Source organism: Tauraco erythrolophus, chromosome 3, assembly GCF_009769465.1.
Source record: "Tauraco erythrolophus isolate bTauEry1 chromosome 3, bTauEry1.pri, whole genome shotgun sequence".
In the NCBI taxonomy this organism is placed as follows: domain Eukaryota; kingdom Metazoa; phylum Chordata; class Aves; order Musophagiformes; family Musophagidae; genus Tauraco; species Tauraco erythrolophus.
In genome coordinates, this window is record NC_141467.1 from 35,945,829 (window position 1) to 36,056,187 (window position 110,359).

At 40.8% G+C, this 110,359-nt stretch overlaps 3 protein-coding genes across 6 annotated transcripts; 1 reads left to right on the top strand and 2 right to left on the bottom strand.

Annotated features, from left to right (window-relative positions):
* The first annotated feature begins 930 nt into the window (after positions 1 to 930).
* Positions 931 to 62,067, top strand: CTNNAL1 (catenin alpha like 1). The gene is made up of 19 exons (XM_086609149.1): positions 931 to 1,056; positions 21,098 to 21,287; positions 27,459 to 27,646; positions 32,181 to 32,300; positions 34,324 to 34,413; positions 34,718 to 34,888; positions 35,921 to 36,121; positions 38,974 to 39,060; positions 44,102 to 44,260; positions 45,884 to 45,976; positions 46,287 to 46,437; positions 52,530 to 52,567; positions 55,730 to 55,780; positions 55,882 to 56,036; positions 56,773 to 56,821; positions 58,280 to 58,336; positions 58,476 to 58,595; positions 61,701 to 61,784; positions 61,906 to 62,067. The coding sequence occupies exons 1-19, from the start codon at positions 931 to 933 to the stop codon at positions 62,065 to 62,067; spliced, it is 2,292 nt and encodes a 763-aa protein (XP_086465275.1).
* A 1,100-nt stretch (positions 62,068 to 63,167) lies between these two features.
* ABITRAM (actin binding transcription modulator) lies at positions 63,168 to 67,824 on the bottom strand. The gene is made up of 6 exons (XM_086609150.1): positions 67,770 to 67,824; positions 67,642 to 67,693; positions 64,467 to 64,596; positions 63,647 to 63,723; positions 63,505 to 63,574; positions 63,168 to 63,435 (listed from the first exon to the last, which is right to left on the bottom strand). Exons 1-6 carry the CDS (start codon positions 67,822 to 67,824, stop codon positions 63,307 to 63,309), a joined length of 513 nt encoding a protein of 170 aa, XP_086465276.1. The 3' UTR covers positions 63,168 to 63,306.
* Positions 67,825 to 71,199: 3,375 nt separating this feature from the next.
* On the bottom strand, positions 71,200 to 90,233 carry SLC39A6 (solute carrier family 39 member 6). Of its 4 annotated transcripts, XM_009980063.2 has the most exons (10): positions 89,931 to 90,233; positions 89,016 to 89,763; positions 87,560 to 87,740; positions 87,130 to 87,299; positions 85,629 to 85,841; positions 83,941 to 84,010; positions 82,262 to 82,639; positions 74,702 to 74,782; positions 72,538 to 72,728; positions 71,200 to 71,744 (listed from the first exon to the last, which is right to left on the bottom strand). In XM_009980063.2, exons 2-10 carry the CDS (start codon positions 89,733 to 89,735, stop codon positions 71,592 to 71,594), a joined length of 2,157 nt encoding a protein of 718 aa, XP_009978365.2. In that variant the 5' UTR covers positions 89,736 to 89,763; positions 89,931 to 90,233; the 3' UTR covers positions 71,200 to 71,591. The 4 variants fall into 4 exon arrangements, with proteins under 4 accessions (XP_009978365.2, XP_086464634.1, XP_086464632.1 ...); XM_086608508.1 differs by lacking the exons at positions 71,200 to 71,744; positions 72,538 to 72,728 and adding an exon at positions 75,475 to 75,545 and having other exon boundaries at positions 74,745 to 74,782; XM_086608506.1 differs by lacking the exons at positions 71,200 to 71,744; positions 72,538 to 72,728 and adding an exon at positions 77,600 to 77,762 and having other exon boundaries at positions 74,751 to 74,782.
* Between the last annotated feature and the right edge of the window lie 20,126 nt (positions 90,234 to 110,359).

Below are 110,359 nucleotides of genomic sequence, written 5' to 3' on the forward strand. Positions count from 1 at the left end.
TTTTGAAATTACTTCTGCCGTCTTCTTGCTAGATCAATCACAGATAGTCGGTCTGCTTTAGGACCAAGGCTGGGCAAAACCAGATACACAGGGTAGCTGTTCTCTGGAAGCAGCCAGCGTGGCAGGTATCGAATACAAATCATTGAAAGGCAGGAGGAGCCTTTTTTTTTTTTTTTTTTCCCCCTTCATTGGCAGGTTGCTAAGAGAAAAGCTGATGGGAGTTTAGTTTAAGACAGCTCATCATTCCTCCCAGATGCTATAAAGTACGGAAATCACGATTTCAACACTTTTCGGGGAGACGGCGGCTCCCTGCCTGACTCTCCCTTGCCCCCGCACAGGCGTCCCCGACCGGGACCACCCTTTCCCAGGCTGGCGCTGCCCGGTGCCGCTGAAGCCCAAGGCCGGTTACCGGCCCGGACCCCTGTTTCCTTGAGGGCCACCCGATCCCCTCAGCCACCGCTCAGTCTGGCTTCCCCGCCCAGGCAGGGACCCTCCGGCCGCCCCCGCCTGCCTCGGGTGAGAGCGACGGAGAAACTCTCGCCGGGAGCGGTGGCGGCGGAGACCGGTCCCTGTTTTCCACACCCGCCGGTGCCGGGCTCGAGGATGAGGGGAAGCTGCGCGCGCCCGCGAGGAGCCGGGAAAGGAGTGGGGGGGTGTGGGGGGGGGGAGCAGAAGGGGAGGGGGCGGAGAGCGGGGAAACGGGCGCTGTCGCTTTAAATCCCGTCCCAAGGGGCGGGGAAGGGGCCGCGAGGGGGGCTGAGCGCGCGCGCGCGCGGCATCGCCTGGCGCCCCGGCGCGGCAGCGGTGCCCCGGCGGGCGGGGAGGGGGCGGTGCGCAGCGAAACGGAGCGGAGCGGACGGAGGTCGGCGGGAGCGGAGTTGGCCGGGAGGGAGCACGGGTGGCGGCGAGGGTCCCGGTCGGCTCCTCGCTATGGCCACGTCTCCGTGTAGCAGCAGCGGCGTCTCCTCGTCGTCCTCGTCGGGGCTGGGCGCGGACGCGGGGCTGGAGATCCGCACGCGCTCGGTGGAGCAGACGCTGGTGCCGCTGGTGTCGCAGGTAAAAAACACTGCCGCGGGAGCCCGGCCACCCCCCCCCCCCCCCCCCCCCCCCCCCCCCCCCCCCCCCCCCCGGGGGCCGGGGGTAGGGCGGCAGCGGCTGGGACCCGCCAGCGGGACCCGCCTCCCTCTGCCCGCCCGGGACGGAGCTCGGCCGCCGGCGCCGAAGTTTGCGCGCTCAGGTCGCGGCGCTTCGTAGCCCCCGTCTCTCCGGCCGCTCGGGCGGGGGCGGCTGCTCTCAGCCGCGCTCCCTCCCTCCCTCCCTTGCGTCCCGGGCCCGGGGTCCCGCCAGCCAGCGCGGGGCGGTGGCGGTATCCCGCTACGGGAGCGGGAGTGTGTGTGGGATGCTCCTCGTACGTCCCTTCCCCGAGAAAGACTCCGAAGTTCCCCGCAAGGTCGCGGTGCCGTTGCGTAACGCCCGTGGCACGAAGGCGCTGCGGTGCCGCCGTTGGTCTGGGATGGGATGGGTCCGGGATGCCGCGGTCGGGGGCGGCGGAGCGAGGTGGGCGCTGGGCGGTGGGAGCCATTCACGCCGCCCGCCCGAGTTACCCCGGCTTCCCGAGTCTCTCGCCGGATGGTTTTCCGCTTGGGAGCGTTCTCCTTTTCTCCCCGCTTGGCGCTGGTCAGAGCGGTCGACTCCCGGGGGGTTTGGCGAAGCTTTGTGTTTTCGCGGTCTGGCCTGAGCGTTGCAGTGATTGGAGCTCTTACCGCGCCCCAGGATAGTACCCGAATTTTAACAAGTTGAATAATACGCAAACTGTGTCTTGGTGACCTCTTAACGTGTCCCGCACTGTGCTAAATGAGCTTCAAAAAAAAAAAAAAAAGTCAGACTTTCAAGTGATCTGCTAAGTAACACACTTCGATGTTGGTGGGTATTTATTTTTTTTTTATATCTTTAGTTACAAAGTTGGAGTTTGATATACCCAATAAAATTTTTCTTTATTGAATTATAACATATGAAAACAGCACAGTGTTTACTGTATAGCATTTTTATACTTTGAGTACTGATTATTAAAGTTAGCAAGTCAAAACCTATCTGTACAAAGTCTTTAAACAATGTGGAACAACTATACAAAAATAACTAGTCCTGGTGCAGTCGAGTTCCATATGTATCATCATAGCCCATCTGGAAACAAACTATTACAAACCTTGTTTTGCGTTTGTACAGCTGGGCTGCAGGAAAGGTTTGTGTTGGGTAATTGTGGTTCTGTACTTAACATGGTAATTTGTCTTTCTCTATTTGAGGAAATCCTGGTCAATTTCAAGCAGCCCATCGTAGGGATTCAACCACTTGTTCCAAGGCAAAGTAGAATTAAAGAAAGCTGAATGGATTTTCTACTCCTGAAACAATTGAGAGGCAAAATATGGAGACCGCTTTTAGGAAGCTTAAGAGCAACCAGAAACCCCTCTAATTGCAAAGGCTGAATTTAATGGCATATGTTAAGTTCTTTCTTTTAACAGATTTCTGTGAAGATGTGCACGTTCTTACTCCTCCAGAATACTCTTGAAGAACAGTGGTCTCATTTCTCTGTGGATTTGTTGCATATGTAATACGTCATGTATGATTTTTCATTGACCACAAAACCTATAGCGGCATCTTCCAGAAGTGCTAAGCATCTTTCACTTCCCCTGTATACAGTGTAAGGTGTCTGAGCGTTTGTCAACACTCAGAGCGTGCTGCTTTCCTGGTAAAGTGCTCCAGACAAGCTTGTTCCCTTGAAGCGTGAGCACTGAGCTCCGTTCGGATTCAGGCTGAAGTTGCTGATGATATCAGCAGTAGCTCTCTACACTTGCCTGATAAACCAGTACAGTAAGTGGGGCATTGTATCAGTTCCGTCTGTACTGTTTCATCTAGATTGTTCAGCAGAGGTCTCGCTGGCTGGCTTTGTTTGGGTATTTATGTAGAAGGGGTGTTTATATAGTACTTAATCGCAGAATTTGTTTTTATATTCTGCTTAAGCTATGATCAGCAGTAATGCTTAGGACTTTGTTTTTCTGCTTGTGTCAAATACACTTGCAAAGGGATTTGTTCTTGCTAACTTCAAGGTAACTTCACAGTTTGCCCTTTTGTTAAAAGCTGAGAAGTGCTATGTGATACTTGTATGCTACTGGAAAATCACCCAGAATGTTTCTGCTGCTTTTCACTACTTATTTTAAGCAAAGAGGAAACAAAAGGTGCCCTGTCTGACAAACTTACTTTCAATCTGTCTTGTGGAGCTAAATCTGTTTTATTTAAACAAAAAACCCAAAAAGGCTGCATTGATTCTTATTTAAATTTGTGAACTGTGTAGTACATCATCCTAATCGATGTCTAGTACTGTAAATGTGTGTTTGACCCCTTGCTCATACTCTGCAAACGTGAGGGTTATTTTTGTTTGTTTGTTTTTTTAATTGCACTTTGCAGCTTGACTTTTCTTATAGACTATGTAGTATCAGAGTGTATTTGCTGCCAGCAGTGGTATAAGGTGCCAATTTTCCTGGCAGGAGAAATTACCCTTAGAGTCATTACTGGATATGTTTATTAAAAAATTTCTTCTTAAAACTTACTATTTACTAGGTCTTCATTTTATCTAGATCTGTTCAGACCCTGATGTGGCCCTTTTCTAGTTGTGCCATAAATGACAAAAGAAGATGGCAGGTTTAAACTGCAGTATAAAGCATATATATATGCTGTATACGTCTTTTTCACTATCTGCATATTTGTACTGTGAAGAGAACCATTCTGCACTATTGTGCAAAGCATGTGACGTGCAGTTCAGAAAATATGGCTTTTTGGGTCAAACTCCACAATTTTCCTTAGAACAAATAGAATTCCCTTCTTCTGGATAGGTGTCTTTAGTTCAGTGTTCGCATGGAAATAGTACAGCATTCTTTAAAATCTAGACATCTCCTTCACTGCTGCTGCCCATTTCCAGTCTAATTATGTTGGATTTTATTTTTTATGGAAAGTTTTTGGCAACACAAGTCAGGAAGGGTGTTTAAAGTGGTCAGTGCTGACTCATTTAATAACAAGTCATTTAAACAGTTGAGGAAAGGCAAAGGCAGGGAAAAAGCACTTTCCAGGATGTGGCTCCACCAGTGACTTCCTCAGTTGCCATTATGTACCTGTTTGCTATTCTAGCAGCAGTTGGGTGTCTTCACAGCTGTAGGAGTCTGTCTGTCTGGATTTGTTCTAAGGAAGAGCTCTGAGAAACCACAGAATAGAATTTTGTCAAGCTTCACTATCAGCTACTTGGGAAAAGTTCACCAAGAGGGGACTTTGAGCTCTGTCTACATATGTTCTTGAAAGAACAAGGTCAGTTTTCATAGTTGAAGGTGGTCGATCCTCCAGCATCCTGAGTGCAGACCTGTGTGAGTACAGCTAGGTGCTCAACCTTCAGAAAGCCCATTTTGTTGGAGGCGCTTTGGAGAACGATTGTGGGCCCACATGTTACAGAACATGTTTTTTTCCAACTTGCTTGTTACAGGAGATCCTGTGAAAGGTTTTGGAATTGGCTTGACTTATATAGTCAAAATAAAAGTTCAAATAGCTACAAAAAGCCAATGATACCAAGGTTTCTGAATTTTGTTATTGTTGGTTTTAGATTCTGAATAAGTTAACAGTGGTACATGCCTTGAGGTAGACAAAACAAACCTATACTTTACTATGGCATTGTTTCCTTGCTTTCTCTGAAGCTAGCTGTAGTAATTCCCATTTCAGTAAACATTATATAGTTATATAACATTACATAATGTTCTACCAGTATTCTGTTTTTTCAGAAGTTTCTGGAGTTACGTATTAGAGCCCAACGAAGAACCAATAGCTGATGTTTTCCCATTTGGCTGGGATAGTTCTTCATAGTAGCTAATACAGGGCTGTGTTTTGGATTTGTGCTGGGAACAGACCTGTTATGTCCATGATAACACAGGGACGTTTTCATTATTGCTGAGCAGTGCTTACACAGAGTCAAGGACTTTTGTGCCTCTCACCCCACCCCACCAGCGAGTAGACTGGAGGTACACAAGAAATTGTGAGGGGACACAGCCAGGACAGCTGACCTCAACTGACCAAAGAGATATTCCATACCATATGACGTCATGCTCGGCATACAAAGCTGGGGGAAGAAGAAAAGGTAGGATGTTTGGAGTGATGGTGTTTGTCTTCCCAAGTCACTGTTAGGCATGATGGAGCCATCCTGGAGATGGCTGAACACCTGCCTGCCCATGGGAAGTGGTGCGTGGATTCCTTGTTTTGCTTTGCTTACGTATGTGGCTTTTGCTTTCTCTGTTAAACTGTCTTTATCTCAACTCGCGAGTTTTCTCACTTTTACTCTTCTGATTCCCTCTCCCATCCCACCAGGGGGGAGTGCGTGAGCGGCTGGGTTGGGCTTAGTTGCTGAATGGGATTAAACCATGACAAATAGCAATACTGGATCAAGCTAAAGGTCTGTATATAATCAGTGACCCTTTCTCTATTTTTTTTTTTTGTCAATTGCTGGTGGTGTCCCTCAGGGACTGACACAGCAGCCAATATCGTTTAACATCTTTATTAGTGATCTGATTGTTGAGATGATAGACCATCATGTTCAACAGGCATGCGAACTCCCCTACAGTGAGCTGGGGAGTGTCTGACACATCGGAGGACAAGGCTGCTAGACAGAGGGACAGGCTGGAAAGATGATCTGACAGGATGGTTGTGAAGTCCAACAAAGCCGATAATACCAAGTCCTGCATCTGAGCCAGGATAACACCACACAACAGCACAGGTGGAGATCAGCTCTCTACAGAGAACTCTTGCAAGGAAAGACATGAGGGTCCTGGTGGACTAAGAATCAAACAGGAGTCAGCAATGATGGCCAACTGCACACTGGGTTTTAGCTGGCAGGCTGCAGAAATGACTGTTCTCTTCTGGTTGGCACTTGTGAGACAGCATCTGGAGTACCATGTCCAGTTCTGGGCTCCCCATGTTTTCCAGGGGAAACATTGACTCAGTGGAGCACGTGACATAAGAGGAGAGGTTGAATGAAATGGGTTTATTCCACCTCAAGAAGAGAGGCATAATGATCATCTAAGACCTAGCTTTCATACAGGAAGGTAGGATGGTACTTTCCCATCTGTATCACTTGAGCCTGCAGTGATTTTTCGTCTGGCCAATGGCAGAGTTTACTGTGATCTGCAACTGCCCACCTAATGCGCAGGTATAGAGAAGACAGAGACAGACTGCTCCCAGACAGGTATGGTGATAAGACAAGAATCAATGAACAGAAGTTGGAACATGGAAAAGTCTGATGAGACACAAGAAGAGTCTATTTCCAATGTAAGGGTGATCAGACACTGGATAAATGTGCAGAACACCTACAGAGTCTGCAATTTTGGAGATGTTCAGAGCTAACTGGATGAGGCCCTGAGCAACATGCTGTAACTGGACCTAGTTTGAGCAGGGAGCTGGAGTAGATGACCTTTCTACTGGATGAAGTCCCTTTCATCATAAACAAGTCTGATGATTTTTTTTTTTTTTCATGGAGGTATGTATTTTAATGAAAAGATCTTGCTGCTGAGGAGTAATGGTCAGCTAGGACCTAGCTTTCATATAGGAAGCTAGGATGGTACTTTGCCATCTATATCACTTCAGTCTGCAGTGATTTTTTTTTTTTTTGTCGGACATTTTGTTCCCTGGTCAGTGTTGCAAGGTGTTTCTGCAATTCTGTAGTCAGAGCTTATCTTTACTGTCCTGAATAACTTAGGATCACCAGCAAATTTTAATCATTTTATTACCAGCTTATCGCTTCTCTGTTGTTATGATGTGTAGAATAATCCATGTCCCAGCACAGGTTTCTGTGAAATTCCATTGGTCATGTCCCTCTATTAAAGTAAGCAATCATTTATTTCCTGCCTTTCTTCATCTTCCTTCTCATCGTTCTGTCTCTTAATGAGTTAAATAGTCATACAAAGGGCCCTCCTTCATTTTTTTCAGAGACCTGCTTGGTGTCCTTTGAAACCTTTGGTTTGGACTTTGCTTTATAGTTTTCTTTCAGCAGAGTGCCTCCTTATCCGTGTAATTGGTGATCTCTACAGAGACATCTCGTTGTTTTGTGAAGCAGGAATTCCTTTAACAAACACCATGTTGAGTCTTTGCTAGTACATCATGTTTATTTGCATGTCCACTACTTCTGTTCTTCCTAATTTTTTGTATTGATTTGCAGTGTACAAGTTTCAGGCAGCCTCCATACCTTAACTGTCGATCTAGTTTTAAGCAGGAGATTGCCTGAGAAAGTTGGTATAATCTGTTGCATCTTTGAGTCCCTTGAAATCTTAGTGCATAACATGTAATCTTGGCAAGTTGTTCTGGTTCGTTTTGTCTAGTATTTTCATAGCCTCTTCTGCAGTCACTTTGATTCCACACATGTTCTCCAAGTACATCACACAGGTACAATTTGGAGTAGGGATCATTTCGGTTTCTTTTGTTGTTAAGCACAAATATGAATAGCTGCTCTGCTTTGTTCTTATTTTCTGTCAAAGGGGTGGTGCAGAGCTGTGTTAAGGAAGTAACTGAGTGTATCGGGTTTGTAACTCCTGAAGAACTGGACTGTAATAGCTGGTAAGTTACTGTATGTTTAGTGGAACTGATGTTGTTCTCTGTGGAATTGAACAAGCATGTTCTGTCAAAGAGAGGTTTAAGAGAAGTGTAAAACTGTAGCCGTGAAGTTCAATATGCTGCTGTTCCATGACACTGGTCTTTGAATTTTGTCAGTAGGCTAGCAGTGTCTTTGGGGAAGCTGTGTTTTGGTCACGTTGGCTTGGAAGTCTTCAGGTGGCTGGAAACTTCTAGGTTGCTCATATTGTACCCAGTAGCAGCAAAATTCCAAACAGCAACTTGCATTCAGTTCTTCAGCATACTTGTAGACATGGACCTTAGTATGTCTCCTTACTGAAGGATATTTCCTCTGAATGTGGCAAAGGAGCTTCATAAAGCTTATTTTTTGAGGACCGTATGCATGTGTGGTGCCAATGCTGGCCAAAACCTCTGTAAGAGGTTTATATGTGACACAGGACACCACACACGACACCTGTAATACCTTTCAATGAGCGTTCATTTCTTCTAAACTTAATAGCTGCTAAACTGGTGATCTTGGGAATTATTCAGTCATGGATTTGTCTTCACGTTTCTTTTGCTATCAGCTTTAAAGCAGAGTCCTATATTAAGAGCACTGTTGGACTTCTAAATTGATATCACTAGCTCTTTATTCTTGGAAGTCTACAAAAGCTGTGGGGTAAAAAACCCACCACATTTGCCGTATTTGTTTTTTCTCCACATCATGCATCAATCTTGTATATAAACCAATATTTGAATGTCTGTAGTTATATTGTATTGCAGTACAGGCTCATTACATTCCTACTTTTGAAGTTGTCGTGAATCAAATGTGTTCTCTCTTTCTCCTTTAGAGTCTAAATAGAAGGATCTCATATACTTTTCTGGACAACAATCATGGAATTAAGGAATGCATGTAGTCTCATTCTCTTCCTAAACTTCAGCGTTCAGTCCAAGCTCTCATCCATTTCAACTTGTTTGCATTTCCTGTGCAGCAGATGCACTGAGAGATTTGTTCCAGCAAGTCCCTTGGCTGCCTTGTTTAACTAGGCATTTTTTGGTACCTCTGGGTCTTTCCCTTTCCCACCTCTAAGGTGCTAAAGGGTTCTTATGTTGTTGGCTGTTCTTGCTCCAGTATGGTGCCAGGGTTTGTGCTTTGCCCCTTATGGCTCTTTTTGGAAGATAGGAAAATTCATTTTTGGAAAAAGTAGGGTAATCCATATTTATCTTAAACTCATTGCCTTCTCAGTGCCTCTGGGGAGGGGAGCAAGGGGGAAAATCTGAGTGCACTCCTTTTTAAAATGCTTCTTGGATACTAATCCTTATCCTTCAATACTTTAAAAATTCTGGTAACTTGCAAACTTTGAGAAGCTATTTCTCTCCTTTTCCAGGATTTTCTTCTTTGCGAGTTAATTCGGTACTCACTCACCCACAAACTTGAGAATTGGCACTACTGTTGAGTAATAAAATTATGAATTATGGCATAGAGATTGCGTTGTAACTTGTACTGAGTGAAGCAGATCTCCTGCTAAACTGTTCTTAGTACCGCAGAGAAGCTGTGCTATGGATGCAGAGTCATACGTCTTACATGCTGGTGAGTCTGGAAGCATATGGTGTGCTGCCTGTGTACGGAGTTGTACCTCATTAGTTTCATTTAGTCACTGACTCTTCTGTTCCCTTTGGTTCCATAGGTATTGTGGCTTAAGTTGTGAGCTTGCGGTTTGCATTACGAATCTTCCACTCGATACAAGTTCTTTTTCTGGAGAATGAAGCTTGCAGCAGCTCAACTGTTACTCAGCCTACACTTGGCACTCTGTGCCCCTAAAGGAGCCTGTTTCTTTCTCTTTGATTTATGCGGAAAACTTAATCTTATGAGTTTGTCATCTGGCTGTAGATAATGTGATTACTTCAGTCACAGTATCAGTTGTTATTTCTGGGCTGATGTGGTTGCAGGTTTCTCTTTACTGAGGCTAGTTTTTAATTGGCAGCTATTTAGTCCTTGAAGCTAGGTTATTATGAAACAGTGAAAGGGAAATAGATAATAATTTGCAGTTGTGGTTTTTAAGATACACTGGGGAGCACAGGAGTACCTTAGAATATCCTAAATAGGTAAATGAAATTATTTTGTTACATTAATTATTAATGGTGTTAATATCCCTAATGATATTCTTCTTTACAATAGAAATTACACTTGAACACTTTGTCACATGAACAACAGCATGACCATGAAACAGCTGTGGTTTCAGGTTTTTTTTGTGAACCTTTGGATGGTGAAATTGGTTTTGAGTTAAGCTTGGCTACTGCTTTGTAATGTTCGGTGCCTTAGTCTTTGATGTGATAAATGAGTCAGATTAACATTTCAAGTAGCTGAAGTAAGATGCTTCTTACTGACATGGCTGAAAATCAATTGCTCTTTTTCAGTTGAATCTAATCTTTCAAATTTATGAATCTGATTAATGACTTTTCTATAGATTAAACAAATTTTTGTAGTTCTCCAGCAGAATGAGTATTAAATCAAAACTGCCTCACAGTGATTCTGCACAAAGAGAATTAGAGCAGCTTTCTTGCTCCTCAGCATTGTTAACAGACGGTTTTAGGCAGATTAGGTAGGGAAATCCCCAAAGGATGAATTATGAATTAGTGATTGCAAACAACTCTGATTATAGTTTGGTGAAACTGTTCTATGGTACTATGAGCCTATGGCTTTTTGCATGGATTTATTTTATGTTTATTAGTTCATTGACAAAACATAACTCTTGCTAGACAGAGCCTTAAACGATAATTTTTACTCATTGAGTTGTGCTGCATTCCATCACTAGCCTTGTTTAAAGCTAATGGGGTAAATGAGTAGTTATATTAGACTCTAGTGCCAACTTGTAACTGTTAATCTATTCTAGATACTGAATGGGATGATTTCTTGGTTTTATATATAAAATGAATATTCAAATGGTGAGACAACTCCTAAATACAAGTTACAAAAATTATGTATGAGCAAATCCTAAGATTCTTTCAGAAGTATATGAAAAAATAAAAAATTATGCAGTTGCTTTTGTCTTAGAGAAACATTTTTGTATTGACTTTTTACATTAAGCAGAATGAATATAATCACTGATAACTACACAAATCATGTATTTTCAAATAACAAAGTAAAATTGTGCTGAAGTAGCATAGTGTTGTAAACGAGGGTTTGGGGTGGTGTTTCTTGTGTGGGTTCTTTTCTTCACAGGTGTCAGAATTACTTTGAAGGGTAATACTGTCCAAAGTTGCAAGTGCTTAACATGTAGGAGTTACACCAATGTATGGAATGTTCCTTTTTAATTATCAAAGATTCTGTAGCTCAATGTTACGTTTACATATTCTTAAATTTTCCATCTGAATGAGTTTTTGTTGCCCTTGAGCTCTTCAAGGAAGCAATCAAAAGAATATAAAGGCTCTTTAACGTAAGTAAGAAAGATAATGGTTCCTGGATTGTATGAGGCTTTTGTTTTGTTTTACACTCCTGTAGGTGGATAGTAGTTGGATTTGCATAGCCTTTCCCAGAGCACACTGTTAATCCCGAGGGCAAGTATGTGCTCTTCAAGATGAAATGCCAGGTGTTGCTCTGAATTGAAGTGGTATGTCAAAATGCTGCTAAGGAAGCCTTCCCTAAAAAAGGCTGGAGGAACCCTCCTGTCTGCAGCATGCAGTGCCAAATGGTTTGAGCGGCTGGTATTTGTGCCAGTGCAGTTGCCTGTGCCGGGGGCTAACAAGCAACTTCTTCCTGCATCTTCAGGAGCCAATCCTGGTTTGAACAGAAAGAATTCTCAACTGCAAGTGGTATCATTGTGTTGTCCCTGTCACATCCTTTATTACAATGTCTGAAAAAATTTCCAATTCCACAACAGTGACTTTTTTTTTTGAATAAGCAGCTCAGAGCTGGCTTGGACATTGTTTGCAGAAACCATAGAAGGTTAGGTGCATTAAAAAAGGCAAGTTAGGGAGGACAGCCACAATAATCATTTGCCATTCAGTCACTGGTTTTGAGGTTACCTGGTCAAGTTAGTAAATGGAGTTATTTCTAAGACTTGCATCTCTCTGGTGCTGAAAACATGTCTGCATCTGTTTTGACCGCGTCTGAAAGCACATTTTAAACAATGAACTTCCCTCTGAGTTGGTTTTGTTTACTTAGGCTTGCTCAAGACCAGGATTTCTAAGTGCAGAATGAAAAAGGGTAATATCTTTGTTTATGAAATCTACCAATTTGAGTAAGAAGATACTGAACTGGAAGGCAACAAGAGGGGAGGAAAGTATACTGGCTGTACACCCCTAAAACCAGTTATTGGGTCTGTTTAGCTCATGTTCACTTTTTCTAGTAAGGTAGTTGTGTGTTTCAGCAAACTTCAAGACAGCAGTTGAGTTAGAAAGCTAATTCACAATGAAAAATGATGCGTTAATTTTTTTTGATGCATTTTATGATAGATAAACACAATATTTTCAGATGTTCAGTCTACTTGTTGATGTGTGTATCATATAATCAGAAGAGGTTAAACTGGACTTTCAGTTTGAAAAACTGTTTTTGCCAACTCGTGGCAAGTTGCTCAAAGGTGCAAATCTCAGTCTGTAAACTTCCAGACCTCTTTTCAAAAACAGAAGGAAGCTCAAATTTGAGTAGTCTGAAAGTGAAGATCCTTATCACTGTCACTCATTTTTATAGAAATTTTGAAGACATCCTTTTTGGGGGGGAAGATAGGGCAGTCTTCTGACTTGTAAGGCATATGACAGAGTAAAGGAGCTAGCTTTGGTCAGTGGTTAAGCCTCACTGAGCATTCTCCAGTGATCCTTCCCTTCTTCTGTATGTGGAAAAAGAAGGGAGGATGGCAGGAGTGCAGTTTAGTTTGTGTGCTTTTCTGCTTCGTATCTGCAGATTGCTGGGGATCTCTGATTTTAAGGAGTCTGTGAAAAGTAAACATTAAAAAGTGAGGGTATTTCTCCTCTAGAATAATGATACTAAAGTGTAACTAAAGTATTTTAGTAATTATAGCTAATAGTAGCGCTATTAAAGTAATTGAAACCTCCACACAATATCAAAGAATCTACCAGTTATGAGAACTAGCTAGTTGTGTTCATTCTTTTGTTTGTTTGTTTCTTTGGAGTTTTTTCACAACAACTTGCAAAAAATGTGGGGTATAATTTAGTCTCACTGAAAAAAAAATCTGAAGTTTCCAGAGTTTTCATTACTTTGAAAAATCCCACAAATCCCCAAACTCAAAATAACCCAAAGTAGAGGAAATAAATTGGTTTTGTCAGAGTCCTACATCTCAATTGATCAAGTTCATCTGTATCACATTTTGGATAATAATTTTCTGGATAGTGTTTGGTTTGGATCTTGAAATTTAAAGAGCCCTTGGTTTTCTAGGAATGCGTTCAGCACAAGGAAAGGGTATTCACTACTCTAGTACAGTCTTGCTGTGAGTTGAATCCTTTCTTTTGATCTCTTAACAATTCCAAGAATGTGTAACAAGCACATAGCAATGGTACTAATAATCTGAGGTGTGTATTCAAATTTCAAGTTGTGTATTCTTGTCTTTCTTGGCAAACTTTACAAAGAGTAGGTTTTGAAGCCTCGATCTGAAGGAGGTGAAGAGGACTGTTCTCACCCCATCCAAATAATATTTTCTACCTGTTGAAGCTATTGTGCTTGTGAGAAGTTAACAATTAAATGTTGGAGTGTTTTAAAATGACATGTACGATTTTCAGTTGACTGAAAATCTGGTACCAGCCGTGGTATAGCTAGTGTCTTATTAGCTTGTTTTATTCCCATGCTCTTTTCTAGGCACCCACATTTGGGTACTATAGGAGGTAAGATACTGGGTTGGTTTATCAGTGGTCTGATTTGGTAGGGGTGTTCTTATGTTGCTTGTCAGCTTCTACTTGTCACTGCAGGTCCTGGATTGTTCCTTCTTCCTTTTCAGAGGTGGCTTATCAGCTTGTTAGACACTACCTGTGGAAGATTGCCTGAGGCTTCTCTAAGCATGTTTGCATTTGCCCGCAGACAAGTGAACCGGCTTACAGGTTGTTAAAGTAGTTTATTTCATTTGCTTCCCTGAAGGCTTTTATGAAAGGTGTGTACAAAAGCAATGAGAAGATGCTTGTAAAAAGCCTTCAGGTAAAGATACAACTACAACAGTCTCAATACCGCAAGTGTAACAGAACTCAGCAGTCCTGGACACGCAGTGTATTTGTACTGCCCTTCTTGACACCAGTGCATAAGCAGGATGAGGAAAATACGTAAACAGGGGGTAGCAGGATCATACCACTTCTTCTTGGAAGCTGTCCTTTTACAGAAGTAGTCACTGAGGATCCTGAATGATGCGTTCAGGTCTGCGCAACTTCCGCAAGAAGGGATTGGTTGCCCCTTTTGAATACTGACATGTAGAAGAAACTGTTCTGGTTCAAGTGTCCATAAAGCAGAGGCTTTTCTCAAATAATGTTTTCAGGATAAATAGAACATGGGTTCTCACCATTAACTAGCACATTAGTAGTTAATGCAGTTGCATTTTGTTTTGGTTAATCTTTTCCAGCCTTTGAAAACTTTCAAAGTTGAGTTTCTACAAAGTTTATTTGTGGGATTTTTCTGCAAAATGAAATCTGAGTAGGCAGATAAGGCTTTCCAAGTCTAAAAATCTGCACGTTAGCCAGACTTCTGAAAAACACTTTAGTGCTTGAAATTGTAGAAAATACTTAGTAATAATGCCTGGGCAGGCATTTAATCTTAAGAGATTTTTGATTTCTAGGACAGGTAAGCAAGTAGTCCTTGTTCACCTCTCAAGATCCCTGAGGTTCATCTTTTGTGACGAGAAGTCTACGTGACAGTTCTGCTTGTAGCCCTTATGGACTGGATGTCAAATGCCAGCTGCTGTTTCTGTGCTGTCTCACATGTGGTCGTATTCTGTAGCAGATGTGGGTGTTGGAACAACGTGTGCTGCTGTCTGGCTAAATGAGTCTGAAGACTTGTTTGTCCTTACACAAGATCTAATGAGAGACAGTACCTAAAACGTATGTTAAAAGTTCCCCCTCACCTCCAAACTCAAGATGTAATAAAAGTATGAGCAGTGGGAAAGATGTTTTTGACCAGGTTTTCTACATACCCAATCAAATGCAACTAAATTTACTTTACAGCACACTTCTATTGTAAAAGTTTGTAGCTTCTTCCCTAGTATGTGGTGCTATTGCATTTTCTTAGCAAAGGCTTTCCATTCTTGGTATTACTTTTTTTTTTTCAGAAAGGAATTTCCTACTGTTATGAAATCAATGGAAGATAGAAAGCAGAAAATACACAAAGTGGAAGAGGACCTGTTACTCTAAGGATGCTAATCCTTGTTGCATAGAGGAAACATCTTAAATGTTTTTTGTAGCAGGGAAAGTGATTAGTGTGAGGCAGTAACAAACACTGCTCTTGAGAGTCTAAATCATGCTATGTACAATGTGGGTGCTTATCCAGGAAGGAAGTCGGATAGGGTATCTTCCAACATGACTTCTCATTTAACTGTTGTATTTGTAGCAGTGGCTGTGAAATAGCTACATTTCCCTGATTTATTTATAGTTGTCTATAAATACTTTCTGAAACCTAGTCTCTGAAGTATCACTTAATTCTGTCATGCGAGACTTAATTACACTGATAATAAATAGACATTAGAATATTTTTAGCTAAGCATGCTGTCATGATGTTTCCTATGCATGAAGCATATAACAACTTAAATGCCAGTATCTGAAGGCCCTCAAAGAGCTCTGAAAACAGCTGCTCAAAAACTGCCAAGAATGAGCTTGTTTTCTTAAATATGAGGTACGTCTTGATATATTATGGCCATATATGTTAGTTCCAGTAAAATACTTGGGGAAAAAGCCATTTTTCTGGGGCTGCTCATAAAAAGCAACAAAAGATTGTAACCGACGTTTTCTTGAGACTGCACACTCCTTAAACTGATTGTCTCAAATCTCAGATAAGCATTCCATGGAAATAGTGTAAGAGCTTGCGTTAAACAGAGGATGAATACCATCAAAAGGACTATTTCCTTTCTAGGACCTGATCAGTAAATCCTTAAGTAAACAGCGTGTAACGTATTACTTTTGTTCAAAGAGACTTGCAGGTAATCTTTTCAGCTGTTAACTCCTGCCCAAACACCACAAATGTTAGTGACTGGGTGATACATGATCAGAATACAACAAATTAAATATTTAGGAGGTGTTAAACTTAAAGGAGATCTTAAATAATGTTCTTGGAGTCATAGGAGTTTCTTCCTTTTAAAAAAAAACCTGAAAGAAACATAACAGTAATAGTTCTGGTCTGATTGCCACTGAATGGGTTGCAGGGGAAAAGCAATTCTTTGTAATCTAAAGTATCCTTAAACACTGCAAGTTTTCACTAATTCAGTTTTATATAGGCTCTTAGGGTAGGTATCTTTGGAGGAAGGTGGTTGTTCGTTTTGAGAAAGTTCCTTGTTAGGCTTCTTGTGGATCTTTGCTTTTCTCTGTTTAACGTGTCAAATTTTATATCTTTGTTTTAAATGTTGTTTAAAAGTCAGGAGCAAAACATTGCTTATTCTTTATTTTAGAAGCTTATCTTATTGGCCTTTGAATGGTCATTGCTTTATTTGTATACTGAAGCAAATGGTATTGTATGCCTCTCCCCAACATTCCTCCAGTTGTACTGCTGTGGGATTTTGGTTGTGGGGTTTTTTTTTGCTATGGTCTGAACTGGTTAAATAATCTTTGTGCTGCTTAATAGCATCACAGTTTTCTTCGGTTTGTCACTTAAAATACTAGTGCAATTCCTCTCCTTGCTTAGTTAAGATCTGGTTTGTTAGTTTTTTAACCCTGATTGTTAATTATAAGTTTGATTAAGTCTTGAAAAGAATCTGAAACTGCAGTTGCTACTACCTCTGTTTTTTCATAACTTTATTTTAAATGGAGGATATACCTGAGTATATACCTGTCATTCTTAGCACTGCATGAAGGAAAGAGAAAGATATTTCTCAGAATTGTACATTTTCCTTGTTTGCATAGCAGTTTTTTCTGCAGGTGGCAGATTATGAGAAGCTCATCTGTTTCTGAAGAACTTTTTGTCATGCCTTTGACGTTAAGTGTTTTACATTTGGTGTATGTCTAACTCATGTTTCTAGAACCAAAGGTAGCCCTTTTTCCTTTAATTAATATATTTTGTATCTTCCTCTAGCTCTTTCTTTCATCATGACTTACCTACTTCAATTTCCAAGTTGTTTGTTACTTACTTTTTTATAATAAACATCTCATGTAAATTTAGTTGGTGGTTGTTTTTTTTAGCATATTGGTACAGGCTGCATTTGCTACATAATGTTGATCACACTTGAAATAGGTGTTATATGAAGCTGTTTGTCTTGATATGTTTCAAACTTCTTGACCAACTTCAGTTTTAATTCTTTCATGTTTGTTTTTAACTGGCATTCCATACAGTTTTGACTTCTCTGGAAAAGAAATGATGGAGCTCAACAAACTTCCCTCCATTCTAATATTGAGAGTTACTGTAGTGGCCCTAAGTTAGCCATTCTGAAAAGAAATTATATTACCTGACTAAGAGTTTGTTATTCCAGGAGGTATTTGCAAAGCCTCAGCTGCTGTGTGTAACCTTAGGGTTCCAAACTGGATTTAATCTGCATATACAAGCTACTCCAGTGGATGTCTAGAGTAGAACATAGAATCACAGAATGGTTTGGGTTGGTTGGAAGGGACCTTTAAAGACCATCTAGTACAGCTCCCCTGCTGTGAGCAGGAATACCTTCCACTACACCAGGTCGTTCAAAGCCTCATCCCACCTTACCTTGAACACTTGCAGGGATGGGACATCCACAGCTTCTCTGGACAACCTCCTTATGTCCAATCTAAATCTACCCTCTTTTAGTTTAAAACCATTGTCTCCTGTGCTGTCACTACAGTCCTTGGTAAAAAGTCTGTCTTTTTTATAATCCCCCTTTGAAAGGCTACAGTGAGGTTTCCCTGAAGCCTTCTCTTCTCCAGGCTGAACAGCCCCAACTCTCTCAGCTTTTCCTCATAGGAGAGGTGCACCAGCTCTCTTACCATTTTTGTGGCCCTCCTCTGGACCCACTTCAACAGGTCCGTGTCTTTCATAAGCTGAGGACTCCAGAGCTGGATGCAGTACTTCAGGTGGAGTCTCACAAGAGCAGAATAGAGGGGCAGAATCATCTCCCTTGATCTGCTGGCCACGTTTCTTTGGATGCAGCCCAGGATGTGGTTGGCTTTTGGGGCTACAAGCACATGTTGCTGGCTCATGTCCAATTTTTCATGCACCAGTACCCCTAAGTCCTCTGCAGGACTGTTCTCAATCCTTTCATCCCCTAGTCTGCATTGATGCTTGGGATTGTCCCAACCCAGGTGTAGGACCTTGCATTCGGCTGTGCTGAACTTCATGAAGTTAAGATGATGCTGGTGGTGGACCTGCCAAAACAGCTGCTGGTTCTTGCTTCACCTTATGTGGAGGGGTACAGGGGTGCCCTTTCCTGCAAAGCTGATGATCCCTTCTGAAGGGAGTGCTAAAGAAGTGATAGAATTGTAAACTCCACCTGTGTGTCCAATGAATGTTTCTGAAATTGTTAAGACTTTATTAAAGGAACTTAAACTGTGACATCTTCATGATTTTTATCATTTGCATAACTCTGCAGTAACATGCGGGGTTAAAATGCCCTTCATGATTTGTGAGAGAAAGTGGGATTCCTTTCACTCTGCAGTGTTGGTTGCATATTCATTTTTTTTCAGGGTCATGCAGAACATGTTTAAACTTCTGTTGGTATAAAACGCTGTGGGAGATAAACTGGCAGCCAGGACCTGTATCCAACTAGTATTCTATTTGTCTTAGGCCAGTGTTATTTTATATATACTTTTGAGAAGTCAGTAACTGTATGAATGTAATATTAGCCCTTTGTTTGCGTAGCGTTGGGTTGATAGTTGCTTAAAAATCAGTTGAGGAAACAAAGTTGTGACCATCTATCAAACTGATCTTCAGCATTTCAACTAATCCTCTCTGTCAGCTTGCTGCCCCTGACTAGTCAAGAATTTGCCAGCTGGGATTGTTAGATTCGCTGCTGTCAGGTATTTGATAGTTTGGTGTATGTGAAGCATATACAATGCAAGAAGTCAGGAGAGCTGCATAGTACAGCTGTTTTTAATATCCGTTTGACATTAATCTGAATTTCCACTGAAGTGATGGTAATTATGTGTTTTGGGGAATGTCATTCGTCATCTAGAATGAACCTGAAGATGTTCAGATGTTTGCCTAGTTCACTCTTTAATAAGACTGTTTTCATCGTGAAACGATGTTTTCACTGGATGGCATCAGGGCTTCATAGGCTTTGGGGATGAAGTTTGGTGAACCAGGGGACTCTTGTGGGGACAGATTTGTTGTATGAATTGTAGAAAATGTCCTTCCTTTAGAGCTTGTGGCTTAAGTACAAGTTGGACAAGTAGGGCATATATAAGAAGTCAGTGGGCAGATGATGCGTTTTTGTCGTAATGTTTTGTACCAGGACAAAATACTCTTCTGTTCCCATAGGAGTTCTTCGATCAGGCAGCACTATTTATTGGGATAGTTCTTAGCTTTTTCTGGCTTCTTTTTTGGTGGGAGGGGAGTGCGTAAAGTGCTTTATGAAGTATAGACATTTTCCGTTGCAAAGAGTTTAATACTGCAGACTTGACTAAATCAACTCCTGGCATTCAGAACCAGCTCCAGTCAGGTGTTAAAAAATATTGCTGTGTTTTTTTTTTTTTTCCCCCAGAAATACAACTTGGTGATATGTGAAGGGTAAGCCTTGGGCAGTGATCAAATTATGAAGTGGAACTGTTCCTACACTGCTGCTTGCTCTGTCCTTGAATCCAATGTGAGCATTACAGACACAGCTTCTATGCTTTTGTCCTGCGGTAGGCTTGACTGGTAGGAGAATGTATGAGTGAATGATGATTTTTGTTTTTTTGAGGAACGGGCGAAGACATCTGTAATTAAGCTGATACAGCTGAGGTCTTCGTATGCTTAAGTAATTCATATGATTCTGAGATTCTGTCAGCGTACATCTTTGAGCTCCTGGGAATGCAGCTCACAATGCAGTTCTGTGGGCATGTTAAACCCACACTGCTGCTGAAAGGAGCACTTCTGCCCATCTTTCTCTCTTCAGTCTGTGCCTTTTCCCACCAAAAGTATTTGTACAGCTATAGAGTGATCTGTACTGTGAACTGATTACAAGGAAGTCTAAAATAACAAACATCACCTTCTTCACAACCCAGGTTTAATCCACATCAGATAAATTCATTGCATAAATGAGAGAGGGACGCAAGGACAGGTAGGACTATCTTTGTTGGCAACAATAATGGCTTTTATGCTAGTTTAGGATACTTGAAGCTACAAAGTTCAGCTTCTGTCCTGTGGCTTATGAGAAAACGATTGCCATACCAAAAATGTAAAGCTCCTATACTGTTTGTGGTGCAGTTTGTAATTAGTTAACTTTGAGTGGCAGGATTGCAACACTGTTCTTGTGTTTAATGCCTTGGTCCAGAAGCTACTTCTGCAATCCTACCTTTCTCTTTGGGTGGGAGAGGGATCTCTTTGTTTATTTCCTCATGTTTGGTGTTTTAGGCAAATCCTCAGTCTCCTGCAGCCTGCATGCAGCCGATCTCTGGTCAGTGTGATCCAAGAAGGAATGTATAGTGTGATGTAGTACTGGGCAGAAGAGCCAATGCAAGACATAGAGTTTGGAATAAGAATGTCCTCACAAATTGTTTTACTGATAACTTGCATCTAAATGGCAACTTTTTTCTAAATTCTAGAAAACACACGTAATTGAGGGTGTTTATGAGTATAGTGGATATTTTAATGGGAGGAGGGCTTGAATGCTTCAGATCATTGCTAAAAGACAAATGATTCTTTCTGTGTAAAGGCTGTGCTACTGCTTATTCTTTCTTAAAGCCTGCCTTAATAAATTGGATAAAACATCATTTATAAAGGCTTATTTCAGTAAAAAGAGCCAAAGCTCCTGAATCCTAGTTGATGAGTGTGTTTATTTACCTGGCAGTGTAACCTGGCAGTTATTTACCTAAGATTTCTAGTGCTGGCAAACCCAAAATGATGATGATGTGTCTGCTATTGGACTTCTCAACTTTGTGTTTGTAGTGTGAATGCCTGTTGAGAGACCTAGGGCAGCTTGTTTTAATACTGCAAATGGGAGGGAAAAAAAAAATAATCCCTCAATTCATTTGAGATGTGAGATAAGCTGAGATCACAGCAGATGAGCAAACTTAATTATACTCCAAATTTTTTTTTTAATTCTCTGAGAAGTTAAATGATACCTCATGACTAAATTTTATTAGTGGTGTGATAAAAATGTATTACTGCCTTTAAAACTGAAGTTAAAATATCGTCTTGCATACAATTCTAATAATTAACTCTTCTTGTTCACAGATTACTACTCTTATTAATCATAAGGATAAACCAAAGCGTTCAGACAAGACTCTGCAAGCAATTCAGCGAGTGGGCCAAGCAGTTAACCTGGCAGTTGGAAGATTTGTTACCGTAGGTGAAGCTATAGCCAACGAAAATCATGAACTGAAAGAGGAAATGAGCGTTGCTTGCATCGAGGCAAGGAGAGCGGGTACGTAGGTACTCATGAAATTGTGCTTGTGCCGTTTTTGGCACACTATTTTTGGAGTCAGGAATAATGTAAGAACTTGATTATTAATTGCTTAACCCTCTTCTGCAGCTTCATTCAAGGCCTGATCTGTTACCTGATTTTGTCACTTAAATTGCTGTAATCTTATGAACAGGGAATGGAATTGTTGGCTTTTTTATAGGATCTTTTGCCAAAAGGAAGCACCTGACTGCTCTTTGGTTTATGATGTTACTACAGACAAAGAGCAGAGTGTTGAGAATACAACTTTAGAGTTTATTGCTCTCAAGCTAAAACAGTGGAGTATTTAAAGTAATTTGAGTGTTACGATGTTGAGGTCACTGCATTCTAAGTCTGAATATCTGAATGAAGGTCAGTGTCAACCCATATTTCATCAGGACTCGGTAAGATGACTCACATCAGTCATCTGATTACTCTGCTCAGTAGAATGAAAAACACACTGTGCTTGCCTTTTTGCTGGATCCAAGTTTTGTTGCAAACTTTCTGCGTGTGTATGGATTTAATGTGAAGTATGCCTAATTGATTAAATGCTGTCACCCTCCTCCCCTCAGAAGCCTCTTTCTAGGCGAACAGTGGGTTACATTCTCTGATACTGTAAGAGAATGTCAGTGTCATGCTAGAAACTACCTTCCTAGATATTAAGAATTATTCCTTGCATTATATGTCAGTGGCTCTTTGTAGATGCATATTCTTATATCTGCAGTGCAGCCTTCAAGGAAATGACATCTGATGGATGTTCCTTTTGTTGTTAGCGGTGCTGGGTTTTTGTTTTTTCCTTCAAATACCTTTGGATCGTGGGAAATTCTACTTGAAGCTTTTCCTGTTTAAGCAGGTGGAAGTACCTGTAGGTGTGACAGGCTTTCTGCTTACTGTGGCTTCAGGGAGACAATCTTGACCTTCCACATATGAAGGCAAATAAATGACTGTTCAATGCTAATGTCTTGATGACTGCAGAAAGGAGTAGTGCTCTACTCCAAGACATGGATTACTCTACTTAAAATTGATCTACTCAGTTAAACAGTGGACTCGTGGGTGTGTATTTGTTTTTTGTCTTTTATATAACCTCAGAAGCCTGAGAAACTTGCCTTTTGCTGTCCTAACTGGTATAGTTCTTGCTGGATCACTGTGCTGGCCTCAAACTTTAGGGTTGCATGTCATACTATTTTTTTTTTTTAATTAAAAAAAAAAAAGAAAAAGCTTAGAAATTGGACATGGTACTGTAAGAAAGAAATCCTCTGAGAATCCCTCAACAATGAGCTGCAATGTCTAGAAATATGCTAGTGATGAATGATTGTTTTTGTGATTTGAAGGACTGTTCTAGATAAACTTCAGACTGAAAATTCTTAGTCGCTCCAGTAAACTTGGCTGCAAATAGAAATGTCCTAATTTGAAAACATTCCATTTGTTTTGTGAAGCATGTGCTTTCTCTTCAGAGATCCAAGTAAAACGCTGACAAGCCAAAATTGCCAAAGTTCATGTCCATAATCTCAGCTGCTAGAAGAGCAGTGCAGTCTGGATCTTTGTCTTGCCTTGCCAGTTATGCTGTGGCCAAGTGCTTTTTCTCCCTATGAGCGTATCCAGGAGGAACTCAGAACCTAAAAATAGCCGGCAGTATTTTCTCTCACCGAATGGCTATACTTTTTTGCATTGTGAGTTTAATTTTCTGTTATGCAGTCATGTGCCTCAATCTAGAGGAGTGAAGATATAGACTGTTTACTTTCCTGTCAAGACTCACATTTAGCTTGGCATGGGTCAGTTATTTTCTCTGAGATATCCATTTGAGATCTAACGGAAGACTTACTTGGGAAATTCTGTATATCAAACATGTTTGCTGCTGTTCTTTGGTGGTTTTTTTTTGTGCCAGGATTATCTCTGTGGACTGTGCTGGACAACGTAAGACAGTCCTTTGTGCAGATAAATTCTTATGAATAACTGTCCTCTGAATTCAGTCTCTGAACACAGTTGCTCACATGCCATTTTTAACAACTTTGGTGTTCCCAAGCAAGCCAATAAAATCTCCTGGCCAATTATAGCCAAGAGTATATACTTGTATAAAAGAATCCCCTGTTCCAATGGCATGGGCAGCAGAAAGCCCTTGCTGTTCAGAATGGAGGATGTTGTAGATCTGTTCATACTTCTTCTTAGCTGATAAATTACATTGTGCCTCAGAAATTAAAGGGACGCTTTGTTAGGCATAGAAGATAGATTTAAACACTAAAGCATTTAGAACATTAAGCGTCTCAGTTGCTAGGAAAAGTAGGGAGTCTTTAAATCAATTGCATATCCTGCAGAGGCTTTGAAGGATGACAGATGTTGTATCTGTCTCTTGTGAAGGGTATAATCAGTGATCTGAAGTGTTTCAGACTTGTTATGAGTATTTCCTTGTAATAAAAGTTGTAATTTGATTGATTCAAAATATAATCATAAAACACTGCAGAGGGTCATGTAGCGGATTTTGCCTAACATTAGTCTTGCACTGTGTCACTGTTTACAGTGACAGTATAGTAGTGGAATGTATCTCAAAGAAGCACATTTTTAGATGCCCATCTGTGATTTTTTTTTTTTAATTTTTTTCCCTCCAAAACTAGGAAAGACTGGTTAGTTTGAAAGAGCAAACACATGTCAAGAATGAGTTAGCGTCATAACACTTTCAGTATTCTCTGCCAGTTGACTACATAGCTCTAAAGGAAGACATGGAGTAAAATGGAAGCAATGAATAGCTCTCTCCTATTTTTGCCTTGTCTTTTAGTACAGAGGACTAAATTAAGAAGGTTGAAAGCCAACAATTTAAAATAGATAAATAGAATGACAGAATAACTTAGGTTGGAGGGGACATTTAACTCCCAAGAATGGAGACCGTACAACTTCTTGTACACCTCTTAGAGTGTTTGACCACCCTTACAGTGGCAAAAGTATTTTCTTATATCTTGTCCATTGCTTTTTGTCCTATCACCATGCAACTCTGGGAGCAGTCTGTCTCTGTTTTCCCCGTACCTGCCCATTAGGTAGGTAGCTGTAGACTGCAGTTAACTGCCATTGGCCTTCTTGAGATGAAACAAATCCGCTTCTTTCAACCTCTCCTCTTATGTCACATGCTCCACTGTGTCAATATTTTCCCTGGTGCTGGGGAGCCCAGAACATGTTACTCCAGATGCTGCCTCACAAGTGCCAACCAGAAGAGAACAGTCATTTCTGCAGCCTGCCAGCTACCACCCAGCATGCAGCTGGCCATCATTGCTGACTCCTGTTCGATTCTTTGTCCACCAGGACCCTCATGTCTTTCCTTGCCAGAGTTCTCTGTAGAGAGCTGATCCCAGCCTGTGCTGTTGTGTGGTGTTATTCTGGCCCAGATACAGGACTTGGTATTACTGGCTTTGTTGGACTTCACAACCATCCTGTCAGATCATCTTTCTGGCCTGTCCCTCTGTCTAGCATCCCTCTCCTCTGGTGTGTCAGACGCTCTCCCAGTTTGATACTGTTCACATACTTGCTGAATGTGATGGCCCATCGTGCAGGGAACAGTTCTGATGCCTTTCCCTGAGGGACACCGCCGGAAAATAACTGCCCATTGGACTTTTTACCACATATCACCATACCCAAGCCCAACAGTCAGGTCCATTTTCTGCCCACCTTATTTTGACTTACCCAGTCCATATCTCAAGATTTAGTTATAAGGACGCTACTGGACATCATGTCAGAGGCCTTGCTAAAGTTGAGATACGCAGCATCCACTACTTCCTTTTCTAGAGATGGTATCATCTCATCATAGAAGTCATTCAGATTGATAAGGGACTATTCACCCTTGCAGGTCTGTGCTGGCTCTTCCCAGTTGCCTTTTTCTGCTTTGTGTGGTGATGGCATCCAAGATGGTTTTAATAATATTCCTGGAGACTGATGTGAGGCTGACTAGCCCGTAATTGCCTGAATTTTTCTTGTTACTGTTCTTAGATTGGTGTGACAATTACTTTTCTGTCATTGGAAATCTCTCCCAGTTGTCACAATCTTTCAGACATGATAGCAGAATTACAGTGACACTGAACTGCTCCTTTGATGTTCTCAGATATATTCCATGGACTTGTGTATGCCCAGCTGGCTTATAGTCCCTAGCTCAGTCTTTCTACCCTAACAGGTCTTGCTCCTCATGGCTTACTGCCAGGGCACTATTCTTGTTCCTGTAGCTGCAGATCTGCAGGCAGAGAAGGAAGCCTTTGTTCTGTTGTCAGAAGTCTCAAGTTTGTTTCTAGGGCTGTCTGCAGCTTTTGACAGGCAGATGCTGCAGCATCCATGGTCTCTGATTACTCGTTGTATGACTAGATGCTTCACCTATGACTTGGTAATTCATCTTCAAGAAGGTAAATCCTTCAGCATAAGAATTGAGATAAAGCTGTGCACCTTCCTTGGTTACCAAAAGCACTTTACGTCTATTTTAGTTGTTCTCTGTGTGTTTCTACAGCATTTTACGTTGTCACATATATTTTGAGGTCAAAGGAGGAGATTGGTGTTAATCTGCTGACAAAGTTGAACAGTTCCAACTAGAGATTGGCCTGAATTGAAATGAATTTGACTGTGAAGAAGACAATGGCCAATCTGTTTTGCTGTTAAATGATCTCCTCACCTGACTCGAAACTTACACTAACAGTGAAGCTGTAGGACATCTGCCCAATGTTTGGATAAAAGCCGTACTTTGATAATTCTCCTTGCTTCTGTTCGTTTTCAGGCCCTTCAGCTGTGGAACTCACCATCTCAGCGTGTACTCTCTTTATCGTATTTGCATACTTACACTAGAGAGACCCTCTGATTATTTGTAGCATGGCGTTTATGACTTGGCCTTGACCTCACAAAAATACTGGAAGCTCCTTGCTATAGAGCAATACCTATTCAGGCAACTTTGGAGCTTGAGGAATTTCAGTTGTCAGAGGAGAGAAATCTATACGTAAACACTATGAAGCATGGAGCTCTGTGGTTTGAAGGACTGTCAGACCTTCCTTGTTCCATAGCGCTTGCGTGGGGGATTTCTGGAGTAATAATTCACCCTCAGGTCCTTCATATGGGACTGAGGCTTTTGGAGTATCTTGTCTGCTTAGGTGAATTACCTTAGTTGAGGTTTTGAAGATGAGTCACGGGGAACTTGATCAAATGTCCTGGATTTTGTCCTCAAGGATGATCTGCAGGTTAATTGTGGGCTGATCATCTTGTCTTGCATGCTAACAAAAAGCATGTCTCAGAGCTTGCCTGAGTTAAGTCTCCCAGCAGTCCATCTGTGGTTGTGGAATAGGAAACTACTCCATGCCTTTCCCCTGTTGCATTATTATCTAGAGTACTCCAGAAGATTTAATTGGATAGGGAGCTGTGATTGTTCTCAGACAAGGAGATCCACTGGCTGCATTGGATTGTAGAATTTGTAACTATGTAAAAAATAAAAGTGGTCGAACAGTCCTATTTAACTATTATAATATTAAATGCTAGTTGAATGAAAAGATGCTTATGAACTGGAAATCAGTGCTTCTTTGCCTTTTTTCTCTCCTGTCTCTGACAACATACTGTTTGGTGGCCCTCCTTTGCATAAAGTGTAGTAGTCTTGCTACCATGCCTCAGTCCTATAAATTATAAAGTTACTGTTTGGAATCTTTTTATTCTTCATGCCTGAAGACTTCTGCACAAATAGGAAATCCATAAGTTATGGAAATACTAACTGAAATTTGGAAAGTGAGGAGGAATTTGTAGTTCTTCCTTCCTTCCTTGCTGCATCTCACTCCTTCAGTGAGTTGGTGCTGCGAGTGTCGATACTAATTTGACTTTTGCTATTAAAATTGGAAAAATATCTCCCATGATTTTTTTTCCTCCCTCCACACTTCCCAGCTCCACCCCCTCCACCTCAAATATCTCTAGACTACTGTAAGAAAATTAGTGTATGTTACAGATGGAAGAATGAGGCAGCTCTGAATGATAGTCCAAATTTAAATATGGAGAGGGTGCCACCAACAGTCAATAGAAGGAAGTGAAGTGAAATAGAACAGTTGTAGGTAGCTCTGAAATTATTGTTTTATCCCTTAAGGGTAAAAGTTAAGAATAGTTAATGGCCCGGTATCTTTTTTGTAAGTATGAAATGTTAATTTTATTTTTTTTACCCTCTAGGCGAAACAATCGCGAAGCTTACGGACGTGGCAAGTTTGGATCATCCAGAATCTGATAGCCACATAACAATCTTTACGGACAAAACGGGTGTGGTAAAAGCTGCAAGGCTGTTACTTTCTTCTGTCACAAAGGTGCTGGTGTTAGCAGACAGAATTGTTATTAAGCAAATTATAACTTCCAGAAACAAGGTATTTGTACTTTCTTTTTTGTTTTACTGAACTGATACCTGCAGTCAATGCAAAAGAGTGGTGCTAAATGAAGTGGTATTTTCATTGTATCTCTAGGAGAAGTGCAAAATAAAGAGGTAAAAATGAATGTCTTGCACCTGTTCACCTACCAGATATCCAAAAGGGAAGGACTGTAAGTCAGGATTGTAAAATAACAATTTCCAGTGACTTTCTACGTTTTATGTGACCTGTATTGCTCTGTTGACTTAGTATGCTGGATAAGATGCTGTGTTACTGCTTATTTAAGTTTGCTGTGAGGTGGAAAGTGTGTCTGTCAGTAAAATGGGCAATAAAAGCTTCTAATTGCTAAGGACAGAGTGTTTTTACTGTCAGGATAAAGACAAGGAGAGCACTATGAGTGTGTTCAAGGCAAAAAGCTGTGAGGAGTGCTGATAAAAGTCTGCGTTAGTGAAGTGAGGTTTACAGATGAAAAGTTTTTGTGCAGTTTCACTTATGTCTTGAGACTTGACTTGAAGCTACTTGGTTGATTTAAATAATGTATGAAGGCCTATTTAACCTCAAATGTAATCTATTTAGGTACGACACTGTCTTGCCTGTAGGATACTCTTCTTTTTTTTTTTTTTTTTTTTTTTTTCTCCCCTGATGTGCTAAAATAAGAATAGAAAAAACTCATGTTTGAAAAATGAGGCCTGATAGGGCCTGGGTTTTCCCGTTAATTTTCAACTTGTAATCCAGAGCAGAGCCCCTCTTTCCTCTTTTGAGTCGTCATGCTATATCTCTTCCTTTGTCCCAGTTTTCTTTCCAGACATGCTGGTCTCTATTTTGCAGCATCTAGATCCAAGACTCTTAATTGAGTCCAGGATTCAAAAACTGTGGTAATAACTGCTTCAGTCTGGCTTTAGACTCAGCAGCACTGATTTGTTGTCTTAGTGCTCTTTGCTTCTCCCAGTGGTTGGTGAAGGCAGCAGCAGTTTTATCGATATTAATTTGCTGAAGTTACTTGCAGCTTTGGTCTTTTCTTGCGCTGGAGACCAGAATGGTGCTGCATTCAATACCTTTTGCTGCCTTTTGTGAGCTTTTCTTCTGCCATTGTCTGCAGCCATGCAGGGATTTGAATTAATTTGCCTTTCTAAAAGTGGCTGGTCTTAACACAGATTTAGGCTACAGAGCAAATGTGCAAGTGCTTCTATCATGAAGGGATAAGGAGGGATATAGCCGTTCAGCAGCAAGGCATGGCTTATAGTAGTCTTAAATATATATGAAACTATTGTCCTATATACAGTGATATGAAAATAGTAAGCATAGGTGCAAGATTTAATTTTGAAGATATTTAAAATGAAGTCTCGTATACCAGAGTGCGTCTGACTCTGATTGCCGTAGTCACCCTAGTGTTTGTGGTCTTTTGGGTTTTACTGTGTTCTCCTTTCCACGCGTAGTCTACATGTGTTTGAGAATGTCTGCTTCTGTTTATGGTACCAGTAGAGCAATTCACATCTCCAGGATGAAATGAAACAAAGGATGGTGTCTTACACAGGCGTACCCTGATACTTATAAAGTACATTCCTGAAAAGTGTGTCGGACACTGGTATGATGGATAGCAAAGCAGTTCTTCCTGTAAGAAATACTGTGGTAGAGGGATGATGTGGGTAGAGACTTCAGAAGTGCACACAAATACTCAGAGACAGTGTAGCATAATGTGGCTTAGAGGAGGGAAAGGCAGGAAAAGGATCATCAGTACTGCCAGCTGGAGCAGATCATGGCTTCTTGGAGTGGGCTGCTGTTCCAGAAGATCTCAGCTGCATTTTCATCTTAGAGACTGCATGCTCAATGTTAAACTTCTAGTGTCAGGTTCTTGCTGCCTCATTCTGAATGCCTTCATCTTCATTGTCATCATCATCTTCCTCGTGTAAATCAAGAGTAGTTAAGTCAACCAAGGACAGAAAAACAGCTTAGTGGTTGGATGTCCAATCTCATAGACTGATGAAGTGATTGAGATCTTCTGGAATGATAATCTGCTCCAGAACTCAACGTCTAGTTGATGATCCCAATGATCCTGTTCCTTCTGCATCCTCTGCGCCACATGTACTGTCCCTGTGTTGTTAGATTGTGTGTGTTTCTGAAGTCCCTGTCCACATCTTTCCTACCTTACAAAATTTGTTTCCCTGTCCATCAGACTTAGTCACTGCATCAGTGAACTTAGCATCTTCCTCCGCTTACTCAGTCAGGTTAGGAGTGCCAGAACAATGAGCAGGGAAGTGACAGATAGTGGGAGTGTTGCTGCACTATGTGGATTGGATCAAAATATGGATGTGCCCTGAAGTGATGTCAGCCTACGACTGCCGTCTGAAAGGCGACATTCATAGTGCAGCAGGAGCTGTGTAGTACTAAATTCTAATTTAGATATTAATAGGAACTTAAAGCCTTTTTCAAAACATATTTTTAACCTTGTATTTAAAAATGTGCATTTTAATTACAATCTGTGTTTCATGTTGAAGAAAGTGTAAAATGAAAAATTATGAACACGTCACAGGTATTTTTCATTTTAACAGCTTCTTGAATAAGCTTTAGACAAATTTTAAGCTATCTGTACAGTTTCTCCCTGTATGTAGTTTCTTGAAATGTCTTCTCTGCCTGGAGTGTCTAGAATTGTTAGCTGTAATGGAAATGTGTGTGCTTTCACTGAAATTTTTATTTGACAAGAGATTTGTCATGACAGAAACACATGCTCTAGGGTAACTGTAACAGAGTTGCTTGCAACCAAGACCATACTCATGAAGTACTATACTTCCTTAAACCAAGAATGATTGAGCATAATTACTATTATTTTTTTAATCTATTCTTAGAAGAGAAAGTTGGACCTTAACTTGTATGTTTTCTCCTTTCTGTGCCTTCACTTTTCTACATCTTTACTTTCCTAGTCCTGTGGTTCTCTGCTTTTTCCACTCTTGTGCTTCTTTTTTCATGTCTTCATCTTTGTGTGGCTTCCTTCCAAGTCCTTTATACCCCAGCCTTGCTCAGGCATCAACACCTGAGTCCCGAAAGTTCCTGTTTCTGCAGCCTTCGTGGAGCTGGCTGCATAGTATAAGATACTCAGACAGGTACTGCAGTCTAATATTGCATGGTAAAGCACTTAGTTCCACAGTACTCAAAGGATTTAGTGGAACGTTTCCTTTACAAAGATTAAGAGATTGACCAGCTGCTCTCTTACAAAAGAAGGGATGCTTTAGGAGGGTTTGCCTGGGTTACAAGGAAGCGGTAGTTTGTCATGACATGTAGGACTGCTTTTTTTAGTTGAGGTGGAAGATGCCTTTGGCATAGGAAAGGAAAAATTGGTTGAAGTTTCTCCCTTCCAAGCACAGTTTGTTAAATTTTCATGTGATATCTTATCTCCAGTCTGAAACACAATAAAGAACTACTTTGCCTGTCTTCCCTCTGAAAACGTTTAGTGGATTTGAAAGATTACTTTGGGATTAGCAATTATACCTCTAACTTGAAGAATCCTATTGTTAATCTCTGTTGTAAACCATATTGTTGTGACTTCAGCAGGATAGCTTCTGTAATTTGTAAACCAAATTATAATTTCTGCTGAATGTTTTAAAAATTGCTGACTTTGCATACTTTTATGTATCTTGAGTAAGAGCTTGATACAACTTGGATTCATTTAGTTATTCGTTTTACATTGAGCTAATAAAAATCTTCAGAGTTAGAGTAAGTTGTTACGGAAAGTATAAAACTATATATTAACTCATTTCTAACTGTTTTGTTTTCTTTTGTGGAATGCTGTTGTGGTTTTTTTTTTAATGCACATAGCCATTAAAACACCTGTCTGACTGTGCAACTGTGATTTTTAGACTTTGAAAGTTATAGAATCATAGAATCATAGAATCGTTAGGGCTGGAAGGGACCTTCAAAGGTCATCTAGTCCAACCCCCCTGCAAGGAACAGGGATATCTCCAACTTATCATCTTCGTGGCCCTCCTCTGGACCCTCTCCAACTGGTCCATGTCCTTCTTATGTTGGGGACTCCAGAACTGGACGCAATACTCCCAAGTGAGGTCTCACGAGGGCAGAGTAGAGGGGGAGAATCACCTCCCTCGACCTGCTGGCCACGCTCCTCTTGATGCAGCCCAGGACGCGGTTGGCCTTCTGGGCCGCATGCATCTGAAATTGAGTGTTATGAAATAGGGATATAATCTTAATTTCAAGTACTTATGTTTTTAAATTCAGTATGACAGTAATGTTTTCCTAAGTCTGGAAACTGAATCCTATAATACTGCTATTCTTGGTACTGGGAAGAGTGAGGAAAATGTGGTTTTTTGAGAGTTGACAACAAACGAGTCATTTTGAATGAAGCATGATTATTAATTTAGACTTGAGTTCCAACTGTTGAGTTATTAATGCTTAAATAGTGACAAAATACACATTTTAAACAACACGATTTAGAAGTGTCTGCAAATAATAATATTTCTAGTTTAAAAATAATGTTTTCTGTTTAGCATCTTCATAACCTACAATATTTTTCCTTATCTTGCAGGTTCTTGCAACAATGGAACAACTGGAAAAAGTCAGTAGTTTCCAGGAGTTTGTACAAATATTCAGCCAGTTTGGAAATGAAATGGTAGAGTTTGCCCATTTAACTGGAGATCGGCAAAATGTAAGTATTAATAAAAAGCTGTCAGAGATGATGTAAGATATCATTTCCATCTGACTCACCGGGTTGTTCTGGGATAATTAACTATTACAAAACCAAACGATTACTGGTGTCCTGTCTCTGAAACGTAACTTCTTCTCCTTGCTCCACCCAAAGGACATCCTTTGATTTTAAAGCTTGACCTGAGAAATATCACTGCGTTGTTTGATCTGCACATCTTCCAGAAGTCTGGGTGCATGTTTTTTGAGATGTCCTTTGGCTTCAGCCACTGTCTTTTCACTCTAACTTTTCTGGCTTATTACTCTGGTAGAGAATTTGTCTGTTGTTATTTGACAGAAATATTTGATGTTTGCACATAGCGAAGGGATTTGAAAGCAGAGTGATTATTTTTAGAAAACTCCAAATACAAAATCTTTAGATCCTAATAAAGCTTTTTACTGCTACTTCCATGTAAATAGAACGTTTACTGAAGCTTAAGACTTCTGCTGTGAGCTCTAGTTGCTTCCTCTTGACAATCAAATCCTCCATTCAGAACTGAAGCAGAGTTCCTAATACACAGCAAAATTCAGAATTCAATTTGTATAAACAATTGGCCAACCTCATGCATCTCCTTTTACTGTTGATGTGTTCTGAGCCTGCTAAGTCATGCTCAGTATCAAGGAATCAGTTCTGGAAAAGCTACATGTAATTAAAGGAAATACCTGCTTGGAAATGAACTCTCTTTCTTTTTCCATGAAGTATTCGTAGCCGTTGTTCCTTGGAAAGAGAAAGGTGCATTACTATAAGTGACACACTTTTCAACTGGTTTTGGTTTTCAGTGTTAACTGGTCTTTGGCTCTCCCTTCCTTGCCTACTTGACTCTTTTGGAAAGAGTGTTTCATTACTACTTTTTAAATTGCTTCAGGACTTTCTTGATATGCACACTTTACAGTGTGTAGGCTGCTATGTGGCATTGTTAGTTTTATTGGGAGGAAACATCTCTCAAAGTATTTTTTCTTAGTGTTTATAATAAGTATACCAGAAACTCTTGAGTGTGGTCAGATTTATCAGAATGCAATGTCAGAATTTAAGAAATGTACTGTGTTGTTTTTTTTTTTTAATGTCATGAGTTTGATCTTAAAGATTTTCTGTAGTTGCTAAACAAGATTTTTATAAAAATGTCAAAGCAGACTGCTGCTGTGATTCATCTGGGGGTTTTGCTACCCTAGGGTATATTAAGATTAATTCCATCTTGTAAACTGTTCTGTTTTCAGCTAGTCCCATTCAGTTGCCTGTTCAGCATTCAAATAGCACTCTGCTGTCTTCAGGAGCATTGAGAAGAGATTAGTTGTAGTATGTATTTAAGTTCTTCCTCTTGTTAGACTCTCTTGCATGTTGAAGGATTCATGTTTTGTCCTCTTCCCTCCTTCCCACCCCCATTCCAATTTGGAGTCTAAATTTTTCCTTTTTGATGAACTTCTGGGAGTATAGTTCAGTTTTGGAGAGTTCTTGAAAGGTGTCTGTACTCAATGCCTTTCTACAGAGGAATTACTTTTTTTAGCCTGTTTATTACTGGTGTGTAGTAAATATAACACTCAAGTAAACAAAATACTTATTTTACATTACCTTCACTGCAGTACAATGAAGAGCTGGTATTCTCTGTGCTTTACCCTCCCCCCACTTCAGAAAATATTTTTTAGTCAGCTGTTCTTTTTCCCCTCATTTTCTTGTTTTACAAATAATGCTGTATGATAAAGATAGCAAAATTAGTGACAGTTTACATAACATGGTCTGTATCTCTGAGATCTTCCTTCTTTGAAATCTGCATTGAATAGAAATCTGCCAAGAATAAATGCATAAATTAAAAATCTGTCTGAAAAGCAAGTCCTAGATCATGAGTTAGGCTGAAAATAGCAGTTGTCAGACATGAAGAAACTTTCTTACAACCCATCCGTCTGCAAGAGAGCTTCCTTTTTCCAGTCGCACAGGCAATTAATGTTTTAGATACTGTGTAATATTCAGGTCATTTTTTTCTTCTGGTGTTTAGGATTTAAAGGATGAGAAGAAAAAGGCTAGAATGGCAGCATCTAGAGCTGTTCTTGAGAAGTGCACCATGATGCTCCTAACTGCTTCAAAGGTGAGTATGTGCACTCTTACACAACTTGGAAAAATGAGAGTATGGCATCTGGCAGGATGGCTGACTCTTTCTCAGCCCCACTTTAAACATCATGCTAAAGAAGGGTGTAAGAGTAAAGAATGAGTAGAGCAAAATCTTTGTATTCTGAGTAATGGTATGAGTTCTACTTAACACAATAGCAGTTTAACAGAAATAATTTGTCATATTCCAACATATTCTTTAGACTTGCCTTAGCAGGAAGCATTCATTTCGCTATACTGCGTGCGTACTCTTTCATAATATGTACTTTGCTTTCTTTGAAAAGACTTGTCTGAGGCATCCAGACTGTGAATCTGCTCGTATAAACAAAGATGGAGTTTTTCATCGGATGAGATTAGCGTTGGAACAGGTAGTAGAAATTGTAACTGACTCTAGACCAAACGGAGAAAATGAAATGGCCCCTATTAGCATATATTCAGGCATCAAAGAATTCAAGGTAAGAGTAGAAATAGTATTGTTTTCTACAGCCTATTAAATCACCTCAAAACTATAATTTGAAAAAAATACATGTTTTTTTAAATTCCAAATGGTGGAGCTGCATCTTTTCAGCAGTGTTAACTTAAATAACTATCCCAAAATGTTAAGAGAATCTGACAGGAGGTGATTATAATTTTATTGTCATTGCCAAAATACACCTTCTGATACTTGCCATCTCCTCCTGAATCAGAATGCATTCAGAACTCTGATACTTTGTTCAGGTGATGACTTGATGTTGAATAAACTTGAAGTTATTAGGGTACCAATCAGAAGTTCATTAAAATAGTTGTTGTTGAAGAATTCTTGCTTTGTATTTTTAATACTGCACACAAAAATATTCATCTAAATGTTTAAAAGAGCAAACTGTCATTCAAAGGAAATACTATGAACTGAAATTATATCTTGTAGCTCAGACGATTTTTCCTGATAAAGGCTTCCCTAAATTTCATACTCAGTTAAGAACAGTTAATGAACAACAATGTCTTATTTCTTTGGAGTCTGTCGCTTTGATTTTGTTATTATTTTTATTTATTTATTCCTGCCCTGTTTTAGAATTTGTTTGAAATTTTGGTAAGTGCCTCAAAGTATTCAATTTGCTACTTGTAAATTTTTAGAAAAATACTCAAAATAGATTGTATGAATGTGGAAAAATAACCCAAAATTTGAATACACAATTAATTTCTCAAACTTACCGCACTTAAAAGCTTTGTATTGACAGCAGTGGAACAGTAATGTATTTGCTGTTACTTCTGATAAGTGGCCAGTAATTTGCTAATATTATTATTACTTTTTTTTTTAAAAAAAAATCTTAATCCCTAAACTGAATGTCTGGATGCAAGCAAGTTGTTGGATAACTTTGAAAATAAGTGAATAATTATAAAATGCACTAAGGAGAAAAATAAGATTTAAAATGATGCATCTGCTTTCTACATTTCCGTCACAACTGTATAACCACATAAGTTCTAAAGGAACTGATATGCTTCTTTTTCAGAATAAGGTGGAGGGTCTTCGTGAGAATCTTTATTTTCTCTCAAAAGAGAACCTTTCAACAATGCTGGAAGTTATCCTGGAACATACGGAAGACTTCACAGACTCTGCCTATACCAGTCATGAGCACAGAGAACACATTTTGGAGCTGTCTAAACAGGCTAAAATGGAGCTAGAGCAGCTGGTTTCAGTGTGGATGCAAGCTGTAAGAGCTTTTTAGCAAAGTAAATCTTTTCACCTCTACTTTGGAAAGAAATTTTTAATGCAGTGTTTCTTCTGGTCTAGGAAGAGAGAACCATCTTTATTCCTCACAGTGTGAGCTGAATAAGGAAGCCAGAGCTTGTTCTGTGCTTCTGTGGCTTCAGTATGTTCTGGCCTCTGCCTGCCCCAGTGGTATTGCTTCCTTGATTCTTTAATAGCTAAGTTAGGCTACTAGTGGTGGTAGACTAATTTCAACGAAGCTGTAAGTGGAGAAAAGAAGGCGAATGGAAGTAGCATTGCACAGTCTTAAACAGTTAGGTCTTTTGGTTGAGTAGTTCAGAGACTTCGGTTGTCTTGATCCCATGGCAGTGACCACAGTATCTTTTCTCTTGTTTTTAACAGAATATCGAAAAGGGAAATCTAAACAATTGACTTTTTTTTTTTTTTAATCTTATGGAGAGAGGAGAGAGAGGAAAGAGACACTAAAATTTAACAGGCAATTTTTGTCTGTCCTTTTCACAAGATTTAAATGGTGGTAGTTTTCCTTTTAAGAGAAGAAGCATATTAAGCCTCCCTCTGCCATTTGTCTTACCTTGTTCCTTTAAGATGATAGAAGATACATGCAAAAGGAGGAGGAAGAACAGAGATGGAAAATATAGTTTCTGTTTCTGATGATGACTTGCTTTCAGTCTTGTTCCTGGGGAAACGTATAGCGCAAAATCTTACCAATGTTTTGAAATATGGCAGATGTGTAGTAGTAGAAGATACTTGCTTAATTGAGTGCATTACTTTCAAGAAAGCATTTTTGTTCGTTTTCTCCTCTTTGAATCAGACGCTGCAGTCAGGTGTTCTTAATGTAGTAGTGCAGTTTGAAGAGTATATAAATCTTACTGGTAATATAGACTGTTATTAGAAAGGAGATACATACAGAATATTAATTGCCTAGAATCTCATAGTTAAAGAAACTGAAACTGTTTTTAGCTTGGTGTTGATGGTTAGTCCTGGTAGGCAGCTGTGTAAGCACTGCTCAGCAGTCGCTAACACATCCCTGTGTTACCAACACTGTTTTTATTACACATTCAAAACAACACTGTACAGATACTATGAAGAAAATTAATACTGTCCCAGCCAAAATGAGTACACTTGGGTATTTTGAAGCTCTGTTACTGGTGAAGAATGATCACCTCTAAATTTCAAATGAATAGAGATGAGTGCCTAGTACAAGACTATGCATATATATGATCTGTGAAAATACTGGCACATGCACATGTGTGCTTATGCATTAAGTATTTTCATTAATAAATAACTCAGCCTAGCTGTGAATGAAGATGCAGAAAGCAGATAAAATAGCATTAGCTCACTGAGGTAGCGCTTGAGTTTCAGCTTAGCAGCTTTACCAGAGGGTGAATGTTCTCTGAGAGACTTAATGTAATTCAAGGGAGATTGTTGCTTTTTAAAAAAAAATTAAACATTATTGTGCCTTGGGGATACATGAACTGGGGGATATGTAGAGCTCTTAGAATGCTCGATTACTTCCCTTTCCACTCACCATACTACTTTTTAGCAAGCAGAGTAACTGAGTATTCAGTGAAGAGTGTATTTTAAAATGAAAGTGTCTTGTAACCTAGGTGAAGTCTGAATTAGACTGACATCACTGATGTGTTCCTTTTTCTATTGTATGTTCATGAAAACCAGCTGGACAAAAACAGATAATCTAATGGTGTTGATTACATTTTTAATGTTTCTGAAATCCTTCCTGTGCATGTTTGAGCTCATAAGATCACAAGCTACTGTCCTGTTTTTGGTTTTCCTGTAACCTTATTTTGCCTAGACAATTCCTATGCTTGTGTTTAAAAAGACAGTTGCACATAGAAGGAGCAAAAATGTCCATATTAAGTAAAAGAATTAAAAATCATGCTCTAGTAGAGTGTAAAGCATTATGCTCCAGGTGTTAAAAGTGATTTTGTGATGTTATGCTTTTACACAAATTACTTAAAGCATTAAATTTGAGGGACAGGTAGCTTTGAGACTTAGAACAGATAAGGATACCTGAGAAAATTATCGTATTGGCTTGGATGAGTTGTTTTTGCTTCAAATAAAATTGAGGGAGTGTGTGTCTATACCTACATATATTTTATGTGTGTATGTTTATGTTACTTTAGACTATGAGGGGCTCATTGTTTTGCAGCTATGGCCATGTTAATGGTCCCACCTCACATAATTATATCCAGTATATTTTGGAGGAAAATGCAAAATCACTGCTACTTAGCTCTTTTCCCGGTGTATGACTCTGACATTTGGGTTGTTCCATTGATAGGTGCTATCTGCAGAAGTGGAAGCTCTGTCTTGAGGCCACCTTGACAGAATGTTGTTAGCTGCTGTACTTGTTTAAATTAGACAATGATCTAAAGTCTTAAAAGGATGCTTTAAGTAACCTTTTTGTAATTCAATATAGAACATTTGGTATAACATTTTAGGTACAGCTTTATTTTAAAAGGATGTTTATATTGAAAAAAAAAGCCTACTTTAGGAAGTTTAGACAGATTTGTTGGAAGTTATGAAGCATAAGGAATCCCATTTCCTGAAAAACCTCAGTGAAGTTTAGAAAGAAATTCTTGTTGAACAGAAGCAGTCAATTAGTGCATCACTATTATTTTTAGATTTGATTTGGTGGTAAATGTTTCTATAAAAGAATTTTTCAAGTGGAATATACATAGGATGTGCAAATGAAAACGTTACATCTAGAAAGAAAAGGCTGTCTTCTAAAGCAACTCGAAGTAGTGACACATGATTTGAAGGTGGGATTTGCTGGATTTTTTGTGTAATGTTTTGTCGGTTGCTGTATTTGGCTTGTAGCAAAACCAGAAGACCAAGGATCTTATGGAAGACTTGGAAGTAGCCATTTTAAAAACATGCCAGTGCATGAATGAGCTTAAAAGGGAGGTAAGTCTAGTTTAAGCAAGCGTGAACTGAATAAAAGCTTGAATTTCTAACTTGTATATGAAGTTGTAAAACAGGATCCTGTACCCAAAAAGGCTAGTATCTATTTATAGACAAGAGTAGCTAAATCAGAATTACACCAGGGAGCTAGTATGCAGCCATCTTCTGTGTACTTAGCTAGAACTGATTAGAAATCTGCTGGATGTGTAGGCTCTTTGCTAATTCTGAACATAAAAAAAAAGAAGTGTTTGGAAATAAGTACTATGTATATAATCATTACTTTAAATGTAAAGGCTAAACTTTCCTTGGGGATGCACGCATCTCTGTTTTAAATTTTTTTTTTTTGTAGTGTGTGCTTAAATGAATAAATTACATATGCTGTTTGTTTGTACTTATCATAGAATGGTTTGGATTGGAAGGGACCTTAAAGATCATCTAGTTCCAACCTCCTTGCCATGGACAGGGACACCTTCCACTAGATCAGGTTGCTCAAAGCCTCATCCAGCCTGACCTCAAACACTTCCAGGGATGTTGGGCAGCCACAGCTTCTCTGGGCAAACTGTTTCAGGCTCACCACCTTCACCACTTCTAAAGTAATGAACTTCTTCCTTATATCTAATCTAAATCTAACCTCTTTCAGTTTAAAGCCATTGCCCTTGTCCTATCACTGCACGCCGTTGTAAAAAGTCCCTCTCCAGCTTTCCTGTAGGCCCCCTTTAGGTACTGGAAAGCCGCTATAAGATCACCCCGGAGCCTTCTCTTCTCCAGGCTGAACAACTCCAACTGTCAGCCTGTCTTCACAGGAAGGGTGCTCCAGTGCTCAGGTCATCTTCGTGGCTCTCCTCTGGACTCTCTCCAGCAGCTCCATGTCCTTCTTGTGTTGGGGACTCCAGAGCTGAACACAGTATTCCACGTGGGGTCTCATGAGAGCAGAGTAGAGGGGCAGACTCACCTCCCTCGACCTGCTGGCCACGCTTCTTTGGATGCAGCCCAGGATACGGTTGGCTTTCTGGGCTGCAAGCACACATTGCTGGCTCATGTTGAGCTTCTCATCCACCAGCACTCCCAAGTTCTTTTCCTCAGGGCTGCTCTCAATCCATTCTCTGCCCAGCCTGTACTTGTGCTTGGGATTGCCCTGACCCATGTGCAGGACCTTGCACTTGGCCTTGTTGAACTTCATGAGGTTCAACACATGGGCCCACCTCTTCAGCCTGTCAAGGCCTCTCTGCATGGCATCACTTCCCTCCAGTGTGTCCACAACACCACGCAGCTTGTTCTCATCTGCAAACTTGCTGAGGGTGCACTCAATCCCACTGTCCACGTCGCCAACAAAGGTGTTAAACAGCACGGCCCCAATACTGACCCCTCAGGAATATCACTCATCACTGGTCTCCACTTAGACATTGGGCTGTTGACTGCAACTCTTTGAGTGTGACCATCCAGCCAATTCCTTATCCACCGAGTGGGTCATCCATTGAATCTGTGTCTTTCCAATTTAGAGACAAGGATGTCATGGGGGACAGTGTCAAATGTGTTGCACAAGTCCAGGTAGATGATGTCAGTTGCCCTTCCCGTATCCACCAGTGCTGTAACCCCATCGTAGAAGGACACCAAACATGTCAGGCATGATTTGCCCTTAGTGAAGCCATGTTGGCTGTCACCAGTCACCTCCTTTTTTTTTTCCCATGTACCTTAGCATAGTTGCCAGGAGGATCTGCTCCATGATCTTGCTGCGCACAGGGATGAGACTGACTGGTCTGTAGTTGCCTGGGTCTTCTTTTTTTCTCCTTTTTAAAAATGGGGGCTATGTTTCCCCTTGTCCAGTTGGTGGGAACTTCGCTGGACTGCCATGACTTCTCAAATGTGATGGATAATGGTTTAGCAACTTCATCTGCCAGTTCCCTCAGGACCTGTGGATGCATCTCATCAGGTCCCATGGACTTGTGCACCTTCAGGTTCCTTAGATGGTCTCAGACTTGATCTCCTACAGTGGGCAGTTCTTTATTCTCTTGACTTATAATCACATATTTTTATAGACGGTTGGCAGCTATGTATGTGCCTGTTGTAAATCATTCTTTTTCTAAATGCAAGCGTCCTGGGTGTCAACCTACATAGTCATCCGAGATAGCTGCCTCCTTTGGTGCATGGGATGGACTGTACTTGCTGATCAGGGTCCTTCCCCCTGCTATTAACGGATAACATTGCTGCATCGTCTGTTCCATAAATTTGAGCCAAATGTAGAATTACTGATCTCTGGCAGCTTCCAAAATATTTGCAAAGCGTTTGGGTATCTTTTCAGTTGCTTCACATTATTGTTCCTTTAAACAGATGGAGAAGTGGAGACTGAGAACAGTGAAGTTTCAATACTAGGCTACAGAGCGGAGCAAAGATGTTAGAGAAGTATAGTGAACTTGAACTTGCTTAGACTGCGCTCACAGCTGCTGTAGCTGGGAAACCTTGACTGCTCAAAAAATCATGCCAATATTTTTTAATAGAAGCAAAATGAGAAGTTTCCTATTCCAGCGTATTATTCTGACAGCTGTCCTGAAAATTTGAACAGCACTTTGAGTCTATTTCAGTTGCAGTTAAGTGCTTTGTGCTTCTGCTGTCAGACAGTGTGTTGAGCTCCCAGAAAATGGAGGATGCATAATTTGTGCACTTTGATTAATAGTTTTTTTCTTTGGTCACTATTATGTAGGAAGTCAGTAGCAGAGCTTTTCCGGAGTGAGGTTCAGCCGCTTTAACTATAAGCTCACCCTTTTTTGAGTAACGTCACTTCTGTGTGCTGAATGGGCGGGAAGAGTTACCAGTCAAAATAGTACATGACCATGTAATTGTGTAGATCATTAAGCCAAGGTGGCTGGAATATTGCATGTGGAAGAAATTAAGTAACACTTACATATTATCCTACCCACAGGTTTCTATTTCTGAAAATGTCATGCAACAAAGACTACACATTTACCACACCTAAGTTAAAGAATTTTGTCAGGTGCCAATAATAGACAATTACCTTCTGTAAACCAGCTAACAGAGGTGGCATAAAATACAAAATATAGTGGGTTACCTGTGCCCTGTGATACAGCTCCATACTAAAAGCAATGCATGTGAAAACGTAGCGTGGTGGTTTAGCCACTGTAGAGCAAATTGTGTGGATTTCTGAACTAACAAATCCTAAGTTCTGTATGGCTGACTTTGGTGACCTGTAGAGTATGAAAGTGTGCTTAGTAAGAGCTTTTTGAAAATGCACAGCATTCATGCTGCTTGTGGAAGTAAATTTGAAGTATTATGTCATTTCCCTTGTGCTCTGTGTAGTGATTGGATTGATCCCAGAGTAGCCATACTTCTGTGCATGGCTGAGAGGGACTGTCCTGTCAGCCTGACTTCAGGTGCTGCAGTGTATCTATCAGTTGGCAACCAGGAGATCTATTGGTGAAATTTAAATATTGTGACTCTAATTAAAATGGTTTTGAGAGTCTGAGTGGCTGAGAACATGAGAGCCTTGTTCAAGTAGTTCTTTCCCATCTCTGTCACTTCATGGAAGAAAGAAAGGTATGTTTCTTCCTTGAGATTGTTTTCCTGCTAGTGATCAGAGACAACATTAAGTAGATTTCTTTTTTAGATCAGGATGAAAAGAATCTCTAATGAAAAGGTAATCTCTACGTAGCCTATATATAAATGAGAATTTGCAGTTCCTACTCTAACATTAGAAGCCTGGCAGATATCCTTTCTTCAGAGCTGACTTAATTTCCGAGATGAGTGGCTTGTGATAATTTTTAACGGCATGTGAGCAACACTATATAAATAGTTTGTAACAGGCTGTCATAGCTTTTTTTCCCTCTAAAAAACAATCGTAGCAGGTTTTGAGGCAACGAATCAGATTTCTTGCCTGAAATAAAAAAAAAAAAAAAAAAATCACAAAAAAACCTCTTAATTCTGGACTGCACAGGAAGTACTGCCAGGGAAAGGGGGAATTCCAGTGGAATGAAAAATGTAACATACTGTCCTAGCAAACATTCTCTTCTCTACAAAGTCAAGCCCTACCAGTGTCACAATTTCAAGTTCATTGCATTCATAAGAACTTGAAAAATAACTTTATTCTTGAATAGCCAAGTTTGTTGTATATTCAGTGCAGTCCAGCAAAGTCAATGTAGTATTATGAGACTTAGAGTAGTCTTATGAGCATATGAGTGCTCTGCTATTTCTAATGAGGTTGCTATTTTGTTTTTACCTATGTTTTTAAAATGGGGCTAATTACAGGGCCTAGGTAAACCTGCTATAACTAGTCACTAGAACTAGCAGCAGCTGTCACTGATAGCTATTATCAAGTAGAGTCCTTCACAGATGAATTTTAGCAGATCCACGGGTCTGAAAGTATGTCTGGATTTAGGGATGTGTTTCAAGGGGAAGCTTCTCCTTGCTTGTGAGTGCAGGGAGAGTGTTTGAGACTTCTCCAAGATCCATCTCTGGCTTCAGTCTTCTTGCAGAAAAGACGCTTCTTACTTTTCTAAGGCTATGTCACAAGATGATTATATTCAAACTTTTCTTTACATCACTGAGAATTCAGTTTATTAATAGGAACTTAATTTCTAGTATATTATAAACTCAAATGCTGTGTGGCTTCAGTCTGATTCACACAGTTTAATGTGTATTCTTCGTGAGAAGTGGAGTAGCTATTGTGCCATGCTTATGCTGAAATTGATGCCCCTCAAATTCATGCACCTGTTTTTTTCCCAGCTGTAATATTATCAGAAAGCAGCAGTGTGATAACTTCGTATCCTCATTTTACCCAGCTGCTCTTTTGTTTCTCTCCGTATTTGGTTGTGAGGGGTTTTTTTTTGAGTGCAGTGGGTTTTATCTTTGTACTTTGAATAGTACTTGAAGAATTAAAGCCCCAGATAGTATGCAGGCTGTATATGAGCTTCCATGGCAGTAAATTTTTTGTTTCTTGGAAAAATCAGTCTGTCTCTTAAGTTTATTTAACTTGGTACTGGATGAATTTTTTTCCTTCCAAGTTTTATCTCTCCTTCTTTTTATGCTTCTCAAGGTCCACAGTGCAGCAACATCTTTGGCAGCAGATCTGCTAAAATACCATATGGATCATATGGTTCTCAAAGCATTAAAAATCACAGGAGTAGAAGGAAATCTTGAAGCTGTAGCAGAATATACTTGCAAGCTATCAGAGCAGAAAGAACAACTTGTTGAGGTGAGTTCACCGCTGCTTTCATTTTGTAAGGCACTTAGAAAATGAGTGGCTGGATTTGTCTTAATCTATTCTTTAGGAAGGCTTTGGTCTGTTTTTGTAATTTTTATATTGTCTTCCTAGGATACTGTTGAATTTTGTATTGTTCTTGGTAGGGTCTGAGCCAGAGGTGTCACTGTGGCATATAGGTGTTGTAGAAAGGACGCACAATCGTACCCAATTCTCTTCCTGGATCTAGACTTAATTTATATGTATATATTGAGGCTAAAATATTCATTTAAAAAGTAGGTTTCAAGATCCAAGTAGAGATGATGGCCTTTTTCTTTCAAGCAGTAGGCGTCCAGCAACAGCCGAATCCAAAGACGTGTTTTAAGAGTGGTGGGAATGTAAGGTTAAGATTCTTAATGCAGTGAACTTGACTGTTTTGAAGATCTTGTGTAGTTTTTGTCAGTCAAGAGGGCCACTGAAAATCTTTTCTCCTGGGTGAAAAGGACTGTGTATGTTTCATGTACTAATACATTCATGGTTTCATATGGTAGTATTCACACATGTAAACAAATAGGACTTCCAAGACTACTGAGGGATCATGGCTCTTAGGAGTGCCTGTGGAGAGGATGTCTGCCACGTATACCTTCTTGCTCTCTCTGACAGAAGAGCAGAAGTAACTGTACCAGTAGGAGACACACAAAGATACACTTTGGTCTGGAACGTGGTGATGCCAGCCGCTATGCTTGCGTGGCATCTAATACTCATTAGTTTCTAAACAATTCTGATATATGGGGCTTGAGGATTTATTCCAGAAGTATGAATATGCAGAAGCAACACCTTAAACTTCTGGGACTGGCAAATCAATGCTGTGCCTTTTTAATTTTGGCTTTAATGTCCCCTTTTTCTGTGAGTAATTAGAGTTCCAGTGAGACACTGATCTCTTTTTCAAGCATAACTATGAGGTTTTACAGCGTTTTTATGTGAGGCCTTATAGCATTTCTGATCATGGACAGTGCAGTTAGTTTCATATGTGCTGTCTCTGTCTTATAAATTCTCCTTTTGATCTGGACACTTTGATGTTCCTTCTTAGCCCACTCTTTAGTTCACTCTTAATCTTACATTTTTAAAAAAAAAAAGGATTACTACAATTCTACATTTTGCCTATTGTGAAGAGAAGTGGTATTTCTTCCATAAATTAACTTGATGCTGATTTCCTCAAAGATAATTCAGTCCCCTAGATGATGAAAGCCTAAATTTTCCATATGGTTGCTGATTGCTGAGTAAGCCTGTTTAGACAAGGTCACATCATGCTACAGTTTTGCCAAATTGCATAGGTGTCTGAGTACTTTCAGGTTTATTCAGTCATAAGTATGTGAAATTGTTATTGTTTTATTTTTATTTATTTATTAAGACTTTTCTTTCTCTTGGTAATATTCTGCACATTCCAAGTCAGGATTTAGCCTTGTTTTCATTGTAAATGCTCCCTGAGAAACACCCAGCTATGTGGTCTTCAATAAGATTCTGATAGGACTATCAATAACTTTGTGTGTGTGTTTGTGCACATGCACCTTGTCTCACTAGTAATGAAAACATATTTTTTACCATTCTTTTCTCTTTATGTTTATAAAAAATATTTAGATGTGTCGCTTATTGAGGCATGTTTCTGGAACGGAGCCCCTTGAGATTACTTGCATACATGCAGAAGATACTTTTCAGGTCACTGGCCCGCAGGTATGCTTACCTTTTATCTGGCCATGTCTACTGGGCATGAATCAATAAAAATTACTTATATGGATGTTTTGGAGACCTACTGTTGAACTGTTCAAAGCAGTTCTAAGAAAGAGTTACACTTTGATGTTGGGTGGTAGCTAAAAGAATGGACAAAGAAGATCATCAAGCCTGCAAATATCAAATGAGTACTCTACAAAGACATTAACAGTAACAGCTTAATTTTGTGTTTTCCCTTTAAAGGCATTTGTGAACTCTTCTGCAACACTATGTGCTAGGACTTCCAATAACAAATATTTTGTTCTCTGTCCAGATAATTTCTGCTGCAGAAACACTGGCATTACATCCATCTAGCAAGATTGCAAAAGAAAATCTTGAGGTGTTCTGTGAGGCCTGGGAGTCTCAACTGAGTGACATGTCTATGTTGTTAAGAGAAATCAATGATGTGTTTGAAGGAAGAAGAGGTAAGAATGCTATGTACAAATAGAAAAATGTAGTTTTCAAAATGTGTAGTCTAAGAAATACTAGGAAATACTGTTTTCTGAGGAGCACAGTAAACATTCTGTATGGAAATGTGGAATCTAGGTGGCAATACACAAACACATTGGTTTTGTATAGATGTCGAGTTAAGGTGCTTAATGGATTTTTTCCAAAGAAAAGAGCCAAAAATTTGAAGGCCTGATTTGTGTCAAATTAGATATGTTTAGCTTTCTGCACTGTGATTAGTTCCAGCAAAATCAAAAGGAACTGTTCAAAGGACACAAAAGTATTCGACACTGCTCTTTTCCAGCAGTGTCCAAATATTAGGGATGTAGGGCTTTCCCTCCGCCTTTTAGTTTCCCTAGGACATATCTGTTCATGACAGTGGAGATATAACTTGAACTGTGTGACGTGTTTAATTGATTTCCTGTATTTCTGGGAAATATGTATACGCATATATATTCTATACTGTCAGCTTGCCTTGTATTCACTTCATAATGTAGTGAATGTAGTTATTTGATTTTTAAACTGCTGTCCTTTCTCCTGGATGGAATCTCTGACGACTCTGCACAATCTTGGGATATTTTCTCTGGTTGGTAAGTTTATTGGTATTTGTACAACATGTAGAAGACAATCTTGGAATCTTAAGAAAAAATTCTGTGTTTACTTTTAGCGTAGGGTAATTTGTCTTTAAAATGAAAGCCATTTTATCTTCATTTTTGTCTAACAATTTTTTTCCAGATGATGGCTTTGGTGTAGCCTGTCATACTTGCGGCTACGTGTTTGTTTCAGTCTTTAAGGTATAATTGCATACAGATAGAATGTAATATATAATAATACTGAATGTCTTGTATTTTTAAGAAAATCACTCAGGTTTAAAAGTTTAGATCTAGTTAAATACAGGGACTTCATTTTTTTTGTATCTAAGATACAGAAAAAGTAAAGCCTTATTCAGGTTAGATGACACTTTATCAATGACACAATACTTCATCTTGCTGTTAATGTGAGACCTTTTTCCATTTTTAGTTTATTTTGTCAGTTTAGCTTTCTGTACTTGATCAGGTTTTTGTGTAAGCAGTTCTTTTCTGCCAGCTTTTTTGTGAGGACAGTAAACAATCAACCACAGGGTAGTAATATCTTAAATTGTTGCTGCTGCTTGCTAGATGAATGTGTGTCCAAGCCTGAAGACTTGTAAAAGGAAAACATGTATTGAAACTTTGAGTGGGTTTACAATAATTGTGTGTAGCGCACATTATTGGGAATTTGAGATGTCTGAGAAAAACATGATAGTTATCCTACTTGTTCTTCCACCTTGGTCTGGAATGCCATATAAAGATGTGTAGCCATCAGAGATTCTGTTTATGGGCCTTTTAACTTTCAGTGGGTTTTTTGTTTGTTTTGGGAGCCAAGGACATACTGACTTTCTTTAAACATAACATTGAATTTTATATAATGCAACTTAAAATAAGATATTACTCTAATATTGATGTGTTATGATAAATTTGGAATTTGCAGGGCTGATCATGCAGTATCTGATTTTTTTCATATTCATGCAGAGTTGAATTATAACCTTTTTGCATATGTGTGTGTGCGTGTGTGTGTATACATATATATATATTACTGTATTTAAAAATAATAGGATGAGAATCATGCAGCCACAGCAAAGCCTATACATGGCTCTCCAAACAAATAGTTCTTGGAAGTGTTGCGGCAGATTCCCAACCTCTCCTGTAGTTGGTAACTTTCTCTTCTCTTGTGGCTGTTGACAGCAGATAACAGACATTTTCCACAAGTGATACTTTCCAGTTTCTTTAAAGCATCATTTCACAAGGCAACCCAATGTCATTGCTTGAAGGAGAGAGAAGAGAATGGGTAGGTGTTGCTGAGCATGTTGGAGGCTGTAGCGTGTGTGGGCCTGGGTGCAGTGAAGACTATCTTCTCCTGTTTGGCATAGCCAGATGAGTATGTTCTTGTTAGTGTCTCATTTCCTCAGTCTTTCCTTCAGTGTAAAATGTTCTGATACCACCATTAGTAAGATAGTGAGTGTAGCTTGTGTTCTTTATATGGCCCAGGGTGCATTAGGTCTTACCAAAATGATGCTTAAGAAAGAATGTCTCCATTTTCCTTGTCTCGTGGCCAAGCCTCTGAATTTTTGTTTCGTATTAACAGTCAGTTATCTCCTTATAAATTATTTGGTCTCCTATATCCACCTGTCTTCTAGAAAGTTTTCCTCTGGTGGGCTAATCTTTTTTTTTGTTTGTTTGTTTGCTTGTTTTCTGTTGTTGGACTTCAGAATGATTCTTGTCAAAAAAAAAAAAAAAAAAAAGGAAAAAAAAATCTCACCCAAATACCCCCACCTTTTTACTACCAGAAGATATCCTAAAGTTACCTTGCTGTTTTCAACCTTTTTTTTTCCTCCTAGAAAACATGACTGATGACCCAATGAATAAATTAAACTAAAATATTTGTTTGCTAAGAGATTGTAAGAGTGGCATTCACAAAACTTTTGCCTCCAAACACAATGGAGTTTCACAATATTTTACAAGATTTTTTTATTCTTGTAACTCATGATGCTTGTCTTAATGTTGAGGTTGGGTAAAAGTCTTTATTTTACAGACGAAAATGTAACAAGTGCTTTATTCCTAGTAGAATTGTGATTGTGTGTAACAAGATAGAATTACAGTAAGAAGGTATATATTTTTTTCTCCTCAGTTTAAAAACTTGTATTTTTGTACTACCAATTTAAATGTTTGGCTTTGTTAGAGAGTTCAGAATACAGCTTAAGAGGCAAAAATTGAATGGTGACTAAATGTGCTGGACACATCAAATAAAAGAAGCATTTTTCTGATAGATTCGCGTTTTTTATACTAATTTCTCTATTTTCACGAGCAATTGCGTAACTCCTCATCCAGCGTTTCTTTCATATCAGCAAATAAGATATTTCTCATACTGAGGTTCAAAACTCACAGGGATAGAGAGCCAGATTTAGCTTGGAAATGAAGCTGTATTTTCCTCAAGTTTAATGTAATTGCACCACGTCTTGCCCAAATTGAAATAGGCTCGTCCTGGGGAGGGGGTGCCCATCTACATGGGGTGGGAGAGGTCAGTGAGCACACCGCAGCCCAGTAACCCTCACGTGTCTTCTGAAAACGTCTCTGCGCTGTGCAGAACTGGGCAGTGAGGTAGAGCTGGGCCTCTTTTGCTTAATCCTAACCCACCTTTTAACCCAACGCTGAGGAGCCTCGTTCAGCACCGTGTTGGCATTTGGAACGTCGCATGGCTGCTGTGGGCTGGGGAGAGTCCCGGCTCCTCTGGACCTCTTGTCCACTGGGAGGTCTGGGTCAGCCGGGGAGGCATGGGTTTGCTCTCAGAATTGCTGGTTTAGGTTAGATACTGAACTTCAAGGCTCTAGCACTTTCAGATGAATCACCTCATGAAAGCACCTCTCATTGATCCAGTCTGTTGGATGTCAACCGATCTCTTTTTTTTCCTAACTTTTTTGTTTCAGCATGCTGGAGAATAATGTGAATAATGCCCTGATTGCTCCTTGTAACTTGGTCAGAAGTGAGAGAATGATTTATGAAGAGAACTTCCTTTTCTGCCCTCCTCTCTTGTTTTGCCCGCTTGGTTTGAGAGGAGTTAAATGACCATGAGGATTTGGGAGGGCTGTAGTTGCTGAGTAGAGGATACAGATCAGAACTTCAGAATTTAGAGGCTGGAGTTCTAGAAGGAAGGGTGAAGCAGAGATGCAGCCGTCTTACTCTCAGATATAAAGTGAAATCAAAAACAGGATTTGGAAGTCGAAATAAAGAGATTTTCGAGGAGAAAACATGGCTGGAAATACTAGAAAGCAGAAACAGGAAGACAAAGAGAACGAAATAATAAAAATTAATTTTAAATGACAAAAAGAAAAAGGAAACATTAGGAAAAACAAAGGCAGACTGGAATAAATAAAAGGAAGATTATAATATGGCAAAAAGTCTTTTGCTATTACAGCAAAGATCTAACTTACAAACTAAGGAAATGAAATACCTGAAAAAATACGTATGCGTATGCCGTTAATGGAATCAAATATAAATTCTGTTATATTATACTGATGTAATTAAGTATTTTCCGATGAAGTAGGATTATCTCTGGCCTGAGTTGATGTGTGCTTTTGAAAGGTCTGGTATCTGTAAGTCCAGTGAGGTGGTTTTTTTTGTGTGTGTTTTCTAGTATTTTTTGTGGGTGTTTTTTTTGTGTGTGTGGGGGGGGGTGTTTTGGTTTGGGTTTTTTTAAATGTTCCAGTAAATAAATAGTGAGATCCTTCCTCTTTCTGAATATGGTGAGCAACTAAACCTTGCAAAACCAAATAATGGGAATTGCTCGAAGAGCATAAATAATTGTTTTTTTCTTATTTCTCTTTACCACCTCTTTCCATTTGGTTTCCATAATTGTGAATGCCCACTTTGTGCGTGCGAGTAGTATGTCCTCTCAGTATGTGTTTGTATTCTATTTGTTATATCAAAGCTTTCTGTGTTTGAACTTTTTTTTTAACATGATGCAATAGGTTTTTACATAACACCAAGGAGATGTTTTATGCTACAGCATTTTAAACTTAAAAGTTAGCTTTTGTTCTTGGTGCTTCTTATATGCTTTCTTACATGCCTTTTAGGTGATATTTCGACACATAGGACGCTGTAAATCACCTCTCAAAATTTATATCAGTCTTTAGGGAGAAACCTTGCTTGGATGCATGTTTGGGCAAATAATATCTGAATAACTCTGTATTCTGAAAAAAATAGTTAGGCAGCTTGTGCCCTGATAGCTCATTTCATCTTTCACAAAACTAGCTAGGAGAAGGAAGAGGTGGTCTTAGAAAGGAAAAATACCATTTTTCATACTTATCAAGAGGGTTGAGGGACACTATTCAACTTACTGAAATTTGTTTTTTAGAAGTCAGTTGCCTAGTCATGGAGCTCATGATCTTTCTGTAGTGTCAGGAGATAAAGAGCATACTTTCAAAAAATCATGAATGCATAAGAGAACTGTCTTCTGAAGACTCAGAATGGAATTTCTCTAGGAGCTGACACAAGAGAAGGAAATAGCAATTGTAGGGAGATTTGTTGCTTGTCCTTTGTCAAGGTGCATCATCTCCATGCAAACCTGGTACTGATATCCATTATAGTAGCTCTTTGTTTCTTCAGGTAAAATCTATTTTTCACTAGTTCTTGAGTTTGTTTTGTGGGTTTTTTTGTGGGTTTTTGTTTGTTTTGTTTTTTTATTTTATTTTATTTAGCAGACATTCCTCTCCTGAATCTTAGCTCTAAAGACTTTATTTGACTTAAGGTTACTGGAGCTCTAATCCATGGCTGTTAGCCCAGGCACTGTTTGCTCTTGTCAATAACCTCTTCTTACCCACTTTCAGGTAACACCTAAAAGGGTGGTTTTTCCTCCAGTTATTTCACTCAGGCTTGGAATATCTGTGGCTCCTGGGGATATAAGAAATAACTAAATAAGTGTGCAAAGTGCTATAGAGCTTTCTTTATTAATAAAATACAGTGCATGTGGGATATGTATAGTACAGTACAACATGAGGATTTTATCGGTATTACTTAGAAAAACCTGCCTAGATATTTCTCACTAGCATTGTTAGTAGCATTGGTACTCCAAATTTTATACCATCCAACCCATGCTGAGAAAAACTTTAGGTGGAACTACCATTGTACGTTCTGTACTTTGCAACAAAATGAGTGCATGTAGCGATAACTGCTCAGTCATGGGAGAGTTTCGTTGCTCACTTGTGGATTGCATTCAAGGGACTAGAAATCTCTCTGAGGGAAAGTGTTCAGAGAAGCTTTCATAACTGCCAATTACCAAGGGCTAAAATCTGAACAGTACCGAGTTCTTGGCTTGTCTCTGTCTGGAAGGATGAGGCAGAGAGGCAATCCTCTGTAGTATTCAAAGAGGAGCAATTACAGGTAAGTAATTTGCTTTTATAGTACTGCAACTTCAGGAAGGATGACATAAGGCATGTTATTCCCATTGATTAAAATCTGCATACAAATTTTGGTATCAATGTGTGTGTTCTTCATAGGAGAGAAGCGTGTCTACCTATCACTGCCCAGACCAGGGGTAAGTTGCTTTTGGGATTGTTGTATTTACTTTATATCTGACGTTAACTAACTGACTTCTTCCCATGTTACACCTTCATGAGGGCAAGGCCGTATCTTGGTAACATGCATCCTGACTGCACGGCTGGCAGTAAAATGTCAGACTTTGTCGATTTATTAAATGAATAACAAACATACTGAAAACTAGGGTAACTAGTTACATACTATGCTTTAATCACTTTCATTGTATGTGAGGTTTAATTCCTGTTCATTAATGTGACCTTTTTTACCATGTACTCAACTGTCACGCTATATAATAATGCATTGTTACTATTAAAACCATGAGAATATACTGCAACTGAAATAAGTCTTGGTAATGTAATTTTTTTATGTTGTTGCCTGAGTTGACCTATTTGGAACCAAAGGGACATGTTTGAGTCTATTGTAAGCTCTTCAGATAATGGGTTCTTGTTTCCTTCTTCGGTCTTAAATGTTTTTAACACAGAAAAGAAAGCTACACTCAATGTCCAGATTTAGTTGTGAGGTATTTAATATCCTTAGCTGATCATAATTGATACTGCATTGTTTCTGAGAGCATCTGTGTGTTAGGAAACCTCCTAAATCTTGTTATCATGTAATCAGTCATGGGATTCACTTCCTACATACTGAATCTTTTCATGGGTAGGAAAAAGGGGAAGAATTATCTCAGAAGGTAGAGTAAACTCTACCTTGTTTTTTTCTCTCCTTGCTTTCTTTCCTTAACTTGCAGTGTGGAGGAATTTGACTGTGAAATGGTTCCATCTCCACATTTCCTGGTGTGCAATTCTTTGACTTCGAACACAATATGCTACTTGTGACCTTAACGAAAAGAGAAAGAGAAAAGCTCATACATTATAAATCCAATCCACAGATTTAAATAGAATATAATGTTAGGCTGAGTGAGCATGGGTACATTTTCACTGTTACAGAACTAAGTAGACTGGAAAATAGATTGGTTCAGTGAATTTGATAGGGTTTTTGTCCCTCACTGGTTTGACTAAGCTGCGTAGCTTCTGGACTTCAGCCAAAATTTAAAGAGGTGTTTGAAGTCAGATTCACACTTATTGATTCATATGTCTTTTAAAAATACTTTCAATAAATCTTTGTTCCCAGGATTTAAACAGTTCTGCTCTGTTGTCATTTCAAAAGTTACTGCCACCTTTTCAGTTTTTTGAGATGCATAGATTTGGGGGAGTTATGATTAATAGACAGTTTGGAAGTAGACAGCACTTGTAGGTTACGACCATAAGACAAGAAGTTTGTTTGCAGAGTAAGTTCTTTGCCAGACTGATGCATTAACCTTTGGAACTGCCTCTCTTCCCAGTGCTGTGACTCTCGGTGCTGCCTCTTCTCTCCTTACTGCCATCACAGAGGTCTGCTGCGCCTGGCTATTGCCCACGCTGTCCTTGCACACAAGTCACACTCTTCCTGTCAATCTATGAGATCATATGTTTTGTTACATCTGTTTAATTGTGACTGTGCTGTTTGGTAATGAGTGGCATCCTAGCATGTGCCATAGTTGAGGACAGAGCAGTAGTGATGATTCATGTGTGTGCTTAATGCACAGGTATATTTTTCTCTATAGTATTAGGTGTCAAATCATGTTTTAAAAGCAGAGTAACTGCTTATCTGCCTTTTACCGATTCTCCTATTCAAATAGCGTGAGTGAACACTAGAATGGAGAAAACTACCAATCTGACAAAACATTCTGAGGTTTCTTCTAGTTATTTGTGGATAGAAAAACTTACCTGTGCTAGAGTGCTGGTTTTCTTGAATACCCTTCACTCAGCAGCTTAAATATGTGCCATACCCTGTATCCCAAAGTTTGTGTTTACATACAAACCTAGTTTGGCTTTGTGTTCCTTTCTTCTTTTAAGACTCGGCCTTAAAACCAGCCTTTCTTGAATTGCATCTCTAATATGTAGTATGGTCAAACTTAAATAACAATTAGGAGTATCAATTCGTAGACTTTTTGCTAAATCTTTGCATATGAGATCAGCATTTTTAATGCAGAATAATATAAAATAATATTTAATATTATATTAATTTATATTAATTAAATATAATTAATCATAACTATATAATTAATTATAATCATATAATTATTAATTATCATAAAGTTTAATTATGCAATTCTTATATAGATAATTATATAAGAATTATATAATTCACAAAAAATATATTTATATTAATGATATAAAATAGTATGTAATATAATAGAATAATTTTTAATAGGCAGAATTACAGCATCTAATCTGGGTAGACATTCATAAGATTCAGAATATTTAAAAATTTGGGGATGGGAAAAGAGAAATGGCATGAAAGCTAAACTGAGCAGCAAATTGCAGTAGGAACTTCAATAGTAGTACTTTATTTGTGCTCAAACTCTTGAAGTGAGAGATGGAGACTGCGCCTGGAGCTTGCTCTGATGCTGTTCACAATGAATAGTGCTTTTTTTTCCCTGCAGGCACTACTGATGTTAATTTGCCCAAGTACTCCCACTAATGAATAGCAGCTCTTTTCAGGTTCCCAGACAAGGATCTCAGTCCTGCTCTGTTACCATCCAGCCTCCTCCAGTCTCTCACATCTCTCCAAGTTATGACACCAGCTTTATACTTTCCATTCCTCTACACTCTAGTGCAGTTTCTGAATGTGAACCGTGGCTCCCATGTCTGTTAGTTTTTGCTGTCTTTGCACAGTGACAGCACCAGCACATGAAGTTAAAGCCAAGAACTGCTGCTCTCTACCTGCAAATTGATTTGAAACAAATCATGTGTTACTGTGTATATGTGTTATGCTCTGCTGTATCAGATGCTCCACTTGCATCAGTACCACTAACTATCATTTAATCTGAGCCAATATTTGGCTTGCAGCCAGACCAGTATTTCAGATAGTTCCTGACTTAAATACATGAAGGAAACCCATAAAAAGATCGCAGCAACAGGCACAGGCCCTGTGTGCACATGCCATTTCAGAAGGACGGCCAGATCAGAACTGAATCTCAGCTTCTACTGAGAAGTTTGTCTGAACCACTGGAACTCTCCTGCAAAGTCTACCTATGAGTAGAGAGACACCTCTTATAATTTGTTAGTAAAATGATTACTAATTCCTTTTATTTAAAAATATTATTTTTTGTTTGAAACAGAAGCATAATGCAAATCTGAAAGCATTAAAGCCAGTCAAACTGGATACTGAGGTAAGACGCCAACGTTTTAGTAAAAAAACTTTTTAAATTTCTTTTTTTTCCTCGTCTGAAGAATGTATTTCAAGTGCCATAAATATGGTTACCATTTACAGGAACAGGCAAAAATTGCAAAACTTGGATTAGAATTGCATCTGCTCACATCTGATGTGGATTCTGAGACAGAGAAATGGGAGGATCAGGAGAACGAGGTTGTGCAACATGGACAAGGCATGTCAAGTATGGCCTACTCCATGTATTTATTTACAAGGTAATTACACTGTAGCGGCATGTTTTGGTGGGGAGAAGAGTGTTAACAGTGTTTACAAGAAATAAGACAATTTAATTTTCAGAATATAACGATTGGGACACATGCAGAAAGGAATTTTAATTTCTGTCCTTACACATCATAAATTCTTGTAAATTTCTAAGCTGTTTAATAATTAAATTAGGGTTTTTTAAGTGCTAAACACCTGGTTTGTTGCAAAAGAGCTATTTATTATCTCTTGGATACAGAAAACATTTAAGAAGAATGTTCATAAATACTTTCAAAATTAAGTAAAGTAAAGCACAGATATATAACTGTAGATTAGAATTGCTGATCTTTTCTGTACTGAAAGGTATTCCGAAACTTGCCTGTGCAATGTCAGCTTTCTTATTTGAAGAATTTAGGGGTCTTTTTATGAGTTGAGATTTTTCTTACCTTGTAGTCCAGTAATAGTATGCCAGACACATGGATTTCTGTCCTTCTTCAGCTGATGAGGACTAAACCATTTCTGATTTCCTAATAGTGCTCTAGCCACTGAGGTGTTTATATAGTATTTTGAAATGCAGTTCCTGTAGTAAGTTATTGTTGTGCATAGTATCTTCTAAAAGTGATATTTTACAGTTCAGTGGTGTGAATGGGGGTGAGAGTGAGCGAGTGATACTACAAATTGTGCATGTAGCAGGCAAAATAATCAGCAGTCTATACATGGAAAATATTCTGCTTTCGTTATTTCCCACAGAGGAGAAGGACTTCTGAAAACTACTCAAGATTTATTTCATCAAGCAGAGGTAATGTATTTTTAACAAAATAGGAGTTAGGAACTCTGAGTGAAGAACAAGTTGGAACTTAACTCTCTGATTCCTTACACAGAATCACAGAATGTTAGGGATTGGAAGGGACCTCAAAGGATCATCTAGTCCAATCCCCCTGCCTGAGCAGGACCACCTAGATCAGATCACACAAGAACGCGTCCAGGCGGGTTTTGAACATCTCCATAAAAGGAGACTCCACAACCTCTCTGGGCAGCCTGTTCCAGTGTTCTGTTACCCTTACTGGGAAGAAGTTCTTCCTCATGTTTAAGCGGAACCTCCTATGTTCCAGCTTATATCCATTTCCCCTTGTCCTATCATTGGATGCCACTGAGAAGAGCCTGGCTCCATCCTCATGACAGTCACCCTTTACATATTTATAAACATTAATGAGGTCCCCCCTCAGTCTCCTCCAAGCTGAAGAGACCCAGCTCCCTCAGCCTTTCCTCATAAGGGAGATGCTCCACTCCCTTAATCATCTTTGTCATCCTGCACTGGACTCTCTCAAGCAGTTCCTTGTCCTTCTTGAACTGAGGGGCCCAGAACGGGACACAATATTCCAGATGCAGCCTCACCAGGGCAGAGTAGAGGGGGAGGAGAACCTCTCTTGACCTACTAACCACACTCCTTCTAATACACCCCAGGATGCCATTGGCCTTCTTGGCCACAAGGGCACATTGCTGGCTCATGGTCATCCTGCTTACACATAAGTACAGTGTACTATGAATTGACTGGCACCTGTAGATTTTAAGCAGCCTCACTCTGGTGTGTACTTTCTGAAAGCCAACATTTCAGCGTTCTAGTAGTAGTGCTTACGACAGCGTTCACTGAACCAACAGATCCCAGTTGGGAACAGGAATGGCTAACTGGCATTATGACAAATGTAGTGGACTTCAATGCATTAGTAGTATTCATTGTGGCACTTAGCTCTGTCCCTGATAGTGTTAATGGATACTCCATCCTAGTCTGAGCAGCAGCATTTTCATGGGAAAGAAAGATGTAAAAATTTGAATAATACAAACAAAAAGATAAGGGGCCAAATGAAGGAATGTGGCGTGATATTTCCAAGATACAAGCCTGTGGTTAACAGGAGACTGGTTACCTTTGTCAGGACAGTAATAATCATGACAGGTGTCATCGACCCACAAAACGCTGGTGAGCTGCTACAGTGCAAAAAATAATTGGAAGTGAGGTTTCTTTATATGTGAAGGGAAAGCCTTTAAACTTTGCTTATGTGGGAGAACAGCCATTTGTAATGTAGCTTGTTATTTCAGCAGTCATTGCAAACTGCTGACTTGCTAATTATAAATGTATACAACTATCACAAACATTTCCTGCTGCCTTTTTACTTTAAAGCACACTATTTATTAAAACAAGGAAAAAGAGCCTCATCTTTCATCGTGCTTCATTTTGTTACGTGCTTTCTCTCCCTTTCAGATTTTTGCTACAGAGGGCACAAAGCTTGCTTCAGCTCTTCATGCCTTGTCTGATCAGGTGATGTATGACCTCTAAAACACCCATTCAGTTATGACACTAGTGATACTGCTTAAAAGCTGGTCGTGTTATCTTTCTCCATTAACTTAATATTGGAGTCTTTAACACGGAGTGGTTTTGTCTTCCTGAAACACGTCAGGTACACGATGATGACAAACCTTTGGTTCTGTTGGAGGCCGAAAAACTGACCTCTGTGTGCAAGCAGCTCCAGATAACAGCTAAAGCTTCTGTTCAGGGTAAAAGTGCTACATTTTCAAAGGTAAGGTGAAAATTAAATATATTTTTCTGGAAGTAAGACCTAACTCGTTTTGAAATATAATAACTTACTAATTTATGCTCCTGTTAAAATATAGATTCATAGATTCATAGATTTCTAGGTTGGAAAAGACCTTAGAGATCATCGAGTCCAACCATCTCTAATCCCCATTAAACCATATCCCTAAGTAGATCATCCACCCTATTCTTAAACACATCCAGGGATGGGGACTCAACCACCTCCCTGGGCAGCCTATTCCAGTGGCTGACAACCCTTTCAGAGAAGAAATACTTCCTAACATCCAACCTGAATCTCCCCTGACTAAGCTTATACCCATTTCCTCTTGTTCTGTCTCCCAACACTAATGTAAAGAGCCCTTCCCCCACCTCCCCACCATCTTTTCTCAAGTATTTGTAGGCTGTAATCAGGCCTCCCCTCAGCCTCCTCTTCTCCAGGCTAAACAGCCCCAACTCCCTCAGCCGCTCCTCATAAGTTTTATTTTCCAGCCCCTTGACCAGTTTAGTCGCCCTTCTTTGGACTCGCTCCAGGAGCTCAATATCTCTCTTAAAGCGAGGGGCCCAAAACTGGACACAATATTCCAGGTGCGGCCTCACCAGTGCCGAGTACAGGGGCAGGATCACTTCCCTGCTCCTGCTGGTCACACTATTCTTGATACACGCCAGTATCCCATTGGCCTTTTCGGCTACCTGGGCACACTGCTGGCTCATATCAAGCCGGTAGTCAACCAACACCCCCAGGTCCTTCTCCGCCAGGCAGCTCTCCAGCCACTCTTCCCCGAGCCTGTAGCGATGCTTGGGGTTTTTATACCCCAAGTGAAGGACTTTGCACTTGGCCTTATTAAAGCTCATGCCATTGGCCTCAGCCCAACGATCCAGTCTGTTCAAATCCCTCTGAAGGGCCTCCCTACCCTCGAGCAGATCGACACAGCCTCCCAGCTTGGTGTCATCCGCAAATTTACTGAGGGTACATTCAATCCCCTCATCCAGGTCATTGATAAAGATGTTAAACAGAACTGGACCCAGCACTGAGCCCTGGGGAACCCCACTGGTGACCAGCCTCCAGCCAGATTTAGCCCCATTTACCACCACTCTTTGGGCCCGGCCATCCAGCCAGTTTTTAACCCAAAGGAGGGTGTGCCTATCCAGGCCAGCAGTTACCAGTTTCTCCACCAGAACACCATGAGAAACTGTATCAAAGGCTTTACTGAGGTCAAGGAAAACTACATCCACAGCCCTTCCCTCGTCAACCAGGCGGGTCACCCTGTCATAGAAGGTGATCAAATCATGAAACAGTTCATGACAGCTGAACTTCTTGGATTGACAGAGGACCATAAAAATTACAAACTACAAAATTTTATGCTGTTGTGCAAAATATCGTACACTGGCATCCAGCATACGTGGAAGCCTGGCAGTCAATAGCTTGGATAGTATTACCTCTACATGGTCGTATGAATGTTTTCTTTAGGGAGCATGGATATCCAGGTTTTGTGAAACTGGCGCAGTGGTCACAGACGTATCATTGATATTAATGTTTTAAGGAACAGTTTTCCTACCTCTAGCTCATCAACTTTACCAGCCTAAGAATCAGTAAAATAAGTAAGAGGATTTTTTTTTCTTCCTATTACTAAAAATACTGAAATTATCATTTGGATTTTGGACTTTACTGTTAGTGAAGGAGTTTGCAGAAATGTTTCCTAAGACAAAGATGTTCCTGGACTGCTCTTAAAAAAAAAAAAAAAAAAAAAAAAAAAAGGTGGAAAGGTGTCTGTAGGCTTCCACGACTTTATATTGCTTTTTACTGGTAAGAACTTCTTTCAAAGAACTTCTGTCAACACCTCTGACAACTTACACACTAGATAAAGAGAAGTACTGGAATTCTGCCATGCTGCAACTGAGAATTCTCAGCTGAATAATACGAGATGGAGTAATACTGTATATATTACTGTAATCCAGTAGAACTTCATTCAGAGAAATATGAACTGTAATTAAGCATATCTCACTACGAAAGGACTTCAGTGATGAAAATATTAATGAAGGTAATTTGTATTTCCACCACTGTAATAATTATTGTTGTTCAGTTTTTACTGATGCTTAACATAAACGTACCAAATTCCAAACCTCAATGACTCTATTACTGAAATACATGTTTGCTTCTCAGTAGGTAGGTAGTCTACCCTATCCTGTCCAGAGTTTGTTCTGATATTATTCGTATTTGTTTTAAGTAAATATATACACAGCTGCCATAAAAGTTTCAACATTGTTTACACGGTAAGTAGATCTGCAAACTTTAGTGGGGAACAGAGGTCAGGCTTTTTGAAGAACTTCAAGTATCCCTGAGCAGCAATATGATCAATGTGAGCAAGACCATTTCTGTGCATCTGGATGTTTGTTTCCAATGAACTAAGGAAAAGATGTTTCAGTTTTACAGCAGGGACTGAAACTGGCTAGAGGACCCAAGCCACTCAAAACCAAACCGATCATTTCAGGGCTACTGCTTGGTCTGTTTTATGCTCTCCAGCTAAACTAAATATGGGAGCTTCAGTCTGTTTTTACAGTGAGGTATCACTACATAGAGATAATGGCCTATCAAATTGCTTCTTGAGGGCCCAGACTTGTGACGTGTGCTGAGTGTTAGACTTCAGGCATAAACCGAAATGCTAACTTGTAGTGCAACTCATATCAAAGTAAGGCTTACATGATGCATGACTTTGTAAATCATGCTGACAGGACATAAAACAAAAGGAAAAACATGAAGAATTGTGATGAATCACACTTAGATGGTAAGAGCTCATTTCCAAGACAGTTATATTACTGTTTAATATTACATTACTATTATTTCCTTCTCCTGGGATGTGTGTTATTCCCTTCTGCTTCCTAGCTCAAGTCTTGCCTTACAGAAGGGATGCTGTTGCTTTATGTGTATCATATAGAGAAATTCAAAAAAGCCAGGTAAAACCTTTTTTAATTAGAAGGGATTTATGAAGGAAAAATATTACCTAATCAAGCTTGAAATAGATTATCATCTCATGCATTAAACAATTGCCTAATAAAAGTAATCATTAGTCTTACTCAGCTCTGCTTTGTTTAGGTTGATGCATGCATTCTGAAAACAAGGAATGTGATGACTCTGTTATGCCAGCTTCTTCCACTCTGCTACAAATTACTGAGGAAGGTGAGTACTTGGTTCCTCCGCAATACTTTAAAAGTTTTTTGTGGGGGGTGTTGTTTGGTTGGTTTTGGGTTGGGGTTTTTTGGTTTGGTTTGAAGAAATCTTTTTTTTTATATATATACAGAAAAAAGCAGGAAATGGCTGTCTTAAACCTGCTCCACCATGGAGAGAAGACAGAATACGAACTGGTACAAACGCACATACTCCAGAAAGGAGAAATGAGACATTTGGCATCAAGTCTTTAGAAAGTCATGTAACAAACATGAAGTTTTTAGAGAGCAAGTAATTATAGCACTTAGAAATGCAGGAACTCCCCTTTGAAAATAACACTTGCTGAATTTTCAATATTGCTTTCATTTGTGGAAAGTCAGACCAGGTTAATTTGAATTAAAACTGTTGACCTCTGTCACATCTAATAGATGTCCCATTACTTAGCAATTACAACACCAACACTAGTCTAATCATTACGTATTTTTATAATGTGAATGCCTTTCCTATGCTCACTATTGATACCAGTTTTGTAATTAATGCTTATGAATGTCTTAATGGATGTTTCAACCCAAAGATGCTGCTAATAGACATTTTATATAAAAGAACCTTGTGCTGCATATGCTATATGTAACACTACTGTTGAAGTATGTAAACTCATGTCTGGCCTATTTCAGTCTGTGTATTTGATCAAGCAGAATCAGGAATATAGTCTGAAAGGCTGTGGCCTCAAGCACTGAAATGTTACCTTAGTTACGAGTTGTACCTGCAATGAAGTAGTTCTAGCAAAAAAAAACCCTCTTTCAGTAGCTGCACTCCTCAATTTTAATCTTTTTGACATGATTCATGTTTCCAGGTGTATTTGTAAGTGATTAATACTCTTGCCTCAAAACCTGTTTCTTTTACTATCTTTATTTGTAGATGGCAGCTGTTGCTTCCTTTTTGATTAAAACTTACTGAGCAGAATTTGAATTGCATGTAGAACCACTGAAGTATTATGTAAATGTCACGTTACACCATTGAAAATAGAAGAAAACAGATACCGATTAAGACAAACTTCTGTACAAAGGGCATTATTTGACTTCAGGATGCCATGAAAGTATAACCTGGTGTGAAATACATATTTTCAAGTTGATCTATCTGCTCTTTGTACATAAGCTTCTGTTGCATTTTTATTTTCAATTCACCTTTGTCAAACTCTGTATTGTATTAATTTAGCTAAATTAAGTGATAGATAAATCATATGATTTTTCTGTATGTATTATGCTTGCACTGAGCAAAGCTGCCTGTGGAACATAAATATTCTCCAACATATCATTCTATGCCTATTTAAAAACTTGCAGTGCTAGAATTCAGAGAAAAAGAAAAAGCATTTTAGTATACAAACTATTTGAACTGGTTTATTCTTGTATAAATCAAGCTTTTATGTTCCACTTTTAAAATCAGGCACTAGGCCTTTCAATACCATGAAAGTTACAGTGCACAATAAAAGTAGCTTATTTAGTATCAAATACAGATGATAGCTGTATAATTAATTTCATGAAGAAGAATTAAGACGTTTCAACAGAACTTCCTCGTACTCCTTCTGTGTCAGAAGTCCTTGAGTTATACTCTTGCTTTCTTCGAATTTGGGTAGAACCACTGCAATGTATCCCTCGGTTGATGGCTAAAAAAGCAAGACTGAAGTTAGTAGTGAAATAAAAGTTAGAAAATAAAAAGCAAGAAAGTTTCTTACCTTTTCTTGCAGAATAGCTGGATTGCTAAGAATGTTTTCATTCACTTCAATCAGTCGACCTCGTATACAACTGCAAAAGTGTTACATTTCAGTAAATGTGCATGGTATGTCAAGGTAGGAATTGAAAAGAGCAAAATCTGACCTATAAATGGTGTATTCCTCTCCATCTGATGAAGATATCCTGCACAGAGGGGCAAGTTCTGTTAAAAACTGAGCTCCCTGCATTTGAAAAAAAAAATATATATATACACACTATATATATATATACACATTTTTAATTACACAGGGCTTTTAAAAGTACTACCATCAGCAACACAAGAAGTTTGTAAGCTTCAGAACAAAGCAAGGAAGTGTGATAGTAACAGGTCATGGCAAGTTTCATAGCTGTGTTACCCTACAGAAGGGAATATGACAACGTAGTTATGTGCACAGATAGATTAGAAGCTTGTAAGACCTTAGAAGTTTAGTCAAAATTAAGTTTCTTGTAGTTTAATTAGATTAAAATCAGCAGAGAGGAGAAAACCAGCACAGCTGAATTTTAATATAACCAACATCTTTGAAAACCCACCATGAAACACACTGAACTAGCCCATCTGCTCTCCAGGTCTGTTTGACAAAAACAATAGTCTCCAAAATCCTTGGCACTTCAGTGGAAACAAATTTTTATTTATGAAGTCATGTTTTAGGTCCCTTTATATACTATGAAAACATTACAAAAAGTGACTGTTGGCCTTGGTCTGAGCAACACTAGAAACCACTGGTGCTGTAGGAGCTCTGGAAGACCCTTGCTAGGACAGTCAGACAGGCACCTCTTAAGGAAAGTCGACATTCTTTAACTGTGGAGGGGCTGTTTTAACATAACATGCAAAGGTAACTTGCTAGGTTTCTGTCCTAGAAAGGACAGAAAGTCTCAGGAACTGTGAGAGATGAAAATGAAAACTAACCAAATCAAAAAGCCATACCCTTTTTGACTTCCCGGAGACCTTATTCTGGAGTCTGCTACAGTTGGCACTGATTTGGTAGTTAATGCTTGTAATCGTTTTTCCATTTTGAAGAAGAGGATGGGCTTCTGCCAAGGTGATGACACAGATTCTGCAACAAGAAATGTAATCATTATGCCGTAGTTGTGAGAAGCCATGCTCTCATGTGCTCTAAGCCAGCTCCACAACATTCTCTGCCTATACTGGTAGGATTTAAAACTGATACTGACCACTTCATTTGGGCTCCTAGTCTAAAACACTAGTGAGACTTTCTGTGTTTTGGAAGTGGTTCTGTACTTTTGTTCTGTAAGCACAGTCTCCTTCCCTCTGTAGTTTAGCAGGAATGTTACGCTGACAGTTCAGCCTGAGTCACAGAATGGGCACTTGCCAGGCCCAGGGAGGAAGCAAGGACAGACAGGTCTGGCTGACAGCATGGGGTTGAGTAGGGTAACCTAGAACACAATTTACCTGAGCTAATGAAGAAGAACAGAGGATAACTGTTGGCTGTTGATCGGAGACAAATTTTAGTTTCCCACTTACAAAAACGTCAGATACAGGATCAAACCTGACTCCCTTTCTTCAGGGCATCTTTCTTGACATCTGCTGTACCAAACTGAAGGAAAATTGCATTCTGACCTAGAGCAGCCCCCACAGAAGGTGCTTTACTTTGAGATACCAGATCATCAAAAGCAGTACACTTTTAGTTAAACAGAACTGCAGCTTTTAAATAGGCTAGAGCTCCTCTATCTCTTGTTGTACCCCACGTAAGTATACTTGGTTCACTTGTCTGCTGACAGCTGAAGTAGATACTCACTTTAGACGATCACGTAAAGCACAGGATGCTTTCACAGGAAAATGCAACACAAGGCACTATTTGTCAGGACAGCTAAAGGCTGTTAGTGGTGAGTAGTTACAGCAGATGAACCCTTCGGTGATCTGGTCTTTAGCTAACCTGCTGCTTGCATTTTATCTTTTCCTAAATGAGGGATATTTCTTGTCACACAACTGGAGTGGAGTGACAAGTGGAGACAAGCCCAGCTGTAGGGACTAGGCCTGCCTTCATCCCTGGGTTAGAGCCACGCTTAATGCACAGACATGGAGAGCTCAGACCTTGCCTATAAAAGAACAGAGATGACACTATCCTCCTGTTTAAGAAGAGCTTAAAACCCAGAGCAAGGACCAGAATTAACACGACAGTGACTGTCAAGGAAAACCATGACACAGAACCTGAGCTTTCCCTGCGTATGCCACATCCACCTCCCTCCGCTGTCACACCTCCCACGAGAGGGAGCTGGATCCTGGCAAACGCCTGCGGCATTGGCCAGCAGCTCAACGAAAGGGACCACAAAAAGCTACCTCTTCCTGACCCCAGCCTTGTGCTCAGGGGAAGATGACAAATCATCTATTTGAGCTGTCACCTATTAGAGCCAAGACTTGCCAAAAGAAAGTCAACAGGATTTTACACCACTTAGAAATATCAAACTGAGCCACAGCCTCATACATAATAATGATAAAATACTTTATATATTTCAGAATTCAAAATGGCAAAATAGTCTTCATAGACTTTTGAACAAGTGTTTATATTTTTATTTCCTTTGCCCTGTGTTAACAGGATTTAAACTGTTAATAGGAAGGGTTTTATATTTGACAACTGAGACTAATAATTACATACTTAGTATGTAGTGCAAACATGAGGGTGTCCTTTCTTGCTGTTGCTGTCATACCTGTTATTCCCAGGGACTCAGGTTTCTGCTTCCAAAAAATGAGAAACTGAACTGTGTGAAACAGCCCCAGCTCCGAAGGCTACACGGAGGCGATGGTTCTGCCCTGCGCCGAGCACACCCTTCCTGGCACTTGGAATTCTTAACAGGAGCAGGCAACCTACTGGGAACACCAAGTGCCTCCGTCTCGCCTTCCCTCAACACATGAGCAACTGCCAGTGCCTGTTTCTGTGCAGAGAGTAAGTTAAGTTCTGTTCTTCCCTCGGGGAGTAAACACCCCAGAAACGCTCAGGATGCCGCCAAGCCACCTGGCAGTCAGAACAGGCTGCAGCAGGGCGGCAGGGGCTGGGGAAGGTAAAGGTGAGTTATTGAGAGTTCAAACCAGGTACAGGCTCGATTTATTCCAAATGACTGGATATCCAGCTACGTCAAAGTAGAAACGATATATGACATTTTATTTCCTGCCTTGCACTCGCCGTCTGTAGTACACAAAACTACCATTAAAAGTAATTAAGTTGTATATAGAAAAAGCTAAATGTTTGTTCAAATTGAGCCAATTACTTTCCTAGAGATCAAGTTAAACAGACTACTTCTCAACGTCACTACAGAAGACTTTTGAAATGTTGCTCTCCTACTGCTGAAGGGGGTTGGAACTAGTTGATCTTTAAGGTCCCTTCCAACCCAAACCATTCTCTGATTCTATGATGTAAAGGGCCCTTTCAGCAGGAGATGACGCAGGGACGCGAGGGCAGCACTACAGACACTGAAGGACTCTTTAAAAAAAAATCACTTGAGCAATTTGGAGATAAAGAGTTCAAGCTGCACTGTTCTTACTGGAGTAGAATCATAGACTTGTTTAGATTGGAAAAGACCTTTAAGATCATCAAGTCCAACCGTTAACCTAACACTGCCAAGTCCACCACTAAACGATGTTCCTAAACACCACCTCTACATGTCTCTTAAATGCCTCCAGGGATGGCAGTAATTACTGTTCCAAGGACTAGTAATCAAAGGAAAGTGGAAGCCCGAGATTTCTGTCGCTCTCCCTGAAAAATCCAGGATCCCCTGGTATTTTCCACCTGTCCCACTCGAGGCGTTTCTGCAGGAGTGCAGCGTGTTGGTTTAACACCCCACCGGTGTTAAAGCTCCCAAGGGAGCTGCAGCAACCGCCGCTCCCGCCAAGCGCAAGGAAAAGGGGCGGCGGGCGGGTCTCGGCTGCTCGGGCTCAGCCCCGGTGCGCCGCCGGCAAGGGTCAAACAGGGAGGCGGGGGGCGGTTCCGTTTCCCGCCGGAAGGCAGCGACGCTTCCTTCTGTAAAGCGAGCCGGAGGCTTCCTAAGAGTCCGCACCCGCTGGCTCCGGGCTGACCCCGGCGCCGGTCCCCGGGAGGGCGGAGGCGGCCCGTCAACCCCGCCACGGCCCCGACCGCGCCACTCGCCTGTTGGAGTGCTGCAGCACGCAGAAGTCCTCGCACGGCCGCCCCTTCACGTCTGCAACAGGGCACAAACACGGGTGACCGCCCCGCCGCTGCCGCCCCCGGCCCCGGCCCCGCGCGCCCGGCGGTACCTGGCTTGTACCAGCGCGTGAAGTACCGCTCCGCGCCGCCCCGCGCCGCCGCCATGGCGCGCGCACGGCCCGCCCCGCCGGCGCGCCGCGATGACGGGCGGCCGCTCCCGCCGCGGAGGCGGGAGGCTCCGCCCGCCCGTCCCGCGCCGCGCCCGGGGGACGGAGGAGGCGCCCGGGAGGCGAGAGCGGGTCCACGGGAAAAAATCCGTTCGTCATCCCTCACCCGAGGGCGCGAGGAAGCAGTTCGAGTACGAGGCGGTCGTTGGTACAAAGTGTAAGGAAAAACAGTTTTACGTATTTAACTGTTTTTTTCCAAGAAGGTAAAGGAAAGACTTAATAGGCCAAAACTACACAAGCAAGGAAAACGCTCAAAACCCAACATTTGGTTCAGTGCTTTATTTTCTCTGGCACAGAGCAATTCAGTAACAGCTACAGTGATCATTATATGCACCAAAAAAAAAGTATTTTAAATAAAAACACATTTCATCAAAACATCTTTTTACTTCTTGCAAACGGAATGACCCACTTTCTCCACCAAAGTTTTAATCATGCCCGTCTCGCAGTTCAGGCAGCAGGAGAGCCACTGTGACACACATTTTAGCTTTGACTGTATTCAAAGTCAACATAATTCATCTGGGCTCCCACCCGCACTCGGCATCACGCTGAGGTGCCCTGGCTACAAGGGGACACAGAAACCATACCAGGACCTGAGCCCCACAGACCAGGTAAACGAGAGCTTCCACACCTCCAGCTTGTCTCTTGCTGCACACAGTAACTTCACACAACACCTCTTCTGTGCAAATACAGGTCAAAACTATTAGAAGGTGTCACAAATATCAAATAACTTTGATTCCAGCATTGTTTGTCTATTCTGTTCACCTGCATCTAGCACAGGCACCAAATAAGGCAGCTGTAACAACATATAAAATTAAGGTCTATGCCATAAGTAAAGTTCAGACAGACACACAAACCAGACACACTTCCATTTATCAGCTGAAATAGCAGCCAGGCACATGACAAACTGCTGCAGAAAAATACATATTTTATGCATAAAAATACAGGGCTGCTCAGAGGCTCTGCCCCGTGGAGTTTCCCAAACCATGAGTATTTTCAACACGAGTACATTGCAACAGATGCAGATTCTACTTTGTAAGGCTGACAAAAGAAAAAAAACAAACACACAAACAAGAAACTGTTGTCATCTCACTGGTACAAACCTAGAGCAGGCTTCACTCTATAGTCTTCTCAATTACTATTTTGGGCAGCTGTCATGGACATCTCTCCATCAAAGATTAAAGAGCACTGAACAGGTGGGATATGCTTATGGCTACCTTAGGGCTGTTTCTGCCCACAGGCTCTAGAGGCAATTTATTTTTCAGATTATCACATCAGAAATGTGTTTTGATATGCAGATATATTGATGTCAGTTGATTACACCAAAAGCCAGCCAAGAACTGATTGAAACTTGTAGATTTTTCTCCATCATATTTAGTCATCGATCTTAATCTTAGGCAACATGCCTGCTACCTATCTCCCACCCACCAGCAGGACAAGAGAAGCCCAGCTGAACTAGCACCTTGTAAAGTTGTAGGCTAACAGAAACCACTACTAAAAAAATTCGGAGAGAAGTGAGTTAGGACCTATCCAAGTGTGAGATCCCCCATGAGCAAGCGATGGAGCATGTCCGATTTCAGTAACAGCAGGTGGTGCGGGACAGAACACAGAAGACTCACGAGCTAAAGCCCACTGAACTGATGGTGGTTTGCCAGGCCAGCAGCAGTAAATGCAGTGCCTAAGCCCTACAAAACACACTAGGATGCAGTGAGGTTGTATCTCAGACACTGCATTTCAGCAGAACAGAGCTGTGATGAGAAGTCTGGAGGGAAGCCGGAGGTGAAGCCATACAGAGGTTTTTACCCCAGGAATGCATCTTGCTTGTGGGATGCAGTACTGGAGCATGAACTGCAGCACAGCAGCTCCAGCAGTGACCAGAACCATTACCCCCAGCAAAGGCAACATAGATTTAAACAGGACAGCATCACATCAGACCACTCCAAAGGGTGGCACATTCAACTGCAAGAGGGAGACATCTAGAAGATACTTCCAGAAGAAAAGCAGCTGCATTTTGAGAGATCTGGAATGAAGTGGGACCACCAAGATGGGAGGGCAGTACATGAAAAGGCAGTAGTCAAGGCATGAAAAACTCAGTTTTGACAGGCTGTGTGTGTTGGGGTGAGGCTGGACTTTTTGTTTTTCTGAAGAAAGTAGCGATATACATACATCACAGACTGAACAGCTTTCAATGAGCCAAAGATTCTGGTACTCAAGCAAAGGAACGATGAAGATCAGCAGCTGGGTTTTAACCATAGTTTTAGCTACAACCAAGTCAGGAAATGGTCATAGCACAGGTAAGGGATAAGAATTTAGATAACTTGGAAAAAAAACCAGAAGTTACCGTCTCTTCAGAAACAGTTCAAATGAACTAACAGTTTAAAAGCATGCAAGATACAGAAGTAATGGTAGATACATAACCATTTTTCATCATACTCACAGGTATTACCAATTCAAGCTTGGGAACACTAAAATACAACTGCCGAAAGAAAAAAGAAAAAGAGCACAGGACAGATGATCAAGGATTGCTATGAAAACGTAGCAGATGGCTGTTGTACTGTGGCATGACTCTTCTCATGCACATGAGCACCTCAAGTTGAAGAACTCCTCTGGCAGACTGCATCTGCCTTTTCTTCAGAGGTATGCTTCTAACAAAAGCCCAGAGGCTTAAACAAAAAGCAATGGCCTAGGAAAAAAGAAACAAAATGCACAGTGCTTGATGAAGGGAAGGAACGCACCTATCAATATTTTGTCAGTGTTCTTGTTAGAGGTGAAAGCCTAGCACCAGATCAGTTTCTAGTGATGGGAAGCCAGTCAGGGAGAGGTGAATGAGTTCTCCCAAAAGAGAAGTCTGTTCTTCTCTCCAAACAACTGCTCCCGAAGCAGAGAGAGATACAGGTTCAGTATCTATACTGAAAAAGTCTTTTTGATGGAATTCATGTATATTAGAGCTACAGCTATGCTTTTACAATTCAATAGCTGTACTTTTGTTGCTGACTTGAGAAACTGGTGAAGAGCAAATCATATCAGAAGGGATGAAATGGGCAAAACATTTGGTGCAAACACTTAAATGGGATTTCACAAGAATTTGTTGAGAGTAGAAACCAACTGGAATAAGACACAAAGAATCCACAAGCTACTGAGAGAAGAACCACCACAAAAAGAATGGAGTGGACTCATCTGCCACTCCGTGTAAACTAGGTGGATGCAGAAGAGATGAGTTTCTACCAATACAAACACACGCTACCCATTACATATCATTTTTTTGTTTTACGCTGCTTACTGTGCTTCGTATCCACCAATTTTAATTGTGCTAAAATAAAAGCCACTGTTGTTTTATTTCTTTAAGCCAACAAAACCACTGAAGTAAAAAAAAAATCATTACACATAATTACATACAGTAAATAAATTTCCTAAAAAAACCCAAACGCCTAACCCCCCAAAAAAATACTCCTTTAATAAATTCAGCACTTTCACCATGTTTTACTAAGTACAACTTTCTACAGTACCATGTGCAATGCTAAATTCTAAGTGGAAAAACCTTATAGTGTTATTCTCTATCGAGGGGAGTAGGAAAGGAAGGTCACAACAACAAAGCACATCAATAAAAATATCTAGTTGTATCAAACGTACCTCTCCATTAGGGAATTTAATAGAAAAAAACCCTACCACTTATAATTTAACACCAAGCTGTCTTCCTGGCAACCAGGATTACAGGTTTATGCTGAAAACAATCTTATGTTCAAATACAGAGATAAGCAGCATTATCCCAAAGCCCAACAGAATCCCAGCATTCTGTAACAGGAAGTACCCCCAGCGGCTACATCCATGATCACTGGCATCATTGTGGAGCATTTCAGGCACCTAAACAAACGAGAAAGCGTTAAATGCCTTCAAAATAAACAGCTACTTAAAACCCGGCTCTGCAACCGCGAGGCATGGGGTAGCAGTCTCACTCTTCTAGGCTCTCCTGTTGACTGCATTAATACTACTCCTCGAATTAGGTGTCACTCAACATGAATATTATCAGAGTCTACTTTCATATTTAGAGACAGAGAGAATCCGCAATGTTGTAATTACTGTTTTCATGATAATTACGCTGATGTCTTAATCCTATCCGGAGTAAATGGCTGGCCTATTTACCAACTGATTTAATCAAGCCACACCAAGAATTTTATCCTTAAGACGACAGTTAAGCTTTCACAAACATCCACAAATATTTTATACTTCTGTACAAACATACTCCTAAGGTACAGTATAGGTTTTAATAAAATTCTGTCTTCATCTCAAGAAGCAGCAGTGATTTAACACAAAAGCCGAAGCACATTTGGTGGTGCTGACAGTGTGCAACTTGCAGTCTTACTGGCTACCTGCTATACTGGACACTGTCAGAAGCAATTTTTTTACTCCTGCTGTTAACTGCCTCTGTTAACAACTAGGAGAGAAACAATCTATGTTCCCATAGTAATCTAAATAAAAGCCATCTTCAACCTGAACATCTAACTGAGCGCTTACACTGCACACTCATCAGCACCTTCAAGCACAGAAAAAGTTAATTGAGGGAGAAAAGATGGAAGAATTTATTTTAAGATCAAAATATAACTAGCATTAATTCTTAAATTATGTTATATAAATTCAAGTAGGTGTAGCCACTTACCATATCCACAAGAGCCACATACATGAACAAGCCAGCAGTAAGTGCAAATATCCACATGGAAACATTGTCTGCATAATGACCGATAAGGATCCCGGTCACCATTCCCAGGTAGGCCAGCATAGCTGACAGAGCATTATAAAGCACAGCTTGCTTAACAGTCATACCGGCTTTTAAAAGTACAGCGAAATCTCCTACAACAGGAAAAAAACAAAACCAAGTTTTCATTCTCAGGTAACTACTGCAGTATTCGTAAGTTCTCCTCTCACAAGATTACTATGCTATTTTTATGCTGTCATCCGCCTTATTTTTTTCCTTCATAAAGTCAGAAATCACTAGGGGACATAAAGCTAAAAAGCACACACAAAGAACAACACAGCAGCAAATATTCTAAGTTTATAACCTTAAAGTCTTAGGATTTCTGCAAGCAGCAGCTTTTAGTGTAGTTTGCATTTAAACCAACGCTGTAAAATACCTGATACGCATGAACATTCTAAAGAGTCTCCAAAATAAAATACTCCCATTTAATTGCATAAAGCAATGATGATGATGCAATTTGTTACCCTGGAACTGTTCTTTGTACTTTAAGTCTACCCGTTTCATAAATTTAGAAATAATTTCTTTATTCATTTCTGTAAGTGACCGTTAACATCTTAGTTTTACTTGAAGGAATGATAGATTACCAGCCAGAAACAGGTTTTCCATCATTCAGAATATATTTTTTTTGTTTAGGTAAATTAGATCTAAACCAGAGTAAAATAATATAAGCCTGTTATTTGGAAATAAAATAGATTCTATATAAAACCCCAAGTTATGTCCAGTTAAAGTAAACAAAAGCAATCCTCAAAGCTGAGTTGAGTAATTTGTCACAACAGCTTTTCCCACAAGATACTGTCATTCAGATGGACTGGTATGTTATAACCATTGTTTAGCATTAACAACGGAACAATCCAATTTTATCCCCAGCTAACTTCAGCTAGTCCCATTTGTTTCAGTATTCCTATGCCACTTCCTGTCCTGTTAAAGAAGGTATTTCTATCAAGTTTTCTGTGCTGATTAAAGAAGCATAATTTAAATTTTAAAAGATTTGTCTTGCTTCCAAAACCAGCGGAACTTTTGAATCTAAAATTATCACATGAGTTTTATATATTTGTACTAACACTTAGTACATGTAATTAATACAAGTTCCACGATTCCCACAGAACTTATATTAAGATGAACAAGAATCAATTGTCAAGAATCCATGTCATACAACCAGGTATGTTTTCTCCAGTGTCATGTAGTTCTATGTAACATTATTTTACAGGCAGACAAATATATCAAACTGCTTATTAAACCGTTCGATGCATACATATACTAGTTTACAAGCTCCATTAAATGGAATTGAATGTTCTACTTTCTAGGGAATTAAGCTTTAAAAAAGTGCAAGCAGACTGTTCTTTCCTCATCCTGTACACCAGGTAGGACTGTGGCCATGAAGGTTAATACCAGTTGCACATTCAAAACAATTTGACAACTGGAAGGATCAGGTTCCTTCCGAGTTAAACTAAGCAGCGACGTTCCGTTCTCACGAGCTGCCCTGCAGAAGGGCCAAACACTAAACCTACGGCATAAGACACACTCATTCTCACGGGAAATTATGGTCATGAATTTAAATCGCTTGAGCTTGAAAAACAAACTATTTCTAGGAAAGATTTCTAAGTAGTTCCAAGTTTAATTTAGAGCTACAGCAGTTCTTCGCAAGACTTAATGAAAAAGCAGCAAATGTTATGCAGGAAGGAGTTCGACTAATTGTCACCTTCCTTTCAACAAGGATAAAATTACACAGAGATGTGAGAAAAGCAAACTCTGATATGCATTCTCCTGCAATTCACAACTCATGTTGCTAATGAGAATAAAAACTACAACTGAACTACACAGAACAAGTTATAAGTAACTGCAAGAGACACTGAGTTTTAAACAAAGACGCTGAAATACTTAGATTTTTTAAAGGAAGATTTATTTAAAGATTGTTTTATTTATTGAAGTATTATTGAACAGACGATCAGACACAGATGATGTTTTCTGATCAAATTTTACTGTGCTACAGAATAAAATCACTTACAATTCTTCAAAGTTCACCTGTAACCACCTATACCTGCAGCATATGGAAATATTTGGGTCTTACCTAGCTCGTGAGGTAATTCATGGCAAAATACAGCCACAGAAGTGCTTAAACCACTAGATAATCCTTCAGTAAAGGCTGCTCCTATGAAGAGACAGGAAAAAAAAACACACCAAACAGCCACATTACTGCATAGTCAGGCATCAAGTGAAGAAGCATTGTTGCATATGCTTGTATCAGATTAGGACATAGTAGTTTGACTCAAATTTTTCTTATGCTTGTGGAAGCATTTAAACTTTAACTGAATAGTTGTTGTTTATGATTCCAAAGTTTGAAAGTCAGAAGCAACGCAGAATCCTCTAATTAGTTAAAGCAAACCAAATTTCACTATCTTATTCCTGAACCAAGCCAAATACCTTTCAAAAACATAGCCTTCCCAAAAAACGCAATAAGTGAAAACACTGTCAGAAAAGACACTTTTTTAAAGACACAAAGGGAAGAAGGCAGCTCAACTGCCTCTCAGAATTAGGCACTGGAAAAAGGGAAGTCAATTAAATAATAAGAGAAGCTATACAGTCACACAAAATCAGCAGTGAAAGACTGAATTCTAGGCAGCTTGCACATAAGTGAACTATCATACTTTAAGTGGAAGAAAAAAAAAACCACAAAAACTCCTTCAACTAGTCCAGCAGTCCTCATCTTTCTTGTTTTCTCCACTCCTCCTGTTGCTTGCTATTTTTCTTTTGACAGCAGCTCAGGAGAAAGCAGCACACAGCAGGGCTGAACCATGGCTCACACACAGCACAGGAGGTCCCCAGCTGCATGGAGAGACTCACCAAGGGGTGCAGCAGAACCACATCCAGCTTCCTCTTCAGCTGCTACCAGGAGTGTGCCAGCAAACAAAGTGCTGCCAATAAGCAAAGAGGCATAAGGCCATGTCACAGTAGTTGGCATGGCAAGGGACCGAGGAGTACTGTTTACAGAAGAAAAGCTACAATGGCCATGAGACCACAGGGGACAATCCCCCCCACACCCCTCCAATGGGGTCACCACCCCCAGTACTCCAGCAGTCTCTACCCAGAGGTAACTCCTGAGGGTGGACACAGCTATGCAGGTCTTCATCTGCAAGAAACAACTGATGCTGTGACAGCAACAGCAACCCTACCCCTAAGGCATATGCTGTAGCACTGAGTGAAGGAGATGCAAGAAGTAGCGAGCAGATATCTTTAGATGAGGGATAATGAACAGGGGATTAAGAGTCTTCAGAAGAGATTCTGAAGAGGCAAGAGCCCAGACCCTTCAGACTAAAGAAGAAGGCAGCACCAAAGCAGCACTGGAACAGGAACAGGAAACACAAACTCCCAGATGGGTAAAACTTTGAAACAGTGAAGCCTGGCAACAGGAAGAACCCTCTGTCCCCACTTACAGCTGCTAATCAAAAGAACATGGTCATGACCCTGGCAGCAATGAGAAGATAAATGAGTTCTGCCAGCTCAGAATATTCATTTGGCACATCATATTAAGGCCAGTAAAGCAAAAAGAAAGGAAAGAATTTTTTAGTGATAGGAGATTCCGTCCCGTGCAGGATAGGATAGAGGGCAGAGGCAGACCTGCTAACCAAAGCTACTGCCTGGGGAAATCCATTGCTTGCCCAGAGCCTGCCTTGATGATGCTGCGGAGACACCACCAAAGCTCGTTTGGCCTGTCATGGATAGATACAGACTGCCTAGAAAAGACAGAATACAAGTCACTTTTTTTTGCCTATCTACATAAAGGAGTTCCTTGACTGCACAGAGCTCCAGTATAAAACTACACACAAATGCAGTTCCTTGTGCCTATGGAGTCCCTTGGTCAAGATCAGAATAACACTAGGAATACGGTTACAAACCACCTAACCAAGAAAAGGTGGTAGATAAGGCTACCTGTGAACAACCACACAAGACACTGCCATTCACATGAAAGCTTTCAGCTGTGAAGGTTAACAGCACCGGGTACACAATCCTGGATGTTCCTTAATTGTGTAGGCAACAGTTTCCCCAATACAAATGATAGAAGAGCCAGCCAGGATTAGAGTACTACTTGATCTGCTGCTCACAAACAAGGAAGAACTGATGGCAAATACAGCAAAAAATGGCATCCTGAGCTTCCAGTGAGCATGAGGTAACTGATTTCAGGATACAGGAGGAGGCTAAGAAAGGAAGAAGCAAAATTAGGACTCTGGATTTTAATGAAGCAGACCTTGACTTATTTAAGGGATTGCAGGGCAGAATACCCTGGGAATCAGTCAAAGGGGAAAAAGCACGCAAAAGAGGAGGCCAATTTGTAAAACACGCTTAACAGAGTGCACAAATGAAGCATCCTGTTTGTGCAGGATCACAAGTACTTCCAACAGAAGATACGCCCAGCTAAGCAGAATGCATCTTAATGAATGAAGACTCAAAGAGGAAGCACACAAGAAATAGAACAAAGACTAGCAACAAGGAAAATAAAAGCAGCGGAACAAAAAGGAGGAAAACCAAAGCCCAGCTGGAGCTAAGACTAACAAGACACCAAGGATAAAAAGAAACAGTTCTACAGGAACGCTAGCTGAGAAACAAAGTTCAGGAAAAATTTGGGGAGAACCAATCAGTAGACATAAAAAGAGGCTGAAGCACCAACACCACCTTCATCTCAGTCTTCACCAGATCCCAGAACCATTCCAGAAAGAAAGCGACAGTGAACAGCAGAGAAACAACAGTTTAAGAGATACTTAGAAAAAAATGGAAATGCTCAGATGCATCCCAGGATGGGACTCACCCAAGGGTACTGACAGAGTTGACTGATGTGACTATGAGGTTGCAGCCTATCATCTATGGAAAACTATGGCTACAGAAGGCCCCAGTAGAACTCCAGGAAAAGGATAACATTATTCCCGTCTTTAAGAAAGGCAAAGAACAGGACCCAGGGAACAGTTAGCCTCACCTTAGTTCCTGGAAAGACCATGTTGAATATCCTCTTCAAATCCCTCTCCAAATGCTTAACCCAGCTCCAGGAAATAACTGACTGTAGAGATGGCAACAGCAATGAACATCACGAAACTTGACTTCAGTAGGATTACTGACGCTATCTCCTACAGCAGTATCATCTGGGGGCAAAGGAAATATGGGCTTGACAGTTAGATGACTGCACATTGGCTGGACTGCTGGGCTAACAGGGCTTGATGGCTGGCTAGTAACAAGTAGAGTTCACCAAGACGAATGCTGTGACACATTTTCTTTAATATCTCCACTGGCCTCAAATTGTGCCAGGGGAGGTTTAGATAGCATATTGGGAAAACTTTCTTCACTGAAACAGTTATCAAGCATTGGAACAGGCTGCCCAGGAAAGTGGTTGAGTCACCATCCCTGCAGGTATTTAAAAGACATGTAGATGTGGTGCTTAGGGACATGGTTTAGTGGTGGACTTGGCAGTAATAGGTTAGTGGTTGGACTCAATCTTAAAGGTCCTTTCCAATCTAAATGATTCTATGATCTGGATGAAACAGACTGAATCATCAGCAAATCTGCAGATGACACTGAGTTGAGGGGCAGGGGGGAGAAAGTAACAGTTGAGCTGACACATCTAGCACAAAATGTTGAGCTTTAGACAAGACAGACTATGGTAAAATTAAAGACTAGGCCAACAGAAATCTTATGAAGTCCAAAGAGGAAAAGTGAGAACTAAGTTCTGCATGTGGGGCAGAATGACCTCATGTATTAGTACCAAGTCAGGAATGACTGGCTGAAATAGCAGCCTTCCCAAAAACGATGTGAGGATTATGATGAACAAGTTGAATACAAGCCAACAGTGTATTCTCATTGCAAGTACAGTGAACCACAAATTGCATAGTCTTAGGAGAAGCAAGGCCAGCAGACAAAGTTCTTATCCTCCTCTGCTAAGCATTGGTGAGGCTATTCCTGGCATTCTCTGACCTCTTTGGGGTGTTCCAGTTCAAGGTGGATATGAATACTCTCCAACAGAGGCTGACAAGATGATCGGAGGTCTATAGCACAAGGCCTGAAAGCTTGAGGTTCTAGGTATATTTAACGTCCCTTTCCACCAGACTAAGAGGTGGTCTAACAGCAGCTTCTAAGTACCTTTAGTGCAGTCACAAATATGAAGGAATCTAACTCTTGAAAGTAGTGACCAATGACACAATAGAGGGAGAGACTGCAAATCACAACTTGGGAGCTTTGGGCTGAACACAAATAAAACCTTCCTTATTAAGAGACAGAAGTGCAACATAGAAGTCAGCCACAGACATGGTGGAATCTCCCCACCTGTGGAGGTTTTCAAGGCTTGGCTATGCAAAGCCATGACTAACCCTATCTAGCATTCCCAGGAGCTGTTTCAAGCAAAAGGGTCGACTAGATGACCTCTAGAAGTCACCCATTTCTACGACTGTATTTGTGAAGTCCAATTCAGAGATGTACAGTGTGCAAGACAAAAGCTATTTTGACTTGAGCCCTCAGCAGGAGTGTTTTCCACTGCACTCTAAAACGTTCAGTCGTAGGAGTCTACGTGACAGGAGTTTCTGCTACTCAACTAGCAAAAGAGGTTATTAGTGAAGGCTATCAGTCTTTGCTAGGTGTTGGTCTGTTTTCCCCACCTCCAAACATTGCTTTATAGTTTTAGAGTCAGATTTTGAGAGACAGACAGGACAGCTACAGTTATCCCCTACAAAGAGAATTCATCAGCATTCAATCAGGCTTCAGTTTCTGAGGAGACTAGATGAGTAGAGGAAGGCAGAAGGTAATTACCTCCTCCCATGCCTGCATTCTCAGTCTACAAGTGCCTCTATGCTACTGTCTCTATACAATTGTTTTCCCAGTCTTATCACTTAGAGGAAAACTGAAAATACAAGAATACAGCTTAATCAAACAGGGTACATCTAATTTTAGGACCACAAAGGCAAGCCAAACAACACCTGACTGCTTTGCAAAGTACCAAGGTGGCTGATATGGCTGCATACTGTACAGATACATAGCAACCAAAATACAGGCTTAAACAACCGGAATATCTATTTTTATTTTTATCTGCCAAAAAGATGTCTTGAGACATTAACAAATTGAAGACTACATTAATATACCTGGTACTAACCCCTCTTGAGAAGTTGATTTAATAGTGTCATTGTATCTTCAAATACACTTTTATGACATCAGTTCTCTCAAAAAAAGAGCTAAAGAAAAAAATATACATGCAAGATTAGTGTAAAAATAGTGTTCTGCATTTTAGTTATTTTGTTGAAGCTACCCAGAAAAGTTCAAGTCGCAGAAGACCATTTTGTACAAATTAGTCAGATGCAACTGTTCCATGCTTTAATACAAAAAATAAGCTCTTTTAAATCTTATTCCCACATAATTAGCACAACAGATTTAGGAAAAAAGTAACTGATGGAATTTATGAATAACAAATCACATGAAATGAACTTAAGGGAAGGGTTAGTCTGGCTAAAGTTATCTCCACAGAAGCATTCACATCTTCATTTAAATACAGGTAAAATACTATACAAGTAGCATTGACATTTTCACAACAACATCAAATCGATGTTTTTCTATAATACTTTTGAGCACATCCAGAACTGAAGGAAACTCACATTTCCATTAGCCTGAACAAGCTACACAGCAGGACTTCTAAAAGCTATTGCTCTCACTTGTTCAATAAGCCTTTATTAACCTTCCTCATACTTCTCCCCTCTAACTGAAGCCATAGCTGCTTCCCAAATCTCCCTAATGCTAAGAGGTAATTGATTCTGCATGTCATTTGTATGCAAATCCTCCTCCTTCTACCACATTTTCACTACTGATCCGCTCAGAAATTTACATTTCATGCTTCAACTTTCATCAAAAACGAGATTAAATCAGGTCTCTTTTGACATTATACTTTGAATTGACTGAATCTGAACAACTGCAAATACTGCTGTGAGAAAATAGTTATTATTGGGTTTTCTCTTCAAACAAGAATGAACTTGTTTCTACAATAAAATTTACAGAAAGACTGGTATTGCTGAACTGACCCCAGTATGCTGTACAAGCTGGAAATGAATCCAATACCTGTAAAGATTAGTCTTTAGTACTAAAGTCAAGATTATGAGAGACTAGCATAATAACTGAGGATTACTGATTTGACTTCACTTTCTATAACTTACTTTAACCTTTTAAATTTAAAATACCTGTAGTCTAGCTCTCCTTCTAGAAAAAAATTAGGGAGTTCCCAAACCTGACCTCTCATCCAGAAGACCAAAACATAACATTCAACCTGTTATTTTGTGATAAAGAAATATTTTCACTTAAGTATTGTCAAAAGACTGAACAACTAAAACATGTAAGAGAAAAATAGGGACATGAATAAAAAGGAACAAAAAGATAAGTGTTCTAATTACATGTAAAATTATTGGTTATACCAGCTAAATTAAAAAAAACACAAAAAAATGCACTGTTACACTGAACTTTAAGAACAAGATTTTGAGTATGACTGGTGTTAAGAAAATAAATTTTTTTAAGATACTTTTCCAAGAAGAGAGACTGCGCACAGCACACTGAGTATCTGAAGCAATGTATTTATGCTACACTCGTTTAATTGATATAGACACCCTTAATCCAAAAATCTGCATAAAGGCAACATACAGTGTTACCTTCTCCATGAATCATGGACAATCTCCATTTCCGAGAGGTTACAGCTAACTCATGTCCTATTAAAGAATGCCCTACTCACACATTCCTAGCATAGAAAAAGCAGCATAGACCTTCTCTGGAAGGTTAGTACCAGCACTAAGAAGAATTGCAATGATGCTCTTTAGTGGATGATAGATCTGAGAATCTGGATGTGACAGGACTGCTATGAAAAGTGTAAAAGCACCTTAAAGAACGCAATGCCTTGGGCCAATTTCATTTTGCAGTAAAAAAATGAATGCATGCCTACCTCCCACAGCACAAAAATCACACATATATACTGCCTCATCCATTTGGGTGATCTTCAGGCTAAAGCAGATTGAAATCAGGGTCTCATCTCTCTACTCACCAGTGCTCTGAGATAGCTTACACACTGTGTAACCAGGGCCTGTTACAGGCAAAGCCAGATGTGCAAAGTATAGAACCTGACCTTGCTGCACAAGTGAAGAAAAAGAAATAAAGAAGCCAATGATACTAGTGGCCTGACTGAAGTGGAAAAAGCACAGCTACTTCATATGTGACAAAAAGACTAGTTTATCTTAGAAAAAAAAACAAACAACTAATTGCTGAACGCTTGCAGACATTGAAATACAAAGTCAGCTCTAACTCCTAAATGTTGTTTTATAAGCCTAGCTTTAGTTTTGAAAAAAATGTTAGCTTTGTTAAAAGTGGGAAAATAAGCAAAGTCTACAGATTTCCTAAAGAAAAAGCTGTAAGCACAAAATTTGTTTTATTTGTCACTGATCTCCAGGTTGTCAAACTGGAGATTTTTGTCATTCATTTGGAGCTGCTATCAGAAAAAAGTTTAGGCTTCAAAGATCTACCATTAATTAGCTACGTTCCCAACAAAGAAAGAGATATCGAGTAACTGACAGCAAGAAGACTTTGCTGTCCTTGCCTATAACAAGGCTGCAGTGTCCACGCTAACACTTACCAATTGCTAGGCCATCGCTAAAATTGTGTAGTCCATCTCCCATAATCACCATCCATGCCAGAGTTGCTATCCCTGCATCCTTCAGTTCTTCACGTGAGTAGCGCTGACTGTGACTGTGGGGATGATGGTTTTGATGATGATGGTGATGCAGAATATGATGGTAGTCATGGTGATGATGACTAAGATGATCTGTCTGTCCTAGAGTATCGTGTAGGTGAGAATGACACTTGTTTCTACAGCCCCTGGATACATATTCGTTGTCAGCCTCCTCTTGATGAGAATGAGCTATCATCACTTCTTCTTCTTCTTGTACAGTTGGCTGCTGAGAAATGAAGGGCGACGGATCTTGAGAGTCTGTCCCTAGATAGCCCTCAGGCCCTGTTACAAAAACCCAGAGTATAATATTATACATTTTTAAAATCACCTAGGAAGCAAAGACACAATAAATAAGTTACGCAGTAAAGAAGAAGCTAGTAAGCCTAGAAGTTAAGACTGATACTCCAGCTTCTTGAATCAGAAGCTTTTTTTTCCAAGGGCTTCTACAACTTATTTTTAATTTATCAGATTTCTGAGATAACACCCCATAGTTCAAAATAAGAAACACTTTTCATTTCTGTCCCCTACTACTGAAGGAGCTCCTACACTATGGTCACAAATACCTCCTAAAAGGTAAAAAAGCTTTTAATCTAATACCCAGTGCAACTTAAACACAACAGCATAAGGCTCTATGTCCCAGTCTGACAGCACGAAAACTATGAGTAATTGTTTCAGAAAGACAAAAAGTGTCTTACTGGAAAAGAGTGGAAAGCATGTGCCATTTATTCATCTTAGGGCTGAAGTCTAAGAATGCAGATGATTACATTATGGATAATTTTAGGAACTCCTGTATTTCATACAAATACAGGAGCTTACGTTTGAACATCTGAAAAATAAACACTCAAAAATAAAGTCATAAACACAGACCATGAAACACCCTCGTATAAATATTAGCAGCACACTAAGGTTAGTTATTTTAACTAACTCCTAAAACTTGGTAAATTCTTCCCTTGCAATTAAATTAACAAATATCTTTTTTTCTGCATTACTGACCACTCTTTCATTAGTTATAAAATTATTCTGAAAAACTGAATGCCTCTTTTAGCTACAAGAGCTAGTAAGTGAAGTGTGTTTTGGCTTATAGCATGATCTTGGGGACACGTGATCATTTGCAGTCCAAATACTAGGATTTCAGGTTATCAAACTTCTAACTAAATAAGCACTCAAACTAACAAACAAAATCCAGACTTAAAATATACAGAGATCTAAATAATGGATCACACATAAAACATCTAACGGTCTAAAGAGAAGTGTAGAAGCCAGTAGGCATAGCTCTACTTGCAACATGCATAGCCAGAAGAGCTTCATAGAATGACTTCAACTTCTGCTGTTAAAACCAGAGTTAAAGGCTTAAGGTTTCCAAATGGTGAATTCACTACTTCCGAGCTATTGATCCTTTTCAAAGGAAAGCAGCAAACAGAGCTAGTCCTCTACATATCAATGTACAGACAGGTTTTGTGTTGAAAAGAACTGAAGCAGGTAGTGATCCTATCTACAGTAAGAAGCAGATCCATAAGCTGCCATCAATCAGATGGTTTTTCAGCAGTGCTGCCACAAAACTGTGCAATATTACTGAGACTTACGATCATCTGCATCTAACTTTTCTTCATTCACTGAAAACTTCTTAGTTTCTCCATCATCTTCATTTTTTTTCTTATTCCAAAAGAAAATACTGCAGTTACGAATATTTAACTTATTTTTCAGGATATACATGAGCAACATAATATTCACAACATTTATGCAGCCTGCACAGAAAGAGGACAACATGGAAGCCATATAAAGAGCGCAGAAGAGGAACATTAGAAACTCAGCTAAGTATAGTAAGACCAGACAAAGGTTCCTCAGGCTCTATAGGAGGAAAAATAAAAAAACACAAAAAAACAAACCCACACATACAAATGGCCCACATTTTCACATGAGAAATAAGCAGAGGGGTTCATCTGAGAAGTGAAACACATCAAATACTGAGTAAAAGTTATTTCACCCATTCTTTTCCATTGTAATGTCAGTATACTGGGTGTTTTTTTCTAGTGTACTGAAGGAAAACCAAGTAAAATCTACAATCATTGCCCACTAATGTCTGTGTCACAACAATTTACAATCAGTGACTCAGCATCTACAAGGGCATAATTAGTCTAACAGGAAATCTATTCCATGGCTGAGAGGAGGACACAGAACATATTTGTTTTGCTTGGAACTCTTCGTGTCCTTTCTCGGCAAATAAATTTAACTAGAGACAGGGAAGGGAATCCTGTCGCTTGCAGTTAAGTTTAGCTTCAGTGTAAACCCCACCAACACAACCTCCATGACCAAAGTCAAAGATCTTACATGGCATCTGCTCTGAGACTGCTGTCTTAATGACCGATTTCACAATAAAACTAAACAGAGATTATCAGTCATTGTGGTGGCCTAGAAATCAGCTATTTTTAAGCAAAGTAATTGGTAGTTTACTAACTTTCTTCAAGCAAAGCTTAAGATATTGCCAGCTTTTACCGTATCTTTTCTACTGAGTCAACTTTTACATCATTGTTTATTCCTGGCCACACTATTCTTTAAAGAACTCAGTTACCAATAACTGCCAAGATATCAACATCTATGACTTGCCAAAATTCAATTATTATTTACCTTTCACATAAAAACTAGCATAGTCATTTGAAAGCTGTATTGCTCTCCTTTTTGGGGAGGAGAGTAGGGAAAGAAAAGAGGGGCTTGGCAGACTGTATTCCCAAATGGAACGCTATCTAATGAAGTCACTTTCTACAGTGTAGTTGGATGCTTATTAATGTGAGCACTTACTGACACTCTTAAGTGTTTTGTGCAAGTGCCCCTCTCAACAGGAGTACAACAACTGTACAAAGCCATCTTATTTCATCCAGTAGGAGAATTAAAGTAATAAAACCAATTCAGATAGTCAGTTATATAATCGCCTTAAGATATCAGAAGGAATAACACACAGGAGCTTCTTAAATCACTCTATTAAAACAAAGGGTGCCATTGGGCGTTTGCTTATTAAACAATTCACTGTGTTGTCAAGCCTGTACTGTATGCCTAGTTAAGGAAATAGTTCAGAGCTCTTCTGTAACAGGACCACACAAAAAAGTTATCATGTAGTTTAAAAGTATACGTTGTCACTAATATAAATGAAATTATCACACTAATCAAGTCAGCAATCACTATTAAATCCAGACAGATATATGATACTCAAAATTTTTAAGTGTATTCGGAAATGATCATGCAATACAATATAGCTTCAAAATAATAGTTTCTCTACCTTTTTCTTCTTGTCTTTGAACTGCTTTATTAAAGTGATCAAATGCTCCACTAGAAACATGAAATACAACCCTCCGAGTGCTGTAAGTCCCTTCCACGTAGAATCCAGGTAAGCACTCTCCTCTACACTTTGAAAAACAAGATGTTTGAACGTAGAGTCTTTGTTTTGTTCAAGCAGAGGTCTTTCATGGTGATGGTGATGGTTTCCATGAGACTAAGGGGAGAATCAAATGGAGAAAGTAATTGTATTCAAAAGAATTGATAACATAAGAAATATAGAAAGTATTATTCACATTCTTTTCCTCAAGTCTGGAGTCCAGACTTCACAATTTTCATGGGGTAAATGCTCTGGATACAACTCAAACAATTACAAAGAAATCACTTGATAGGAAGAAATATTGCAAGGACTAAGAGTAGGCCTGGTATTCATCCTCTTGCTGCAGCTACAGGCATACTGGTCAGTACCAGATGTACAACTGCCTCCACAACAACTCCTGACACTGTCAAAAAACTGCATTTTAAGTAGTAGTCACAGCCAGCACACCCATTACCTTCCCATCTAAGACAGCTCATAGACATCAAACACCTTTTTCTGTAAAGGAACTTAGTAGTAATTTCCTTCTTTAAAGGAAGTGTGAAATTCTTTCCCTCCTCAGTGGCTACCGGTATGTTCAGAATCAAAAAGCCTCTTGGACATCTCACTCACATGTTCAGATTTAATTTTGTGTTTATTACATGAAGTTATTTAACTAAAACAAAGAAGAACAACCCAATGAATTACAGGCAGGACTCAGAAATCACCACAGATCTGCAGTCTTTATCTGTCTTACCGGAAAGCTGGAACAAGTTATCTTTTCAGGAGGGGAGGGTGAAAGGAGGAGCAAGGTGGAAGGAATGTCTGTTTAAGAGCTTCCCTCAAGTAAGGTAGAAATTTAGTAATCATATTCCAGTTTCTTTGTCCATATTATGTAATAGCAATATGTAATTCCAAGGTCAAGTATTTTTAGTATCAAGTATTTTTCCCCAGGACTTCAGAAATGCTTGATTCTCAAAAATATACAATGGATAAGCAATCACCATAAGTAGCTAATAGACAACAGATTATCTATTTCACATTTAAAGTGCATTGTGAGTGATTTACCTTACCTAGAAAGTTCATTAAACTAGAAAAAGAAAATAAAGAGGCAGCACTGCAGTAGGTGACTAAAAACATTTATGCAAAGTTCTTGCATGCAAGGAACAATGAGTGGTTTGGCAGCATATTTGACTAAGAACAGGAAATAGATTGAGAGATAATGGTGTGAAGTTCTTACACTAAGGACTGTGAAATTAATCATACAAACAGTTCCAAATGGGAAACCTTTCCATCAAATAATCTAGTCTACAAGGTTGAGAAATGACTCACCAAATAGGTATTAATAGGGACTAAAATTATCACTAAGAAGTACAGACAGATGTCAAATTCTCTCCTTTGAAATAACGAATGAAACAGTAATACTTACATGTGGAAGGAGATGTAAGAAAGCATCTCCACTCAAAGTCCCCACTGCCAATGCCACAAGAAAACTTAGAAGAAATTTGAAAAATACGCGATTCATCAGCGGTACCAATATAACACCCAATAAGGAGAGAAAACTGATGACAGAGATGGATATAAAGCCACCAACCCAAGCTGGTAAAAAAAGAAAAAAAAAGAAAAAAATAACAAGAATAAGTAACAGCTGTATGAGATTGCTTGCTTAACATTCCTGATGATTCAATTAATTGGATGTTAACTAAATGGTACATGGCAAAGATTTCTCTCTAGACATGGTCAAATGCCAAAAGAAAATAACAAACTTCTTTCAACTTTGAAATACATTTCTCAGATTTATAACCAACATAAATGGGTTTTCAGTAAGCTTTTATTCCATGTTAAAAAAAACAACCTACCTATTTGCAGAGAGTATCCTTTTGGAGGAGTTTCAGCTTTTTCACTAGTTGCATGGACTATGCAGTATTTGCCATCGATCTGATTAATAAGAGCTGGGCAGAGGTAACTGAATTCTGTAGCAGTCAGCAATACTTGAGTGCCTATTCCATGGGACTGCATCAGTTTTGATGCACTGGAGCACTGTGGAAAGATATATGCGTTAAAGATGAACCAGAACCAAAGTGTCGTGATATCTTTCAAGAGGACTGCACATCCTACTTTAAATGAAATGCAGCGGTACTACACGAAAACAGCTATATCAACGGTAATTAAAAACTGGTAACAAACCAGTTTAGCAAGAACTGTACCCCTACCTCCACCCCACTTCTGGCCCAGAAAGCTAGTTTGGGAGTCCTGGTAGTTATCACTCATTCTCAGCACAAGGGGGTCAGAAGCTTTGCTGTGCAAACAGAAAAAGCCTAACACTTTCCACTCAGTTTTAGAGGCCACATAAGGAAGTAGTAACAAGGTTAAATACCTTTTTAAGTGACTACTATGGAAAGTCTTGTATAGAACCCGTTCTGCGTACGCTTCCTTCAGTAAAGAGCTCCCCACTGTACGACCTACAGTCTCGCCGAGTTTAGGTAACAGCAGTACTTCTGTTCCAATTGCGCACAACACAGTGATAACTCGTGAATTCAGCCCCTGTGATCACACCCTACGCAACACTCACTCTGAACTACCTGACACGACTGCATGCATTAAGACCCCAAAGAGATACTTGCTTTTTAAAGCCTTTGATGGAGAACGATCCAGTTAGGTAAGAAAACCATCTACAACACAACTATAGACTTTATCAGCACTAATTTTTTACTGTTTTAAAGTAATAGATAACATTTTGCATCACTCTTTCACAGTTGTTCTCTACATAAAATCTTAAAGAAGATGGGGAGGGAGGGAGGGACCAATTAATTCCCTGCAGTTCTACACTATCTGTCATAGGATTGTCTAACACTTGTGAGGCAGCTTTAATGAGAATGACAATATTTTAACTAGTTGTTTTTTTTTTTTACTTTCGCCACATCAGTAAGAAAACAAGACAGATTCTGGCTTTAAGGCAGAACAAGTTTTAAATTTGAAGTGTATTTCATTTTTAGTAATATTTAAAAACAATATATAAATAATAAATATATAAAACCAAGTGTCTGTTTATACTTAATAAAAGTACATATTTCTTTTTAGGAAAAATCAGAAAAATAACTCATTGCATATCTGTTTTCCTTGGAGCTTGTGAACATAACCTAAAACTCCTTCAAAACGTTAAGTTTCAAGGAAAGTTGTTTGTTTGTGCTTTGCTACTAGTACTGTTACACCACAAAGCTTGTACTCAGTTAAATGATAAGCATGTGACAAATAACCGATAACATCATTCCCAGTGGATCTGGATTCCCAGGAATACAAAGGGATCAGTCTCACCTCTTGGGTATTTTGGTTTTTCAGTTTAGAATACAGGTAACTTCCTCTCTCCAGTTCCTTCAGAGAAGTATGAGACTCATTTGCTTTGCCGTTAGTGAGCCAGCTTGCATCACTGCCCCCCGTGATGTTAACAGCATTAGAGCTGGTGAGACCTAAATGAGCAACCAGCTTGCCTTCTCCAGGCTGCGCGTTCGGTAATTCAGAGCGGCCATCTGTGGGAGCACTGATGATAGATGCTGTTATTTCATTAACAGTGTTCTTGCTGCGTACAAAGTTCTGCTGATGTTCTACATTCTCTGCTTTATGAGGTTCCTTTGAGTGGCTGTTCCTGTGGTCTTTGTTAGCATCAGACTCATGGTTTGGACAAACAGTCTTCTCAGAGTTTTTACTCAATGAAACGTGATTATGATGAAGGTGATGATCGTGGTCATGATCATGGTCTATTTTTATTCTTTTCATTTTATCTATACCTATGTTCTGGAGCAGTTTTCTAAACCCTTCAATTGTCAGAGAGTTGTTTTCTCCATAACGATGGAAAAGTTCTTGAAGGTGAAACTTCTGTATTAACCCTGCCAAGTCAATATTAATGCCAGCTGCCTTTTCTGGAAAAGTGCTCTCTGATATACGCACAACAGTAGCAGTCTCCACTCCATGATGATAACTTTCACACAGTAGTATGGAAAACGATAAAAGGAAAGTGATCGATACTGCACTCTCCATTGCAGTTTCTCATTAGCAGTGAAAAAATCTAGAAAAAGAAGAAAGTGTTAATAGTTTGCATGAAACTGATCACATCTTCCTCTGTAATAGACGTTCATAACCTGCTTAAACAAAAAAAACCACCACACAACAAACCACTACAAACCCTGCTCAAAGTATCAATGCAGTAAGAGAAAAGCCATTTAAATTTCTTACACGTTTTCCCAGATGCGTGGCCTGAGGCAACAGGAGATGAAGCTGCATGCCACAGTGAGGTCACTGGCTGCAAACATCCCTTCAGGTGCAAGCTCACTTTTGTTTAGCTCAGCTCGAGCCAGTTTTCTAACATAAACTGAAACGATGAGAGCATCCTCAAAGGTACACCGAGTTCTAGGTTAGGCTTTTCTTGTGCCATTTCACTCTCAGCAGTAAGTGCTGTAAGTTACATGACCCTGCTTAAAAATGAAATCCCCAGATCTTCCATCACTGGATTCGCCAGAGCTCTTGGCAAGCCAGCAGGGTTAGTTTTCAGCCCTCCAAAAAAAAAATTTTTTTTTATGCTGTCACGTTCTATCTGTGTTTTAACACTGCTGTCGTACAGCATCTTTCACTCGGGAGGCAGATCGCTGCTGGGGACCACATGCTCACACGTGTGGACGTTTGGGCGTTTTTTTCCATAAATACTCCAGCCAGCCTAGGAATTAACCGATATTTAGGACTCCATCAGAGGGCTGCCTGAGCCCTTTTTCAGGGAGAACGCCAGCCTTAAAAACCCAGCACTGGCCCCGGGACTCGCGGTAACACGAGTGCTCGCCGTCGCCGTTGCAAATCCCCGGAGACCCGCACTCCCCCGAGCACCGAGGCTACGACCGGGCCCGGCCCGCCGACCCCAGCGAGCACAGGGCGGGAGGGGCGGCGCCGGCGCTTTCCGGGCCGCGTGTGCCCGCTACCACCTGGCTGCCAGCGGGTGCGGAGGGACCAGCGCAGCCCCGGAGCGATGCAGCAGCCGGCCGGGCCGGGCCCGCCCCGGCCCCGCCTCACCTCACTCGGCGGCGGCTCCAGCGGCCCGGCCCTCCTCGCCGCCACCGGCCCCGGCCCCAGCCCCGCCGGGAGGCGTGGGCGCGCGCACCGCCCCCCCCCCTGCCCCGCAGCGAGCCCGCCGCCGCGCCAGGAGGCCACCTCACCCGCCGCCGGGACGGGACGGGCCCCGCCGCCGAACCCTTCCGCTCCCGCCGCTGCCGCCCACGCGCGCGCGGGCCAACCACTCTCCACCCTCTTCCTTTCCTCTTCCGGGCGCGGCGGCTGTCACGTGTCTCTGCGGCGGCCAACGGGGAGGCACGGCGAGAGTCACGTGGGGGCGGCAGCGGGGATAGGGTGGCGGAGGGCGGGGGGCTCGGCGCCGCTTAGGGCGGTTCAGGGCGCTCGTGAGGCGGCCTCCCGCCGTGTGCCACTGACCCTCACTGTAGGGGGGGGGGGGGGGGCGCGTCCTGCGGGACGGGGCGATGGGCGCTGCTTGGGGTACCGGGGCGGTTGTGGGGCCATCTGGCCTGGCTCTTGCTGGCTCCGGGTGGTCCTGTGCCCTGGATGCTCGGGAGGGCCCAGGGGGAATCGTCTCGACTGGGAAAGGGCAAAGTCGGTGCGAGTCAGAGGTCGCGAGGAGGTGGCCCGGGAGAAAGGCTGAATCTCGCAACCCTTGTTTCCAAAAATGCTTGGGATATGAATTGCCTGCCGTTTGGAAGACGATGGTTCATTGGGAGGTGTGAAATGCTCCCAAGAGAGTTTAAATCAACAGTAGATGAGAGTCGGAGCAATCCTTCCTCAAAACACGAGTCGTTCTGGGTTTGAGTCTGTGGTTTGAGTGAGCACACGGTGTCACAGCATTCCGTAAAGCCTTGGAAGGGAGTTGGCGTGAGGACTCCAGTCTTGAAAAGAGCACGTGCGTGGGGTGTGGGCCAGCGAGGGCTGCAGGTGAACTGCCTGGCTGTGAATAAGGGCCGTGAGCGAATGTCAAGTGATGTCGGGTTTTGACGACAAATGTCCACCAGGGCATTGCGGTGAGCGCTGCTGGGGCCCGTCGTTAAAATGAACGATGCGGCAGAAGAAAGCTGCACTTCATGCAGTAGTGAACAAAGAGATAGTAAGAAAGGACTGAGATCACCTTGGAGAAAGGCTCGAAACTCGCTGAAAACATGTTTGTTTCTTTTGAATAGGCATAATGTAATTATCACGTGTTGCTTCGTTGTACCACTTTTCTTAAGTGGCCATGACCCCATGACTGTTGCATGTCCCAGGCATAGGCTCTCTTGCATTTCCTCTTTCTTTCTCTACCACTTCCAGAGTTTTACTTTCCACCGTCATGTTGATTAATATTTCTGGTACAGTGGGTTCAGTTCTGCTTACCCATCCCAGCTGGTTTTGGAATTTGGCCTCTCTTGTGTGGTTGATTGCCAAAGTTTTTCAGCTTACTGGAGTGTGAAGGCAGCACTGAATCCTGCCCTGGGATCTGACTTTCCTGATGGTTCCTGAATGTTAACGCCAACAACTTAAACTTAACATCCGGTCCATTCTCAGCCATCTTTCTCCTCCTGTCTGCTGCTCCTGACAGTACCAGCTTGCTCACCAGTCACGAGGTGACAGATGTATCTTTTTTATGCCTAATGCCTCTGAATTAAACCTGTTTGTTCGTGAGTTCAGCTGACTGGAGGACAGAAGGGAAGTATGTGTTGTGAACAGCTCTAGAAGCTGAGAGCGCCACGTCAGAAGGTTATGGATTTATTCCATGCAATAGCTTTTCAAGTATTGAAAAAACATTATGGCTGTCAGCCTTACTCTTTTTCTTTTTTTTCCCCTGGAGGAAGAGAGGGAGGCTATAAAATGCAGGAGTGGGTGGGCTTTTCTCTTTAATGCTAATTCATTTTGCATGAAAACTGTTTACCAGATGCTTTTGTAATATTTCAGTAACACAACATTTATGCCTTAGATGCTAATGTTAGGCATTTGATTGTTCTAAGTGATTTTTTTTTAATCTTTTCAAATTACAGCTGCTAAATGATGAAGCCTGTTTTTCTAGCCTCTTGAATGCATCCACTGTCTCCAGCTGTTTCGTTGTGTCAAATCTGCAGTTTCCTCTCCCATCTTGTCAAGGTCATTTACAGATCTAAATGTCAGAGCTTAGGTCATACGGAACAGGTCTGCAGTGCTAAAATGCTATCTTCTTTTTAACTTTGAGTTGTTAACACACATCAGCTAGGCAAAAAAAAAAATGCTGGTAAAAACAATCCACATAAAAAACTTATTTGCAGTAAAACTTGAGGTCAGATCTCTTTTACAGTACCTGAATTGATCTCAGTAAGTTTATCTCATGGTAAAATTAAAGAGCTTTAGTTGGTTTTTCTCTTTTTGTTATCCAGTGAGTTAACCTGAATACATGTCCAACCATGAGCTCTGGAGTAGCTGTGATCATGTAAAACAAGGGTCTTGGTGTCCCTTGTGGATGGTTTAATGAATATGTAAAAATCTCAACCTGTGGACAAACAGGAAGCATTATTTAGAGAGTCAACAGGGAGCAAACCGGGAAGCAGTTCAACTGCTGTCTTAATCCATCATGAGACTGCATCTTAACTACAGCATGTAACTCCAGGCCTCTGTTTCAAAAAGAGTATGTTGGGAATTTCAAAAAGGGTATGTTGGGAATTGAAAAGATCATACTTGTTGGGATTTTTTTTTTGTTTTTTTTTTTTTTTCTGTTCAGGAGGTGACAGCCTTTTCAGCTTGGAAAAGAGATGAATGAGGAAGAATATGATGGAAGTGGAAAAGTTTATGAAATAATACCACCTGCTTAACTGTTGCAACTAGTGTTGCCCAAAAGTTTCTTGATTACTTTGCTGAGTATGTGTCAGGGCAAATGCTTTAAAAGGTAGCCGTTTGGGACCAGTAAGGATCTGGATGTTCATGCAGTTCTAGTCTCTGTGCTTGCAATTGTTAGCTATTGCAGGCTTCAGCACAAACGTGTTGTATGAGCCCAACATTACAAACTGAATGGAGGTGATGATGAGGAAGTGGCCCTGAGCATGATTCTGAGAACTGCTCTGCTCTGATCCTTCTAAGCTTCTACTTCTGAAAGTTTCTTAAAATTTGAAAAGTTTTATATTCCCTTGCCTTTTAACTTTTCATTGAGAACACCTATGTGGTTGGAAATACTCAATATTGTATAAAATAAGTGAAAACTCTGAAAGTTACAAAAATATTTGTTTTAAACTACAGAGCTGCTACCACACAATTTCTGGACAGATGTAACACCATGCAAAACTCCCGTGTTATTTCTTAAAAAATCTCTAGTAATCCTTTTGTTCTATTAACAGCATTTCACAATTGTAAAGAAATACCCAAAGCAGCAATTCCTTCTGTGTTTGTTCCAATAGGTTCCTCTCTCTACCACCATACTGAACAACTAGTTAGCAATTCTATGTTTTAAGTCTAAAGTATATATAAGGTACTATATTTTAAGTCCTAAAGATGTATTTTAATGTAGCAATGTCATTAATATGTGTTTTATATTGGTGTGCTGGGTTTATGTGGCGAGGTTTCGGTAGCAGGGGAGATGCTGCAGAGGTAGCCTCTGTAAGAAGCTGTGAGAAGTATTCTCCACTCCAAAACTGGTTGGACCAGACTCTGGCCTGGTCCAAGCCAATCAGCATATCTGTGAATGCCATATTTAAGAAGGACACAAAGAAACTTGCACCACATGGGACCTAAGGTGAAGAGAGGGGGGAAGTGGGGGAGGGCCTGACCCCAGGTCTCCTGGGCAGACAGCTGCCCATGCTGGGTCGCCACCACTCGACTGGAGATGGCCATGGCAGCGTGCCTTGGAGAGCTCTGAAGAGCCCCACTCTCAGGGTGCCCGCTGGGCAGAGTTCATCCTGCCGGGACTGCCGAGGTTTGCCAGGCCGGTTGGGTCCAGCACAGCTGCAGCAGAGAGAGGACTGAGGGAGAGACTGAGACTGAGATCTGAGAGAAACAGCTATGCAGACACCAAGGCCAGTGAAGCTGGAGCAGGAGGAGGTGTGCTGGAGCTGAGATTCCCCTGCAGCCCATGAGAGACATGATGGAGCAGAGACCCATCTGCAGCCTGTGGAGAACCCCACACTGGAACAGATGGCTGCATCCGAAGGAGTTTGTGGAGATCTGTCTTTCATGGGAAAGGAGGCCATGCTATTGGACATTAATGGTGGAGCAGAGAGGCATCTGCAGTCCATGGAGGACTCCATGCTGGAGCAGGTGGCTGCACCCAAAGAAGCTGTTGTCCAAAAAGTGGGATCTTTATCCAGTATGCAAGCCAATGCACACAGGGTCAAGGTATTTCTTTATGACAAGTTTGCACAAAGTTGGAAGCTAGGTGGTATTCCACAAAGCTAGCTCATCTTTACCAGAAAATCATAGCATATTTATCCTGTTACATGATTAGTATAAACTCGCCCAAAATTACACTCACTGATAACATCTACTGTTGGTTAAACATATTTAAATTAGTGCACATGCCCCGTGCAGGTGGAGGGGAGGGGGGCAAGTATTTTTGGTCCCGAATGGAGTCAGTGGTCCTGACCTCCCCCTGCCGCTTTCACCTTTCCCTTAGTTACTACTGACTCTTGCTGACTTTATACTTGTGGTATTCTTCCAATCTCTTTAACCTTCCTCATAGCAACACATTTTCCTTATCAGTCTTTGAAGTTCTTGCTTTGGCTCCTCCTTTAGTGATTAATGGCTAGCAGAGTGATTAACACTTGCCAGATGTTTTGGACTTAGAAAGCTATCCCTCATTATCCTAAAGAAAACAAAATCTAGTACATCCTTGCATCACTGTGACTCTGAGGGAAGCCCCACACTGGGGCAGTCTGATGGGTAAGGCTTGCATCCTGTGGGAAGGACTCGCATTGGAGAAGTTCGTGGAGAACTGCCTCAAGTGGGAAGGGAGTCCACGCTGGAGCAGGGAAAGGGTGCAAGAAATCCTCCCCCTGAGAAGGAAGGAGCAGCAGAAACAACATGTGATAAACTGACCCCAACCCCCATTCCCAGTCTCTCTGAGCCACTGGGGAGGGCAGAATTAGAGATGGGAAGAAGGGAGGGGGGAGGGGAAGATGTTTTTAAGATCTGGCTTTGTTTCTCTTTATCATCTCTGAAGTAACTGTCAACTAAGTAAATTATTTTGTGCCCAAGCCGAGTTTGTTTTGCCCAGGGTCATGGTTGGTGGATGCTTCCTCTCTGTTCTTATCTGGACCCTCAGGCCTTTTGTTACATTTTCCTCCTCTGCACCTCACCAAGGGTGGGGGGAGTGAGTGGGTGGCTGTGTGGCAGTTTAGCTGCCAGCTGGGCTAAACCACCACAATTGGTTTTCAAAATGCTTAGAATTCTATCTGGGAAAAAACACTGTTATTAGTTACGTCTGCTGAATGGCTGCAGGTTTTCAGCAAGCTACAAGCTGAACTTTGAGGTTTTCTTATTAGCATGTACCCAGAACAATAATTTCTTAAGTAACAAAACATTTATAAACATACATCCTTCAACAGCGATGCTAACGAGCAGTGCACAAGTCCTTACGGAATCTCCAGGACCTTCTGCTGTGCTCCCGTCTCTCTTTAATGGCTCATTATCATGTCAACAGGTAATTTTCCTTTTCCATCTCAGAAAACGAGAGGTTTTAACAAAAGAAACAGTTATTTGAAAGCTGCACAGAAAGAGCATTAGATCCTTTTGTGCTGTGCTTAGCTGCACAAACACCTGAGGAGGCACTAACTGCCAGGGTAGGGTTTTTACTGGTATCTTTTTCTAACATATCTTGGCTGTAGACACGGTATTTCAGTTTGGACCTGTTTACAAATAATTTCTAAAGAATAAGAATAAAATGGTAAAGAATGGAAATAAAATATTAAAGCTATGCATTTTTCCCCACAGAGCATCTTTTAACTTAAGCCTGATCCATCAGTTATTGAAGTCAGTGGAAAAACTAGTGATTTCAGCATGTGGTCACTAGGTATTTATAAATGAAGAGCTTTACAGTTTGAGTCTGTTACAGTTCTTGTTTTCAGTAACTTTGATTGTATTTTGTGTTCTTCAATGCTTATGATGTATCTAGGACATTTCAGGGCTACATCTGGCTGGTGACCAGGCACCAGCAGGGTTCCTCAGGACTCAATTCTAGGGCCAGTTCTGTTCAATATATTTTTCAATGATGTGGATGCAGGAGTTGAATGCACCATTAGCAAGTTGGCTGATGATACCAAACTGGGAGGTGCTGTTGACTCTCTTGAGGGACAGGAGGTCTTGCAGACGGATCTAGATAGATGGGAGCATGGGGCTATGATTGATGACATGAAATTCAACAAGTCCAAATGCCAGATTCGGCACCCGGAATGGAGTAACTCCGGGCACAAGTATAAATTGGGAGAGGAGTGGCTGGAGAACAGCCCTGCAGAAAGGGATCTGGGGGTGCTGGTCAACAACTTCAATCCAAGTCAGCAGTGTGACTTGGTAGCCAAGAGGACAACCCACACCCTGGAGTGCATCAAGCACAACATAACCAGTGAGTCAAAAGAGGTGTTTTTCCCAGTGAGTTCAGCATTGTTGAGGCCTCACCTTGGGTACTGTGTGCAGTTCTGGATCCCACAATTTAAGAAGGATGAGAAGGTCCTTGACTGTGTCCAGAGGAGGGCAATAAAGCTGGTGAAAGGGCTGGAAGGAGTGGCTAAGGACTTTGTATTCATTTAGTTTGGAGAAAAGGAGGCTGAGAGGTGACCTCATTGCTCTCTACAGCTTCCTGAGGCGGAGAAATGGAGAGGGAGGTGCTGATCTCTTCTCCCTGGTATCCAGTGACAGGACGCATGGGAATGGTTCAAAGCTGTGCCAGGGGAGATTTAGACTGGACATTAGGAAGCATTTCTTTACCGAGGGAGTGGTCAAACACTGGAACAGGCTTCCTGGAGAGCTGATCAATGCCCTAAGCCTGTCAGTGTTTAAGAGGTATTTGAACAATGCCCTTAACAACATGCTTTAGCACTTGGTCAGCTCTGAATTGGATAGGCAGTTGGACTAGATGATGGTTGTAGGTCCCTTCCAACTGAAATTATTCTATTCTATTCTGTTCTAGAATATCAGTATTGAAAATAAGTTTTAAATTGGATAGGCAGTTGGACTAGATGATGGTTGTAGGTCCCTTCCAACTGAAATTATTCTATTCTATTCTGTTCTAGAATATCAGTATTGAAAATAAGTTTTAAATTGTTGAGCTTTGCTTTATAGTATAACAGTAACACAGAAAATTATCTTAGTGTAAGCTGTACATGCCATGAGCACAGACGAGCAGTGATAGGTGGTGAAATTCCTGTGACTTAGTCAGGGAAAACACCCTAACCTGGACCTTGGCTGTCAAAGAGGGAGCATCAGCTTCATGTCCAAGTGTGAAACTCGACAGATGAGTCAATGGAAGAGGCTCCCTGGGTCACTACAGACACCCTGTCACCCCGAGAGGGACACTGGAGTCATTATGGGATGCAGGGATAGAGATTGTTGGGATTATGCAAGACTACTTATAAAATGTTTAGGAGAAGGACCCAGGTGGGGAAAAGGAGGATCAAGGTGATTTGAGGAGGAACAGATGTGAGAAGGTGGGGAAGAGGTGACAGAAAGAGCCGGTTGCAAGGCTGTCAGTCAGTATGCTTCTCTGGCCATGCCCCATATGTAGTCACTGCTGCCTGTCCAGTCTTGTTGCTGAATTCCATTTCTAACTGTTTTCCTGGGAGATGGTCTGTCTGTTCTGTGTGAATGGACATCTAAGTGCCAGCAGAGGGGACCAGGGGTCACAGGGGCCTAGGCTTCTGTTATAGCAGCAGCTGGAAAGACTGGAGTGCCTGGACGTCTGAGTGCCAGCAACTAGAGAGAGAGCCATGCATCATAGGTATCTCTGTCTGGAGTGGCAGCAACTGGAGAGACTAGCGTGCATGCATATTGTGTGGATGCGTACATCAGTGTGTGTAATTGCTAATGAGCATTAAGATGGATTAGCAGGCTAGTAGGATAAGAGACTTGGGAGCCAAGTAGTGAAGCAGTCATAAGCCTGGGCTGCACACTGGACAGACCAGAGGACCCTGAGTGTTGGCTATGGGAGGAACCAGGAGGTCCAAGCCAGCTGCTGGGAGAACCCATGGGTTTAGGGAACCAGCTACCAGAGAGCGCATTTGCATGTGCCTTTGCGCAAGAGGCGACTGGAAGACCAAGGCATTCAGGGGACAGGTACTAGATAGACTAAGGCAAATTACCAGAGAGTCATAGTGTGTGCAACAGTGTGTGCATGTGCACCGGGGGTCTTGAGTGCCAGCAACTCGTGTGGGGCTGTGGACCTCAGGGGCTTATATGTCTGGATGCCAGCAACTGGAGACATCAGAGGATCCAGAGGCCAGTTACTGGACAGATGGAGTATCTAAGAGCAGCTGCTGGAGGGATCTCTATTGTGTCCATGTACCTGTTCCTGCTAACAGGCTTTCATCCTAATCAGCTGAACTGAGGAACAGGGTGTGCTGCTGGTGCTGTTGGTGATTGTGTGAGTGCTGCGTTTTCTGTGTATCTGTGTTGCCAGCCACGTGTGTGTATACTGTGTGCATCTCCACCTATTGAGAAGACATGCTCAGCCTTGCTACTGGCTGGACCCAGAGCAGCGGCAGCCTGGCTCTACTAGGCCACAAGATTAGGTAACTGTCATGGTTTAGCTCACCCAGAAAACTTAGCACCATGCAGCTGCTTGCTTATCCTTACCCCGCTCCAGTGGGGTGGAGAGGAGAAGATGTAACAAAAGGCTCAAGGGTCAAGACAAGGACAGGGAGGGACCCCTCACCAATTACAGTCATGGGCAAAACAGACGACTTGGGGAAAAAAAACAATTTAATTCATTACCAATCACATCAGAGAAGATAATGAGAAACAAAGCCAGATCTTAAAAACACCTTCCCCCCACCCCTCCCTTCTTCCTAGCTCTACCTTCTCCCCCTCAGTGTCACAGGGGCATAGGGAGGGGGGTTTGTCACATGTTGTTTCTGCAGCTGCTTCCTCCTCAGGGGAGGACTCCTCACACTTTTCCCCTGCTCCAGCATCGGGTCCCTTCCCATGGGAGACAGTTCTCCATGAACTTCTTCAATGAGAGTCCCTCCCACAGAGTGCAGTCCTTCACCAACAGGCTGCTCCAGCTCAAGCTTCTCCCATGGAGTTGCAGCCTTCTTTGCCTGCAGCCACCTGCTCTGGTGTGGAGTCCTCCACAGGCTGTGAGTGGATCTCTGCTCCACCATTAACTTCCATGGGCTGCAGGGGACAGCCACAGAGGAATCTCAGCTCCAGCACAACTCCTTCTCCTTCTTCACTGGCCTTGGTGTCTGCACAGTTGTTTCTCTCATGTCTCATTCCTCTCTGCACTGCAGCCGTGCCGGGCCCAACCAGCCTGACGAGCTCCGGCAGCCCTGGCAGGATTGCAGCCCCGGGAGCGGGAGCTTTGGAGCGCTCCAAACTGCAGTCACTGCCCTGCATTCTCTCAGGCAAGGGGCAGGGCCCCACGCAGACAGCCGCCCACACCTCCCTGCTCTGCTGCAGGTGCCGCATGGCGCTTTTCTTGTCCCTTCTTAAATATGTAATTCACAGAGGCGCTGACTGGCTCAGCCCTGCCCAGAGGCGGGTCTCACTTGGAGCTGAGGAAGCTTCTAGCACCTTCTCACAGGAGCCACCCCTGTAGCCCCTCCCTTGCTACAAAAACCCCACCACGCAAACCCAAGACAGTAACCTCTAGTAATCGTTGTTGTTTGAGTATTGCGGTGGTATTAGATCTAGGCACAGAAAGGCTGAGTTTTCAGGAAGGAGAATAGTATAGACAGCGGCAACGTATACTAGAAAAAAATACGGAGAAAATGAGTAAAGAAAAAAAAAAGCGCTAACCACCCCGGAGAGACCTATTCAGAATTGTAGAACAATGGTCTTTGTTATATAGCAAGGCTACATATATATATACAATATGTACAATGTACACAATACAGCGATATGCAATAATTTTATGCATTACTATAAATGCTATTGACTGGAAGATGCTGGAGGAAGAGAATACGAGCATCTATTCATGCAGGGCATGCTTTTAAGTATCATAAGTTATTACATATCTTCACAGGGGAATGTGCAACATAATTATAAGGTATCCCAAGATGGAGATTCTGTTCCTTTATGCCCTAGGAATATAATAGTTAAAGTGTTTGAGTACAGTTTATCATCTCGAGTTTAGAGCTTTTATTTACTTCTAAAAGTTGCCGAAGAGATTCTGCATCATAGAACATGCACATTTTATGTGTGTCTACAAGACAGGGGTAGCAATTCTTTCATCAACAAATTTCTACTTAATTAGAAAAAGTTGTCTTTGACAAACACAGAAGTGATAGCTTCCTCGCTGGTCTGTTCCTTTTTTCCTCATTTGATTGCATAAATAGAAGCCCGAATCTCAAATGCCCTGGCTCAGTTAGCAAAGGTAGACTGCAAATCTTCCTAGGAGAGCGTTGGGCTTTTTGACACTCATTGCCTTAGTTGCTTTACCTGAGGTAACAGTGCCACATTCCCTTGCAATGTGAAAAATCATAGTGAAGAATGATATTCAAGGTAGCAGCATGTTCTTTCCAGGTTTAGGTGCAGTGTCCTGTAAAAGGGATGTTGTGCTAGGATGACCTCTGTTGCAGCTCCTTCATTTGGGCTGAACACAGTATTGAATTTATGGATGGCCACTTTTCCCTTTGACACAGTCTAGTCCTTTTTTGCACCCTGCTTTGCTTCGTCATAACAGAAAAATGATGCCACTTTAGTTTGTGTATTTTGGAAATGGATTGTAATAATGGAAGTCATAGCTTCTTAATGTACTGTTGGAATAAATTTTCAGTGTTCACGTTACTTTGAAAAGCTAGGAGAGTTAAAAGCTGGATTTGAAAGCATATATGAGCACAGCAGTTTTTGCTGTATTTTAGGGTCTCTGATGGATACAGAAGATAATTGGAAGGCATGCATTCAGGAAGTTGTCTTCTAATCTCCAGTTTAAAATCAAAGTTTTCATGCCCAAATGCCTTTGAAATCACTGAAGATAATGGATGCTTAGCATCTCACAATCTAAGGCCACTTATTTGCTTTCTTCAGTCGAGATCTAGAGTTCCCATGTCATTTTAAAAGGTTGTCTTTGATGAATAACGTAAGCTTAAATTCTGATCAGTTAAGCTTTTGTGACTGAAATTAAGGTAATATTTGAAGCAAACTTGTTCTAACACAAGGGCTAGATCACAGGTGCAAGTGTTTAGTATATAGTCTATACATTAAAATTATTGCAATATTTCTGTCTGATGATTTCTGGAAAGAAAATGTTGGATAGGTCTTGGGACATGCCAAAACTGCTTCCTTATGTTCTGCAGAATAGATAGTGTCCAAAATGCATTGTACTAATTGTGCATAACTAGATAAACTCTAAAGCTGTATATAGCTCTTCTAACACTCTAAATATGCAACTCTAAAACTACTTAGCATATACAGGATTTCTAGATGTCTATCAGCCCTGCACTAATGTTCAGGACTTCCTTTAAGATTTCTAGTAGGAAGAAGGAAATGTGGGTAGGAGACCTGTTGTTGGCCTCAAGACTTGCCTGTTTTGATAAATGGGTACTCTGATGTCTTCACTCTTGCTAAATTATTACTGGTTTCAGGTGCACTTGTTTCAAAACTGTGATACAAAAATAATCTCATACAGCATATGACAGATGTCACAATAATGTTTAGGATTATTGTCATTCTAGTTTCTTCTGCCTGATATGTATTAAATTTGGATGGTATAATATCTCTTGTGAAACAGAACACTAGTAGATAACTCGAAAATGTGGCACTGTGATTTTTTTCCTATCAAACTAATTTCCTTTAGACCTGTATGTTTTTGAAACAGCATCCATCAGATCTTGTCAGCAGCACAATGAGGCACCTACTGTATATTGTCAGTGGAATACCAATTAGCCTTTAATTTTACCACATGTCCAATCAAAAGAGCTATTGCTTTCACATGATGGCAGAAGGTCATTAAAACAAATGATGTTGCTGCCAGACAATGACAACAAAACCACAGCTCAATACGTAGTGTATCTGTTATTGGGCACTGACAGGACACTAAATGCTGTGCTGCACTCGCTTTTTCATTCTGACTTGTTTCAGGTGATCTGATGGCCTGAGAGTTGGGGCTAAAACATGCTCTCCTAACTTAACCTTTTAAGATGCAATATTATTTGCCTCAAACATACAACTACACAGGTATTTTAATGTCATAGCTGTCAAATTATGTAGCTCGCTCTTTGCTTTCAGCTGTTGTTTGCGGTTTTAGTCCTTAACAGTCTCTTCCAGAAGAAACAGCAAACTGTCCTTTAGTACCCTTAATGGTGTTTCTTCAACCCTGTGAAAATTAGTGGTGGTGAATTACTTAAGATGTTACAGTTTGTCTGGGTTCAGTCATCTAGATTCTCTTTAAGTTTTTCATTTCTTATTCTGCTGTGAACCATGACTAACTAGTTCAATGCTTCCTTCTGTTTGAGACATCAGAGAATATACAAATTCTAACTTTCTCCTATTTCTTATGCTACTAGGTTTTGAACTTCTTGTAACACAGTTGCCTATTTTTCTTTCTTCAGCTTGAGAGCAAACTACTTTACAAAATTCCAGAGTAATCCAGTTACTGCTATATAATTGAAAGGTGCTATTCACAGTTCTGAGTCAATCACACAAAGATACTAAAATTGTGTTAATGCTTTTACAGTGAAAAAAAATCCCAAAACTACATAGTGATAACAGATACTAACTCCCCTACCATTTATGCTTTCAAGTTCATAGAATCATAGAATGGTTAGGGTTGGAAGGGACCTTAAAGATAATCTAGTTCCAAACCCTGTGCCATGGACAGGGACACCTTCCACTACATCAGGTTGCACGAAGCCCCATCCAACCTGACCTTGAACACTTCCAGGGATGGGGCATCCACAATTTCTCTGGGCAACCTGTTCCAGTGCCTCACCACCCTCTAAAGTGAAGAAATTTCTCCCTTAGATCCAAATCTAAGTCTACTCTCTTTCAGTTTAAAGCCATTACCCCTTGTCCTATCACTACATGCCCTTGTCAAAAGTCCCTCTCCAGCTTTCTTGTAGGCCCTCTTGAGGTATTGGAAGGCTGCTGGAAGATCTCTGCAGAGCCTTCTCTTCTCCAGGATGAACAGCCCCAACTCTCTCAGCCTGTCTTCATAGGAGAAGTGCTCCAGCCCTCAGGTCATCTTCGTGGCCCTCCTCTGGACCCACTCCAACAGGTCCATGTACTTCTTATGTTGGGGTCCCCAGAACTGAATGCAGTACTTCAAGTGGGTCTCATGAGAGCAGAGCAGAGGGGCAGAATCACCTCCCTTGACCCGCCTACATCTCAAGCCTGTCAAGGCCCCTCTGGATGGCATCCCTTCCCTCCAATATGTGGACCACACCACAGCTTGGTGTCATCAGCAAACTTGCTGAGAGTGCTCTCAATCCCACTGTCCATTTTGCCAATAAAGATATTAAACAGTGCTGGACCCAATATTGACCTCTGAGGAATGCCACTTGTCACTCGTCTCCACTTGGACACCACAGTTCTTTGAGTGTGACCATCCAGCCAATTCCTTATCCATTGAGTGGTCCACCCATCAAAGCCATGTCTCTCCAATTTAGAGACAAGGATGTTGTGTGGGACAGTGTCAAATGTGTTGCACAAGTCCAAGTAGATGATGTCAGTTGCTCATCCCTTATCCACCATCACTGTAACCCCTTCACAGAAGACCACCAAACTTGTCAGGCATGATTTGCCCTTAGTGGAGCCATGTTTGCTGTCACCAATCACCTCCTTATTTTCCGTGTGCCTTAGCATAGTTTCCAGGAGGATCTGCTCCATACTTCTGCCAGACACAAGGGTGAGACTGATTGGACTGTAGTTCCCTGGATCTGCCTTTTTTCCCTTTTTAAAGATGGGGGCTGTGTTTCCCCTTTTCCTGTCAGTGGGATCTTTACTGGACTGCCATGACTTTTCAAATATGATGGATAGCAGCTTAGCAACTTCATCTGCCAGTTCCCTCAGGACCTGTGGATGCATCTCATCAGGTCCCATCAACTTGTGCACCTTCAGCTTCCTTAGATGGTCTCAAACCTGATCTTCTCCTACAGTGGGTGGTTCTTCATTCTCCCAGTCCCTGCCTTTGCCTTCTGTGACTTGGGCAGTGTGGCTAGAGCTCTTGCCAGTGAAGATTGAGGCAAAAAAGTCATTGAGTACTTCAGCCTTTTCCATATCCTGAGTAACCAAGGTGTTAACTAACCTAACTCCTCTTGTTTATTCCCCATGCTACATGCGTTTGCATAGAGGCATTTAAGTTGTGCCCTTGATGAAGCTGATTTGCTGAGTGGAGTGACTGGAATTCCTTTCTGCTGCTCTTCAGGTGCTCTCAGCTTATCTTGATCAAGTCTGGTACTATCTCCCTCTCCCTGTCAATGAGCCCCATTAGCTGTTGTGTGAAGACCTTCATTCCTCTTTGAGAAAGATGAATCCCATCTGGTGCCAGCAAGCCTGGTGCTGTGTAGGCCATCCCATTGTCAAAAAAACCCAAAATTGTGGCGGTGACACCAGACACAGAGCCGCATATTAATAGACCGGGCACATCAGTTTCTTCCAATGTCACTGCCCACAATCGAAAGGAGAGAGGGAAAGATAACCTGTGCTCCAGATTCCCTTACCAACTGTACCGAGGCCCTGAAGTCTTTCTTGATCACCCTTGAACTATGTGTTGTGGCTTCATCACCACCTACGTGGAAGAGCAGTAATGGGTAATAGTGCAAGGGTCGTACCAAGCTAGGGAGTTTCCTAGTGATGTCCTTAACCCAGGCCCCAGGGAGGCAGCAGACTTCCCTAAGAGGGAGTCTCTCCAGCATATTAGACCCTCTGTTTCCCTCAGATGGGAGTCGTCTACAACTTCCTTTTTCTTCCTCATGGATATGGTTGCGATACAGGGAGTACGCCTTTCTGACCCTGGCTACACCTCTGGTGTAGATGGACCATCATCCATTGACTGGCCTTCCACCAGCAAGATGTCTGCATAAAAGTAAAACAGAGAAACAAAATTAGAAATAAGAGCATGAGTGACAGAAAAAAAATCCTACTCTGTATATAAGAATTTCAGTTCAAGCCTTTGCCATTTTTTTCTGTGCTGAGTTGTTCTGCTGGTTTTGCCCAACAATATCATCAACAGTGACAGCTCCTGCAGAGATGCTGCACTGGTAGGAATGGGGAAAAAAAGGATTTTTATGCTTACTGCACAATAATCTAGGCACCTAGTTTGTGGGGTTTTTTTCCTGTTTTGCCCTGCCCTCAGAGTGTGCTTTCTTATTAACTTCCTGTTAGAAAGAAAAACTTGCACTGATGGTAAATGGTCCCGTGAGAGATACGTAGCTTGTCTGTAAATCAGGTTGCAAGTGAGCATCCAGAAAATGAGCATTGTGTAATCATGGACCAGATCACCATGTCTCTTTCCCCTCCTCCACAGCTGAAGAGAATTTATTTTCTTCAAAGTGTCACCTGAATGTTTTTAACAGGGATGGAAAAAATAATGTAGTGGTTGTACAAGTCAGTTTTAGTCTCTAAGCCTCCTGATACTAAGCAGTTCTCTTCATAAGTGGTGTTCTGAGAAAAGATGGTGCCTCCAGTCTGCTTAATTCACCAAATGCAGAGATCAGAGGTCTAGGTTGGAGACCTGCAGATATATGAAAACCCTTGCCTATAGCATCTGCTCCAGCCAACCCTGGAAGGGTGTCCTGACTTGATGGAGTGGGAATATGGAGCCAGTTGCTGAGGAGGGCCATGAAGATGATCCGAGGGCTGGAACACCTCTCCTATGAAGACAGGCTGAGAGAGTTGGGGCTGTTCAGCCTGCAGAAGAGAAGGCTCCGGGGTGATCTTATTGCAGCCTTCCAGTACTTAAAGGGGGCCTACAGGAAAGCTGGAGAGGGATTTTTTACAAGGGCGTGTAGTGATAGGACAAGGGGCAATGGATTTAAATTGAAAGAGAGCAGATTTAGATTAGATATAAGGAAGAAATTTTTCACTCAGGGGGGTGGTGAGGCACTGGAACAGGTTGCCCAGAGAAGTTGTGGATGCACCATCCCTGGTAGTGTTCAAGGCCGGGTTGGATGAGGCTTTGGGCAACCTGGTGTAGTGGAGGGTTTCCCTGCCCATGGCAGGGGGGTGGGAACTAGATGATCTTTGAGGTCCATTCCAACCCAAAACATTATATGATTCTATGATTCTATGAATATATGCTGATGTGGTGCAGTACCGCTCTAGTAAGTCAGATTTTTCACTGTTATGTTCTAAAAGCTTTGCTTGAAGCCATTGACCCAACGCCCAAGGATTAACTTCAACTTACTATTGCAAGTTGGTGAAAGGCTGGATTAAAAGTGAAACTCGAAGTGAGAGAAGTCCTGTCCTCCAGGGAGAATGTTTTAACTAACAATGTTTTAACTAACAATGTAATTGCGGGAAAAGGAGAAAGGTATTTTTTCATTATCTTGTGTCTCACACTGCCAACTCAAATTTGGTGGATTCAGAAAAGCCTTCAGGTATTCTCTGTGCTCTGTCTCCTAAGCAGTTACAGCTTAAATCATAAAGAGGAGAATGGAGACACGTAAGGATTTCCATGAAATGTATTTGGTGTAGAGGACTTAATACCTACCTGTTGTGAATTCATGACTCCACATTGAATTTTGTTTTCTAATGTTTATTTAAAAGCCCTAAAGTACTGCTTATTTAATCATGTCTTTAGAAATGAATATCAGTGTTCATGTCTTTAAAATACAGTTCTAGCTCTTGCAGTTCCAGGGGAAAAAAGAAAAAGAAAATTTGATCCACATGCACTTTGGTATTTCAGAAATGAGCAAGAAAAAGAGGCCAAGGATCACTAATCATAAGTATTAAAAACCAGTAAGCCAAATGCTGAAAGCAAGCCTGAGTCACTTGAAGTCTCTACTCTTTTAAGATTAAAATAATAATAATAAAAGTTACCTTCTGATGTCAGAGATTCAACAATCTCTGCTTTCAGTATTTTTGCAACCATGATCTCAGAAACTCAAACCAAACTTCTTCAAATAACTCAAAAAGCTGAATACCAGATATTTCTGGACCATATTTCACACTTTATCATGTGTTTCTGGACTTGTGATAAAGCCTCCACAATTGCTAGTGCTGCAGCCATCAGCCAGAGAAGGCTCCTGTAGGAACATGGGAAATGCAGAAAGATCTAATACTGCATTTAGAACGATGTTTGCTTTGTTATTTCCTGCAAATGCTTCTCTCATCACTTTGTCCTGTGACCTGCATATGCTGGTCATCTTTTCTAACTACTTTCTGCTCCTATACAAAGGCTTTTCTTCATCTAAGTCTTTTTAATTAAGATTTACGTACCTGAAAACAAAGGAAGTATTCCTTGCACATGCTCCTGCCGTTTTTCTTCTCAGGAGGTGAGAAGGAAAGGTGAAGCTTTACATACTTGAAAACAACCAAAATATTCCATTGCACATGCAGCTGCATCTTTGGGTGTAAGCTGGCAGGACTGATCGAGAGCTTTAAATTAGAATTGATGGGGGAAGGGGGTACCAGCAGGACTGCAGTAGGTAAGCCAGGGGTTGGCATGGCATCATCTGGGGTCACAATGCTAGTGGGAATGCTTCCACTGCTCCTGGGAGCACGGAGGGCTCAGGAGCGTGTCTGAAATGCTTGTACACCAACGCACAGAGTATGAGAAAAAAACAGAAAACAGGATGAACTGGAAGCACTGGTCAGCTCTCAGAGCTGCAATATCATTGGTATTACTGAGACTTGGTGGAATGAGTCCCACACTTGGAGTGCTGGGATGGAGGGCTACAGGCTGTTCAGGAGGGATAGGCAGGGCAGGCGAGGCGGAGATGTCATGCAGTATGTAAGGGAGATGTTTGATCATACAGCCCTTACAGCTAGGGATGATGTGGTTGAGAGCCTCTGGGTGAGGGTTAGGGGATGGAAAACAAAGAAAACATTGTAGTGGGTGTCTACTACTGGTTGCCCAGTCAGGATGTAAGCGCTGAAGAGTTATTTTATAGGCGAAATAAAATAGTTATTTTATAGGAGAAATTTCTGGGTCAGTAGCCCTTGTCCTTATGGGACATTTCAACTTCCCAGACATCAACTGGGTATATCATACTGCTGTGATGAGCAGGCCTTGGACATTTTTAAAGTTTGTAGTAGATAACTTCTAGTCACAGGTACTCAGTGAGCCAACTGGTAAAGATGACCTCCCAGGCTTGCTTTTTGTGAATAGAGAAGGACTTGTGGAGGATGTGATGGTAGATGGCTATCTTGGCCACAGTGATCATGAGATGGTTGATTTTAAAATTTTCAATGTAATGAGAAAAAAGGACAGCAGAGTTGCTACCCTGGACTTTAGGAGAGCTAACTTTAAGCTATTCAGGGAGCTATTTAGCAGAGAACCCTGGGAATCTGCCTTTGAGGGCTTAGGGGTCCACACACAAGTGCTGGTCAGTTTTTAAAAAAGACGTTTTAAATTGCACTATGGAACAGGTAATTCCACTATGTTATCAAGCAAGTGGGCCAGAAGACCAGCTTGGCTGAACAGGAAACTCCTCGTGGAGCTCAAGAGGAAAAAGAAATTGTATGATCTCTGGAAGCAACGTCAGACTTCACAGGAAGAGTACAGAGCTGTGGTTCATATATGCAGGGAGAAGACAGAAAAGGCCAAAACTCAGAGTTAAAACTGGCCAGTGCTGTGTCACATAACAAGAAGGGCTTTTTTAAGTACATTAACAGCAAGAGGAGGTCTAAAGAAAATATTGGACTGATACTTGTTGTGGATGGTCATCTGACTAATAGGGACGGAGAAAAAGCGGAGGCATTCAATGCTTTTTTTGCCTCAGTCTTTAATAATACTGATAGACCTTGGGCTGCCCAGTCCCCTGAGTCAGAGGACCAGGAATGTGGGAACAAAGACTTTCCATTTGTGGACACTGAAATTGTAAGGGACCAGCTATATCAGCTGAATGTTCAGAAGTCCATGGGGCCCGATGGGATTCATCCCAGAGTACTGAAGGAGCTAGTGGATGTTATAGCAGGATCCCTCTCGATCATCTGTCAAAGGTCTTGGGAGTCTGGAGAGGTCCATGGTTACTGGACACTAGTCAGTGTTATTCCACTTCACAAGAAGGGTGTGAGAGAAGACCAGGAAACTACAGATCTGTTAGTCTAACCTCAGTTCCTGGAAAAATTATGGAGAAGATTATACTGGGTGCTAGTGAAAGGCATTTAAAGAGTAGTGCAATCATCAGGTACAGTCAACAGGGGTTCACAAAAACAAAGTCCTGTTTAACTATTCTGATATCCTTCTGTGATAAGGTCATCTGCTTCACAGATGAAGGGAAGGTGGTGGATGTAGTTTTTCTGGATTTTAGTAAAGGCTTTTGATACTGTCCCTCACAGCATCCTTCTGGACAAGTGGGCTGACTGTAGGATAA

Bases quoted from the DNA above. Each gene is read 5' to 3' on its own strand.
- ABITRAM (XM_086609150.1), bottom strand. From the start codon at position 67,824: ATGGCGGCGGCGCGGGGCGGCGCGGAGCGGTACTTCACGCGCTGGTAC. The intron at 64,597-67,641 runs GCGAGTGGCGCG...TTCTTGTTGCAG, and splicing joins GTGCTGCAGCACTCCAACAG to AATCTGTGTCATCACCTTGG. The intron at 63,575-63,646 runs GTCAGATTTTGC...ACACTTTTGCAG, and splicing joins GAGGAATACACCATTTATAG to TTGTATACGAGGTCGACTGA.
- CTNNAL1 (XM_086609149.1), top strand. From the start codon at position 931: ATGGCCACGTCTCCGTGTAGCAGCAGCGGCGTCTCCTCGTCGTCCTCG. The intron at 1,057-21,097 runs GTAAAAAACACT...TCTTGTTCACAG, and splicing joins TGGTGCCGCTGGTGTCGCAG to ATTACTACTCTTATTAATCA. The intron at 45,977-46,286 runs GTATGCTTACCT...TTCTCTGTCCAG, and splicing joins TTCAGGTCACTGGCCCGCAG to ATAATTTCTGCTGCAGAAAC.
- SLC39A6 (XM_009980063.2), bottom strand. From the start codon at position 89,735: ATGGAGAGTGCAGTATCGATCACTTTCCTTTTATCGTTTTCCATACTA. The intron at 87,300-87,559 runs GTAGGTTGTTTT...TTTTTTTACCAG, and splicing joins AGGATACTCTCTGCAAATAG to CTTGGGTTGGTGGCTTTATA. The intron at 71,745-72,537 runs GTAAGTGGCTAC...TCGTTTGTTTAG, and splicing joins ATGTGGCTCTTGTGGATATG to GTGCCTGAAATGCTCCACAA.